General features: G+C 44.4%; 2 protein-coding genes and 2 long non-coding RNA genes across 10 annotated transcripts; 2 read left to right on the top strand and 2 right to left on the bottom strand.

Annotated features, from left to right (window-relative positions):
- Positions 1-31082: 31082 nt before the first annotated feature.
- On the bottom strand, positions 31083-59830 carry LOC308065892. The gene is made up of 2 exons (XR_013928967.1): positions 40071-59830; positions 31083-39255 (listed from the first exon to the last, which is right to left on the bottom strand). It is a non-coding gene; the product is annotated as an uncharacterized lncRNA (long non-coding RNA).
- Positions 59831-59936: 106 nt separating this feature from the next.
- On the top strand, positions 59937-92057 carry NAP1L1 (nucleosome assembly protein 1 like 1). 4 transcript variants are annotated; one of them, XM_080392516.1, is made up of 15 exons: positions 59937-60392; positions 74232-74266; positions 74968-75056; positions 79211-79313; positions 82384-82525; positions 82970-83050; positions 83295-83420; positions 83915-83986; positions 84663-84802; positions 86523-86668; positions 86752-86771; positions 87981-88103; positions 89122-89154; positions 89558-89608; positions 91340-92057. In XM_080392516.1, exons 1-15 carry the CDS (start codon positions 59952-59954, stop codon positions 91373-91375), a joined length of 1638 nt encoding a protein of 545 aa, XP_080248642.1. In that variant the 5' UTR covers positions 59937-59951; the 3' UTR covers positions 91376-92057. The 4 variants fall into 4 exon arrangements, with proteins under 4 accessions (XP_080248642.1, XP_080248641.1, XP_080248643.1 ...); XM_080392515.1 differs by having other exon boundaries at positions 83292-83420; XM_080392517.1 differs by having other exon boundaries at positions 83292-83420; positions 89558-89668.
- Positions 91340-99683, bottom strand: LOC308065893. The gene is made up of 2 exons (XR_013928968.1): positions 99568-99683; positions 91340-99513 (listed from the first exon to the last, which is right to left on the bottom strand). It is a non-coding gene; the product is annotated as an uncharacterized lncRNA (long non-coding RNA).
- A 158-nt stretch (positions 99684-99841) lies between these two features.
- Positions 99842-108297, top strand: PHLDA1 (pleckstrin homology like domain family A member 1). Of its 4 annotated transcripts, XR_013928962.1 has the most exons (4): positions 99842-100478; positions 100664-100905; positions 104933-105084; positions 106407-108297. XR_013928962.1 is itself a non-coding variant. In XM_080392521.1 (2 exons), exon 1 carries the CDS (start codon positions 100021-100023, stop codon positions 100471-100473), a length of 453 nt encoding a protein of 150 aa, XP_080248647.1. In that variant the 5' UTR covers positions 99842-100020; the 3' UTR covers positions 100474-100478; positions 100664-104418. The 4 variants fall into 4 exon arrangements, 1 of the variants encoding a protein (XP_080248647.1); XR_013928961.1 differs by lacking the exon at positions 104933-105084; XR_013928963.1 differs by lacking the exons at positions 104933-105084; positions 106407-108297 and adding an exon at positions 103241-104418.
- The last annotated feature ends 18376 nt before the right edge of the window (positions 108298-126673 follow it).

Raw genomic sequence — 126673 nt, 5'->3', positions numbered from 1 at the left:
TTAATGAATTGCACTTATACTTGGTGACTGAATTATCTTGCTTTTTTTTTAAGGGAATATTCTGAAGACTCCTAATGAGAAAAATAGCCTCAAAGTTCTCCAGCTTTGTTTTTTCAAGTATAAAGACTAAATATAGTATGTGTTCTCCAGAAAATGTGAGTGACAGGGATTAGTAATTAATGAACAACGTGGCCCATTTACAGTCCTACCAGCATGGAATTCACTGTGGCATGGAGAACATCAAACAACTTGGTTGACTTTCATGCATTTAAAACAATGAGGAATAAAGGCTTAATCCTGAGTAAAACTGCAAATGCTCCCTAGGTTTGGTTAACACTGATGAAAATATTGAATAATAGCTAAGAAGTAAGCTGAAAACTGAATTTTAAAAGGCTGAAAAATGATAAATAAAAGCCCCAGAGTATTAAAAGTTGTAGCTGAAAATGAGGTTGTGCTCTGAGAAGGCTGTCATTTGCTCAAACAAGTCTTTCAGAAAGTCCTCCCGAAACCCATGGCTTGTATTTGTCAGTTTTTTAAATTGCTGCCAGCCCATTTTGAGAGGCAGTACGCTGTCGCCATGAGCAGCCCTTCGAGCCTACGGTGTGTATTAGCCGTTGGTGATCATTTTCACATGGTGTCCTTTTAAACAGATCTCGGTGCTGGGCTGCAAGGTCCCCAGTTCCTCAAGTCTCGTTTAGGAAGGGATGCCTTTGCATTTTAAGCTTGATGCCCTGGGTGGGGCTGAAAGGAGAGCAGCGTGATACTCCTAAGCAAGGTGACCGCATCCCGTGTGTTATCGGTGGAAGGAGGCGGACTGGTGCAGCAGCTGCCAGAGGGGCTCTAGGCTGTCGAGGTGATGGCAGTGGTTCTGAGCAAGGATGGCAGAGCATGCTCCAACCCCCCGTGCAGGGACGTGAGGAGCAGGCAAATGCTACCATGTCATGCAGCACTCAAGTGCTGCAACTGCCTTCACCTTGCTGTCTGTGTAGCGCTCCTGCAGTGCCAGCAAAGGAGCAGCAAGCTTCCAATGTCCTGAAATTATCAGATGAGCTGCTGGATTGAATAACCTTTACATGATTGGCACATCTCCAGTTCTTGAGATGCATGCTACATGCCTGTTTTTTTGCTGCATTGTCATAAAGTAACACGGTAGCTTGAGCAGGAATTACTGTCCTTCCCAGCAGAGGTAATGTGAATTATCCAACAAAAGCACTCCTACTCACCATCTTGAAATACTGCATATTGTATCCTCAGAACTGGCCCTTTCCCTAATTACCGCCTCGTTTTGTTCTCCCCAACCTGTTTCTTAGAGCACAACCTGCTATTTAAGCCGGCCTCTGTGCATGAATTCAACCCCATCTTTTTCTAATATTATGCTTCCGCAAAAGGTGGCCCAGCTGCACCTCCAGTAGCTGTGAATGGGAGGTTATTTGTTTGGTGGTTTCTATTCCCTTATAGAAATAATCCAAGTCATTCTTGGAGCAGATTTGCAACAGTGCTTTTGAGTTCCATTGTGTACTTCTGCTTTGCTCCAGGTATAAATCAGCCACAGCAGGCATTTGCTGCCTGCTATACTACAAAACATCAGATACTATCTGTAAGCGCTGCACACAATTTTGCCGCAGTTCAGTAAACAGCGTATATGGCTGCTGTGCTGCGAGTGAGTCAGAGTCCTAGAAATGAGCTGTTACTAAATGGCAGGGTACAAACTAGGCCTTTTTTTTACTCAGCCAAAGCTTATAAAGCAACCTATTGCTGGAAATATTTCTCTCGCTGACCTTTTCTTCACTGAAAAAAGAAGTACGTTCCTACCAGCTGTTTGAGATCCAAACTGCAAATGTATTAAAATACATTTGCCTTGTTTGTTGTAGCATCTTAATCCGCTAGCTCCTGTGATGCTAATACAAGTGAAAAAGGCACCTTTCCCATGCACGGTTTTGTTCTAGATGTATCCAGTGGTGCAGCTTTATCTTTGGAAAACTCCAAAGCCATTTTTTTGCAATTTTTAAAATTTATTAGGAAAAAAAATCTTCATGTCTCTTGTGCTAGAATCTGCTAATAATCCTCTTGTCTGTATGCCCCGCTGTAGAAAGTGGCATAAGATGGAAACCTTGCCTGGACTTGGCTGCCTTCAGGATCAGGGCCTGGAGGAGGAATTAGGCTGGCAACCTGGCCACCAGTCCCCACTGGCACAGCTGGCTCCAGCCAGGGGCTGACCCTGGCTCCCCCTCTGTGGGCTGATGAGAAAGCAGCTGGTGTGAAGTGTGCTGGATTTGTTGCTGTGCCGCAGTAACCCTTGGCACCAGAGAAGCACGAGGATAGGTTTGCTGCTGAAATCTCCAGTCTTTCCTCTGGTTTAATCTTGGATTAAGCAGTAGAAGCCTCCTCCGGTATGTGTGAATGGTGTAATCAATGGAAAGTGGATTCCAACTGCATTTTTGATGGCTGACAGCAGAAGCCTCACTGTGCCTCACCTTCCCACCTGGTCGTCTCTCCTGACATTTCTGTCTCCCCTGCCCAGCACACCGCTGGATTACCCACCCCCACCCCCCACCCGCCTTGCCCCCACAGCCCACCACTCGAGCCCTCCCAGCCTCCTTTCGGAGCCCCTGAAGGAGAACATCACTGGTCCTACGTGTTCTTGTCACTACTCAAAGCTTTGAAATCAGGAGGTCGGCTTCCCCCACACCACAAAAACAATATTCTTCCAGACTTCAGCCCCACCTGCCATTTGCCTCCTGTTTTCCTTTGGAGATGGAACGGCTACAGTAACGGCAAGAAGACGGCTTCTAGTCGTTGTCCTTAATGTAGCTCTGTCTCTTGTGTCCCACCTCAGTCTGGGGAGGCACAAACAAGCTGGGCAGTCCTGACAGCCCCAGCCGCTACCAGCCCATGCCCTGCAGTACACCTGCGGACAGAGGGGAGGCTGCCTGTGCAGCCCGTTCTTTTTGTTGGAAAATGAGAAACAAAACTAAACCCTCAAGGGAGGGAGCCAGGGAGGGCAGAAGGGGAAACCTGAGATCACTCACCCATGTGAGAGACTCCCCTAAGAGCTGGTTAGCCACAGACGAGCCCGCAGTGCCGGCCGGCGTGGCTCTTGTGTGCTGCTCTGCCTTGTCACCTGCTGATGCACTGATCCTGCCGGGATGCTGGGCACTCCGATAATTGGGGAGTTGCCGGGGAGGTTTCACATCAGGGGATGTAGCCTAGGGAGGGGTAGGTCCAGGGAGGCTGCTGATGAAAAAGCTGCAGAAACACTGAGTTGTTTGTATGCTTGCTCATATTGAAGCCTCTGAACTTCCTGAGTTGAGGATCAATGGCCCTTGTCATTCCCTTCTTCTGCTGGAGACCCTCTTCATCCTGGACGTCAGTGTCTTCTGTGTCTCTCTGGTACCTCTCCCTAACCCAGCATGCAGCAGCTGGATTTTTTGGTAATAATCACACTTTTTTAAAAATTACAATTACTTATTTGTTCCAGGCTTTTTGTCTGTTCCTCCTAACTGTCATGAACAGGAATTTGCAGGCACTTGTTCTCCTCTCCACCATCTAATGAAAGACATCTGCAGGGCCACTTTCTCACCATGGCTAAGAAGGGTTTTTCCTTTTTGCATTATTTTTAATTGCTACCACTGCCTTACCCCAGGTGAACCTGTCTACTTGGGTTTTGAACCAAGATCAAACCCCTTGGGTTTTGCCCTCTAAGGCAACATGTTTATAGTGCAGTGATGGGCTGAGTGAGGACCCACCTCCGCTGGTTTACATTAACCCAAGTAGCAGGTCACTTTCTGTGTGTCCCTTCTAGGGGCAATAGGGATTTCATAGACCTCATACCCCTTGCTCTCCTTCCTTTCTCATTTCTAAGACCCTAGTCTTTGTTATACAAAGCCTTTCTACGTCTCTACGTTCATCCCCCTCACTTTTTTCTTTATATTTTCTATTCCTTCTATGTAGGTACATATATGCATGTAAAAGAACGGATCGGAAGTGTATGATACCTAAGGCATGCGTGTGCCCAGGCTTGTTACCGCCACAGAATGGTATTTCCTCTCCTCTTTGCCCCTAACATTGCTTCCCTTGTGACCCTCCCTTACCTCTGAGCTGGCATTTGGTGATTCCCAGTGCCTTTGAGGTGTCAGTCCTGAGTGCCCACAGCTGGCCCGGTGCCAGTGCTGTGGACGGGGAGCTGTGCCCACACGCGGCCGGAGGTGGGGCCGGCACTGTGCGTGCACTGCTGAACTTGAGCTCTGCCTCGCTACCCAGCCTGACGCCACAGGGCTGTGATCTGCAGCTCTTCCCGGGCAGCAGCATCAGACTGGTCCCTGCTGTGCCCGAGCAAGCCCCTTGTCAGGACCTACTCTGTGTTGTGCCCTCGAAGGCTGGGCATCAGCTGCCAAGGGCAGATGCCAGTGAGTGGCTGGAGAATTCAGAGAAGATGACATCTGCTATTATCCAGCTGCGCTGGCAGGCAGTCCTGGCGTTTGGATGTTTTATCACCTTCCAGAGAGGAAGGAACAAAAATGTCACACATGTTCCCTCACCCTTGTGCTGTCTGGGAGGAGCACAGGCCAGAAGACCTTGTGACATGGCAGTGAAGCCCCTATGGTCCATATGGGAAATGGAGATGTGTGATCTGGGCAGGAGCCAACTAGTGCTGCTGGTCCCAGCTCTTTGATCACATCTTGAAATGATTACAGTGCTGAGGGAAAACTGATAGCTGCCGACAAGCGGTGCATAATTACGCAGCCCGGCTCGGCCCGGTGGGCTGTGCAGGTGGGAACAACTGCTCCTCCAAACCCCGAGCGGCAGGCGCTGCCCATGTGCCTGAGGAGCATCGCATCTGTGCTCACAGGCTGGCTTCTTCCCACCTAATCCATGAAGTCGATACAGTAAACACACCCCAGCTAACAGGACAAACCAAGACCAGCTCAGTGACAAGAATTTGTCATTGCTGTAGTACCGAGCTAGCAGCCAAACTGTTGCAGTGCAATTTGTTGTGCAGGAACAGCCAGCGTGTGCTCGTGGAGCTAGTAAGGTGAGAGCTGAGCCAACGTGGGGCCTGTCCTCCGAGCCTCTGCACCTCCAGACTGGTGGGTTTACGGTGGTAATTACAACTTGTACAAATCTCTTAGTTAAAGGGACTGTATTCTCCTCAGCCCACCCCTTCAACCAAGCCCTCTCTGAGCGTCTTCGGGACACCTTGACTCCTACTAAATGCTGCCACTTCACGTGTTTCAAGAAGGCTCTGCCATGAAGGTCTGGGTTGCCCTTGGCTCCTCCGACCACCCCTGGGGTGAGAGAGACACCTCTGAAGGGTGGCTCTGTCCCCCGGAGCTGAATTACTCCTTGAGGTGTCTCGCTCTTTCCCCCACCCAGGGAGGTTCTGAAATCCTCCCTGCTGCGCGTCTGGTGCCTGGTAGTAGGTGGGGTGAATTCGGGCTCCTTCCGAGTGCCAGAGAGAGAAGTGTCCCAAGCCTTTTGGCGCAAGGCCAAGCACTGGATTCTTCCAGAGGAAAATAAATCTTCAGGGCCAATTAATAGCTCCCTTACACCAGCACAGATCTGCCAGAGTCATTAGAACAAAGTAGCAAATTGAAAGGACAGTCGCTCATCTTATTCTGAGGGAGGAGAAAGTCTCCGGAGAATATTTTTTTCTTAATTTTGATTCTTTCCCTTTTGGTCTTAATTTAATCCTTTTCTCAATAAATAAATGAAGGCTTCCAAATAAAATTTGCTGTGCATGAATGAATCACTGTCATGCTTTTTCTCCCTTGCCTTTAAGAAACGTTATAGGATGAACAAAGTTGCCTGTGTTGAATAAATAGAAAATAATGAAGAGAACAAAGTGAAGGAAGCAAATCTCGCTACCATTTTCAGTTGAGATGACTGTAAGACAGAGGTGGAGTCATGAGCTATCAGCTGTGTGTGGTCTGCAACCAAAAGTCTTACCGAAAAGCAGGAGCAAGCTTCACACGCCTCACCTGTGAGCAGGCAGCAGACATACCAGACACAAAGCCTGAGGATTTATAAGATGTTAAATCAGACAAGAGGAGAAAATGGAGATTCATTTTCCTTGCCGTGGAGGTAGCTGCTGGCATGGCTGCTGCAGGGGCATCATGCAAAGCTGAGCAGTAAGGAAAACTCCAGGAAAACTCTGAGCTTATCACTTAGCTAACTCCCACATGAGCAACTGGCATCAGACTGGCAAGATGTCAGCTGTGAGAGAGGAATGGCAGATTGACTGGCTTAATTCTGGGGGGTTTGTTTGGGGTTTTTTGTTTTCATCTCAGCTGCTCATGCTTTTTTTCCTCTTTTCCCTTTTGTCTGCCCTGTGTGCCTACAGCTCTTTTCCTCTCTCCTCCTTTCCTTACCTCACCTGTCCCTGTGACTGCAAGCAGATGTTGTGCTCTGACAGCTCATCTGCTGCAACATTTTTTTCATCCCATGAAATTGAGCCCAGAATAAAGCTTTGGGAGAGCTGACCTCAGAGGAGTGGATCCACAGAGTCCACGCAGGGATGGTGTCTGGAGGAAAGCAGCTTCGGCAGGACCTAACTCCCCTCGAATCCTCTCCTGAATCACCTCTGCCTCTACCTCCTAGCGCTCAGGTGGGGTTAGACCGTTCAGTCACAGCCTGCCTGCCAGCACATTTGGGCTGCGATAAACCCACGGCAATCGTGCGTTAGGCAGGCAGCACTCGCCTTCGCCTTCGCAAGGGGCCGTTGTGCCCATAATGGAGAGGATGGGGCCACCAGCCCAGCTGTCAGACCAGGCTGCCTGCTCACTTGTTTCCCCTCCTGAGGTGTCTCCACACTCTGTGTGCCCCAAAGCGACAGCGTTGGTCTCAAAGGTCAGGGTGCAGACCTCCGGCGGTGGCCCCCTCCAGCCTGCCGGCACCTCTCACACCAGGTCTCCTGAGAAGGGCTGCTGCAGCTGCTGGGAAACCTGCTCTAGCTGGATTCAAATAAACATTGTCCTTCGCACATGGGAAGGGCAACTGCAAAGGACATCTCACATTGCAGTTTCTTGCAGCAAACCCCTTCATCTCCCTTTTTTCTTTGTGCATGGCTGCAGATCAATCCTACCCTGTGTTTGCATCAGTTTTTACATCTGTACCCACCCGCACATAATAAAAGCATCCATTCCCCAAGACAACTTCTGAAGGTCATGTATGAATTCATTGAAATGTAGATGTGGGGTTTGCTTCAATGTACTATGCAGATTTACTTTTCTGTTTGCTAACTAGGGCCACAGTGATGACACAAACATTAGTCCTCAGACAGAAATTGCTTCACAGCTCATAGGTGCTTGATCCATACACGCTCCTGGCTTGTTTGCCTCCCCTAGCACGGACCTGATGGTTGGTGTGCTTCAGGCAAGCTCTAGCGGACCTCTGCCCACCAGTCCTGCCTGCATGGTCCCTGCAGCAGGGCTCTGGGGTGTCTGGTCACACAGTTGAACATCCAGCTTGGAGCTTTCTTCGGCTTATGTTTGCCTTCCAGGAGGGATGCCCCATCCCTGGAAGTGTTCCAGGCCAGGCTGGATGGGGCTTGGAGCAACCTGGTCTAGCGGAAGGTGTCCCTGCCCATGGCAGGGGGGTTGGAATGGGATGATCTTTAAGGTCCTTTCTGACCCCAACCATTCCATGATTCTATAATTCTGTGAGCGAAAGCTGCTTTCTGCTGTGTCACCTCAGCGCTGGCTGCCGGCGCAGGCCTGGCAGCGAGGCAGGACACGCTGCGCTCCGGCAGGCAGCCAGCTGCCACCAGCTGCCAGCTCGGGCTCACTTGTGGGCAGCGCGGTCATCCTGGGACACCGCAGCAGGTCCAAGGCAGCTCGGGTGGGCTGTGCCGTCACGGTCGGACCGGGCGCTGCTGAAGGACTCCATGCTTTGACTCCCGGGCACAACAGGCACGTCACCTGCTGTCCCCAGGGATGTGGCAGCGGGACTTGGACCTGTTCACCCAGAGCAAGGAGAGGGGCCTTGTGGGGGTGTGGGCTTGTTCGCCGGCAGCTGCCCACTGGGGCCCTGCCTGCTGTTTCCATGCTGGCCGCTGCCCCAGGAGCAGCTGCCACGCGGCTCTGTGCCACGGCTCTGTGCCACGGCTCTGTGCCACGGCTCTCCCACCTCCGCACTGCTGCTGGCCGGAGAGAGGCTCAGCACCCGTCCGGGTCTGACGGCACCGGTGCCAGTGGCGCATGTGCATAAAGCCACCTGCCTCTGGGCACGAGCTTCTCTGCTAGCTGTGGGCTCCATGCGGGAAGAGTGTGTGTGTGTACCTGTATATATGTCCGTATACATGCGCATGTATGTATGTATATCTATAGATATGTGTAATAGCAGTCCAAACTGGCTGCGTAGCTCAATGCCCTCGTTCTCGAACAACTGCCCCTTCTGCACAGGGTCAGGGCTTGGGAGAAGACTGGTACCTGGTCGAAGACGTGGGGATGCAGAGGTGGAAGGTCACCATAGGAGGGCATTCGGCACGGGCCGCGCAGGCGTTATGGAGACCTGTGCTAGGCTAATGACCCGCTCGGGACAGAAAGCAAACACCAGGAGTGCCAGGGTGTTGAAAGGAGAGCTGCGCAGCCATTTCAATATCGTTAATCTCTCATTTCCCGCTACCAGTCAGCTGGGGGCTAGAAACTAGCGGTGGGGAAGTGATTTGGGAGGTAAGGTCTGCTGTGTGGGGAATGTCCATCTTGCATCTTCTTTAGATGAGGGCACATAGGTGATCAAAGGAGATTTGACTCACACAGGCTCCTTTAGTTCCCTTTTTGCTGTGCTAGCAAGGGATATCGCTGCACCGTGGTAGTTGTGAAGCCCCAGAAAGACCCAGCATTGCTGACTCCAGTTAAGGAAGCTGTTCACCAGCAGCTTTGACTAACCGAGAGAGTGTCCAGCTGGCCCTCGAGGAACTGCCCAAGGGATATGGATTGAATGTCCAAGTGGAGGCTCTTGGCAGTTCATCACTTGCCTGGGAGGCTGGTCCAGGAGAAATAACACCAAACCTCTGGCTGCCTCTCGTGCTGTGACAGTGTGCCTGTGCTGGCCTGAGAGCGGTCACTCAGCCTTCTCCAAACCTTTTGCCTCTAGCCTCTGTTTCCTACACCTGCTTCATACCGAGAGCTGGGCTTGTGGACCTTGACAGCTGAGACCAGCAGCCTAGGCTGGCATCAGAGACTGCATAAACCAAAAAAGTCACAGCTTAGCAAAAGCAGCAGCTGCCCCATCTGTCCTGAGACCCAGATGACTTTTGCTTTGCTTTGTCCAGATGTTCTACCAATGGTGTTTGCCATTGCTCATATTTCTTTGCCTCTTTCTCTTCCTTATCTCTAAAGAATTACTCTTGTGCCATTGCTGTTGGCCAACTGCTTTGTAGTCACCTTGAGGACCTCATTATTATCTTGTAAAGAAGACCCCAAAGGACTTCAGTTTCCTTTCAGCCCCAGCCATGCCAGCTGGAAGCAGCTGCCCAGGCTGCTGGTGCTTTGCAAGGGCTCAGCTGTCCAGATGTGTGTTTCCTCCAGAGTCTGAAAAAGTGGAATGTCACACTGGGCTTGCTATGTCTTTCGGGCTTTCGGGAGGAATATGGATCTTCTGCATCAGCTGGCTTATTTTTTGACCTCACAGCCTCGTGCTCTGATGGTTTTGATGCAGCATCAGACCCCAAAGGGCTGTCCGCCCTGATGCTGGGTGTGTAGCCCCAAGCCTCAGCTCTGCTGCTGCTCCCCATGCACGTGCCCTCAGCCGACCTGAGTCCTCTCCATCAGGGCAAGCAACCACCTCCTCCAGCACGCAGCCTCCTCTCCCAGCGCAGTGGCTCCAGGGGCTTGCAGTGGTGTGGCTGGCATGGCTTGCAGCCACCTGCCCAGGGCTAGAGGTCCACCCTGAGCACTGCATAGCACCACCCACGGCAAGGGGCAGTGGCCACAGGTGCAGAAATGGCCTGTCATGCTCTCGGAGAGGGTGAGTCACTCACAGTCATTCTCATTTTACCCCTCTAAAGATCAATCCGGACTGTGGCTCCTAAAAATAAGTGTATCTGGAGGGCAGGCTCCTGGGGGACATCTGGCTGGGATCGGAGGTTACTGAGGCAGCTGCATCTCCTGACTGACTGCCCGAGTGCTGATGATTTTAGTGCTGCTCTCAGGACCTCTGGAGCAGAGTCATGCTGCAGTATAGATTACCTGGCACACGCCAGCCCCGCAGATATGGCCTTCGTTAAGCAGAGACACTGTTTATCCAGGGAGAGGAAAGCCGGCTGAGCCATGTCTACCGGCACATGGTGATCCCTGCCAGACCCTCTGCTTCCAGAAAGATGAGCTGCTGGTATCGATCCAGTGCGAGACAAGCAAAAGCCAACCAAACAAGCTCACACACCAAGATGCTAATCCACCTCCAAAAATATCCCCCGGCTATGAGAGGACAGACTCAGGGGTTTGTTGGCTGCCTGCTTAGCTTTAGCCCAGGAAAAGGAAAAAGCATAAACCTCGCGGAGGTGAGGCTGGTTGTATGTGGGGGGCTTCTGGGCTCCCCCTGGGGCAAGGTGTGATGGTGAGCAGTCCTGAGATGAAAGCAGAGCTGTGTCCCAGCACTTGGGTTTCACTGCAGGGTGGTTTGCCAAGGCCACCCTCTGTCCTTGCCAGTGCTTGTCCTTGTCCTTGGTGCATGTCTCCTCCCAGATTACTTATGCTGGCTTTTCCCTCTCAGGCTGAAAAAAAGGAAAAAAAGATAAATCCATTTCTTTCTGTCTAGCAGTCCTCTGCAGTTTCCTTATCTTTATTGAGATTTGGGACTGAGGCAGATGTCATGTATTAACAGAAACAGCCAAATGGGTTTCCAGAATTCAGACTACTCGGGGGGGTGGGGTGGGGTGGGGGTTGTGGGGGGGGTGTGCATTTGCATAATTTTGATGAAATACTGAGTCAGAGCCCCAAGACTGCACAACACTACAGCTGACCACAGGTGAAAGGAAATGCTCACACGTGGGTGTGAAAATTGAATGCACAAAAGAAGCTGCCTTGTCACCTGTGTCCCCTGCTGCCTGGCCAGGGACCCAGATGGCTGCATTCGAGGGAAGGGAGCTTGCAGGGGAGTGGCTCCAAAAAGCAATGTGAGTACAAGAGCAAGCAAACTCTTTCCCTGTTTTTACCCTCTTTTGATACTTCTGCAAAACAGAAATCAGTCAGAAATTGCAGCAGGCTTATTCTGGTGAGCTATTTAATTCTGGCTCAGGGAAACCCGCATTTTCAGCAGTGGCTGCCCCACAGTGTGTCAGCACTTGCTGCTCTCTCCTGCTGAGCTGTGATCATTTGCCTTTGGGGCAGAAGGAGAAATTACTCTTGTCTTAGTGCTCACACACCAGCCGCAGCGCCCAGGCTCCCAGGGACCTGGAAAGCACGAGGCGGGATACTGTCCCATCCCTTGTGTCCCCTGCACCCAGCTGCTCCTGGCTGCTCGTGCCTCCCCGGGGGGCTCCGGCTTCACAGAGCCCCTTGCTGCCCGAGGGGGCACTCAGCCAAGGGACCCCCCACCCGTGCTCAGCAGGGCCGGTTTGGCCCGCACAGCCCAAAGCAAGAGAGCTCCCGGGCAGAAAAACCTCAAAACCTCAGCACCCTGCAGAGCTTGTCCCCTGCGCCTAAGCCAGCCGCGTACGGAGCACTTTTCCAGCCCAGCGGCGCAAGTGTGATGCCTGGGACCTGCCTGTCCTTGCTCCCTGAGCTGGTGTGGCTGGCTGGTGGGGATGAGGGCTGGGTGTGTGTTTCCCACAGCACGTCACTAAATCATAGGGTGCTTCCCTGCTCTGGAAGGCATTTGGAGACATTTAGCCGACCGGGTGGCTCAGTGCACCCCAATAATGCATCTGGCCGCACAAAGGGCTGCTTTGCACAGCAGGGAGGCCTCCTCAGCTTGGGGGCTCTGGGTGTGCGCCCACCAAAGCATGTGGGAAGGCTCCCACAGGGTTGCTGAACACAGGGGCAAAGCACCCCGTGGTCTCTACACTCGCCAAAAAGGTTAGGGCAAAGAGAGCATCCCTTGGCATCAGGAGACAGGCTCTGTCAGGACTGCTCGTAGCTTTTATTAGACCATCAGACACAGGTGGGAGAGAAAAGCCAGCAAGTTCTGGGGCACATAGGTGTTCCTGTTTTTTCCAAGTGTACCATTACTTCTAATAAAAAACATGATCCCTCCCTGCAAATCTTGCCTCTCCTCTGACTTTAGACCATGGCAGTGGCAGTAGCCTACGTAGTATTGTGTGGTTCTTCACAGAAATGTAGCAGTAAACATGAAAATGGTGGGCAAACACGCCCACCGAGTCCCCCAGAGAGGGCAAGACAAGGTGGAGAGGAAACACCGTTGCAAGTAATTAAAAATGAATAAAATCCCACTTGTCTGTGTCTTCCCCACCGCTTCTCAGGGGAGAGGCAGCAGAGGAGAAAGGCACTGGCTGTGCTCTGAGCCTGCTCCTGAAGGCTCACAAGAACAACTGGCGTTTATTTTTGTCCATAATGACAATTCTGGTCCTGCTCTGAACTAAGCAGTGTTAAGCCCAAACAACTGGGATGTCCTCGCTCAAGACTGTGGCATTTTGTTCTCATTGACTCATATCACTGTTAAGCAGCCGTTGTTGTTCGAAGACATGTAGGTAATGTTTGCTAGCTACCGTTAGGCACCGAGATGTATTTTTAAGTCGGCAACCTCTATAAACAGAATTATTGAGCTGGTGGTGGGACACACCGAATGCTGCTGGCAGCGTTTTCACTTCACCTTATTCTTTGCACACACAGACCATGGGCTGCAACCTGTCCCCTTGCGCTGGGCACAGGTGGTCCCTCCCCGGCCACAGAAACTGGTGTGCACTGTTTCCATCTCTCCTCTTCCATCCCCGCTGAAACTCCGAGGGGCCGTTTCCTTTTCTCGCACAGCTTCTCAGGCTCTCCGCCCCTGGCTGGGCAGTGCTGGGAAGTGGAGCCTGAGCTGGGACAGAGTGAGCCACTGGGATTTAAGGTCAGTGTTTAAGGGGCTGGGTTTCTCAATGCAATTGAGAAATTCCTCAATGAGGAATTGCATGGGAAAGGATCCACTTTAAAAACACAGCATCTGTTTAATCAGGATGGGGAAAACCAGCCTGACCTCCTTCCTGCTGTGACAGGCGGGTTGGGGATGGAAGGGGTGAGCGGGGCTGGGGAGTAGCGGGGGCCACCTCCCCCCTTTTTTTAGGGTACCATCAGCCCTGGGGGGTGACGGTGGCTTGCAGCAGGGTGGCATTGCTTGAGTAGCTTCTGCAATTCAAAGCATTTTGCGGTGATCGTCGCCTCCCTCTCCTTAGGGCTGATGCTTTTGAGGTGTGTGAGCTACAACCCCCACAGCAGCCCAGGCACGCGGCTGCCAAGGTGAGCGGGCACAACCTGCGGCTGCTGGCCCGGCCCCACCTTGCATGTCCCTGGGCTCTGCTGCCGTCCTACCCAACTCCTCCTGCAGCCTAGCCCCGGCTAATGGTTTACACAGGTATCCATAGGTTACGTATACCTGAGGGAATACATTAGCACATGCACATCGTTGTACACACCACCTGAGTATCTGCTTTGATCTACAGCAGGCAAAACCCCATGCAAATAGCTGGTTAAAATGGTCAGACTCTGGGTTTGACCCTGTGCTCCCCCTACTATGTAAGTGGTGCTCTCAGAAATTTCTCCAAGCGTGTTTTCCTGATCATTGCCACAGAAAACAGGATGAACATGCCCACATTGTAGCTTATGAGGAGCCTCTGCATGGTGGCTTGGCTTCACAAGCATCTAGTATGGAAGGCCCTTTGGGCTGGACACATCATACCTTCATCACACAAACTTGGCTGGAGAAATCAGTTCAGATGATTAAGATTTCCAGTTAGCTAAGCATTTGTCAGAGGAATTAGTACTTCACTTGAGTGAACAGAGGTTTTCCCCCCTTCGTTGAGATAGCTTTGGATCGGGACCATATTTACTAGCAACTAATCTTCCAGTACCCATTGAAACTGAAGTGCAGTTAAATGTTGCCTTATAAAAGAAATGCATTTGTCACTTGAATGTATTTTCAATGCACGATGTTAATCTTTCTCATTGTTCACATGGCAACTCTTAAGTAAATTACTGCTAATTAAAATAATTTTCTAGACAAAGAAGTTTGTTACACTTCCCTTGCTCAGGTGAGGTTCAGAAATGACACAGAATATAACCTGAAGCACAGAAGGAAGGAGAACAGCCTGTTGGGGGAGGCATCCGGAGGGAGACAGTGATGAGCAGAGGCTGAACCAACAAAACCCTCAACTGACACACAAAGAGAGGCTTTGCAGTGTCCCTACAGAGCTCCAGGGGCAAAATCTCACTCGCCTTTGGCTGAAATTTTCCCCCACGTCACCACAAACCCACAGCCCATGGAGATGTCGCACATGGTGCCCCTGCCCTTTTCCCCCCTGAATTCATGGGTTTCCCAGGAGGAAGACTGGGGAGAGCATCCAGACTTTGTTTCTGCTTTTTTGACTGGCTACTCTGTTTTTTGGAAGATTGAAAAATATATTTATTTAGCGTGGGTTTTGCACCAGGGAATGTTTTCCCATTTGCTAGCTGGCCACGGCCCTTCTGGAGCTCGCTAGTGTCTCTGAGCACATCTGGAACTGATATCTGATGAAGAGTTTTATGCAAATATTAAAATAAAAATAGAGGCTTTTGCTGCACTCCTGTGTGTTTGCTGGAAAGCTCTCAGACAAAGCAGGTTGAATACTGGAAATTTTCCAGCAGCGATTTCAGCACTTTCTTGACATGAAAGTGATGCGAAACAAAGTATTTTCAAGGACACTTGAGCTAAGTGCATCAGTCTGTGTCATCTTTCCAGTTGAAAGTCCCCAAATGGAATAATTTAAGGCTTTTTCACACAGCTTGATGACTGCCAGAAGTCTCTGTACATCAGCTTTGCAGAAAGTTATGGATATTCTCTCAAAATATGTATATAAAATGGGTCAGATCATGTTCAGTTCACGCTAACCTCTAGAAGAATAAATGCCTGTTTTGCAGGGTGTTTTGCCGCAAAATAACAAGCAAGCACTAATATGTAATACAGAGGATCAGCAACCTGACAAAAAAGCAGGAAAGATCACTAATGTGACATTCAGAAAACATGTTCTGGCTAAAGACTACAGAACAGCTGCTGCAGCACCTGCATTTGCATACCACAAATAAAAATAATAATAAAAAAACCCAACCAAAACGCAAACCCTGAGCTATCATCTGCTCTCAGTAACAGAGCACGGCATTGCCTTTTCCTCTGTGCTTGAGGTAGGCTGCCACGATTGTGTGACACGGCTTTTGACAGGCGGAAAAAGTTTTAGCTGGCACAAGCTACCCTGACCTCCTCCACCATCAGGCACTGCTAGTGAGTTGCTGGGTGGGCACAAGCTGCAAATCCCCCCGGACAATGCTTTTGAACAGCAGCAGTGGGCAGAAACACAGATCTAAGGAGGTGTTATTCCCAACAGGATCTTTCTGTCTAGGACCAGCATCAATTAATTATTCCTCCAGCTACACAAAAGCACAGTTTTATTAGTAATATACTAGTTGGCTTATCTGTTTTGCTGTTACCTGCTTGCCTGCGGTGCATGACCACTGTGCCCTGTTTGGCACAAGGGCTGATGCATCCTGAGCCCTGCAAAGGCTTTTTGGGCAGCCTCTCGCCTTACTGAAGCCCAGACGGAGTAAGCAATTTATTCATTGATTTGTCATACATGGAGAGCTTGTTCTGTAGAACAAGCAAGATCTCAGCCAAATTCAGGGCCAGATGTACAAACACCTCTTTGGAAGCAGCTCATGGCCCAAAGGAGCTAGTGGAAGCAAACCAGCCAGACAAAGCGTAGGGACAGTGACGTTTTTGGAGGGTTCATCTCCCTTTTGCAACTAAAAAGTTTATATAACTCCCTCCAGGGAGCACAGGAAACATTTGGCAAGGCTGGGCTTTGAATTTATTTTGCTTGAACCTTGCTCTAACTTCATCACAAAGGCCCCCTACAAATCTGAAGTGATAATGAGCACAGGGATAAAAACAGCTTGTTTGTTGCCCAATGCTGTTGCACGCCACGGCACACCTCCGGGCACCAGCATCAGGTGCTGGGTCGCACTGCAGCAGGAAAGCGAGCGCTCAGCCACTTGTACAGCACCGGCAATGGCAAAGCAATAAATCTCTCAAGACATAAATTGCCATTCACGGTCATAAAATGAGAAGAGTCGGCCATAAAATAAAGAGCCCTTATTTATGATGGATGTGACTCAAGCAGAGCTTCCTGCTGCTTGCAAATCAGAGCGTTTGGATACTTTAAAAGAAAAACCCCGGCTGGGTACGGAAGGGTCCCATTTAGGGTAACTATAGGGCTCTGTTGCTAGAGAAGAATTGCCTAGCATGTGATTTGGCCCTGTTGCTCACCAGGCATGGGGCAACAGCTACCTGGTCACCCATACTGGTGACACCAACCACTGCTTTGTCAAAGTCACCTCTGCTGTGGAAGATCCATGTCACACAGGACAGCTCACGAAGGCTGGTTCCAGCCTAGCTTTGACATGTCACCAGTGCATGTGCTGAAGCAACCCCCGGCCATCCAGCTGGGGTGTTCCCAGCATTCAGATTTGGGGCCTGAGGACCCCATACCTCTGAGCGTCTCAGCCTTTGTGTCACGGTCCTGGAGGCACCAGCCTGACAGGGACATTTGTTCTGGTCCTCCTCTGTGGCACTGAGATGCTCAGCTGCACTGTCAACACAGCCAGCAACAGAGCCCAGCGTGGCTTTACTCATCTTGCTCCTACGTGCAGAATAGTAGCCCTCCATACATCAAAGTTCTGTAGCTACTTCTCCAACGTTTCCAGGGTTGGCCATGCACAGCTGTTTATATCAGGCTTCTGCAGGATAAGGGCTCTCCGAGGGACATTTGCAGTCACCAGGGGACTTTGCTTTGCTCGACTTGGGGGCTACAGCCTTGGCAATGACCTTTCCTGCATGCCGGGCTGTAAACAGGCTCTTTGTATTAGGATGGGATTTTACTTCAGGCTGGTGCTAACTGTTGCTATAAGCAAAATTATTGGAACGTCTATGTTGGATGATTTTTCTGTCCAAATTTAATAAGAATATACAGTTACAAGGCTTAAGCAACACCTTTCAGTGTGTGTCTTGAAAGCAAGTCACTCACACAGTTTGCACAGCATCCAGTACAAGTGCGTTGCTAGCCCAGCCTCCAGCTGAGCAAGGTCTCTCTCCCACTGCGGTTTTGGTTTGGCATCTGAGGGGGAATGGTTTTGTGAACCAGGTTTCAAGCCCGGTTGGACTTAATGTGTTGTTTTTTCCTCTTTCTCTGTCAGATGCTGAAATCCATGGAGGACTCCAGCCTGGGTTTTTGCAGAGTGCCAATTTCACCCTTGTGATCCCACCCTCATCTTTTTTCCTCCTTCTCACTGATAGAGGTTGCAAAGGTACTGGGTTTGTCCTTCCTCGCTCCTTCCCAACCAGAGAAGTCCAGCAATGACTTCAAGGAAAATCAGAAAGGCCCCAGGCAGCTTTTCTTCATTAGTTCTGGCTCCAACTGTGGCAAACTGGGCACAGAGCCGAGTTGCCGTCTGGAGCTCCTACTGCCCGACCAGGAGCTGCCTCCCCCGGGCTCCGTCTGCAGGGCATGCAGCGCTGGTGCTATGGCTGCAGCAGCGAGGTTGGGATGGGGCTGGACCAGATTTGCCTCTTTATTGATGTGATAGCATGATTAGCCAAAACAAGGACCTGCTGGCAGCTGTGGGGGGCGCCTGGGCTTACACCCCTTGTTTCTTCTTCCTTGCAGCAAGGGCAAGGTCTGCTGCTGCCTGGATTGAGGGCTGGGCTGAGCACAGCACTGGGCTGCATGAGTGAAGCACACTGAGGCTGAGCCTAAGTTCTCTCTTTGCAGGGCACCAGGGCTTTAAAAATTCATCTGTTTCATTGCGTGTTCAGGACCTCTATATGCAATAGCTGCATTCAGTGCAGCCTAAAATGTCTCTTTAAAAGGTGTGGGATCTGTCAGTTTAATCTAGTTCAAAATAAAAGGACTAAAAGTGGAATTTTTGAAGCAGCTGCAGCAGAATGAAAAACATATCACCAATTTTGCACCAGCGCTGCCTGTGCTAGTACCGTTCTTTCCTCGGTAGCAACTCCATCCAGCGAGCAGCATGCCCATGTTGACTGTGAGCTAGCTCTCTAGTTCTTACAGGCAATGGATCATCAATGGCATGGGAGACTTTTCTAAAATTGGTTCAGACTATTAAAGGAAGGGCAGAGGCAGAGAGAGAAATGAAAAAGTGACAAGCTGGTGACACGTTCATTCAGCCCCTTTTTCTCTACAAATGAACATGTGTGTAAATGAACTTGAAAGGGACTACTAAAAAAAGGCATGTGGAGACTGTTAATAATGAATTACCCAAGGAGATAAGAATCCAGCTACAAACTTTTCAGAGAATGAATATCTCCAATCCCAACCGTACCGAGGTTCTGCTCCAGCGATGATCCCCACCCCAAGGAGTTTTGCATTTGAGGTAGGAAAATCAGATGAGGAGTGGGGAGACGTCCACATTGCCTTTTCCTTGCTCTGCTGGTGCACCGACCCTGATGTTGGCAGGCTGCTTTGCTCCACAAAGCGAGCAGAGCCCCTGCACCCAGCGCTGCGCGGGGGCTCACCAGGCAGCCGTCCCGGCACCGCTACGGTGCCATTGCAGTGCTGCACTGCCTGCAAAAAGGGTGCCAGCATCCCTGGAGAAGCTGACCCACAATGTCGGATTCCTGTTGACTTTGGCTCAGTGTGTGCCGGAGATGGCTGCTCCCTGGGGAGCCAGGCGCTTGGGAGGTACAGAAGAGACATTTTGTTCCTGCCCAGCAACTTGCAAACTGTCCAGCCACAAATGCCACTTGTGCTACAAAGAAACAAAACATTACAGGCAGCATTTTGCAAAAATTGTGGGTTTCCATGTTAAATTAAAACCGCTGCTGTCTCCTGGCCTGTTGCTCGCCTCTGATGTGCAGCACATACCGCTTGAGCTGCTTGGGGTTTGGACTTAGGAGCTCCTGCCACAAGCCCCGTCTGCCCCTTCCCTCCCGACGGCCTCTTGCTTGCCCTCCCCAAGCCCTCCTGCCTGCTGCCTCCTTCTTGGCAGTTATTTATCAAACTGCAAGCTGAGTTGCCAAATGAGAATTAATAAAAGTTAACACTAGAATATTTTCTAGCCCTTAAGGCTCTGATCTGCCGTTTTCATTGACATGAAGGCAGCGGGAGCACTCGTGTTTGGGATCGGTGGGAGGGGGCCAGCGAGTGCTGTGCCCCCCTTTCGTTGCTGTGCAGAGGCACAAAAAGGCACATAGCAATCGTCTGGCCGCGGAGCATTATCGCTCAGCCCTGCAAAGAAAGTCTGTAAAGGGATTATTTTAATGGTGGGTCAGGCTGTGCAGTGTGTTTTGGCCAGGCACTAGGAACGTGGAAGTGACAACTGAGAGGATCAGAAAACTAGACTATAGGGTATATTAAAGTATAGAGTATTAAAGTATAGAGTACATATTTATATGATTATAAAATCAAAAGTAAAGAGATTGTGAGGAGGTGGCAGAGAAGAGCTCTGCCCCTGCGTGTGAGGTGGGGGAAGAGCCTGAGTACTCGCTCTTGTTCCTTTTTGTCACATCATTTATTCATCATAAAGTGTTCTTCAGTGTCTGTCTCTTCGGTTTGGGGGAATTACTTTACGGCATCTTCAAACCATTTAAGTAATGCTCATTTCCAGATGAAAGGCGGCAAGGAACTGGAGGTGGATGCAACGCCGCACAGCATGTGCGGTGACCTGCTAGGGAGGACACTCGTGGGGAAAAGACCTTATTCACACTTTGCCCTTATGTCTCCCTGTGCTGACCTTCACAGCACTATCTCTACCTGTGTCCCAAAGGCACATCCCCCACTGACCCCTGCCAGCACCACTGCACCTGCAAAATGGCCTGCTGCCCACGTGGCTGGGACTGCAGGGTGGCTTGGGCAGACAGGCTCTGCAGGTGGGGCGTGCTCTAGCACTGTACACATGGGTCTGCAGCTCCACATCTCTGCCCTGGGATGGTGACCCTGCGCAGAGGACATCCAGCATAGCTGGCAGAGCCCCTGTGGCATCCTGTCATCCCAGTTATCATTCCTCCCTTTGCACAAACTCACACGTGCTGGGGCATTGCAAGCAATGCATCCCCTTGCCTGGGGTCTGATCTATTAATTCATAACTCCAATGAGAAGGTGGTCCTTGTGCCTTCCCTGGCTCGGTCCCCTCTGCCACAGGGTGCTGGTCTTTGCAGCACTACGTGCCCTCTCCTTCTCACTGTCTTCACAGGCTCCAAGAAGACACACACCTTCTCACCCACCCCCTGGGAAAGCCCTGGCCTTACTGACATACAAGGGCCAACAGCTCATGTATGAACGTCTCCCTTCACTTCCTCTGTTTCTGAGGTGGCGTTGTACTTCTTCACCATCAGTTAAATCCTGCAGCAGTGCTGGCTTCCCTTTTGCAGTGATCCCAAGGAGTAGCCTCGTGGCACAAAGGTATCCCTGCAAAAACTTCCAGCGTATTATCCTAATCCTCAGCAAAATATACCAGATTTGGGAATATGGACCAAGATGTCACTGACCCAGAGGCCAGGATAGAATCACAGAATAGTTTGGGTTAGAAGGGACCTTTAAATGTCATCTGGTCCAACGCCTCCCTGCAATGAGGATGACCCTAGGCACCAGATCATACAGGAGTGCATAAACTGTAGCACCAGAATTTGCCAAATGTCTTCAGCAGTGAACTATTTCTAAAGCCACAGAAGACAAAAAAGGAAACAACCCCCATACTGTAATGTACTCGGGATAGTGGTACATATCTATATGGCATCAGGATGCACTTCTTCCTGATCCCAGCTGGCAATTACATTACGGAGATAAAAACACATTGGGCTTTTATGATTATAACACTATGACGGAACTTGGGAAAATATAGCAGATACTTTTACAGACTTGGAAAATTCATTCTCTGGTTGAAATGCTCATTATAAAACTTATGGATTGAAGTGCAGTTCTCCTGCTCCAAAATGAAAAAAACAAAGGCACTAAATGCACTGCAAAATTTTGCAAGATAGCTGTCATAGAATGAACTCCACCAGAGAAGAGCTTCCAGCTTAGTAAGGTTTCACAAGCTAATGGAGTTGTATGGACCCAAAATGTGGTCAAAAGCCATCAATTCAGTGAGGTATTTCATGCCCCCCTGGACTGAGAAAGGCTTTACATTCAATCTCAAGTCCCGTCATACACTTGCACACAGGTCCTCTCCCGGCACGTGTGTTGACCCCTGAAATGTGAAATGGGGTGGAGCTGACGGGAGTGGATGAATCCCTGTCCCTCTCCTGCCAGTCCCCACTTTCCCCAGAGAGGCTGGCTGTGGGACAGGGGCTCCCGACACCCTCTGCCAGCCAGCCTCATCACCTCGCCATCCCGGAGGCTAGCCGTCAGCGGGGCCCGCGCTCTGAGATCACACCTGCCAAGGCTGCTCCCAGAGCCAGGAGAGAAACTGGAAATGCAGCCACAGCAAACAACTTCTGCAAACTACAGAGTTGGCAGATATGTCAAAAACATTTTGGTATTGAACTCTCACTTGAAATCAATGATCCAAATGGGACTCAACTTGTTCCTTATTAAGGGCTAAGGGCAAACCTAGTATTTCGGTATTCATTCACACGAGTTGGATGGACGTTATGAGTAATTGCTGTGTGCAGCACTTTTCTGAATCATGCATTATTAAAATCCCACAACCAGAGGAACAAAAGTGGATTGGGCTTGCTTACCCATTCTCATCCAGCACCACAGCAGGAGGGCTGACCTCCGTATCTCCACGCCTTTGTCCCACACTAAGCACCTGCTCCCCTGCCCTGGACTCTCCTGGGTGAAATCCCAGAGTCTGTCCCCTTATTCTTTTGTGCTTAATTGATGACATGAAAGAAGAGAGCCCAGTTTTCACTCCTGCAGAGAGTCTGAGGGAAGGTTAGGAGGAAGCCAGGAGCACCCAAGTCACAGGTGGTGTTTTTCCTGCCACCTGCTTTGAAGAAAGTCCTTCAATACCAAAGATAACTGTGTGGACCCGCCTGTTGAAAGGGGAGCTTGCCAGAAGGCATTTCTCCTTCTGGATGCTGCTCATTCCAAGGGTGAACCAGCAAGAGCAGACCTGGCTCCTGCTTTTCCTGCCGCTTGCACGGGAGACCACTGTGTCATTGCCCTGCAAAGAGGTAGTGAGGCATACAGGCTTCACCTACAGGTTTTGCCTGTGCAGTCAGCAAGGTGCCAGGGCTAGAAAATCAGCCTTGGGAGCTGTGTGTTTCATGTAATTGAGCTGCTATATTACAGCCCAGCAAAGCTACACTGCTGCCCCTACCTGCTGGGTAGGTCGTTGGCAGGGGACCACGCACAGTGTATGAAACGCCTTGGAAGTCCTTTAGAGAAGGCTGTGGCAGTGTCACTTCTGGCACTGCAGACCCCAGGTCGGTACAAAGACTAGTCTGGGAAACCGGGAAAAGCCTTGGGATTTAAAAGCACCATGCACACCGAGCAGGGTATAAAATCAGTGTGACCCCAAGAGCAGCCTGTTGGTCAAAATTCATGCTCTGCATTGAACAACAACAGCAACACTGCAGGAATAAGTGCTGCTCCACTTCACTAAGCTACATGGGTCCTTTGCTCTTCCGGAGTGAGTGGGTGCAGCTCCACAGAAAACTCAGCGTCATGCCAGTGTGCACTAAGGTTACACGCTTCTTCCAAAGTAAAAGATTCAAGCATGGACCATGGCAGATGTGGCCACTAAAAGGCTGCTGAAAGGTGATGTCCATCACAGCCCCAGTCAAAACATCACATGTTAAACAGTCATAAGGGAAACCGTGCAGCTGGTGAGCCGTTCACAGGGAGTGCGTTTTCAAGGAGATAAAAGTAATGTTGACGTATATTAATATTGTGGAGCTTTTTGTGTTTCTGACAATTGGGTGGACAAGCAATCTCCTAAGTCCATTGCACCACCCCTCGTGAGGCTGCGGATGGGCCATTTCACAAGGCATCAGTGAAACAAGGCACTTGGAGTGGTGGAGTGGTGCAAGGGCAGATGGGGGGACAAGGACAAGGACAAGGAGCTTGGTTCCCTTGCGACACCAGGGAAAGGTGCAGCGCTGAAGGTGCCTCTCCGCTTTCGTGCCTCAGCGACCAAGCCACTGCTGCACCAGACCTGCCACTCCAGGCACCCCATATGCACTCACCACTTCTGAAAAGACCCTCAAAAAGAATCAAAATGAGTTAAAAATACCAAGGTCAAACAGCAGCCTGCAAATGCCTGGATGTTCAGAGGAGGGGTGAAAGCTCCTGCAGGTGGACACCATCTCCTTTTGCTCCCAGGCACTAAGCTTGCAGCTCTGGTGCTGGCCCCCTAGACTTTCTGTGGTGGATAATGCCCTTTCTGCCCTGTGCCCTCTCCTCAGTAAAGTGGGCTTTTGCAGCAGGCACCCCAGTTCCACCTTGGTGTCCGGTCCTGGCTGACCAGGGCTGAACACAGCCCTACCTGCAGCATCCAGTGGCTCTTCAGAGAGCATCTCTGAACTCATCACGTTGACCTCACTCACACACACCCACAAGAGCAGCTAGCAGCCCACCTAGACCTCACAAAGAACCGCATGCAAACAACATACCCACTAATTATGAACAAACCAGCTCTGAGACCTCTGGGCCATCCCAAGTCTTATCTGAAGCCCCAACATCCCGGTTCCTCAGCGTTATGGGATCATCCCCAGGGCACCCTCATCCGGGGCATGAGCACCCTGTTGGTCCTCACCATCCAACACCTTCCTTCCATACATCACCTTTCCTCTCACCGTCTCGAGCCCCTTGCAGCTGTGCTTGCCTGCCAGGCTGGCTGTGCTGGTACCAGTAACAGCAGGGATTGTGATGCAAGAGGGCCTCGGCAAGGGCTCGCTCCAGAACAATAAAAAGCTGGAACATATGCATGATTTTGCCCAGTTGTTGCTCAGAAAGGCCTGTTCTAGCTCCCTGGGCTCTTCTGGATGCACAACAAGCCTTAGCAATTTATCAGTAACGTTGTTCATCTAAGACCAGTATAAAATAGATCTGGTTCTTTCCTTAGACTTCTCAACACCTTAGGGAAATCAAAGGAATTAAACTAAACTAAATTGAAAGGCCCAGATTCGACTTTTTAACACCTTTTCCTGTAGCTCCTTTGAATGAACATCCTGATGCCTTTGAAAAAAGTTCCATTTACATTGGAAACTTTCCTATATAGCCATAACCAGGTCTGGGAATGTGCCACCTTGGCCTTTCAGTGCTAACTGTTGTGACAATGTTTTTGCAGGGTTGTGTCCCATCATCCAGAGTTACATTCCTGGTATTATTGTAGCCCACCAGATCTGTCTCTACCCAGGGCAGTGGCTAACAATATACTTTTGTTGGGGGTGGGGGAGGGTACCTTTCTTCCTTACAATCACCGGTGACTGAACCACTCTGGTGGCTCTCCCCAGTGATGCCAAAGGGATGCACCTTTGCAGTCTTGTGGCTAAGAAATGGTACGATTCCTCTGACTGAATGCTGGCATCTCCTTTGGGATGAGATGAATCGTGCCCTAGAAACACCTGTAGTCCATCCAATGATTTCCACACCGAGATCCTACACCCTCCTGTGTTGTCACTGTAACACAAAGTGGGTTTTACCCACTTCTGCTCCTCCTGGCTTTTCTTTCTGCCCCAATACCACTTGAAGTTATTGGGGATAACTTGAAGTTATTGAAGATACCTTTTGATTTCATGTTGGTCCCTCGCTTTTTTGGGACATCTCGTGGCTTGCAGCTGTGTGTGTGCATCTCAGTTATGGTCATTGCCTTTGAGCTCCATCTCTAGGTCTCTCCCTAGTGCTGAGGGCTTTGCACCACCCCGCGGTGCCAGCACACAAGCTGTTTCAGACACTACAAGCCCAGGCCAGGATGATGCTTTTGTCTGGCACATTCTACTCAGAAGCCCACAAGTTTATTCTGGGCTGTCCCCACATCTGTGCGAGCATTTTGTCCCAGCCCTCCAACACCACTGGCTAGACTTTCAGTACAGTTTTATGTTTTCTGGGGTGCTTCAGCACTGACGTGCCTTTCATTAAGTCCTTCCAGCTAGGGTGGAGGGGATAGTCTACAATTTGTACAGGAGAATAGGGTCCTTTTTGGAGTGTTCTCCCATTTTCTACTGTTCTTGTGCACCCACAGCAGAGGTGAAGCTGGTGCACCACAATTTGCTGGAAGTATTTCTGCCCTTCCAGGCAATTTCTACCTGCAGGTACCTGTCGTAGAGATGCAAGAAGCCACATGTTGCATCTTGTGCAGCAGGTCACCAGATATTAGCTGTCATTTCATTGACATTGACAAATACATTATGAAATAATATCTGGAAGAGCACTAGAGGCAGAAATTGCTCATGCTGGCTAGAGGTGCTTATTTTGCCATCAGCCAGGTTCCCCTATGTTAAGGAGATGTGGAGCTAAAAATAAATGCATGGCCCATTAACCTTCAAGTGCCTTGCAGCAATTGCCTGGGGAAAAAAGACAGGAGAAATGGGTAAAGTGTGAAACAATAATTAACACTGAATAGACACTGAAAGAAAAACATGGATGAGGTGGGAATTACAGAAAAAGTCTTTTCCCAGGGGAGCTCTGCTCTTCTCATGCTGAAGCTCACTTGCACCTCCCTGGCAGGGGCTTGCAGTGGGACTGTTTTCCGGGGAAAGGTCTTTCTGGAGAAAGAGCTCTTCTTTACTTTTTGGATTTGAGAGTGGGTACTTGCTGTGTTTTTGCTGCCAGGCTGGCTTTCTGTGCCCTTAGTCTGACCACACATCTGGGACATAAGGAAACTGGTGACTTCCACTGCACAGAGAAGGAGCAGCAGGAGTGGGGGACCTGACTCACTCTCGAGGGCACAGAGGGAACCTGTGAGTGTTTGGGGACCTAAACCACTCGCTGTGCTGAGCTCACTGACAAAACCTGAAGAACCCAAATATATTTTGAAAAACAGGCCCTTTTGCCATATAAAATATGGGTGGAATTTTTTTTGACCAGCTGTGCTCCTCATGACACCAAGAAGGGCTGCAAATCATGCGGCTGGGGTAATCCACTGCATCCCAGCTCCAACTCAGCCATTGGGCAGCTCCTCATGTGCCAGGTTTGGCCCTTGCCCCGTCCTCATCCCAGTAAGATTCTGGGGGTCCCTCCATCTTCCCCCATGCACACACACACATGTTCATGAGCTACTGCGCAGCCCCCACTGCCCAATGCCAAGACACTTGGCTGGAGGGAAAGGCATGGCTCTGCCCCTTCTCTCTTTGGAAGGAGCATGGCCCAGGCTGGAGAAGCTGGGGGCAACAGCTGCAGCCAAGGGCTGTGCAAACACATAGAGCTGTCCTGCTTCTTGGGTGCTGCGTCACCCCGATGCACAGCGTGGAGGAGGCATGAGATGCAATCTTTAATCCCTTAGTCTCTCTGTGCCACCTACAAACCAACAGCTCTAATAATACCTAATGATCTCACTGCCAGATATTGAGTCATGTTTGCAAAGGGCTCAGAAGTGCCTGCCTGAAAGATCCCACAGAGGTGTGTTGTTCTCTCCTGCACCCAGTGCCCCTGCAACCCTGAAACGGTGAGGGGAGGGATGCTGCATTCAAATCCATAACGCTTTATTCAACGCACATGAAGTCTTAAATGTGCTAAGCAGAAACTGGCTTCTCTAATTAAAAAATAGGTCTTTCTAAAAAAGTAATGATTTACTTTTTTTTTGTAAACGAAAATGAAATTTTAATTACATCTGTGTAACTCAAGGCAATTTTTAAGTAACTGGGGAGGTTTTGTTCACCGTTTTTTGCAGTGTTCAGCTTCAGCATCTCACTCTTTTAAATGTATCTGGCTTCTAGTGACAAATAATAAATGGCTACAACCATTTGATTAAATGGTGCTATGGAGGACTTACCTGCAGCCATCCCTGAAAGAGGGGCCTTGTAAGATCAAATTTCTTACAAATCCCACAGTGACTGCCATTCTTCTAACAACTGAAGTGCCTACAATACAACAAAGCAAACACAAAAGCCTACACTTGTTGCAGTTAGAATTTGAACAGTGTAGCTCATTTTTCTAATTGGCTTCTCTCTTCAGAGAATGGAGAGAGAAGCACCACTAGGACCACTGCAGCTTTCCCAGAATTAGACCAGCTTTGCATTTGCACCAGCCATAGCATCTGGGGGACATTTTTAAATCCTGTCAAAAAGATAGTGACCTTTCCTGCAGCTTGATGGGTACTCCCAGAAAAATAACCTCAGTTTGATCTCTTGACATTTCTTCTGCTATATGCCCAGGTTACTCAAAGGCCATATCTACATGGCACAGAGAGAGGGAAGAAAAGAAACCACCTTCCCAGGGCTCCATGCACAGTCTGCATTAACCCAGCCTGGAATGATGATGGCCTCTCTCCTGCACTCTGCACCACATAATAGTGCCCCTCTTTGGTCTCTGAAATTAAATTCTTGAACATTTTTGGCTTTGCTTTGGCCTAGTTTTGCTGGCTTTTCATTGCCTTTATTTCACTATTTAACTTAAAACTGGAAGAGCGTCAAGCCATATAGCCAGAACAGAGCATAGGAATCCTTGCATCTGTTTAAGAAAAGCTTTCCATTTCTGTTCATGTCGCTGGAAGCAATGATTTGCTGAGGATTAAAAGATGAGTTTTGAGAGGAGTGTAAAGACTCATTTCAAGGGCATAACACCCCCTTCGTTTAGTACAGGTACAAAAGACATTTTACCCAGAGGGAACTACCCAGTAGTAGAATCATCCAGATTTCCTGTCCTTTGTTGGAAGCAGCTGGTCTAGGCTGCTTTTAGGCAGAGGATACTGCTTTTGAGGGAATGCCAGTCCCAACCAGTACTGCCAATCTTCTGCTCCTTGCTAATATCTGGTGGTTTATACTCCACCTTCTGTATTTTTCCTTTTTATTTCAAAGCAGGCGTATGTGGGTAGACATGGCATCCCAACAGGACTTTGCTCTTTTTCCATCCATCCCTCGCCCCAAATCCCAACCCATCAAAAAGTTGCATTTAGTGACATTTAATCTGTGCCACAGCAAGCAACAAGTGGCTGGAAATAACACCAAGGCAGATGCCAGGGAAACCCAGCCTAAATCCAACTCTTCTAAACACATGGCTGGGCTCTCAGGACAGGGGGAAAGCAGGTATACCGCCTGCGAGTGGGAACAGGGCTGCAGGCGAGCTCATGAGCCTGAGCGTGGCACTGAAAACATCGCCACCGCTGCACTGTGAGGATAAAATCTGCTGGTGACGGGGGCAGCTGCATCAGAGAATACCATCAGCAGTACCATCAGGCAGGCTGGCAGCACAGTAAACTGCATGAGGGCTCTGTTGTTTTCCACACCACGTGACATTAATTATTCATATTTTTCAGGGACTTTTGCAGGTAATCTTAAAAATATTTCCACAGTGAATATTTGTAAATTATGCATGGTGTTTACTTTCATTCTTCTGCAGTTCTGCCATCTTTTGTGAATATGAAAAGCAGAAATCTAGAGAGCTGTCTCTCTTTTGATGGCAAAATTTTTCAGAGTGATTGGTCTGGTTATACAAATCCGCACTCATGCTGATGCTGCCATTTGAAGTAAATGGTACTTCTTCAGTGAGGGGGATCGCCTGCGTGAATATGGGACTGAAGCATTGCCTCCTCTGATGAGGAAGGATGGGGGGCAGGTGCGCACTGCCTGGAGATTGCTGTGTATGCCTGAACTGCCTCGAAACACCTCACACTACGTAACAAAGTCCAACAAAATTCGTGTTGAAACCTCAAAATAACGGCAAGGCTCAGATAGAATAAATAATGGCTGTCTCACAGGGACAGAGCTGGAGTTTCAGTGGTTGTGAAGGAAGGGGCATGATCACAGTCAGAAACGAGAAACCTGTCACGCACTTTTTCCTCCTGTTTGCCAAGAAACACTGCCTGTGGCTTTCTCTTGGAAGCATTGCTACATCTTCAGGCCCTGGTCCTCGATATACAGGCTAGATGTTCCCAAATGTGCTTGTTCTGGGGAATCTGGGAACACAAATCCCAATGCATGAACAGGTAACATCATTCAAGGAATGTACACAGGCATCACACCTGCTTTGCAAATTGGGTCTTTAATCACTTATCAGACCTGACTGAAACAGCCACTGAATTTCCTGTAACTGGTATAAAACCAAGAAAACTGATGTAAAAATTTTGCTTTTTCTCAGTTGTTGCCATTGTTACAACACTGAAATGGAGACTGTGTCAGTCAAAATGAGATCCAAAAGCTGCCACTGGGATTCTCACAAACACTTAAAGCCAGCTTACTTAATTTGTACCAGGGCTAGAAATCCCTTAATCATTATATCTTTTTTGAAAAGTCACGGTTTTCTAAAAGCAAGTATACAAACTGCCACAATAATTAAAAACCTTGCTTTTTTTTTTTTTTTTTAAGGAAACTCAGCTGCCCAACAGCTTCCAGCAAAAATACTTATTCTTAAACAAGCATTTAAATTGATATGCAGTTCAAAAATCCAAACGTAGGTTTGCCCCTCACAACTGTTAAGGAAGTCTGAACAAAAATACAACTACATAATTAAAACCTCCCTGAAAAGTAAATACAATTTTTAAAATGCTTGTGTATCTGGAATGTCAATAGTAACATGTGGAGAGGAATGTGTTTGTCTAGCAAAACTGTCCTGTAGTCAGCTGGGCTGCATTTACCCGGCTGAGCCCGCTGGCTGCAGGCAGGGTGGGAGTCACCGGAGCAGGTGTAGAGCAGTGAAATAGGCACTTCCAGGACATGACATGTCTTATCCCAGAGTAGCTGTCTGAAATAGTTCGGACATACCGCAGCTCCTAAAACACCTGCTCCTTTTCAACTCTGGAGCACAGACTCTGATGCAGAGATCTGGATGATGCAGGGGTTGTCCTTAAAGGCAGGTGGGACAGATGCCAGCCAGGAACAAGCTGGCTCTTCAGGTCCAATCCACTGCAGTAGTAGGTAGCTGTGCCAGAAATTGGCCAAAATCCACCCCAAATGCAGGTGAGAGGTTTGCTCTTCCACTCCATTTTATATTTGGTCTCAATGTATTGATAATCAATAATATTTATTACATTCATAATTCATAGTATCAAACTATATGGTACCTTAAGATTGCCAGTTTCTCATATTTCCCTGCCTCTGGAAATACCTCCCCTGGGACCATTTCAAGGCATCACACTTCCAGCACATAGTTACCTGAGTTTGGCTGCTGTACACAAATGTTTGTCCTCTGCAGCTTCCAGCTGATGAGCTCTGAGTTTACCCTCCAATTAGTCCCCTGGTGCCTGGTCCTCCACCTTGTGCTGCCAGATGCAATTCGATTCCTGCTACTGCAGTCCTCTGGGTCACCCCATCACCACCTCCCTATCTCCCCCTGGACCAACAGAACCTCACACGTTTGTGTCAACACCAAATTTAATTGTCAACACCTCACATACTGAGGTCATTACTGAAGGGATGACCCAGAACAGATGTTTTCTTTAAATCAAACATGATAAAAAGGATACCCAAGTTGTTGAATTCTTTTTCCCAAACTGTACCTTAAAAGTATTCTAGTTCTTAGATAATCACTGGTAAATTATGCCTCGTCACACCAAAAGGATCATTTAATGAATTGTTCTTTATAAAAAAACAAGTCCATGTAAAGGAATTCAGGATTATGAAGAAGGATTATACTGGTAAAATTCTGTATTTTGTTGTGCATATTAATGCATCAAAAAGGTATTTTCCTAAAGAAATCTGGTATTGCAGTATGACGGAAAAGTATTGTAGCCCAGATTACTAACACCTTGCCAACCATCTCAATATACAGAGAACATCATTATTTACCATTCAGACTCCATAGCAACACCGAATGCAAATATATTTACTAATATTCTTATAAATGGAGATTAAGGCTTTGCACATTCCAGCTGTGAACGTGCTGGGGAAAAAAAAACAGGGACTCCATCTGCTATTGTGTTTGTTCATTTGGCTGAAAAAATCAAACACTGATTTGAGAGAATATTTGATTAAAGAAAAGGCATTTTATTCTTTGAAAAAAATCCAAGTTATTGGTCAGCTTCTTGTCCTCTCCTAGAGCATTTGGAGCTGCTGCCGGGCAGGCTAATAGCATTGATCTCTCTGGTTTTGCTGCAATTGCTTTAATTGCCAATATCGGTTGTGTACTGTTGGATTAGTGTCCGGGGTGTCCCCTGCAACACCACACCTACCCTGCGGTGCCCGGCACTGTCGGTGCTCCCTGTCAGCAGCTCACAGCAGCAAAGCGGCCCCGCAGAAATGCTGAATTAGCACTTCTAGGGAGATGGGAAGTGCTGAGGGCACTGGGAACAAATACACATCCATCATCCTCTGGGTCCAGCAAGGAGAGATGGGCTCGCAGTTTTCTAGTTTATGTATTCTGCCCATGGTGCTTAACTAAAAGCAGCATCACATTAAGATATTTTATAAAACTTTCCAGCCCACCAGCATTACGTGAGTTTTTGTTCCTCCGTGGAGCGATGGGACGCTGTACTTTTAATGAGTTTCCCTGCGACCTCTGTCAGAAACCGGTAGTTTCTTGCACTAGGAAACACTAGAGGAATCCAGAAGAGAAATTAGCTGCTAGCAAGAAAAAATTGGCATAAGAAAATGAGACCCAGCAAGGAAAGAGAACAAATGTATGCTACTGGGGCCCCTTTCTCCCCAGCAGCTCTGTGCCATGTTAACCCTTGCAGTCTCAGATGAGTCACTCCTGATGCATAAGGGCATAAAGGGGCTAGCAAGTAGGTTCTTGCTTCTGTCTCTGCTAATCTGAGTATTTGCATTACAAAGCGAATGCTCGGTTCTGCAATTTGAGTTGTACCTGCGTACTTCCTAAAAGCAATTTAAGAACCGAATGTAAGAACCATCAAACAGGCTCTGCCAATCCCTAGGAGGCAATGATATTTAAGCATGTAAAGGCAAGATAGTTGCTTCCTCATTGAATTGCAGGGATGGAATTAAAAGTTCTGGATATTTCTCTTGACTAACAAAATAAAATATTAAGCCTATCATACCCAGTCCCGACACTGGGAAAACTCATTTGTCTTGCAGGCACAAAGTACGTAATGAAGCATGAAGCTGTCACGCATCAAGCCATTCTTTTTTCTCATCCTCTTCTGTGAATATATGAGCCTGATTAGGAAGAACGAAAATTATTGCTAACAGATTTGCCCTGTCCTTTGGAAAGCTGCACCTGGCTGCTCCCTGCTTCCCCCCTAAGCACTGTTAGCAGTGGTGTGTGTGATTCAGAAGCTGCAAGTAAGGAACAATCTGCAGCCAATGTATTTATGCTGCTGCAAAGAAGGCACCTGGAAAGACTGACACAAATTCAGGTATCAATGGCTCCCATAATCCTTTCTTGGCAGGAAGGATGGACAAATGGGCTAATAGGTCTTTTTCATCTGGAATATCTATGAACCTGAAAATGGTGCTGAATTGATTTCCTAAAATAGCACTTTCATCACCCGGCTGTATTTCTTAAACTGACGCTTCAAAACCCAGAGCACTTCTATGTTCACTCAACTTCATTATTTGTCTCCATGAACTCTTCTGGAACTGCCAGCGTTTGAAAAAAACCTGAAGGTGAATGGATGGAGAGCTGGGGCCCACTGATCGATCTCCATCTAATATGATTAAAATATTATCTCAGATACATGCTGCGTATCACTGTCCGATATTACTGTTTCTATTATGAATACAACAACTGACTGACAGATGACAAAAATTACTGCAGGCTTTTGATAAACACGAAGAAGGTACTTGTTTATCTAGGGGCTGTAATTTCACCACCTTTTGAGAGTCAGCCTTTTGCACCCCTTTGGGTCTCTGCCTTTGCATGGAAATCTCCTCCCTGTTAGGGGCAGCAGGGAGGAGCACCAGGTCTCTTCCTATCCATACTTTCAGAGATGGGATGCAGGGACCTTCCTTCCCTCCATATTCCCTGGGGGAATATCACCGTATCCTCTTGGTATGGAGAAGGAATTCACATTATTTCTTCTATTTCAGAGGGATGGAAACCCACAGAAGACAGTCTGGCTAGTTTCCTACAGCATTACTTGGGCTGGACCACAGAGGTTTGGGGTGTAACTGGGCATGTCCACTGCAAGCAGTGGAGCAAGGTGCGGATGTGGTGGGCTAGTGTCAGGCTAGGCTGCCATGTCACCGCATGTAATCTCACACCTGTGAGCCTCCCGGGGAGGTGACTGTGCCAGCAAGTTGCCTGTAGCCTGCTCAGCATCATGCGAGGCACGGCTGAGAAGTTCCCAGTTCTGGAGCAGTGTCAACAGGAGCTCATCACTTTCTGGGCCACACTCTGCTGCATGCCAGGGACGTGCCTCTTGTTTTGTATTGCTCCACTGGCAACACGATGTTTCCAACCTCCCAGAAATACTGCCTTGATAGGTCTTCATGAAAACCAGGTATTACAGCAGTGGGAGCATCACAATAAATAGGAAGACAAGATAATTTCCAGGCCTCGTTACGAGAAAGAAAAAGGCATCAGGAAAAGGGGCTGATGGAAGTGATAGGACAGCATGACAACAAGACCTCTTCAGCACAGCGCCTTTCCAAAACCAGGACTAAGGCTGGGGTGGGGAAGACCAGCTCTCCAGTCTTGGCCACCCATAATTGTCTCTTGACTCACAGTCCTGTGCAAGCAGAAGCATGTGGTCCTTGGGTTTCATCTCTCAACCCACAGCCTCACACGCCAGACCCAGATACCTGTGGGACCTGTGATCAGCTGCAGAGAGAAGGGCTCCACGCTCAAAGCAGCTTGGCAAGAAGATTCCTTCCTTGTGCTGTGGCCTCTCTCATGAACTTAACACATTACACATTAGGCCTGATGTGTTCAGATGTGCTCATGTGTTCATTGCATGGCCCAGCACAGTGTTGTCTCCCTGGGTGGAAAAGAAGACACCAGCATGGCAGGGAACCAGGAGATGAGGTTGGAGAGCTGGCTAAGCAGTAAGCACAGCTGGGGTGACCACAGAAAAAGAAGCAGAGCAGTTGCCTCACTAAAGTGAGGTTTGGATAATTTTAATTGCTTAAGCACTTTTTATCATTGATGAGGAAATCACATGCAGTTAATCTATGGAGAGAATGCATTTTATCAAACTATGTTTTTATGCAAACTAATCAACAAATGCTGTTTGAATGATAACATTCCTAAATTCCTAAACTGGTAGCATCCTTGCAGTCTGATGTTAGTGGAGCCGTTTAAGTGATTTGCAGCCTTGTATTCAGCCCAAAACCCATCTGTCATCCTTCTGTAATTTAGTCTTGCTCAGAAGATGAAACATCTTTTCAAAATTCATCACGGTTAGTGAAATGGAAATAGCTACATTTCTATTCAGCCTCTTTTAGTATTTTTCTTCGGCTTTTCCCCATCGTTCTGAGAGCATAATAACCACTAGGAAAAGTTATTTCAACAAGCATCTCTTGATTCTCTGGTGCTGAGTTAGGACAGACCTGTGCTATTCCTTTCCCTTCACACTCTTGTGACCAGATAAGGAATATAATTTTACTATAGTTTTCTAAATATTTAGGGTTTCACTTCAGCACTTCCAGCTTTACCCTGTAGACGCTTACATGGGAATGAGTTCTACAGAACTGTTCTTTGCAATAGAGAAGAAAAAAAAAGTCACTCTGGTTATTCAAAAGGGCAAATGACCTTCTATCTGCAGTGGAGTATAAGATCCTGCCTTTGATCTTACTCCTGGGGAAGCTGCAAAATAATAATAGGATAATCCTATCCATATGCCCACATATTTGTTACCAGCCTGGGTAGGGTTCTGCATATGCAGCAGGGCTTTGCAGCCAGAAGTGAGCACTGATTTTGCTGGGTTGGAGGAGAAAAATATGCCTCCCTTCCTCCCACCTATCTGTCCTTACCCGCCATTTTCTAGCTAAGCTCTGCAAACTGTCATGTGCTTGATGCTCTTTCCCTGAAAGCCCTCACTCCACGATCCATCGCCTGGTCTCACACTAACACCATGCCTCTGCCTCACTGCTCAAGCAGCTGCCTCCTGCAAGCTCCATCTCTGAATTTCTTTCTCTCTGGTGCAGCCTCGGAAAGCCTCAATGCCAAAGTTTTTGTCAAGGTTGTCCAACCAGTCTGGAGTACAACTAGGCACAGAACTTCATTCTGCTGTCCTCAGGGTCCTGCTTTTATTATTAGACTTTGCTCACTGTTTGGCTACAATGTTTGAAATCAAAACGTTAGCTCCACCTCAGCTTTGCTATTACACAAATCAAGAGGAAATCTGCTGATCAAAACTCTCATGTACTTCAACCAGGCTAGGATTTCAGCCAGCTGTCTCTTTGAAATACACCTTTCAGTACTGGATCCTTGCCCGACACACTGCTGGGGAGGTCAGTCCTTGGGTAAGGTTGCTGGCAGCTTGCAACCCACCTATTTTGTCGTGTTTCTTGTTTTCTAAAATCATATTCTGACAATGCACTGGAGTATGAAAATAACCTTTGGTTTTCAACTAGTATCCTGCAGCAAATCCTTAACCCAGAGCGTATCACTGGATTTTAGTGAGGACACATTATGCAGTGCAATCTCACACCAAAGCAGCATATAAATGTAAGTTTATAAGAATGTAGCATTTTTTGGAAGCCGTCTTTCACAGTCTGCCGCTGTAAACACACAGGAACACACTGCCAGCAGCGGCACAAGATGGATGCCCATCCACGCCTGCTGTGTGCAGCGCACAGCCCACCTCTGGTACCTCTGAGCTTTCACTTCAGTCTCACAGTAGGAGCTGCACTCGGTGTGCCAGGGCGAGCCAGTAGGATTTTTCTACATTCCACTTAGCTCTGTAGCCCAGACGGTTTGCTAAGAACTGGGTCAGGTTCAAAGGAAAAGCACTTTAGCAGGAAAAGTACTAATTTTTTTTCAGAATGTGCTTGTAAAAATGAGGCGCAATATGCAGCCAGGAGAAGCTCTCACCTGGTCCTTGGCTGAGCACACGGACCCCACAAAGGGAGCACAACTCCTTCTTGTCCTGCAGCACACAGACCCTGCAAAGGACAAAGCTCCTTTATGTCTTTCAGTCTGTCCTGCTAGGACACAAGGGCTCTGAGCCACAGGGTGCTACAAAAGAACCAAAGAGAGCAAGAGAAGGGGATGCAGAGACCAAGTGCTTTTTCCAGCACTACCAATACCTTACCAGCTGATCCTGGGCCTGGTACTGTACCTCTTTGAGGTTTTCTCCTGTTAATAAAAACAAGGCTGGTGTTACAAACTCCCTCACTGTGTCCCTTGACCGGTCAGTCATGCAGCTGCATTAGCTGAGTACTGTTACCTTGATTGTTGTGTTTGCATACCTGGTTCTGAAGGCTCCTCTCTGCTCCTGGCCTGCCCTCCTTGGTCCTGTTTCCTTTGTATCCAGCATAATCACAAACATCTGCTACCCGGAGTCAGCAGCTTTCACAGATTATGCAGCTTCCGAGGGAGTGCTGGCCTATTTTGTTTTGACGCTATGAAGACAGAGGCTGTTTACCACCCAAGCTGCTGCAATGCCCTCTGAGACATTTGTAGGAGAACCTGTGTATCTCACATTTTTGCATTCTGCCAGGCACAGAAACAAAGAGGGAAGAGCAAATTCCAGGAAAAAAGGGCACAACGCAAACTAAAACTTAGTTCACGTGGTATAGAAGATCTACCTCTTAACCTTATAATGACACAAAGAAATAAATAATGAGCTTGAGGTGCTTTGTATGATGAAGCTGCATTAGAACTGGGCACTTCAGAATAGCTCAGACAAAAGGGAGATAAGCCAGTGCTGCATGAGGCAGCTGGTCTGGGGAGGTAACCAGCAAGTGAGGATATATGGATTGGGATGCAGATTTTACAGATCAGGGCCAGCTCTTATTTTGCAGGTGAAGTCCAGCTCTCAGAAAGACAGACAAGGGACCTGAGAGAGTGCTGTGACACCTGGCTGACTCATCTATGCATGAAAGGAGTCAAAGATAAAACACCTGTTTATCCAGAAGGACAAATTATCTTTTTTCTTTTTTTCCCCTGAGGGGAAACACAGGGTAATTCTGCTGGTAACACCTGAATTATCTGCAGATTCCCTGATCCGAATGGGCTCAGCATCTTCCCCTTTGTAAACTGAGGGCTGCAGCACTGAACAGACCAGCCAGCAGCGTGAGAAAGGTAAGAGTTCACCCGCCAGAAGGTGATAATAGCAGAGAAAAGGAGATCTTCAGAATTCAGGTCCATGGTTCCACATACACATATTTTTGTAAAAAAACTTTTAGTTCCTAAATGGTACTCATTTCTGAGCAGCCAAGTTGTCACACTTTGCCTTTCGTATTTGCTTGCTTGCCAGGTTATATTAGTTGTTAAAAAGACCTTGCCTCTAAGGCTTTCTGTGCCTACTATGCTGCTGCCCAAAATGGCAATACTCTCGCCTGTTCCTGAAATGTCAAAACGTATTTTTCTCCTATGGGACCAAAGTAATTTCTGAAAAACAGACATTTAAATATTTATCTAAACTGATCTTTTTCATCATGTTGACCAAAGCAGACTGCAATCTTTTCCTACTTTTATCTTCATTTTTGCATATTGTATTTTTGTATGCAGTATACATAATATCAAAAGGAGCCCCAAAATATCAAAAGGAGATAGTAGTAGTTAAAGATAGCATTGTGACCATTAACTTGCCCTTAATGGCAGCTTACACTTGAAATTCATAGAAATTCATTAGTAGTGGAGGAATCTTCTAGACCATCTTCTGCAGGGTTGTTCCTTATGGTTTATGTTCCAGTGTTCTAGCCAGCCAGCCTTTGAAGTCCCATCCAGCTGTTAAAAGTTGGATTAAACAGTTAGGCAAGACAAACAGGAAAGTGATTCATATCACCTCATTTTAGCTATCTGAAAAGCCATCCCACCAAAAAAAAAAAGACATCCCCAGACCCTGCAACCTATTCTTCAGTGAAATAGTTTGGGAGGTTGGGCAAAACTTCGCTAAAAGAACCTTCACAGAATATCTGAAAATAATTTGATGAGCTGCTGAACCATGGTGTTTATCATCTTGTCTGTCTTGAATTTGTTTGCACTCACTGCCATAGATTTATATCAGAAATTTGCTATTGGAGCAAGTGTCTGAGACACATCACATGGGCTACACTGGTGACATCCTGCCAGCTGTGTCATTGAGTTTCACACCACAAACCGCAGATCTCTAAGAGACCAAGACGCAACTTTAACCCAGCAAGGATTACAGTAAGATGCAATGTAGATTCCATATACAATATACTATGTTAAAAAGAAACAATAAAGAAAGATGAACTCTTGCTAAAAACTGGACCGTCTCTTTCTTTGCAGAAATGTTGGAAGAGTGTAAAATATTGCAGCCAAATATGTGCAGGCTGATATTCCTGTGCCCCTCAGTGTACTCCTCCACAAGCTGCAGAGTAAGCATTTAATTTTTTTCATTCTCATCTACAGATGCCCCAGACTCAATTTTTGAATAACAACAGCATTGGTTTCGACAGTTTCATCCTTCTGAAAACCAAACTGTTGGGGAGAAAACAAAATTCTATCATTTTCATAGCTGCTCTGTAATGACATTAGGTGTCAGCCCCACAGACTCCGAGGCAGAGCAGAGGGGTTTAGTGAACTGCTGCTGACCAAGCACGCAGGAAGCAGTCTAGGCACTGCAACATGGAACTTGGCACAGATTAATTTGTCCTGCTGAGAAGCATACATTATATATAACGCCAAGACAAAACGGCAAAAATGAATGGCTGTGAATGCCTTCTCACTTCGGAAACCCATTGTCACATCTCAGGTAGTTAAATTCAGTCTCAGGGTGGAGCTTCAGGATGGATTATTACTTTCTTGCCCTCCTCCCCAGTACACCTCTTTGGGACTGCTGGTCAGAGATTTTGCAAGAGGAAATTTCATTTGAGATGCACTTACAGCAATGTCAGATCCCGCAGCAACTCCCCTGCCAGAAGATATTCTTCTTCCTCACTGCCTGTGGGAATAGTTTCAAGTCTGGTAACTTGCTGTTGTTGGCACTGTTGGTAGACCAAGAAAATAATGTTCAGAAGCATGAAGTACCCTCTAAACCATGAACTTTCCTATCAAGTTGACATACAGTAGTGGTGCAAAATCCAGCAGCCTGCAGGTAACAGAGACTGAGTTTCCAGTGCTGTCAGTCTGGCACCTTTTCTGAGCTCTAAATTCTCCTGAATATGTAAATGGGGGTGGTGAGGAGGAGAACTATATGTAAAACTGGTGTCTTTGTTTTCCATCAAAATGCTAAAATTAAATCCCTTTTAGTAAGAACTTCCATTCAAGAATAATTTCAACTATGAGAGACAAGTAAATTGTAACTAACAGAATAATTAATTTTTTTATATATAATCAGGAAAGAAAATCAACTAGCAAAGAAATTCTAGGATAATATAAATTAGTTTAATTAAAATTGATTTCATATAAATTTGTTGTGGTTTTTTTTTTTTTTTTCTTGTGCTTGGGATGCTTCCAGCCAAAGATCTGGCAAGTTGTAAATAAACAGATCAAGGTATTGCAAACATTTTTTTCTCCTCTTCAAGAGTGGATCTAGAAACAACAATCTGAAAGGGAACAGGGACAGCATGATCTCTACAACTGCTGCAAGGACTGCCTGCTCAGAGTTGGAATTATGGGATTTTTATGCATCATCTGACCTTGGTCACTGAACGAATGAAATGAAGCAAAAAGGCAAGATACAGTTTTCTTGCCTAAAATAATTAATAATTTATAGCAACAGCATACAATGTGTGATAGTATACTAGCACAAGAAGAGGCATATGATGCCTGCGCATTATGAAAGGAGATGAGCTCTTACCTGGCTGCCCTCATTCTGCTGGTGCTTCCACTGAGTCTGAGCCTTGTCTGGATACAGACTGCAGAACCAGGCTTGTAACTGTTTTGGGGTCCTTGGCTGAGATAAAGCAATTCACCTTCCTACTTCCATCTGCCAGAGAGGGTTTTTCCCAATGTTCACACAGCATCAGACCTTTGCTAGGCATATCAAGAAACCTCAGCCGCTATGATCTACATGAAGAAAAGGTAGAAGAAAGGAAATTTCATTATTCAGATTATAGAGATAAGGAACAAAAGCCTGGAAGATGCAGAGCATGCAGAATTAAATCTCAACCTGTTGAGTCCCAGTTATTGCTGAAATATCTGCCCAGTCTTTCTTTTTGCAAAAACTTTGGCTATTACTCTCAGCTTTAGGATCCCAGGACTAAACCCTAGCAAAACCTTTGTGCAGTGTCTGTGTGTGTGAACACGTGTCTGCAATTGAGCAGAGAGAAGAGGAAGGGAGAAAAAGAGTATGAGACAGAGCAGATATTCAGAATAAAGTACTGATACCTGTCACTGTCATCAATAGTACAGAGTTACAATATCAGCACTGTGCATTGCTTTTATTCTTGTGATAAGGCAATTGAAGGAGGAAATATAAACAAATGCTGTTGAGCACTGGGCTCAAGGACCTTGGTTTCTTGTAGACTCATTGTAACTGTGAGCACTCACTGAAGGCTATCTCAAAACTGGGCCACTGAAAAGCTCTCTGTTCTACCTGGAGTGTTTTGTTACATAATAAGAGAGAGGTGGTTCTTTCTGTGGTCTTGCTTATGTCCCCATGTGTCTGGTTTACAGAGCTGGCAGAAACTGTGTTACTTCTCCGATTTCCACTTCTCCCTCAATTTAGCTAAAATCCACCAGTGGCTTACAACACAGAGTGGAAAGAATGGCACAGGCAAGAGACAGACTGGTAGGCAGGCAGACAAAAAGTGTGAGCTTGTAACTGTGGCTTCCTTCAGAGAAGAAGCTAAGACTGTCTGGATTTTTTTCCCTAACATTTGAAATCCTGCAAATGAAGACTGAAAATAATAATCACATGAACATTACATCTAAGGAATGGCATAGCATATATTCACATAGCTCATTTTTTTCTGTCCTTACCATCTCTTACCTGAAAATAGCGGTGCTAACTGGCATTGAGATGGAAAAACCTTACCCAGACAGGTTTCTCAACTGCTAAAAATCCATTCTACCTGCACACCATCTCTGTGAAAAGTTCAGTGTGACCTGAAACTCACATGAATCAGGGAAAATCACACTTCCTCCCTTCCTGTCTCCCTTCCTTCCACTCTCCAGTCTTTCCTCTCTTTCTTTCTTCCTTCCTTTCTCTTTCTTTCCTTTCTTCCTCCCTCTCTCTCTTTTTCTTTCTCTTTCTTTCTTTCTTTCTTTCTTTCTTTCTTTCTTTCTTGCTTTCTTTTTCTTCCTTCCTGCTTTCTTTCTGACTAGTACATTAGAAACTATGAGGGTGAAAGGAGTTAAAGGCAACAATCTTTATTGATTAGGGCTATTTGTTACTTCTCCATAGAATTATTACTAAACCAACCCACCTTGCTTAAGTTTTCTCTTACAAGGAAGTTCATTTATTTGTACAGGGCACTTGCAACATGGATCCCAGCACTGGAAGTGCTTTTCCATGTGGATATGCAGCTGTAGAAAACGGAACACAAACAAAACCTGGAAGTCCAGGAAATTTCCCTGTACTCAACGTTCAGAAAACAGTTGTGGCCAATCATGCAATAGAGCTTTACTCAATTCCATTGACTGGGAATAAAAAAGAATTTAAGAAACATGAGTGAATAGGAAAAGCAGTCTCTTACGAGAGTTAAAAGGAAGGACCTGCTCAGTGTGATGATATTCTGACTTTAAGGACTAAGAACCCATTTTATTTCAGCTGCTCCAGATTTTATTCTTACAAAGTTCTATTGCAAATCCTTATCCTTAGATTTTTTTTTTAGCTCTCCTAAGCTGCCATGAATTCAACAGTATTCTTAGAAGGATTCTGACTCCCTTATCCTTCCCATGAAAAGATGTTCCTCTGAGCAGAAGTAGGTATAATGTTTCCTTCCCACTACCCTTGTTCCTGTCACCAGCTACTTAGTTCAAATCTGAGTTACTGAATGGATTTAGGAGCTTGGCTTTCTAAACCCTGCTTAAATCAAATTAAATTAAAAACACATTCTGAATAGTATCTAAACTCAAAATGAGGGCAACTCGTCTTCTCTTGCTCCAAAATAACCAAAAAGCAATTTATGTTTTTGCCTCGAGATGAATCCTTTCACTGTCTCCCTGATGTGCCTGGGAGGGTATTCACACCAGACTAACCCTCAAACGTGTCTGTGGCTTTGGTCTGAGAGATTTTTCAGGCCACGAACACCCTTCCCCAAAGAGCCATGTTACCTGGGAGCAGAGGGAGAGCTTTTGCATGTGAGCATTCCTTATCGAGCATCTCTGCTGCTGAGTTGGGACTACTGAGTTCCAGCATCAGGAAAAATAAGCACCTTGAGTGGCTCCCCTCTGGCCCATCAAAGCCTAGTGGCTCAAGGAACTTCATACACAATGTGTTTCTATCCTAGCAACATTGGACCTAGTTTACCTTTGCTCATCAGCAGGTTACTAATGAGTTTTTTAGGGCCTCTGATCAGTAGCCACTTGTAATCTCCAAGCAGCCTGATTTTAAGCTACTAGAGACAAGTTATATACTTCAGTTTATGACAGCGTTTTGATTAGTTGTATTTCAGGTTGACTGGCCCACCAAAACTATAAACTGCAGGAGTTATAATTGCATGGAGAGGTTTAGTTAGCAAGAGGGAGTGTCCCCTTCCTTCTCTTTATCTGGAATCCGTGGAAAATATTAATTTGAGGGGAGGTATAAAAAGCAGGTTTTGAAAAAGTCTCACATTTATTTGATCAGCTCTAGTTCTTCATTCAGGTAACACCTGCCTCCAAGTCACTGCACAAATATTAATTTCCCCCCCATCTTTGAAAAGGAAATGGTAGACAACTTACCACACAACCAGAATGGATAACTGTTAAACAGACTTCTGTCCCTCCTTTAGAGCCTTTTCCAATTTTTTATAGGATTTTTGTCATAGCTCCTCACATCTTTGTTATTATTGTCAAGAAAAATTAAACAATAGCAATAATATTAATAATAATGGTACTAATAATGCTAATTAATAAAGTGATGGTGGTCTGACACCTTTCAGTCTAGAAAACTAGATTTCACTTTTTAAATTTTCACTCATTTTCTATTTTGACTTTTCTTCTGTTTTTTTCCTCTTTCATGAATATGCTATCCCACCCACTTTCCTTTCCTAGCACTTTCTTGCCTCATTTCACTTTGGCCTTGTAACTCACACCCCAACCATTTAGTTGCTGTTTCTGATCTTTACTTCTCACACTAGAAAGAACAACTCTTTGGTTCCTCTGGGACCTACCAAAGACCACTGCTCATCTCACATGAAAGATGAGCAAAAACTTTGATGATAACAAACCCTGAAGTAATATCTTCTTGAATCTGTTGGCTTAAAGGGTACATCACCTTCCAGCAGACTTTTCCAACTGGATAAATGTGTACACTTCAATATAACCATTAATCACATACTTAAAATTCTTTGTTACACAGAACCATTGCCCTGTTGAATATGCAGAAAGAGCACTGAGTTAGGCAGGAGTATGGAAAAAGAAAAGGTGAAAATTCTTTAACTATGCTAAAATACTATAAACATTTCAATGCACACAGGAGAACTACGTATTGTTTGTGGGTTTACTAGAGCTTGGTGGGTCTTTGGGAAGAAGATGACAAACTAGATTGCAAAGATATATTTCAAAGTATCTTGAAAAGAAGAATGTGTTGTTTTCAGAATACAATAAACTTAATTCAATATTTGGTTGACCTGATAGTGTCTGAAAGTTAATCTCTGAAGTTTCCTTCTCATCCAGCTGTGACTCTCACAAAACATCTGAAACACTCATGAGACAAATATGACCAATGATGATACCACTTCCCTATTGTTTTCTTAAGGTTTGGGGTTATTGTCTTTATCTGATACTCTTTTTTAGCTTCCATTGCAGAAAAACAAGAAATGTTTTTCCTATCCCATGGATTTTTAAATTATCACAAAGGTGGGATCTTTCAAAATAGAAAGCCCCATTGTGTGAGGCCAGTTTAGGCAAAATGGGTCTTGAAGCTGGGTCAGCTTAGAATGCAGTCTGTGCTAGGTGTTCCTTAGTCATCTGTCTTTCACTTTGCATGAATTACTAGGAAGAAAGAGGATCTATTTGTCTCATATCTTTAGAGAAAACCCCCCTCATGAATCTTAGCTATAAGAAGGCCATGTCAGATCCAAGAAGACTTTCCCAACAGAAATCAATGAAATATGTATATTTTGAATAAAACCAAAGATTTTTAAGAATTCCCACTTTCCAGTGAACAGCTGTTTCATTGGAAAATTCCCGACCAGTTGTAACATATGGAAAGACAAGGTCATCATGACTCAGTGTTGTCATCTGTTGTTCCTTGGAGGATTAATATGGATCACTAATAACTGCAGCAGCCAGAGCAATTAATAATTGAAGAAGTGCTAATGAGGGCATTGATGAAATCAGCAGAGTCAGAAATCTCTTCACCGTAATATTTTTGCCTCTTTTTGATCCTTTTTCCACCATGTGCTGAGCAAAAAATTTAGGTTTTCTGCTTGTAAGGCCTGACCGTCCTTTAATAAATGGAGTTATGTTTGATAATACTATGACTGCCTGTAGGTGCCTGCCCATTAAAATCCTGCCTGAGTTTCCCCAGTTTTCCTGCAACATGTGCTTCCCTTTGAAGCTCCATGAAGTTCATTAACTTAGAGATCTGAGGCCATCTTTATTCTGTACATTACTTTATCCATGAAATATGCAGGTCATAAAAGAGAGATGACTACACATTCCCTGTACACGGCTTTCTTCTTCCTTCAGGCTGAACAGTGATACCTGGTTAGGCCCTTTACAATGCTTGCATGGTGTCTAGCAAGACCCACCAGGAACAGAGAAAAAACTTACTCTCTAGGTTCATCTGCTATCTTCATCTCTGATGTCAAGTAATTTTAGGCTCTAATCCAGGAAATCCTTTCTAGATGCTCAGGCTGATGCTTTTTATGGTCTTCCTTTGCTGAGGGCTCTGCAGGGAACAGAAAAAATCTTTACTGGGACTGGTCTGTTGCTAGTTAAGTGCAGGATGAGGAATGATAGGTCAAAGAAAGAGCAAGAACAAGCAGCTAGTCTCATTTTCTCAGCAGTCTCGTCCTTTCCCTTTGCAAAACCCTTCCAACATCACATACTTTCTGCTGAAAATGTCTTTTGGGCTTTACTAGAGATACCTTAAATTAGAGTTTGCCTTGTTTATTTTTCACCACCATACATTTCATTTATGGCACCTGCAAAATGCCACTTCTGCTTGACAGGGATTATTCTGAATGCAAAGCACGGATTAAATGCAAGGTCTAGAGTCATGAAAAGTGTTCTAAGAGTATGCCATAATCAGCAAGTTAAGAAAGGGATACAAGGCCTGCAAACCTAAAATTTTCACCTGCAATTACCCAATGGCCATTAGTAGCCACCTGTCTACCTGAGGAACTTCTGAAGAACACCAGGCTCCTGTGGAAATGAGGAGAGAACAGAAAGAGAAGCAGTGTCAAGAAGCAGGGCAGCAAGCAGAAATTTCTGTTTCCAACAGGGAGAAACCAATTTGTCATGCTAAGAAATAGTGCAGAATAATACATGCCTCTTGGTAGACAGGAACATTGGAGCAGAGTAGTGCTATCTCCTGCCCATGAAGGCATATGCATCAACAGCCAGTGTGGGAGAGAACTGGAAAGGACTGTAAATGTGCGGTTATGGCATGCCATCACTTAGTAAGGTGCAGCACATTTCTCCTCCAAGTGACCCACTTAATGGTTTTATGCTCCTAGAAAACATGACTAAAGCAGACAAAGCAGATAAAATACACATGGTCATACTAAAGAGGAAAAGAACTTCAATTATACTGTTCCAGAGCAATAATTTCATTAAACAATGGCTGCATACAGATGTGCTGCTGACAGAGAAACTGTACACGAACAGAATGAAAAATCAAAGCAGGGAGCAATTCTAGGTATCACTGAAAGACGCTAAGCTGTTCAGTTCAGGATCTATGCAGGAGAGCTTCCAAGGATCAGAGCCAAAATGCATAACTGTCCTTTGCTGATGCATGCTCTGCCTGCTGCTTGCCCTGACCTCTGATAAAGCAAATGTAAGGCTCCCTTTTAAAACTATTCTTTAAAATTATTCTCTTACACCTGTGCCACGTGTGTACCTGTGTCAGCAGGAGAACATCGCCCAAGTGGGAGAGTGCAACCCGCGGCTCCCAAACCCATGGAGGAGCCTTAATCCTGGAGGATTTTTAATCCTTTTCCAATGGCTATGCAGGACTTTCAATACCTGCTTTTCCACAGATTCCCTGGAGAGTACAGGCACCTATCCAAACACTTCAACCACTCTCAACAGTATCCCTCCAAGCCCAAAGCATCAAGTGAATAACATTTTACAGTCTACAAGTCAGCTTCACCAGCTTCATTATTTTTCTTGCTGAGTAATATATGAAGAAGATTAGGCCCACAATAACCTACCACTGCCTTTGCTTCAAAATTTTTTCCGGAACACTCTGAAAGGGGGAAAAAAAAAAAAAAAGATACACAGTGATAAGTAAGCTACTGATAGTAAAGAACATAACTATACACATAGACAATACAAGCAATTAATTAGCTGCAGCTAGTGAATTAAAACTCAGGAGGCCACACACATTTTTATTTCCTGAGAAGGTGGTTTCCCATCTTAGTTATGTCAAAGGTGCCTTTTATTAAGGTACCAAAATTCAAACAGGAAATAGTTACTGTTTTAATGATCTGTAAAACTTTACATCTTTCCTTACCAAATTTTCAGGTGACTGCAGGTGCAAGTTATTGTACCTGCCTTCCCAGCCACCACCTAGCAGATGTTTTCAGTTCACTGGTAGGAATATGAAAACAAATATGGGTACCACTAGTGAGGTAGCCTGACCTTAAATAGCAATTACCGACCACAGTTCTTGATTACAGGAAATGAAGGCTAAAAATGTGTTCAGAGCCAGGTATGGAGACTGCACGGAGCTGCAGTACAGCACCAAGGGAACCTGTGTGGGAGTGAGACTTGAGCTAGCTTCAGGCCAGGAACACCACACAGCCAGTGACACACCACCAGAGCGAAGGGCAAGGCAAGGCCACAGCCAGAGGCTGAGTTTGGAGAGGCAACACATCAATATTGCCCGTTTTTGTCCTGGACAGGGAGCTAGCAGGGCTGGGGTCAGACTGGTGTTTAGGAACAGGAACATAGGCAAAAGGGACAGAAGTGTGGCTGGTATACTCAGCATCTAATGAGATCCTATGAGACTGAAAAGCATCCAGGTGGCTGGCTACCACCGCCTGCCTTGTGGGATTTGGGAGGAATAGCTGTAGATTTATACATTTTCGTACTGAGCAACAGCAGACTCAATTTAATGAAGCAGGATTCCTCCAGTTCGTTGAATGCCAAGAGCATATATTTGCAAAGCAGTATTTCATCAGATATTTTATCATTTAAAAAAACCTAGAACTCTGAGCATGCTAGACATTCATAAACATTTAGAGCAATACTGGCTTATGAATTAATATCCCATTTAAAAATGACTTAGTTACTGTCACTGTCCCTCTAAATTTATAAAAATATAAATTCCACTTTAATGTTATAAACTGTTCTGTACTGTGTAAGGTATTCTAAATAACACAATATTCTAATGCAGATATTCATGTCTGAATATCTAATAGGGAACAATGTAAAAAAAAAAAGCAAGCTTTACATTAGATTGCATAATAAAACGTAGTAGCTTATACTAGTAAAAGTTTATATTAGTATTTTATACTACCTAATACATTTATATATGGAATGCCACTACTTGGATAGCTACAGATAATTTAAAAATAATATATTAGCCTAAAGATAACACTGGTTAGGTAGAGAAATCACAAGAGCTCTGAGGTACAATTTACTTCATAAACAGACAAAACTTCCCTAGAACTTTATAAATGCTGGTAATTACTGAAGACTTGTCAGAAAATATAATCCTGAATTTACATAGGACATCTCACTTTTACAGAACAAATTACATTATACCTGTTCCTTCCTAAACTGAAGGTAGGAATCATTTTTAACTACATCTGTATTGCCAGTGATTGCTCGTGCTTATAAATTATTTAGGTTGAAATCATATTATTTTTCATTGTGCATTAGCAGTGAATTCATGACTGGCTGATCAGCTATTAAGAAGTAATCAGAGAATCGGTACTTGGGCCTTTGACACAAGGGGAAAGTTTATTTCAGAATCCCTTCAGGGATTTTGCAGAAAGCCACTTTTCACCAGTTCTTCTCAGTTCCTTGTTATTTTATCCACTATTAATTACCCCTCTGGAGCTGAAAAACAGCTATTCCAAAGTGATGGTTTTTCAATAAGTTGTTTATACAATACACGCACATTGGGATTACCAAGTCTGCTTTCAGTCTTTTCTCTCTGTGTAGCTTCACTGTTGGATCAGCTTACCTCATCACCTGTACAGTGTCTTGTTTGGATGAATCCCCCCTGCTTAAATGCTGCTTTATAACCAGGTATTTCTAGCTCACTGCAGATTTGTTCACCAAGGGGCACATCCTCTAGCAGATTTAGACCTTTCAGGAATCTTGACCATCGTTTTTGTCCTGGCATTTGCAATAATACTTAGACTTATGGCTTCCTGACACAGCAAATTTATGAGAAAAGGTATCCTGAGGCCAAGGACCACAACTGCTCCAAAACAGCAGAGCTGCACTAATGGAAAGGAGCAACACATCTGACAAGATTTGCACATGTGCCCATGTCTGGAATTTTGCAGCCGCCATCAAGAACCAGCAAGTAATTCCAGAGCATCTCAGGAAGAAGGGACCCAGCCAGGTCCCTACCTATTTCTCTACCTAACCTGAGGACAGCCAGGTGGCCTCAGGAGGAGATGTCACCCTTTACAGCTCCAAACCCAAGCCAAACAACCAGACCCTACTTATACTCTGTGCATTTCAGAGCCAGACACTACTGTGGAAAACAGAAAGGAAAACCACCACTAAACATGCAAAATAGATACATTGGGTGATTCATGTTCCAGGTGCTCTGGGGAACCACCAGCTTTGGCAGGTACAAGCTGCCCAGATTTCTTATGCTGTTCAGCTTCCTTTCTTCATTTTTAGGTGTTCAAAACAGTGCTAGAGAGTTGAGGTTGATTCAGTAAATGCACACACTTACATTTGAGCTCATCCTCTAAGCCTTGTATCGTTAGTAGACAGAAAGAGGCATTTCTAAGGCACAAGACAGCCCATCTTCAAGCAGATCATTAAAACAGCCCAGGTGAATTACACTGTACAACAGCTTATGTTTCTCCGCTATTAAGGCAACCTAAGAAAGATGAGATATTGAAGCTGAGAACATCTGAAGTTAGCTGGAAGTTAGTTCCATTCCTGATTTTTAAAGGCTTTGGTTATTTCACATTGCAAATCCACAGCTCTCAACACACTTCCTCTCCTTTCCTCTCCTCCCATCCTTTGCAACGGCCCTTTATTTTTCTGCCTAGTTTCTGCCCTTCATCCTTTTTCAGCTAATGTAGCAATATCGGAGTTCTTAAGAATGGCAAGTCTGTTTATTTGCAGTTGGAGACAGAGAAAGATGAAAAGTAAAAGCATCAAAATAAAGCAACGGAACAAAATGACAAGCAAAAACTCCAAAGCAGTTTTATCACTACCCTCAGCTTTTAAGTACTGTTATATTTCATAAGAAAACTGCCTAAATTGGGCTACAGATACAATTTGAAACACACAGAGATTATAAGACTAAATGATGCAGAAGCAGTCTGCTTTTCTGCAGAATACTAAAATACTATATTTATAACCAGGACTCGGCATGGCTTTATAGAAAGAGACCTAATAAACAGCAGAGAATATAGCCAACTTTCAGTTCCCCAATTAAGAAGGCTTTCTTTCCCCATGCAAATATGTCATGCAAATCATGGAGAACAATTCCAATTTGCCTTCTACATGAACACTTTGGAGTTAATCAGACAGACATGTGAGCACTGTGTATGTTAGACGTGCTGTGCTACTGTTCCAGTGGTTTTAAATTAATAGTATGACATTGCACTTTTCATTATGAAAAATTCAGCTGAGGTTTTTTCCACAGTTTTTCAGTCTCGCATCCTTGAACATCAAATATCAACAAGGCTTTTATGTAAATATCACAGAATAGTTGAGGCTGGAAGGCACCTCTAGTCCAAACCCCTGCTCAAAGCAGGAACAGCTAGGGCAGGTTGCTGAGGGTCATATTCACCTGGGGTTTGAGTATCTCCAAGGGTTCAGCCTGTGACAGTGTTTGACCAGAGTTAAGTGTTTTCATGTGTTTGAATGGAATTTTGCATATATCGATTTGTGCCCATTGTCCCTTGTCTTTTCACTGGGCACCGCTGAGAAGAGTCTGGCTGTGTCTTCTTTACTACCCCTGAGAAGGTGTTCATAAACACGGATATAACCTCCCTGAGACTTCCCTTCTCACACTAAACAGTACTGGCTCTCTCTGCCTCTCCTCATATGAGTCCCTTTATCAGCTTCACGATTCTTTTCCAGACCCAATATGTCTTTCCATATTGCTTACTGGGGAGCCCCGGACTGGACCCAGCACTCCAGATACCTCTCACCAGGGTGGAGCAGAGGGGAAGATCACCTCCCTTTACCTCATGCAACCCAGCAGGCTGTCGGCCTTGGCGGCAAGGGCACATTGCTGGCTCGTTTCACTCGGTGCTCACTGGGACCCCCAGGTCCTTTCCAGTAAAGCTGTTTTCCAGCCTATCGTTTCCCAGCTTGTCCTGTTGCCTGGAGTTGTACCTCCTCAGAGGCAGGACTTTAAATCTCCCTTTGTTGAACTTCATGAGGTTCCTGGCAGCCCATTTATCCAGCCTTTCAAGGCAGTGCAACCATCTAGATTATCAGCTAGTCCTCCCAATTTTGTACCAAGTTTTGCAAGCTTGCTGAGGGTGCATACTATCCTACTATCCATGTAATTAATGAAGATGTTAAACAGTGTTGGCCCCAGTGTTGACCCCTGGGGTACACCACCAGTGACTGGCCTCCAGCTGGACTTTGTGCTGCCGACCACAACCGTCTGGGCCCAGCCATACAGCCAGTTTTCAGTCCACTGCCCATTTATTTAGTCATCAGTTGTCTACGAGGGTGTTATGAGAGACAGTGTTGAAAGTGTGCTTTCAACATAAGTAAAAATAAACATCCACTCTTGTCCCTTCACCCTCCAAGCCAGTCATTTCATCGTAGAAGGCTACTGGGAGGGTGAGGCACAATCTCCCCTTTGTAAATACACGCTGACTGCTTCCAATCACCTTTTTGTCCTGACAAGACAATTGTCAGTGGCCAAAGACAATTGAGTGTCCCCGCAATGACATTAGCTGTTCCCTCAGTGCTCACGGATGCATCCTGTCAGGTTCCATGGACTGCTGTGTGTTCAGCTAGTTTAAATGTTCCCTAACCTGATCTTCCTCCACCAAAGATAAGTCTTCCTTGTTCCAAACTTTCCTCCTGTTTTCAGGGACCTGGAATGCTTGAAGGCAAATCTTATCTGTGAAAACTGGGGCAAAGAAGGCATTGAGTATCTTGGCCACTCCTGTGTCATTTGTTACAGTTTCCTGGTCCCATTCAGCGCTGGGTCCTTCCTGCTGAGATACTTGTAGAAGCCCTTCTGGTGGCCCTTCATGTCCCCTAACAGATTTAAATCCTGATAGGCTTTGACTTTTCTAATGCTATTCCTGCATGCTCAGACAGTGTCTCTACATTCCTCACAGGTCACCTGTCCCTACTCCCACCTCTTGTTATGCTTCCTTTATATGTCAGAGTTATGTCAGGAGCAATTTGTCCATCTATGCAGACTTCCTGCCACCTTTGCTTGACTTCCTGCAAATCAGGATGGACTACTCTTGAGCTTGGAAGAGCCGGTCCTTGAAAAATTAGCAAACTCACCTGGACCCCTCATCTCTGCAGGTCCATCTCCTATGGGATTCCCCTAAGTAGATCCCTGAGCAGGCCGAAGTCTGCTGCCCTGCAGTTCAGGGTTATGAACCTGACACTGCCTTGCTCTGTCCCCTCAGTATCCTGAACATCACCATTTTACAGTCACTGCAGCCAAGGTTGCTCCCAAAGGTTGCTTCACTTCCCTGGCCAGTTCTTCCTTGTTTGCAAGTACGAGGTCCAGCAGAGTGCCTCCCATCATTGGCTCATTGATCATCTGTGCTAGGAAGTAACCATCAATGTACTCCAGAAACCTCCTGGACTGCTTGTGCCTTGCTGTGCTGTCCCTCCAGCAGATATTAGGGTGGCTGAAGTCCCCTCTGACCAGATCCTGTGAACATGAGGTTTCTTCCAGTTATTTGATGAAGGTGCCTCATCTATTTCTTCCTAATCAGGTGGTCCACAAAAAACACACACAATGTTGGCCTTGCTAGTCTGTCCTCAAATCCTAAGCGGTAAACTCCTCATTGGCTTGTCATCCATCTCTAGGAAGAGCCCCACACGCTCCTGCTGCTCTCACGTAAAGGGCAGTTCCCTCTCTTTGAAGGATGCCCAATGCACCTGGATCACTCCAGCCATGTGAGCTATCCCGTTATGTCTCTGTGACCCCAATGAGATTGCAGCAACAGTATGCAGAGCTCAAATTCCTCCTGTCTGCTTGCTCCCCATGCTGCATACATTAGTGTACAGGCATTTCAGAGAGGCACAGGGTTTTGCTGATTTCACAGGAAAGGTGTGAGAGCTTCCCTCATACCGTAGTCCTCTTGACACTTCCTCATTTGAGTGTATATGCTTGAGGTCCCATTCTGTACCGCTGGTTTTGAGGTCTCTCTCATCCATCCTACATCTTTTGCCAGCCAACCAAGTTCATCACTTCCTCACTTGACTGTGGGTTATCATCATTTCCCTCCCCCATCATTTCCAGCTTCAAACTTTCTTTACCAGGTTTGCCAGCCTGTTGGAAAAGATGGTTTTGCCCTCCCTAGTCAGGTGGGATCCCATCTCTTCCCCTACAGGCTTTGATCCTCACAAAGGATCCACGGTCATAAAAAACAAATCCCTGTCATTGATACCAGCTGCACAACAACAGTTGTTCATCACAGGATCCATTCACTCCATGTTAAACCCTTCACCCTCACCAGCAGGATCAAGGACAAAACCATTCTGGCCCCTCTGCCCTTGTCATTTGGTCATGTTCAATACACTCCAGGTCTTCCCTGGTGGCAACATTGGTGTTCACCTGGAAGAGCAGCAGGGGTTAACAGTCTGAGGACAGGACAAGTCATGTCAGTGTTTCCACAATGTCTCAGATCTAAGCCCTCAGCAAGTCTCAAACCTCCCTAGACAGGGTTCAGGTTGGTAGATGGGGGCCTTGCAGCACTATCTTCTGATCAAAAAGTTTGCTTTGGTTTTTGCAGAAAACAGGATTTGAGCATCTTAGAAGACGATCAGTACAAACTCTTGCAGGCACCCTTTGTGACAGAATAGGTATCAGTTCCTGACAAACTGTCCTGAGATACTGTGTCTGGGAACATGCAGGGATAACGTGAGATACTGCTGCTGTTGGCCCAAACTCAAAGGTCTTCAGCTGAATATCCTTCCCTTTCCCTTTTCCTCTTCTCAGTTCTAGCCTCAAGCCAAAGCTAAGAGGAAGCAGTACAGGAGTAAAGAGAGAAAATCATCGTTACAAAAAATTTTAAATATTTTGTTTTTCTTACAGATTTACTTAATAGTTTTTCAATATCCCTAGGCTGACATTCTTCAGACAGTGTTTGCTATGCAGCTGATCGGCCTTTGAAAGCCACCCACTTGAAGTGCTGTGTTTCGAAGTATAACTTTAAGACACTAAGTTATATAAAAACTTAGGGTTTTGGCTGACTGAAGTTGGGTAGCCGCAATTCTTACCACCCATATTCTGCACTGCTATGGGATGCCGAGGCACCTTCCTTCAGACAGAAGTGTTGTCCATGTTGCTGAAAAAAGCAAAGTTTTATAAAAATGTGTTGAAAAAAGCAAGTAGTCTGTATACATCTGTGCTTATTGAAGGTTCACCATCTTCTGAGAAATCAGGCTGCAAGGGAGGAAGGAACTAGCTCTCCTGTGCCATGTCATACTCTAACCAGAGCTGCTGAGAACTTTTTTTTTAAAGGGCAAGGTCAGAGATTAAATTGGCAGTTGTCAATTCATTGAAACTTAAATTGCTCATCCAGAAGATTAGTTTTAGCCAATGTTTCAACTCAGAAGTATATGGCACAAAAAGTTCTAAAAATGTCAGCGTTTCATTTTGACAAGTTTTAATAATAACATGCAATATTTAAGCTTTATTTTGATTTTTGGTTGCAAAAAATGGAATTAATGCTAGTAAAAACATAGGGAAATGGTAAAAAACCAAAACAATTGAAGATGATATAAATGGAAAGTTTGGACTTGCTCCACTTGTGATTTGGGGTGTGGGGGGAGGGATCACAGTCCATGGAACAGGTAATTGTCTTTTCCTCCCTATTTGGGATGTTATTTTGTCATATGGCTTAGAACCATTTCCGGCCCAGTTCTGGGGCTGAATATATATCCTGTCCCTGCCAGAGGTGCTACTGTGGGCATTTTTAGCCGTAGCAGGGAGTTCTGGCAGTGGCAAGTACACGCTTATACAGTGACAAAATCAAACCAAATAAACCCAAATTCCAAATCATTAAACCTGTGAAGGTCAAAGAACTAGCTTCCTCCTTTCATATATAAGGTAACTATGAGAAAGTTGGGCAGTTTAGGCAATATATTAATTACATCCTTATGATACCACAGCAAAACCCTTGACTGTAACCATCCAATTTCATGGCATTTTATTTTATCATGTGAAATGGCCAATAATACCAGAAACAAGGACCCCTCTGTATGTAGTTTTGCTGTCGTGTTAGATACATTAGGACCAACTGCAGGCACTGCAAGCGATACAGCTTCTTCTGTTTGATGTCTTTTTTTCTCTTATGACTTAACAAATTTATATGCAATATAAAGATTTGTTCTAATGTAATAATTGAATAATCTATCAGTTTCCACATACAGCTTCTTTAAAAAGTCTATTCTACAGTGATATTTCAGTTAGCACAGTTCCTCTTCCCCGATAAAATTATTTCACAGGAAGAGCAATATTTAAAAAAAAACCCAACCCTGCAGTGAGTTCTAGCCCCCAGCAATGACCCTAAAAAACACCAGGTGCACTGTACTTGAGATTTTAACTGCTGCACTACTTCTAAAGTATTTGTACATATATTTCTTCACCGATTTCAACACCCCTGTATCATTTATTTCCCCTCCCAGTTTATCACTCCACACTCCACTATTTTCTCCATCTCTCCCCTAGGTTGTTTTCTTAGTTGTTGGGGTTTTGGTTTTTTCCTGTTACTTTTGGTTTATACCTTCTGTATCTATGAGCAATCCCTATAATGTAAGATAAGAGTCACAATTTAGTCCCTGGAGATTTAAAAGTATTGAGAAGTAAAAGATGTTAAAGGTTTATTATGTCAAAAAGTGTATAATCACATTTCAGCATTTCACTTTTTCCAAACCATGTCATTTTGCCTTGTCTTTTGTTACAGTATCTCAAAGGTTACACACACTGTATTTCTTTAGTTTGCTGCTACGCCTGTCTGCAAATGTGTTCCCTGAGGGAAAATTTGCTCTCATTTCACAGAAGCAGAAGCAAGTGCAAAACAGGAATCTGTGAGAGGTGTTCATTCAGCTCTACACAGGGATTTGCATGATTTGCCATGTGATAGTTCAGCAGAACTTTCTATGCTGTCTGTGGCACTGTTTATGACTTGCTTTCTGGGATGATGTTCTTTCCTTTAGAAAACAAGTAGTTCCTCAAAAAGTAAACAATACGTGGAAGAACTAACAACAGCTCTGCACTGTACCATTCATTGGCTAGCCATGTAATTTGGAATAATCATTCAGTAAGAGTTGAAAGAATTGCTTTTGCCACAAGAAAGCAATTCAGTCTTAAAAAGAATACTCTGGATTCACTGTTTTCATTGTGTACTGGTAAACCTAGTACTTCCGCACAGGATTTCAAACTGTACTGAGAAAAAGGCATCTCTTTGTGGCAGTTGGGGAACCTTGGGTTTTCTACTCTGTAAATAGTTCAGCGAGGGTGTTCTCAATTTCGGTGACAGATGATAACTTCCATGGTGACTGTAACTCAGCCAGCTACCGCAGACAGAAGCAGACAAGGAGCACTCCTATCATCCCTGGTTGTAACTCATTGCTTACACAAGGAGCACTGCCAGCTGATTTGAGGAGAGGGTAACCTTGGGCAATCAGTACTTTGGAAAACAGTCAGGGCTGATCTGATCTGAAATGAGCTATGATCAGCAGAGAATGTGTGGCTGTAGCTTTTTATGCATTGCAGGTTTGCAGCACTGAGCAGGTCCTAAGTCCTGTAAAACTGAGGCTTTGGAAGGTGCCAAGCGTGCCTAGTACTCTGAAGGGTTGTCTAGGTGTTCCTGTAATCAGATCCAGGTCCATACCAAGGACCTTTTGCATTTTTCTGTTAGTACAAAAGGGGCTGAAAGCAGCTTAAATGTTCAGTGAATTGCCTGTCACAGGGGAGTTCTTGATCCAAAGTAAGTATACCAAGCTCCATGACCAACACATTTTCCTAAGCTAAAGCACTGTCGCTTCAGCTTAGCTGTAGCCTGAATGCAGCTCAAGTACACAGGATACATGCTGTGCTTCAGCAGATTGAGCCTGGATGTGAGTGCCAAACTCATTTGTTGCAACAGGCTGCTACAGGAATACTGGCTTACCCTTCTGCAACAGCTTCAGTGCTTGACCTTCTTCAGGCTCCTCCACATACAAACCTAGACCTGTGCTCTGTCCCTGAGTGTCCCCATGGCCTCTGCCTGGAGATAACCCCTGCCTGAGCCTCCCTCTGCAGCCAACGTGAGTCAGTGATGCAGGCTGTGGGGGGAAGGACTCAAACGTGAGTGCAGCGGATAAGGCTTATGCATTCAAGGTAGAGGTCAGGTTCCATGATATTTAATAGCTCCATAAATAAGACACTCAACTACCATGTGAGATACCTAGTTCAAACTCTTCTGCTGATTTGGAGCAGCAATTCAACCTCAAGTCATTGTCTCCAGAAGACTCACTCTAGCTTCTATGCCACAGGGCAGTTCTCTTTTTATCTTTTTTTATCTTTTTTATCAAAGCTCTTCCAGCCTGGAGAAAATGTTGTGTCTCTGTGCATGCAGTGACCACATCTGCACAGTCCTTACACACACATTTTAAGGCTCTTAAAAAAGCTTCAGGATGTAATATTTTGAAAAATAATACATGTTTATGAGGAAACTATACCTGTGCCAGTATCTAATGCATTCTCAGGTGATTTGATTCCCATTATGCAAAAAATGGTGTTAGTTTGACTTTCTGTGCAACACCAAGGCAGTACTCCAACTATCCAGCCAGTAACTATCCAGCCAGATTGAAACTAAAAGTTGCAGAGCATGCTCTAAAGCATGGCAAACACACAGGAAGATGAAAATTCAGAGCAAAGAAAAATATATGGGCCATTAAAACTCAAGCACAGGTTTAATTTCCGCTCAAGTCTAACTTTGCTTTTGTCTCATTGTCATGACTGCACAAATGCCAGGATAAGTTGAACTGTTTTGATAGCAAAACAAACTAAACTAGAAAGCTTACATGTGCATACAATTCAGGTATTTGAGAAATAGGCTTCTCCTGTCCTCTTTCCATACATGTGTGATGGCAGGTGCCATGTGGAAGCAGGACTAGTGCCCATATGTCCTCTCCCTTGTCCTGTGCTGCTTAGCTATCCACAGAAACTGCTGCTGATTGAAAAATGTTCCTAACTGTTGTTTGTGAAAAACTGCTGAAGAGCCCTAGTATAAGGACTTTGGTTTTATTTTGTCTCATGAGAAGGGGTTGATTTATGTGACAAATGCAAAACCCCTAAAAGACATCTGTGAATTTGGATGAAAAGGCATTTCCTTCCAGTCTGAAGGAATGATTCCATCTTAGACCTCCTTAGACCTGTCCCCACTCCTTGGCCCCTGCTGTTGACTAGCTTACTCCACACTGCTGGCTTCTGCACCTCTCATTGCTTTTGTACCTCACTCCTATATAGGGGTCACTGGGTCTCACCTCAGGGTTCTGCATGTCATGAGGTGGTAGGTCCCAGAAAGATGAGCCACCGCCTTGTGAATCACTTGTTTATAGAAGATTGCCTCTTTAGCTGATTGAATAAAGGGAACGCCTGCAATAGCATATAATTGCTCTTGCAATAAATACCAATCGGTTGCTCATTTTTATCAAATGCCTTCTGTACACCTCTGCTTTCTTCATCTTCCCAAGCACGAGACAGCTCAGATAAATAAAAAACTAGCATATAGTACAATTTTAAAAACTGAGGGTTGCAAGGGGTCTACAGGTACTTTCATTTTAGAATCATGTAACATCTCCATCCCTGTTTCTCCCTAATTATCACTTGGACTATGCTATGCAACCTTTTGCCTGGATCTTTCTTTTGCCTCCTTACACTTTCTCAGTTTCTAGCTATTTTAAATTGCATGTTGTAAAAAAGCTCACCTATCAAAATTCAGTGTGCTGGGGAATATGGCATCCTTAAGTTCACTTCATAAGCTTCGGCTTGAAGATGGGATTTCTTTACCACAAAGACTTTGGGGGCTGATTTTACTGCTGTTCACTGGAACAAGACTGGTGTGGCACCGTACAGTGAAGAACAGGATCCTTTAGCTTTTGCTTGTTCTTAACATAGATTGTGTTGCAGATACTAAGCAGATCCACCACTTCTTTTGCTTTCTGTTGTCATTTCCAGTATTTAAATAGCTACACTTACACTGCAGATTGCTTCAGAGAAGTAGACGCAAGAATTTAGTAAAATGTAAAGAATACACATTAAATATTTGGTGATATATCCTCAACAAACAGCTCTTATTGCCATCTCCCTATGTGTTTGTCCATCCCATCTGCTTCTAATTATGTTTGAAATCATTGGCTCATTCCAGCCAAGAAGAGCTGAAGTCTCAAAGACATTTACATTTCTCTAAGTTTAGCGCAGATCTACTGTCTTCTCCAAGTATGCTCCATGCTTTTACCCAAGATCATGTGCATGGGAGAAAAACCCAAGGAAGGAATGGGTTTTAGGGAAGGCTTCACTCAGAGCTGGCAGTCACGCATGAGAGGCATTTGTAGGAAACCAGGCTGCTTAGGTCTCTGACAGGCAAATACACCAAGTTAAAATGGGAGGGTTGAAGCTGTTTCTGCCTCTGGCTGTCCATCCCAGCCAAGGCAGGAACAATCGAAACTCTGATGAAACAGCGTTTGAACCACCGTGGTTTTCAGCTTGGGCTTTTAAGGTAAGGTAGTGCTGACTGGCGTTTTGCGGTACCTGTAGCCCGTGCATATAGGGTTTACCTGTGTGAGTAACTTCTATTTTTGCGCAGGTGCCTTCAGCAACGGCCGCGGGTTCGTCCTTAAAGCAGCACTAAGACGGCCGGGGTAGCGTTACCCGCCGGCTCCTCGCAGGCTCACCCTCGACACCCCGCTGCCGAGGAGGGGGTGCCTTCAGCGCCATGCTGTGGCCCACCAAGCGGCGTAACAGCTCTTGGGCCCGCAGCCCAGCCCAGGCCGGGCGGCCCCGCGGGGGATGCCCTTCCCGGCACCGTGCCACCCCGCCCGCCTTTCCCCTCGGGCCCACGGCGGGGACAGGGACCAGCCTGCGGTACGTGAGAAGACACACGTCCCGGTCGATGACGCGCCCCTGGCCTTCCCTCTGCGCCTCCCCGCCCGGCGCGGCCCGGCCGGCGCGGCGGCAGCGGGGTACGGTGCGGGCTCCGGCCGGGCAGGCCCCAACGGCCTCGGCCGACGGCCAGCGCGTGCCCGAGGCGGGCGTGCGGCCGGCGCGAGGGCCCGCGCGTGCGCGCGCGCGTTGCCAGGAGACCCGGGGCGCGCGGGGGAGGGGGAGGGGGGTTACGTGGTGACGTTAATTCTATATGAGCGCGAGCGGCGGGAGCTCGGGTCTTTTTACCGCCAGCCGCGCGGCGCCTCCTCCTCGCTCCTGAGTCACCGCCAGCCCCGGCCCGCGCAGGTACCGGGAGGGGCGCCGTGGGCCGCCGCCGCCGCGGCGGGGGGTGCGGGCGGGGGGCAGCGAGCAGGGGGCGCTTGGGCCCCGCTCCCGCGCGGGGAGGCCGCGGGCGCCGGCCCGGCCTAGCGGGGCCCCTCGGCCGCCGGGGCGCGGGGGGGCGGCGGTGCCCGCGCCGCCCCGAGCCTCTCCCGCGGGGCGCTGCCGCCCGCCCGGCCCCTCGGCGGGGAGCGCTGCTCGCCGCCCCCTCCCCCCTCCCGCGGAGCTAGGCCGGGCCGCGGGGCTCGGGCCGGCGCTGAGGGGAGGCGAGTCCGCCCGGCAACACGTGGGGACGGAGCGGGGCCCGCGGGGCGCGCCCGGCGCTGCCGGAGGGGGCGAGGGCGGCGGGGCCGGAGAGCCGCGCCGGGCGGAGCGGGGCCGTACGTGTTCGTCCGGCCGCGGGGGGGCCGGGTGCCGGCCGGGCTCGGCGGCCGAGTGGGGGGCGGGGAGGGCGGTGGTTGCGCACATGGCGGAGGGGGCGGCGGGTGGCTGCGCGCCGTGGCCTTGGGCTGGCCCCCCGCCTTGTTCTCGCTGCCGCGCGGGGAGCCGCGGCGGGGCTGTGCTGTGCCCCTGGCTGCTGGCAGGGGGACCCAGAGACTGAGCCAGGGGACGGGCAGCTCGCTTCCTGCCTCAGGAGAGAGCGTGCATCGGTTCTCCGGAGTTCAACATGTCGCTCCTCTGGGTGCCTGCTAGCCGGTATCGCCCAAGCTGAGGCCTTTGCTTTCCGCCTGATGGTGGATGTGTCCATTGTCCACAGTAGCAGGTACAAGAGGTGCGTGATGTCTGTCAGCAAGGAAGGCAAAGAAACGACCTGAAAGACCTAGTAACTACAGATGGAAGCATTGGCTTCTGTTTAGCATTCATGTAGATCTATCTGCATAAAAAACATATTCTATCTACTCCATATTGCATGCTTAGGGGACCTGCGCTGCCAATACCTCTGAGTATTTAATACAAAACCTGCCTTATTTGCTTGCAGAAGAAAACATGAGCCTTTTCTCGTGACTGTGGCATGGTAATAATATGTCAAAATCTTCCACAGTTTATCTCCAGGCACATGGCAGTTTTGTGTATGTCTATTTGTGTTTGAAGCCTTATGGAGATAGGTGTACATTTCATGCTCTCTAGCTCCTCTGAGGAAGGTAAGAGAAGTGGGCACTGGCGGTGCAGGGTATGACAAATACTTTCCTCTGCTCACCACCTCTGCTGGGACTTTGATGTCTGCTGGTGGATGTTATATTAATCGGGCAGGAGGTAGTACCTGGTTATTTCCATTTGAATCATGAGATAAAACTCCAAAGAAGAGCTAAGGCCTAAGGTTGTGTACAGCTGACAGGTAGCTTCTGACAAAAATGTTAGTAGCTTGTTGGTTAGTAGCCTTCCTGCTGAGTCTGTTTTACAGTGGTACCCTCTTTAAAGAATGAAGAGAGCACTGTACATGGATTGAAGCCAGCTGACTGGCTTCCAGTGTCTTGTAAATCTAGTAATTATCCTAATTCTTAGGGCAAAATAGGGTTTGAAACCTGTATACATTGACATTTTAGTGACATGGATGCCTCTGTACCAGACAAAAGTTTAGGCTGCTCAGGCTTCAGGTACCTGAAACGTAGATATGAGTGCTTAGAACAGGTCATTGATACCTCATCTTCTGTTTGTATGGCCCACTTACTCCTATGAGACTGATAACACACTAGCTGTCTCCCATCCTTCCACTTAGTTTCTGAGTTTTGTGACAGGTTTTCCATATCATGTGTTTTGGTTTCCGAGGACAGAGGATTGTAGAATAAGGATTTTGTGCACAGGTGGTAGATCTGGTGTTTTTCAGAGCCTGTGGCTCTCCTCTGGTGTTTAAGGACTGGGAAGTGAGTGTTGGGACTGCTGGAAGTGCGTAGAAGTACCGTGCTGCATCTGTGCCGCCAGCCCAGTGTTACAGGAAGTGCCAATACTGCTGGATCTGCTGTACTGCTGTGTGTGTGCAGCACAGTCATGCTCTTGCCGTTCTTGTGCTTCATCTAGCCCCACCTCACTCAAAAACTGTTCCTGGGAGCAGGCAGGGGACTTGTTAAGGTGATCTGCGTACTGAGCACCCTCAAAATGGGTGGTCTGTTGGTGTGGGTTTTTTCTTAGCTCCTTGCATAACTGACAATGAATATGTGTGCACAAGTGAAACTGAAAGCCAGGCATTGTGGGTACATATGTTATGAAGCTTTCTTAACAGAGTTTTTACAACTTTGAGTGAGACCCGAGTCTTCCAGGCTGTGGAACAGTGTTAGAACTCCAGATCTTAAAGGATATTTTGGCTTACTGCACTGTTAGTCGCATTGGTATATATCTGTTTATTTACTTAGCTCCTAAAAGTTGAAGCAATTGTAACACAGTGAACTTAACTCATTGTGGCAGATACTGTATTTCTTAGGGGAATAAAATAACTTTAGGATTTGAATTTCAGTAGTGAAGAATCTCAGGAGAAATAAGACGAGCATCTTCTATTTTGAATTTTTGATTGAATCCTTTGGTGAAAGCCAGTTTGTGCCAGTAATGGGTGTAATGAATGTATCTATGGTATCTACACTTTTTTGTTAATATGACTGTAACCCAGTTCATCTTCAGGTTCTTGTGATACAGCTGCAAACATGCTGTATCTTGAACTAAACATCTGATTCTTACTACTTTGGGAAACTTCAGGAATTGGACAGATTGCAGAAAATGGAGATGTAAGTGTTCTTTAAATGCCTGTTCATTTTTCTGCATTTGTGTATGCACTCAGTAGAACTTTAGCTCTGGGTTTTTCCATGAACTGATAGTGCTTTGCTATTTGTGTGGTACTAGTAGGTACTTACACAGAAGACAGTACTTTGCAGGCAGAAACAAGACTTTTTAATGCTGGTTGTATTTTACATAGAGCTGATGAGTCTTCTGAGTTAGCTTCTTGTCTGGGTGACTGTGTTCCACTCTAGCTTCTCATTAGAAAACTAGCGAGTAAATAATAGAGCAGAATCGCATTGTGCAAGTGGTGTTTAATCTGAGGAATGGTTGTGATGATGGGTTTAATGTTTATAGGTCAATTTTCATTTGTAAATTACTTCAAGCTCAAAAGTGATAATAATTAAAGTTAATTCAATCTAGCTGATCTTCACTCAGCTCAGAGGTTAGTGCGGTTCCTCATCACCTAACATTGTTAATCTGGAGAGTAGGTCTGGTGTCATAATGTATTTGTCTAGAAAACCAGACATGCCTGGAAGGCATCACAAAAGTTGCTTGGGGATTCATTTGACGACCTTGTGAAAAATTAAGCTATTTAGAAGCAATGCATGAGGTTTTTGAGGACTTCCTACACTCATCAAAGTTAATGCAAAGGGAAAAATCTTAATTACAGATATGGCCTCCTGTATTTAGTGATAACTTTAACCCGAAGTTTTCAGGAAGACTACATGCGCTGCAGACCAAAACTTCAACTGCATAAAAAAAACCCCAACTTTGCTAATTTACTTTTGATACTTATATTTAGCTTTAAAATATAAATAATTGAAGATTTGAAGTAATCAGTGTTCTCCCTAAAGAGTAATCTTTTAAATGAGTTCACGTATTACCAAATTGTAATCTGCACCTTAACTACTGTCAAATGTTAGACTGGATATCTTCCTAAATGGAAAGCTGTTTAGATTTTGGTACTGGAGAACACAGATGCATTTGAAGGCTGAGTGTGTGCTTGAATGTACATCTGCACAGACATAGTTTACAATGGTGATGTCTCAGTTTAAAGCTTAACTTGAGGTAATGAACAGGCAGTTGCACATCAGCTGTTTCACCTGGTCTTCGTAGACTTTAGAATGAAATATTAGCAGTTTATCCTTAGTAGCTTTCTTTTAGATACATCCAGAAACAGAAATTTTCATATCTGGAGCCATGAAGCATTCAGGTGCTGATTTGACACTTAATCTTGTTAAAAAAAAACATCACCACCAGCCAAATCACAACCAAACAACAAAGAAACCTTCACCCAAAACCTGAGAGATGCTAGAATTATTCTCATTAAGTGTTGGAAATTCTGATTAAGGGATTTGATTAAGCAGGTGACTGAAATTTGGAATGGAACAAGCCTCCAGGATTCTAAGGCCCAGGTTAGAATCGTAAATGGTTGTTGTCTTTGCTGAGCAGCAAGGTTAGTTCAGGCCACTACTTTATCTAGTTGTTGTTTAATATGTGATGTTGCAAAGGAAGGAGGGGCAGTTCTTTCATATTTCTTGTGGGATGACTAGCTCGTGAGGGAAAGTTTCCTCTTAGTTCTGGCTCCAGTTAAAATCCTGACTTAAGCATCGAAAGGTTAAGTTGGGATGTGACATGAAATAAAACAATTGTTTACATCCAAACCAACTTTTAATCAGTTCTTTCTGAACACCTTTTAACCTGGGTTTTGTCACTTCTCATTCTTCACCTCTCAAATACTATTAATGTAAATTTAAACTGTTTCTGTTCCTCGGGTATTCATGTTACTGGGTCTTCAGCCTCTCTTCTGCAGTGTTCAGCAGTGAATATAGGATACATTACTGAAGCATGTGACAATTTTGCATTGTGTGTTTTAGTCATTGTGGATTCATTTCAGATCTTGACTACTTCTGCATGTCGAGTAGAAGTCTTCAGTGGGCTGCATGCAATTCTATCTGTGTCTTTACACAGCAATTTATTTTACCTTTTAATTCTAAGTTAGCTTGAATTGCTTCTTTTAATATATGTTACTTTAGATATTAGTACTATTTATTTTGAGTCACTTGGATCAACTTTGAAGCATCTCGTAATTCTGTGATATTACAGTTCTGGAAATTACTCATCTTAACTTTAGATGGTTAACTATGAGCTGGTAGTGCTTTATTCTGTTCCTTGTGTGTGCAAGGTACCATAATCAGAAATGTGGTCACTGTTTTTGACCTGGTGAGAACTTTGTGGCATGGCTGCTTGAAGCTTTTATCACCTTTTTCACTGTTATGGAGGTGTTGGCTACTTCTGCTAGTGCCAACCAGAAAAAGTTTTTGAAGATCACTTTGTAAATAAGGCTCAAGTTCTTTGGCTTAAGTTCTTTTTTACAGGTGTAGTATATGTTTACAAATGCTTTTTAGACTCTGCACCCGTATTAATTTGAAAGTGACTTACTGAAACCGTAACCATGTGTATATTTCTTCTAGGTATTACGACCAATTGTAACATCTCACCCCTAACAGCCTCCAAAACTGTGTTAGATAGATGATTGTTGTATTCCTTTTTTAGTGAATGCTAGCTTGTTAGTTGAAAACTGTGTGTTTAAAGGTTTGCAGTTTAGTAATGGCTTTGTTTCCATGGAAAAAACAATGAACTGAAGCTAACAAAAGAGTTGCTAAATACATTTTAGGGATTTCAGTGGCTTCTTGGGGAGTGAATGAATTTAAAATACTGCATTCATCGGATGTTCCAGCAAACCCCATGCTTTTGAAACCTCATTTTTCAGTGTTTAACTTTCTTTTCAGATAGGGATGTTTAGACGTTTAAGTCAAACTGGATGAAAACTAACGCTGCAGTGTGTGTCTTGCACATAGTAGTGTAACTGCCAATGTGGTTTTTTGTGACAATCTCAGTAGTCAACTGACACTTCGTTCCTTTGTTTGATGTGGCATGCACAAGTTGATCTTTTAAACTGTTAAAATGTATGCTGCTACCTGAAGTAATTTTGTTAAAACACAATTTTTGATTACTTTGACACTTTTTAACGAACTGAATACTTGTACCAACATGGACTGTATATAGAAATACTCTTAGGAAATCTTAAATATATTTTTGGATACAAAGATTTTCAGCCCTTTAGGATGGCTGCTGTTTTTCCATTGTCAGTGACAGAAAGGAGAAACTACAACAAGCTATACTGATTAGTTTGTTCTAAAAAAAAAAATAAACAATCCTTGTTTAGGTTTTTCAGATTTGAATTTAAACTTTTGTATTACTTTTCTAATAATAAGAGATTGTTCTTAATAGAAATTGTATGCTTTCTGCTACAGAATCTTGGCATCCAGAACAAAGGCCATGTTGTGTGTTAATTACCCTATTTTTAGAATGTGATCAGGGAGCTCGTATCGGTAGCACAGACAAACATGCAGATAAAATTCAGTCCTAATTTTAAATTGTAATTCTGTAGTCAATTTCCTTTTCCTGATGGAGACTATTTTTTGCTGAAAGAGTAAACTCGCACTATGTAAAATTAAAGTGCTGCAAAAATAGTTTAGTATTTGTTGACTGTGTCTTAATTTCCTGATTTAAAAACTACTGAAGGGGCAAGCTTTAGAAAGTATTTCCACATGAATGAAACAAACTCTGTGGTTACTAGTAACTGTTTTGTTTTGAAGAATTTTAGTTTTTCCCATCATGTAACTGGTGTTCTCATGCAAGTTGTAGAGCAGTTGAAAGTTGAAACATGGAAAGTTTGTGTTTTCATGCCATAACATGTAATGTGCAGAGGCCTGCAAGCCCTAGTGGAATAGTTGCATTGGCAAATGGCTGAAGTTTGTGATTTTGCCTTGGAAATTATTAGGAAGAGCAAAAAAAAAACCACCACTCTTACGGGGAAAGAGCAGTCAGTTTCAATTAATTGTGTTACTTAGGTTCAGCATTATCATTTTCTAGTGTTTTTATTCTTTACAGATTCTGAATTTTGCCATCTTACCACAAGGTAAAATGTAGCATACAGTTTCACAGAAACTTCAAACTTGCCTAACCCTCTTCATGAGCTTTTATATAAAAGGTACTTGCCTGTGGTGGCTACCACCTCTTGGCTCTGCTGTTACTCATGCAGCTGCAGGCCTAGCCCTGTACAGAGAAATACCTAGCACTTTTTTTCCTGCTTTACAGCTGTTCAGACATTGCTGATGAAAGGAAGACAGTGTGCATAGCTAAGGAAGAACCATGATAAGCTTTTCCAGCAGCATTTGCCAGTTATATTGGCTTTAGCTGGCTGGAAGATCAATAAGCAGAGAAACTTGCTGTTCCTTTTATGAAGGGGGCATACCTCCCTTGGGGTAGTGTGGGTGTTTACCATCTTAGTCAATTTAGCAGTTGCATGTAGCTAAAAATTCTGAGGGTGTTTTGTGAAACACCACTCACTACTCATCTGAATTTCTTGGTCCAGAAGGCCTTACTCAAGCATCTGTTGAAGATTCTCCTGTATCATCACCATGCCAGTTAGTGTTTCTGCTGTTGCCTGTGCGTGTCCTTTAGACATAGTGGATGAGTTGGTGCTTACACAATCAATTGCAACAAAACGGTTGTTTTAGTTCCTGCAAGGGTCCAGCGGCACCTTCTTGCTGGTGTATTGAGGAACCTGTATTCATTGCTTCCATTGGCCATTAGCTCCTTAAGTCTTTTTATCAGGCCTTGATTGCCTTTATATTAGTACTATCTTGTTTATTATTTCATTCTCTTGTTTTCTGTGCTTGTATTTAGGCAGAAAATCTTAATTATCTACTCTAGATCTGAAAATTTAATCTTGTCAGTTTTTGCTCTCCTATGTTAACAGTCAGAAATCTTTTGTTAGCAGAAGAACTTTGAGGCACTAATAAAAGGAAATTCTCTGGAGAGTTCAGTGGCTGATAATGTCTTTCGTCAAATAGATGTGGTATCATGGTTATCCAGCATAGGACTACCCTGCTCACTTAATTGAGATTATTTTTTTTTGACCTTCACATTTCCTAAGAAGGCATATTTTTCTGTAATATGAATGATATAATCAGTTTGTAACAATTTGCTTATCTGCCATGTTAATTAGTACAATATCCCCTTGTTTCATGGCCAGTTTCCATGCTAATGTTAATATCTATTTCATGAATTTGATCACACAAGTGAAAAGGAAACACTTGGTCTTCTGCTTGATTACCTTTTGAAATGACATTTTAAAATTTGATATGTTATTTAATTACTACTTTTTGAAAAGGAGCTAAGTGCTCTCCTAGTTACTACTGAACTGTGATCCTTTCTCATAAGTTTTCCTGTATGGTGGTTGGTACCATATCTTCTGCTAACAGATGTGAAATGGTAGATACATTTCTTCAGGTCTTGGTACCAACAAATTTGAAGTGTGCAACTCTGTGCTATGTACTGTGCACTCTTTAAACAGTTCACCCAGTTCTGACATTGATGTGAATGAAACTGCACTATGCAGAGCATCTCGGCACTTCAAAGTTAAAACCCTCTCTTAGTGGTTGTGAGCAAACTACTCCAGTTATTTTGAACACCTGCCGTCAAATAATGTCTTTTAATGTATCTCTACACTACTATTTTTATTTTTGTTTTCTTTTTTGGTGCTGAATGTATGAAGGAAAATGTTAAAAGTTGCCCTCCTGGAATGCTAGACAAGAACATCGGTTTGAAGTAGCTTTCAGTGAATATATTGCTCTTGAGTTTCCCAGTCTAGTAAGAGTTGAACTTGGCTGGTATGATGTCATTTGTCTGGCACCTGTGGTTTCTGCAGGCATTGCAAATAGCTTACAGGACTTAATCCTGATAGTTTTTTTTTATACAACTAGCTGTCCTCTAGCTGGACCTCTCTTTTTTTCCCTGACATCTAACTTAGTCCACTTAGTTCATTGTCCTGTGTTGCAGCTTCTTAATCCCACATAGGGCTCATTTGTTTTAGGTATTTTCTGTTAATGTATTGCTTTCAGTTGCCCAAGGCTTGCCAGGGACGGAAAAAGGCTGATAATGCTATTCTGTGGATAGGCTGACTTATTTGCAGTGCTCTGAATTACTGACTACTGAGGAAATTCGTTTGGGCGTCAAGGGTATGTTTCTTTTAAAGACGTGAGTAAACAAGGCTTGGCTGTAGATTGGGTCCAGTGTCCTCAAAAAGCCCATTTGTGTCCCTTGAACTACTTGAGAAATTTCTTCTACTTGCTATTGCGAGCTAATTGTGTGAAAAATTTGTGTCTAGAGAAGGGGAAATGGTGTTTCCTGAAAGGGAGGGAATGGGTATGGTGTGTGGTATGGTATCCACAGAGATGTTGAACAGCTGAGATCTGTTGGCGGCCTGCCAGCCTTAGGGCTTGTGCAAAAAAGCTGTTGTTTTGCTGGAGGAACTGTGTCTCAGGAATGTCTTGCCTCCTCAGCTGACTCCTAATTCACCTCACTATAACCTGTCGTCTTGAGGCTGCGCAGGTGTCAGGGTAATCTAATCCTGGCATGCTTACTTGGGTCACTTAAAGCTGATATTCAAAAAGAAAAGGCTTCTCAACAGACTGTTTGTGTCCTAGCTGCAGTAATATAGCTAGTGCTGCTGTGCAAGCTCAGACTGGTTTCTGTGTGGATAAAGGCAAACTGGGAAAAAAGGAGGGACTGGGAAGGGCTGACTATTTACAGTTTGTGTTTCTGTCTTCACTTGAGCAAAGTCATTTTTAGTGAAGAAACAATCACCCCTGAAAACGGAAAGCTTACTAACTGGTAACTTGAGGATGAACACATGGCAATATCATTGCTAGTTTCTGCATGTATTGAATTACATTTCTTATAAAACATGACAGATTTAAGAGGTGAAGTGTCCTTTAAACATTATAAAATAATCAAAATTTCACAGTGTTTTGATAAATTTTTAAGAGTTCTGTTAATTTTTAGTGATTCTCCAGGATGCACTCAGAACTGTGGCTGAGCCTGCGCTGGACTGTCTCCTAAGCTTTCCATTTTGACCTAAGCTTTCCATTTTGAAAAGAACATGTTTCTTGTAATGGCAGACAGGGTTGTGATTTAAGCTACCTGTATGAAAGAGGTTTTAAGATTTAGCCTTTAGAAAACTGGCACTGCAGCTTGCTTTTCTGTGCTTTTGCTTCCTTTTTGTAGCATGAACTTCCTATGCATTCTCCTTAAAACCCTGCAAAGATAACTATTTTCCTCTGCATATTATTCCAGTGAGCAGCAAAACTTTGTGAGTGAAGCCTCCGGGCACCTCTGTATTTGACCATAATGCAGTGCTACTGGCTGTAGCTGTTTAAGTAACAGGGAAATAGAATGTTTAATAAATGAGGTTATTTGCCTGCTGGCTTTTGCACAAGGAGGAAGATACCCTTTACTATACTCAAAGCCTTTTCTTGCAGTCATGAGGCCTAGATTCCAAGTAGTATCTCAGTCCAAAGCAATCACTTAAATGGCAAGGCTTGAAGTAACACACCAACTGTAGCCAGGTTTGTTGTAATCCTGCGCTGATGACTGGTCAATTTGTTTCTTCCAGGAGTGACACGAATAGAATGCCTCTTGCTGCTCACGTGCCAAGGTGCAGCTGCTGTTCACAATTCTAAATGCACCTATGAAACAAATTGGGAAGGATGACTGCATCTTTCTTGAGAAAGCTGAGTGATAGAGTACTATATCCAAGGATTTAGTGTTTGGGGAGATACTGCGAAATAAATACTGCAGTGATATGTTTTAGTATTACTCTTCATGGTACATACTGTATCCACACAGCGTAAAACTCTACATACTAGACTGGGACACTGTATTAGGCATTGTGCAAAAATAGTGGAGGCTGTTTGCTCTTAGTGCATTTTCTCAGTGCTTTTCTGCCTCGGCAGTTTTTCTGCCAGTAGAACAGTGTTTGCAGAGAAGCTTATGGTTGTTTAAGTAAATGAAGATAAACTAAATGTGATACAACTATATATCCATGCTAGTGGATTGCACAGATTAGTCTAAATGCTTGCCAGTGTAGTTCTGGTGGCATAGTGCCTTGTAGTCTCCTCATGCAAAAACTGTTGTCTGGAGCTGGCAGATGACAGTGTCATGACTAACAGTAGCATCTCCTCAGTTTGTAGAAGAACTCTTCCAACTGCAAATGTTCTGATACTGGGTTGTGTAAAAAGTGGAGGGAAGATGAAAGGATGAGACATGAAAAAGGATGACACAAGGAGAATAGGGAAAATGGGATGAGGCGGATAGGAACACACTGGAGGGAGGCTTTGAAGTTGACAGCTGCTTGATACAGTCTATTTTAATTTCTAAAAGATCTTTGAAGAATGTTATTCAAAGTCTTTTGGTAAATTGGGCCATAGTTGGAAAACACACAGTGATTGCATGGATTGTTTAGAAGCCAGGAAGCAGAGGGTGAGTAACTGCCCCTTGCAGAGAGGAGAGAGGCAGGTAGATGCTGGACTTCCACAAGGTGCTGTACCTGAGCTGAGTGCCTTTGACATGGTCATAAGCGATCCTGGAAAGAGGGGTGAAGAGTGGAAGGTTGAAGGTTGCCGATGACAGGTTGTTCAGAATGGTGAAAACTGGGATGCACTGAGGAATGCTGGTGAACCTTCCTCTGCCACACTGTTGCCAGTGTAGAAAAATCTTAGTTATGATCTCTGAACTGAATGTTGCAACTCAAACAGGATTTTAGCTCTTTGATACGTGATTGATAACATGAGTTTACCAGCATGGTTTCAGGGCAAGGTTAGGACTAATTTTTGACCACATCATAATAAATTTTTATTTCATATACCCTCACTTCTTGAGACAGCGTGTTTTTTCCTAAATGTGATTGAAAGCTAGAAGAGCTTCTGAGGGAATTCTTGCCATGTCATTGCTTTTTTTTTTTTTCTATGCATCTGCTAATGGCTGGTATTGAAGATGGGATGGATACTTCTTAAAGTTTTCAAGCATGACTTAATCATAGCAAATCTCATGTCCTCATTTAGAAAAAATATTTAAATGAACTGTGATAAAGTCAGTCTCTTTCAGCAAATGTGCATCTGAGATGTTTCAGCTGCTGTTTCATTTAGCTTATTGGCTTGGTGACACCACAAGGTTTGTGTTGTCATTGGTTATACCTTTGTTGAAAGAACTGCCTCTAATTTTATGGAAAGTGAAGCTATATTTAAGGAGGAGAATGGAAAGAGGAAATGTTGGTCTCTGCAAGGAGCAATAATAATTTGTGAATCTGATCACTGTCACATTTGCATAAAAGTGTGTGAAAGGCAGGTGAACTGTGCATCTTGTGTTCTTTTGCACAGTGATTGTGCCAGTCTCCTTGAAAAGGTCCTGCATGAACAACTCGAGAGGAAATCTGTAAGGAAAAGGTCACATATTGTACATTGATAAACTCTTGCAAATCAGAAATAATGCTAATTATGTTGCTCAAGAAATATGGAGATGTGTAAATATGAGTTGTAATTGTAGTAGGCTTTCAGTTTCTATAATCTTCACTTCATGCTATATTTTGAGAATTGCTGGAATTGTTATATAGGCAGCTTACATCCATATGTAAACTTGAAGTTGCTGGGCAGACAAATGTGATCTGAATTTCAGGAAACTTAAAATGAGTCAAAAACATTATTGGAATTCCTTAATTTTTTTTTTTACTGAATTGTTAGATGTACTTCGGTTTACAGTAGTGCTGCCATTCTATTTGAATAGCAAATACTTGTATTTATAAGTCTGAAACAGATTAACAGGTAGTTGGTTCTCTAGTTTTTCTGCATACTAGGAAATTTAACCTTCTTGATTGCATGCAGCCTCCTAATACTTAGTTGGCACTGTTAAGTTGCGTCCTAAATTAAAATGTCAGATACTTCCTTCCTATGTAACTGTTGGGAAATCAGTCTGACATCAGAGAAAGATACTTGATTATATCTACATAGAATGTAGGTGATAAAATCTGAAGTCTAGATTCTAACACGTCTCTTCATACTGACTGTTAATGTCCTGATCTCACTGCGATTGTGCTCGTTACACACTTTGGACAGATCAAATGCAATTTCCATTTTTTTCTGGAACACTATCTCCAACAATTTGACTAACATTTTCATTGGAACACATTATAAGGAGTTGAACTTCCTGAAGGAAACTTGAATTTATTTAGCTTACCAGACAGCAGCTAAAATGGGGACACTAAAGCAGCGGGTTCCATGCTTCCTGGGCCAGTGGATTATTTTTTAATACTTGGTGTCCTGAACCATTGGACCTAAGTCAGCAGTAATGGCATCGTGTTTTGTTGTGTGTGGTATTGTCTCTGACTTACATCTTCTTGGAGACTAGACTCTGAAGTACTGCTTTGCTGGTGGAAGGTGGTTATTCATCTTGTAATACATTTGAGAACAAAAGTGCTTCACAGTGCGTGAGATTTGCCATAGTCTCAACATGTACTATATATAGTTACTGTGTCTGGAGTGTGTTTATGATGGTACTGAGATACTTCAGAAAATTCTGATAATTCAGGATGTGGAAATTAGGCATGTTAAATACCTTGGCACCTGGCATGATTTTTTTAAATGTTGCAGTTCTCTGGGTATTCTGAGGAACTACTTGGATTGATTTTGTAAAGTTGAGATTAAAAGTAAATCCACAAAAAGGCATCTTTAGTATTAAAAGAAACTGATTTAGCTGCAAGTATCCCCTGTCTGCAATTACATGCTGGAAATAAGTAAACAGTTACAAAAAGGTTTCTAGCATACTTTTTGCTTCTGTTTTTCCTCAGGTTATGTTTCTATTGTATATTTAGACAGGACTAGTTTTCCATCTGTGATATTAGTACAGTCCTATGATGCAGAAGGCAACATGGCATTTTACTGTACTTAAATTTATGTGAGTAGGTCTACGGGTTCTAAACCAGAACAAAGTTTTGCAGTATTTCTGTATGCTGTAGAGTGAGAGCTCAAAAGTGCATGCGAGATACATAGCATAGTCTGAAGAGCAGTGTATTTATCCTGTTTCTTAAGGCTGACATGGTTTGAGTTTCTTTCCATTTTAGTATTATGGCACTTGCCTGTAGACCTTGTAAGTGAAGTCTAATGCTGCTGTTCTTACATTTTTGTTTTTTTTCTCTAGGGTTTGAAATCTGGGAGAATGGCAGACATAGACAAGTAAGTAAAATCGGTAGGTTACTGAGGTGTTCTGACAGTTTCAGATTGTGATCTGCAGATCCTTGATAGGCAGGGTCTAGGTAGTGATCTTGGCACTTGCAAGATCGAGGCTTGTAGTATGTGGGAGAAAAGCTTTAGTTGCTTATGCCAAATGGATTTGTGATCTTAATTGTAAGTAAACCTAAAACTGGGACAAGGCACCACTCAACTTACTAATTAGTTGGAATTCTAGGGGGCAAAAAATTGTAGTACTGTCTGTTACTATTGTTTCACTCTGTGTTTTTTATATACTTCAAATGCTTGTATTTTGTGGCGTTCAGAGTGTAGTTTAGTAAACTTATCCTCAGTTCTTAAGGCCTGCCCATTTTAATAAAGGGGATGTGTAGAGCAGAAGGAGGCTTTGACTTGCTGATATGAACAGGAACTGAAGGAATTATTTTGTAAAAAGGAATCTTCAAAATTCTGGAAAGCTGCTAGTTCTTTAAACTGTTCTGAGATGGCTGAATGTGAAACTTGACTCTATGAAGGTAAATTTGGCTTTGCTTGGCTATTAAGACTTCTAGTTTGTCATAGATAAAAACTGATGCAACTGATGCAACAGTTTGCTTCTACCCACATGATCTCTAATTTGGGCTCTTTAAGCTTATTGTAGTATTTTATAAAATTAACTTCTTGCTACTGTTATTGAATATTCCTAATAGCAAAGAACAGTCTGAACTTGATCAACAGGATATGGAAGATGTTGAAGAAGTAGAAGAAGAAGAAACTGGTGAAGATGCCAACAGCAAAGGTAACATTGAAAACAAGCATTTCTAAGCAGCTGCATAGGTGTTTTCTAATTAATGTGCTAGAAGGATTTTACTGCTTAATATATTAGGAAATGATAAAACATAACTACTAATGCACAACTGTATTTAAATTCTGAAGCAAGGACTGTTTTTCCAGTTGTGTGATTTTTATTGATTGTCTGCAGTCACTCATTTTAGTCGTAGTTAGTATCAATTTAGGCAGTGCTGGCCACCTGTAAGGTTGTATAACTGGAAAAGAAAGGGTTACTATTGATATGTGACTAATTCTTTTAAAACTAACAACAGTTAAAAGCTGTTACGATGTGCAGCTTTGGGTAGAAAAAAATTCAGGTGCGTGTGTGTATATAATTTTTTGATCAATTACTTAGTAATTTGCTGCTGAGTTGTTTGATTGTGAACAGAACAAAAATCATACTTAATGTTATTGCTCTTAAAATCAAGAAATCTATTTTTTTGCCTCCCTCAAGAAAAACTGAACATGTATCACAATAACTACACAGCATGAGTAAGACTGTTCAGCACAGGCAGAACAGGTAAAGACAGGGGGGTTACAAATAGAACCTGAAGAGCAAGTAGCCAAAAGAGAAATAATTAATAATCTCTGGAATAATATTATTTGGACTGCTGATAGTACCACATTATGTGATTGCTTGAACAGAATAATAACGCTGAAGAAAAGTAGGATAATTTTGCTCAGGATGATGTTAGAGGCTTTTCTATATCTATTGAAAAAAGTATTATCAAAACTGGGTTGCAAAATTCTGGGGAGCACACTGGTCAGCTGAAGAACAGCTTACAGTAATTAAAAGGTAGGTATTCAGGTGTCCCAAAGGAACCTAGAGATGAATAATGTGTATTTTTAGTGATTAATCCCAACTATTGTAGGTGAGGATCTGAAGGGAAATTATACTATAGGAATCTCCTTTGGTCAAGGAGGATAGTGATGGAGATCACTTAAGCAAACTCGACACCCACAAATCCACAGGCCTCAATGGGATGCTGAGTGCTAAGGGAGCTGGCAGGTGTTGTTATTGAGCCACTCACCATCATCTTAGATCGTGGAGAACAGGAGAGGTGCCTGAGGATTGGAGGAAAGTCAGTGTCAGTCCAGTCTTCAAAAAGGGCTAGAAGGAGGACCCAGGAAACCAGGCCAGTCAGCCTCACTTCATCCCTGGAAAGATGATGGAACAGTTCATCCTGGAGGTCATCTTGAAGCATGTGGAGGAAAAGGTCATCAGGAACAGTCAAAATGGATTCACTAAGGGGAAAAGGTGCCTGACCAACCTGATAGCCTTCTCTGATGGAGTGACTGGCTGGGTCGACCAGGGAAGGGAAGAGCAGTGGATGTTGTCTGCCTTGACCTCAGCAAGGTGTTTGACACTGTCTCCACAACATCCTCATAGGTGGGCTCAGTCAGTGTGGGTGAGATGGGTGGACAGTGAGGTGGATCGAGAACTGGCTGAAGGGCAGAGCTCAGAGTTGTGATCAGTGGCAGAGTCCAGCTGCAGGCTTGTAGCCAGCGGTGTGCCCCTGGGGTCGGTACTGGGTCCAGTCCTGTTCAACTTGCTCATCAGTGACCTGGATGAAGGAACAGAGCACACTCCCAGCAAGTTTGCTGATGATACAAAACTGGGAGCAGTGGCTGATACACCCGAAGGCTGCGCTGCTGTTCACGGAGACCTGGCCAGGCTGGAGAGCTGGGCAGAGGGGAACCTGATGAAGTTCAGCAGAAGCAAGTGTAAGGTCCTGCACCTGGGGAGGAATAGCCCCAGGCACCAGTACAGACTGGGGGCTGACCTGCTGGCAGGTAGCTCTGTGGAGAAGGACCTTGGTGTTCTGGTGGACAGCAAGTTGCCCATGAGCCAGCAGTGTGCCCTGGTGGCCACGAAGGCCAGTGGGATCCTGGGGGGCATTAGGGGGAGCGTGGCCGGCAGGTGGAGGGAGGTGATCCTGCCCCTCTGTTTTGCCCTGGTGAGGCAGCACCTGGAGTGCTGGGTCCACCAGTTTGAGTGCTGGGCTTCCCAGTTTGAGAGACAGGACTACTGCAGAGGGGCCAGCAGAGGGCTATGAAGATGAGGGGACTGCAGCACCCATCAGCAGGATAAGGCTGGGATAGCTGGGGCTGTTTAGCCTGGAGAAGACTGAGGGGGGATCTTATCAATGTATGCAAGTATCTTAAGGGCAAGTGTCAACAAGACTGGACCAGACTCTTCAGTGGTGCCCAGCGACAGGACAAGGGGCAACGGGCACAAACTGCACCACAGAAAGTTCCATCTGAATATGAGGAAGAAATTCTTTACCCTGAGGGTGACGGAGCACTGGAACAGGCTGCCCAGAGAGGCTGTGGAGTCTCCTTCTCGGGAGACATTAAAAACCTGCCTGGATGTTATTCTGTGCAACCTGATCTAGGTGAACTTGCTGTAGAAGGGGGCTGGACTAGATGATCTCCAGAGGTCCCATCTGACCCTGACCAGGCTGTGATTTGTAATCCTGAAGGGAAATTGCTTTCCATGAATCGGAAACGTGTTTCATTAGTAGAGAAACTTGACACAGTGTTAAACAGCTTTTTTACGTCTGTAATTCTTGCTTGTCTAGTTTTCAAGTATTTTTAATGCACAATTTTTCCTTAGATTTTACTCATTTACATTTTTTAACCTAGATAATGCCATTTTTTAATATTTTTTTTAAAAAGGTCCATTTGTGGACACCAAGTAAAGCACTGATGCTTTTAGGAAAAAGCTCTTTGAAGAAATAGTGTTCATGCATCCAAGAACTTGCAGAACAGAATATGTGGTTGCATTTCAGTTTGAAGGGGATGTGACTGCTGGCATTGTCATGCCACGCGTATGATGCGTATACTGATTTAGTAATAAAGAATAACTGGCAACATACTCAAATGGCATCACTGGGTATTTTTTCAAGTGTATAGGAAAGATTAATGAATCATAAGACCAGAGAAAACTAGATACCTTGATAAGAGGAGTAGTGTTGACTAACGTGAGGTAGTACCTTTTAAGAAGTTATTACAGCTTCTACTGCTAAAATATAAACTGATTACAATCATTAGGGAGAAACAAGACACTTTTATTTTTCAAGAGACATCAAAAAAACCCCAACTTTTCAGCATGTAATTTCAGTGCGAGGACATAAAAATGGAAGAGAATATTCATGTGTGGTTACTGTAGTGAAGGGCGTAGAAATGGAAAATGGTATGCTATTTCCAAAAGCTTTGTGCATCAGGAAGGATTAAAAAGCTTCACTCTGAATGTGTGAGAGGAATGCTGTATATACCTAGTATCTTACAAGGAGTGCGAAGTACTCGTTTGCCTATCTGTAGATGCCCTCTTCCCCCACCCTCAGCAAAACAGAATGATAAAAATTGTTCATAAATTCTTATTAAAATTACAAAGTTGTGAAATTTCTGCAGGTTGAGGCACAGATTTTGAGCTGAAGTAAAATGGTTGCTGTTAATATGGATAAAAAACCACTTAGGCTAGGAATCCCTGTTTTTTTTCTAAATATACTTCTACCTTGTAGTTTGAAACAAGTTTCCCATTTGGACAGTGTTTTTTAGAGATGATAGACTTCAAGGACCTAGTACTGATATTCTGTAGTAAAAAGTGTCAGACTATTCTAATGAATAATTTATTCTTTTGCAGGAAAAATTAGGAAAATAGATTTCTAAAGCAGTTTTAAATCCAAGTCTGAAACTGTCCTGTCTCTTTCCATTTACCTTAAATGGAATGAAAATCCCAATTCCAGTTTTTATTCCCTTAAAGTTAAAAGCACAAATTGTTCTATCTTGCCTTTCCATAATTAATTCAAAATAAAAGCGGTCAAGGCAAAAATGATGCTTTAGGGGCATTGTATAAAACCTCCCCTTTTAACAAAAAAGCTCGGCTTGCTGAGTAGCAGCCATTTTAATCCAGGTGCTGTTTCCGTGTTCAGAATGGGATGGATTTGATCCATGTTTCCGAAATGGAGAGGCTCTTGAAATACTACTTTGCCTGTGTTTCTTTTTATAAGTGTATACACAGTAAACATACTGCTCTTTTGTAGTGTTTAAGTAAATTTTTTTTTCAGATTAGTTTGTAAGTGTAAAGTGCATCTTTCATAATTTTCTTTTTTAATTTAGCTCGGCAATTGACTGTGCAGATGATGCAAAACCCTCAGATTCTGGCAGCCCTTCAGGAAAGACTTGATGGTCTGGTAGGAACATCTACAGGATACATAGAAAGGTACAGTATTTGTTCAGTATGAGCGGAGTGGTATAAATGGTTCTTTTGCTTTCTGAACAGTATCGTCTGTAGCATTAATAGTCATAAACAACTGTGCTGCTCAGATAGCAGGAAAGCTAATACAGTCTGTCTGTAGTATATCTCACAATTGAAGAGTTATTTGGGCTTTTATCAAGGAAAAAATGCTAATATTTAGTGGCTGGTGCTGTCCCCTGCAGTTGCAATATGGCACGGTTTTAAAAGCACAGTTTTAAAAGATACTTTCCTGGTAGTTGCAGTATCTTTTGCAGCTTTGCTTTAATCATGAAATGTCAGTTTTCTTAAGTATGGACAAATACTTGGCGACCCAGTGTCTCAAATATAGACATTTTTTGGTTAGTGTGTAACCAGTAGCTAACAAAATTAGGAATGTTATCAGTACTTCACATGGTCTCCTTACATACCAAAACTTGGAACAATCCCTTGCTAACATTTTCTTGATCTGCATTAACGGGTAGAATTTTCTGGCTCTTATGTATGTTGTGGTTGTGTATAAACATTTCACCACATCCACAGGAATTTTGAGGCATACAACTGTCTTGCGGTGGTAGTGTCCTGTGTTGCTATTGACTTGAACTGAGGCTGCTGCTACTCCTGCCACTTTCCTGTTATAGATGATAGCATGGAAGAAAAACAGATTTAACAGCTTTCCCTAATAAATACTGGCCTAAGAAAGAGCATGGAGTCAAAGGGTACCCAAGTTCTTTCTCTTCTAGGTACTGTACACTACAGATTTTCTATACCCAATATTTTTCCTCAGTTTTTCAACAGATTAACCTCTACTAATCTTTCTGGTTCTTGATCTAAGGAAGTGAACAGAAGTGGTAACATTGATTTACATGTCATTCTTCTAGTTAACTGCTCTCTAAGATACTGTACCATTTCTTCATCAAATCCAAGTACAGTAGTGCATTCTCTATCAGAAAAGTCTTGCAACTTTGCTGTTGTACTAAACGCTTACCTAACTTGCAATGCAGAAATAACTGGAAAATGTGTGTAACTTGAATCTGCACTTTCTCAACATATGCATGCCGACTTAACCAGGCTTTACAGGCGCCTCTTACGTGTCTTCCCAAGTATTACTTTGAGCTCATTTGTCTACAGAGTCTAGACACTGAGATGGCCCTGAAGTCAGCAGAAATCTGGGATCCTAAAAGCCTGTTACATAGGCTGTTAAGGAACTAGATGCATAAGCTGGGAGGAAACTGAATAGGTTCTAGGAAAACAACTGTCTGCTCAGGCTTAGAATCTGCTAATTGCTTGGCAGCTGTCCAACAATTTACTACTTCACCTGTGCCTGGACAATTATTTTCGTGAAACTTACTTTGATTGAGTATAATTTCTTTCAACTGCTTGCAGGAGTTTGTATTCTTGTGTGATCTAGTGGCTTGTATTCAGAGCAAATGGCTTTTACTTGCTGTTGTTGTACTTGCGCAGTCCAGTTCATGTTTCTTGGTCTGCTTCTCCATTTTGGATTTACTTGTAAGAGCGGTCTCTTTCATGAGGCTACTTTTTAAATAAGTACAGAGTTTTGTAAAGGTAGTGGGATGTACAGCTTTTGAAATTTTAACTAGTTGGCATGGACTGTAATGAAATGTAGCTTTGACACATGCAAGAGAATCTAGATTCTCTAATAAAGGGGTTAAAATCTTTACTCTGATATACTGGAGTTGGACAGACTGCATGTACGGCACCACCTCCTAGAAATTTCATAGTGCTTTATATGGAATTGCTAGGACCAGTACTCTTAGTCTGTATATGTGTGTGGCATTATGGGTGATTGTATGACTTACCTGTGCAGTCATGTTAATTTTCTTCCTTAACACCTTTTTCTTTAACTGAACTTGCTATTTAAAATCAGTGTTAGTTCTGATACTGTACTTGAAGATAAAATTGCAGCAAGTGATTAACTTGACTGGAAGAATGTTAGAATAACAAGAATGTTACCAAGCTTTATAAGCATACATGTCTAAATTTAAGTGTTTTTCATAGTTTGTGTAGCAGATGTACTTTTGCCCAAATTGAAAGGTTAAGGGAAATCTTGATTTAATGGTGATAAGCATGTTATCTTAGTAACCAGAAATGGTATATTCATGTTGAGCATAAAGCTGTCGGGGAGAAGGGGTCTGTGTGTTAAAGTGAAAAAGGATGTTGTAGCATGTCCTTGTCCTACCTGATAGAAGTAAGATAGCTTTACTGGTTAATATGAACCTTCGGTGTTTAACTGAGCTAATACATTCTTGGTTACTTCCTCTAATCCTTGTCCTAACGATGCCTAAAAGCATTTGTTTACTACTGTGTTCTAAATCATGTGGCACAATTGCTTAAATAAATGAGAAGTAATCTTCTGGAGGTTGGCTCGCCTCACAAGCAGCGGAGATGACTGACAGTCTACCCCATTATCAGTAGGACAAAAGTTACCTACATCAAGGCTACAGTAACTCTGTGTTAGCATAGCTTACTAAAGTGGAAGTAGCATTAAAGAGTGTAGCTGACAAGTGTTTATAATGATTGCATTAATTGCTTTCCTTTTACACATGTATAATACAGTGGCTCATTTAGCAAAACTGGTTTTGCTCATTTTGGAAGTGACAGTTAATATGTTACAAGACAGTAATAACAGCTGCTTTCCTCAGTGAAACAAATGTGAATTTTGGAGATAACTTTCTTGGCAAAGAATAATTCAATTGTCTTGACCTTTCTTTCACAAAACCAAGCCAATTAGTGAAAGTTTACTGTACTGCTCATTGACAATGTAAAACTAAAACTAGCTTTGTCTCACGATTGACCCAGGTGTTTGGAATACTCTGGCTCTAACTGAGGTTAAGCCTCAGTTCTAAGAGCCTGTGCTAACAGGTTTAATCTGCATGGTGCAGTGGGTCATAGTTTAGATTTGCACAGCTTTCTAAAGCTTAAAGTATAAAATCTGTCTTGATGCTAGTTGGTTAACTTGAAAGGGGACTGGTTGAGGAGGGGTCAATATGTGCTTAGAATGTGGTGTTAGTAACGGTTCTGTCACTGAATTTTTCAGCTTGCCTAAAGTTGTTAAAAGACGTGTGAATGCTCTCAAGAACCTTCAGGTTCAGTGTGCGCAGATAGAAGCAAAGTTCTATGAGGAAGTTCATGAGCTGGAAAGAAAGTATGCTGCTCTCTATCAGCCCTTATTTGACAAGGTATTTTAATGCTAATCTGATTTGTGCTTACAAGCTGTAGCTAAAACACAAGGGAATATTAACTGAAGGCTTATATTTTGAATTACTTTGGTCTCATATGTGCCCATTCAATTCAGTTGTTACAATTTTACCATCCATGTGAATATTGACTAAGATTAAGGGGAGAGAGGTTTGGTCTGTTCCATGGTTACCAAAATCACTTCAATATACCAGGCCTCCTCTTGTTAACTGAACATATGTCAGATGGTATGATAACCTTTCTGGAACTTCAGTGCTTATTTTAGTGTGTTGAAAAGCTTGTAACTGCTGAGTTGTCTTCTAGGGGCCAGAGGAAAAAGTTTGGATAAATAGTTAATGTATTTCTAATTGTGTAACTTAATGATTAGGGTATTTCTGGTTGCAGTGACTAGGAAATGTAAAAATGTTTTTGGTTTAATCTTCCAGCGAAGTGAAATCATCAATGCAATTTATGAACCTACAGAGGAAGAGTGTGAATGGAAAGCAGACGTTGAGGAAGAAATTTCAGTGAGTATCTTAACTGAGTCTCATCAATAGTTCAAGCTGTAGTGTGAAGCAAGATTCAATGCAGTAGTGAAAGTTCAAAAAAAATAGGGGTGCATAATGATTACTTGCTGATAATGATTCTTAATGATTGCTTAAAGCATGCACATAAAACTTAACTTGTACTGGTATCAGCATAAAATTGTTAACAAACCTTGTGAGCATTCTTAAAATGAAGAAAACGTAACATTTTTATTCCATCAAGGAGGAAATGAAAGAGAGAGCCAAACTTGAAGAGGAAAAAAAAGATGAAGAAAAAGAAGACCCTAAAGGAATTCCTGAGTTTTGGCTGACAGTATTCAAGAACGTGGACTTGCTCAGTGATATGGTTCAGGTAGGTCATGACCTGGGCTTGTTTAAAGTTGCATTAGTACTCAATCCAAGTGCTTTTAAGAAAAGAGTAGAAATAGTATGTTACTTCATGTGTCTGTTGGAGAGCAAAATGGAAGAAGTGCTTGAATGTCACCTGGTACTTTATTTAACTGAGAGCACAGAGCACTCTGAAATACCTTCTTACTGTGTGTGTTGAACTTATTTTACTTTATTATTTACACTGTTGCTTATAGGAGCGTGCATATGAGTTGTGTATTAGATATTGCTGAAAAATGTACTTGGTGGTTGCACGGATTTGTGTTGTGTACTGCAGTAGAAACTGTACAGCCGTTGTTGCCATCTGCTGGTCATGTTCATGAAAATGTTTCAGTGCTGTAGCAATGTTCTTGCCCTGTGTAAAAGCTCATTCTAAATAATGGCTTTTTATCTCTGCGGGGTCTTAAGCCTGTGTACAATTTGATGTTATGAAAACTGAGTAAACTGTTTTCTTTACAGGAACATGATGAACCAATCCTGAAACACTTAAAAGATATAAAAGTGAAATTTTCAGAAGTTGGACAGCCTATGGTTAGTTTAACCTATTAACACAAAAGTAATCTTGTTTGTCTTAAGACTTGCTTGTGTATTAGTAGTATGGTCTGTGATAGCCAATTGTCTTAGGCAGTCATGAGAAATATGGAGCTGCTTCTTGTCTTTTGAAAAACAGTACATGGACTAGTACTAGTCTTGTGGTACTGTATGAATGAAATTACATTTGGCTTAACCTGCAAATTCTGATGGTTTTTCTGATGGTATTCTGATAAGGCAATTAATAACTTGGCCTTAATATGTGGTGAAACTTAGTAACCTTTAAATTTTGATACCTTCAGGTACTTTTTGTATAACTGCTATAATAGGATATAATTTTCTTGGAAGAAATCAGATCACTTGCCAAGTTCCAATATTTAAAATTTTTAAGTTATTTCTATATGTTAGCACCAGGAAAGCTGTGCACTGGGAGTTCTTGTCATTACTGCAAGCAGTATATTAACTAATAAGCGCAAGATTAACATGTAAATGAAAACATTTGAAGATTTATTGTACAAATTGGCAGCAAGTTCTAGAGTAAGTTACGTATGTGTACCATTTCAGTGTTGGAGGGGATGGATATATTGTTGCATGTGTATTTTTGGTTTTGGACTGTAGGTATTTAGAAGTTAAAGGTACGTGTTGCTAAAGTTGTTGCTCTGCAATTCTTTTTAAGAGTTTCACATTAGAATTCCATTTTGAACCAAATGACTACTTCACAAATGAAGTATTGTCAAAGACGTATAGAATGAGGTCAGAGCCAGATGATTCTGATCCTTTCTCCTTTGACGGACCGGAAATCATGGGTTGTACAGGGTAAGTACTAATAAATAACTTGCAGGCAATGTAACAGTTCCTTCCTTAGCATTATCCAGCCGTAGACTTAGAACATCTGGGGAAGGTGCTGGAAAAGGTAGCACTACCTAATAACTTGTAAACAGCTGGGTTTGACTTGAGTTTTTAGTGTTTTTCAGTAACTTCAATACAATATATAAAACTATGTATTGTATGTTTTATAAGTATAGAATACTTGTAATATGCATATAAATAAAAAAATCTAATCGCTATTTATCTAGAAATACTATTCCGCAATCGCTAAAGCTGAATTGGTAGGTGGATGATGTTATCTTTTTGTAGGCCTCGATGGCTTTTCTCAAAATCTGTTTGATCGCTTTTAATCTTCATGACGTGCAGCATTTTGGGAAGTCTGTTCCAGTTTTACTTTCTATATTCCAGTTGTCTGGTTTGTTTAAGTGTCAAATATTTGCCACTGAGTGTCTTTCAGTTGATCTATTTGAGAAGTGGCAAACAGCCATCTCCTATTAACTCCAAGTTCTTAATGATTTTAAAGAGTTGTCACACTCCTTTCTCAGTGATGTCTTTTGTTCTAAATTGCTCTTATTCCTCACACTAAGTGATCTCTATTCTGTACATACCCCTTGTGAGCAGAAGAACGAGAGAAACCAGAGTTGTACATAATTAGCTTTACAGGTGCATCAGGGCTCTATGCATCACAGCCTGTTTGGTTGCTTTTGTATTAATGTCTCTTTAATGTTCTGACTGCTCTTCTGCGCGATAACTAATTTAGAGCCTGTTACTGCATAGTTGTAATACCCATACATTAATCTGCAGTTACTGATACTGACTTCTATTTACCTTTTTGTTTCCCAGTCACTTAATTTAAGATTTTTCTGCAAATGTTCTGTAAGATTTGGTCTTAAGTGCTTGAGTAGCTTTGATCAACCTGTGTGTTGTCCTCAGTTTGACTGTTTTTGAAAAGTGTAAATCCTGGCAGAGGGCAAGATGAGACTCTGCTTCTGTGAAAGAAAATGGCTTATTCCTGGTTCTTGTTTTGTGTTTTGACTACAACTGCCTCACTTATCCCCAAACTCAGCCCCTTCCTCTGAGCCTTTAAAGGAATCTAATCAAAACTTATGCAAATGCAGAGTCTTATCGATGTAACTTCTTGATTTACGTGTCCCCAGAATTCTTTGCCAGTGTGAAACAAGTCTGTGGGTGTGATTTTGCTCTGTAAGCAGGGTAGAGTTAAAAACCAACAAACAAACAAAACGACAAAAAAACAAATCAAGACAAAGGCAAAACCCCCACAAACTAAAACCCAACCAAAACCTACACACCTACTTGATGCATTATTTTAAGGACTTAGTGATGACAATGCTAGGCATGGTAAACCTTGATATATTACTAACATGACATTACTTTATAATGGATAGATAACTCTAAAATGATGTGATGCTACTCTTTGATAGGAAACTGGGCAGAACTTGGTAGCTACTGAAAATTAGCGTTTCAGAGATTGAGTGGGGAAGGAGTAACTTTTGGATGAAAACACTTCAATCCTAAAGAGAACCTGTTACTCTTGTTCCCAATGTATAAATGATTAAAAGATAGCACTGAGTAAATACTGCCTTAATGTTTGATACTCACTGTATCCCTTGTAGTTGTGATGGTCTTAGTAGGTATCTGTAACACGTGGAATGGCATTAAGCGGCACCTTTTTTCCTTTCCTCTTCAGTTGCCAAATAGACTGGAAAAAAGGAAAGAATGTTACTTTGAAAACCATTAAGAAGAAGCAGAAGCATAAGGGTCGTGGAACAGTTAGAACAGTGACAAAAACTGTTTCCAATGACTCCTTCTTCAACTTCTTTAGTCCTCCTGAAGGTAAACTGAGCGTTAGTTTACATATATTAACTTCAAATGTAGCATGAACTTCACTCACTTGTTCCTTCTGTTTTTTTCTACAGTTCCTGAAAGTGGAGACCTGGTAAGTTGGCTTATTTAAAATACAGAGGTGGAGGGAAATATCTGTAGAATTCAAAGTGTGTGTTGAAATTGTTTGGGTATTTAAATTTTAAACTGTTTTTTAGCTTTAACCATTTCAGTATTTAACTGAGAATACTTGTGACGGATAGTATGTATTTAAATTTTCTTGATTAAAGGAGTATTTATTGAGTTGGATGATGGAGTTCAGTTTAGTAAACTTTTAACAGCTTATCCTCCCTGAAAACTGCCTTGTGAAATGTTAACATTAACTACGTTGTTATACAAATGTAGTGATCTTCATTTTTAGCTTTTGGTTTGATGTGTGGTGTCTCTCCCTTTGGGTATTGTTTGGATGATTGGCTGCATGTGTCTGGTTTGTATTTTATGCTGTTAAAAATTTCCCAAGCTGTTAACTCTTGGAGAAAGTAATAAAACAAGAATAGAAAACTGCAAGAGCCACTCTTCTGTGTGCTCACTAGTAGAAAACTCTGTGGCAATAAGGCATGTTATTGTAAGGAGGAAAAACTGCCAAAACCACTTAGCAGTGAATACATCATGCAGTTTGAGTGAGAAATCTGATTAAAGCCTCTAGAACCATGCTGTTGGACACTAAAAGCTGTATTCAATAACATTAAAAGAAGCAGCCTTTTGAATTGAAGATAACTTCTCAAATGGGAAACAGAAGAACTTGGTGTGTAAACAGGAGTGAAAACCTGGGGACTGGCTTAGAGAGCATTTTTAGGTGTTCAGGTGTTTCACAATGGCTTTCTTAATGGGAATCATGTAGGAGGTGCGCTGCAGAAATCAGAAGTAGCTTGTAAAATCTTTAATAATACAGGCTCACCTGGCTAGTCTTTAGTTCTTAAGGGTATTTTGTGTGTGAAATGAAAGTCTGTGGGAGGTATTAAACAGCTTTTCTACTTGGAATAATAGTAAGTTGGGGATGGGGGAGGAATAAAACTTAAACTTCAGAATTTTGTATAATTAAGCTTTATTGAAGAAGCAGCCCTCCACTGCATAATGCGGGTAGGCTGTTTAAAGTGTAAAACTAGGCTTCACAACTGCAATTCTGTGTAGTAACTCCTGAACAAAAAAAGCCAGTACATGGGATTTGTATAAATCTGGCCACATCAAAGTCTGTGCAACTTGTGGTTTTCTGTCAAAAGTAGTTACTGGTTTATGGTTTAGGAAATACTGTTGTTCTATGCAGGATGATGATGCTGAGGCAATCCTTGCTGCAGACTTTGAAATAGGTCATTTCTTGCGTGAACGTATAGTCCCCCGATCAGTATTGTACTTCACGGGAGAAGCTATTGAAGATGATGACGATGATGTAAGTATAATGTTCTTTCAAAATACTAAAAGTTTTGAAATAATGCTGTTTAAAGACTTTGGGTAATTTGTAACTTTAAAATGTTGCTATCGTTAGAATGGGATGTATCAATGTTAATTTCAGTTGAGCTTCCTAGAGTGTCAGTGAAAGAGCAGTGCAAATGTGATTAGTCTTTGAACTAGTGACTTCAGGGTTTTGTGGCAAAAGTAGTGGTAAGAAGCTGAACATTTAGAGGATGTCAGAGTAGAATTTTGTCTATAAGGCATTCCTAGGGTGGCATAGCTAGTACTTTGGTAGAGGCATAATGAGCTGCAAGAGAACGAATCAGTCTGTGTAGCTGTTCAGCCTGTTCTTTGTGCTTATAGTAGCTTACTGGGCTACCAAGTTCCTTGAAGTTCAAGCCTGACCCTTTCAGGAGGGAACTCTATTAGAAAATGATGGATAAATACATTCAAAGCATACCAAAATATGCAAAGCAAACTCTGCAAAAGCTTGAAATAAGTGCTTTAAAGGAGCTATGATTGAAAAGGAAACCACAAACCCTCAGAACTTACATGGAGAAAATATATTCTCTCCCCTCCTCCACATAAACAAGAACAGTTTGACAGTTAAGAGCTTAGATAAATCCTGCCTTAACATTAATTTTTAAAATGTAAAATGCTAGCCCTTAGTCCAAAGCCTTGGCTCAGGGACGTAGAAGAGGCAAGTGACTGATGATTGCTTTAAGCTTTGAGACACCCTGCTGACCAGAAGTGTTATCACAGTCCAGTAAGCTCTTCTAGTGTTGCACATAAGGAACTTAAGCTAGATTGTTTTCTCTGCCAGAGCATAGCTTAAGAGATTGAACGCTGCTCATGCTGATGCATAAAGCACTTCTAAGTCTGTCAGATAAAGGAAAGGTAACTCCTGGAGCACAACACAGTGTGGTCTCTGGCATCTACTTGAGTTATCTGGCTGTACTTGAGTCATAAATGATTGCATTTATGACACTATCAAAACTATTCCTTTTCTTTCCTAGTATGATGAAGAAGGTGAAGAGGCAGATGATGAGGTAAGTTGACAGATGGCCTTGATTTCAGTACTTTCCCTCTTGTAGTCTGTTATCTGGAGTAAGAGTTCCTTGAGTTTTTGAATGCTCTGGACACTTAAGTTTTGGTATGACTTACAAACATAAGGTACAACGTACTGTTCTATGGCTCTAGGGTGAATATTAAAAAAAACCCAACCAACAAACCAAAAAACCCAAAGACGACAACCCTAAGGTATCTTACAAATTAAGCTGCAATTGATGTTAATAAATTATGTGCTTTGTGGAGGGCAAACTAACACAATATGCATAACTTAATGGTAATTAATGTGTTTAAGAGTAAAATTTAATCTTAGTTTTCATGAAAACAGCCTAGGAAGCTGAATGTGGATAAGCTAGAGAAATATAAACAAATGTCATCTTTCAGGAGGGGGAAGAAGAAGCAGATGAAGAAAATGATCCCGATTATGACCCAAAAGTAAGGAATTGAAAAGAATATCTGAAGTTTGTGTATGCATACATGCAGTTAAAATTTTATGTAAGTTAAGTCTTGATTTTTAGTTTTAAGTATTTAATCAATAGTTCCTATGGTGAGTATATCTTGGCTGAGGCTGTTTCAGTCCCAGTTCTGGCAGACTAGTAGAGCAACTTCTAAAGTTCTTTATCCAAGAATCATTTTGTAAAAGTAACTTTTGGCTTTGACCACTGAAATTAGTCAGGCTTGTTTTTCTATAAAATTCTCGCAGCAAGTTGCTATTAATGATGAAAATGTTTTGTAACGGTTGTAAGGACATGCAGAGAACTGTGTAATCCAGGTTCAGTTTTTGGGAACTTGTCACAAGCTGACTCTGGCACAGATTTTTCCAGCAGAATACAAAACCAAGGCATCTTTGGGGTAGATAATGGCAAGTCTTTCATTGCTTGAGGTAACAGAAGTCAAGGTTCAGGAATGCATCTACAGTCATGTACTAAAATGTGAACAACGAAGAGGAACTGGCAACTTTCTTATTCCATGGAGGGGGCAAATCACTAGTCAGGCACAGCCTGCTGGAAAAGTGATTGTGAGACACTCTGTTCATAGTTTTTTCCTAGCTGAGAGAAAGGCACATTTGGCCACCTGAAAGCATCTGATGGTGGTAGGTGAAAGCTGCAGTCATGAAATTGAAGTCTGTGTGAACTAAAAATGTCTGCTGTAATTTCAATTGAGGACACAGCATATTTTTCAGTAGGAATGGTTTGAGCTACAATCAAAGTACTATTGAAAGAATTACATAATCTTAGTGTTGTACCTAGAAAGATACAGGGTATAAAACTTGTGAATCAAAATGTACAGCCTGTTGGTGATGTTTCATCTGCTGTAGTATATTCAAGTTACTTCCTATTCAAGAAAGTTTTGGAATCACAATGAAACAATTGCAAGATGGGCTCCTTATTTCCACCATTTCAGATTGCTTTCCTAGGCTAAACAGAACTGAGAAAGACTATGCTCAGTTTGAGAGAACTAACAAAGGGCTAGAGACAGTACCGTAGTGTATAGACATAAAAATAAATAATTGTAAGCTGGTCACAGGCTGAAAGCCAACTGAATCTATTAAAAACCAAGGTAGTGGAGTGAAGCCTGCAACTGAACTCACTTTTTCTTTAAATCCCTGTATTACTGTGAGATGTTATTGGTTGTTTGTTTTGATATAACAAGAAATTTTCTGTGTTAGAATTAATAACTGGAATTTATTGCAACAGGTAATTCCAGAGTCTTAAGAACATACCATGATTTGGTATTTCATTGTGTTGTTTTACAGTGGCTTCTGGAGTAAGGCAATACCCTTGTTCCTGCCCATAGGAAGTTTCTTTTGCCTCAAAGTGTGTAGCAGGCCTGGATGTGGCTTCTGAGCTGGGTTGTTTGTTACTACGCATAACTCATCCTCCTTTTTCCAGTTTTAGTGGCTTTCAGAGTATCCCACCACACTTAGTTCTGAACAGATTTTTGTTCTGGATCATATACCTATGCATGAACAAGGCAAAAATAAATGCACTGTGGATGTTGCCACATCTAGAGACAGTGGTATTACTAATACTAGGCAGTTAGTTTAAGGGAAAAGATGAAAGAACTTGAATACTGGAACTTGAGAAAAGTATGCTTAGTGGTCTTAACAGTTCTTTAAAGAACACTGATACCTGTAAACTGATATTTCCTTTTTTATCTCAACAGAAGGATCAAAACCCAGCAGAATGCAAGCAGCAGTGAAGCAGTGTGTATGTGGCCTTGAGGATTACCTGCACTGTAATAGCCTAAACACAAATATTAGTTACTTACAGCCTTATGTTTTGTATCTTGGTAGAATTAAGTAACCAATTTGTTAAAGAAATCAGACACATAAGAACCAGTTTAAAAATGTAGGTTCAATCTACCTAGCATTTTAACAGTATAATTTTCTGCCAATATGTAGAATGCAGTAAATCCCCTAAAGCATGAATGTTAATTCATTGCTGCATAGTTTGGGTCTTGTGAAGTCTTTGTCATGTAGCTATTAGACTGCAGCTGTGAAGATTATCAGAACTGTTAACTGAGACCAATATTTGTTTAGAGAAAACTCTCCTGAAGAACCAACCAAAGTATTTTTCAGCCCAGTAGTCTGAACGGGTTTAAGTCTGCTTGCACTAGCTGTGCCTTCATTACTTCGTTATAGAAATGGCAGTGACTTGTACTAACTAGGAGATGATGATACATTTTGAATTTGACTACTTGAGAAGACTAGTATAACTTGTTTAATTTCCAACGAGACCACATTAAACGTTCATAACTGTCAGCTTGTTTATGCTATGGGTTTTGTATTTTATGTGACATAGTGATCTACAAAAGAAACTAGTCATCATATTAAGGTTATTGTTTACCACTGGGGTGTGAATAAAACCTAGTATTTTCAGAAGCTAGTCTTGTTTTATTATGATGTGTGTATCTGCATGTGTAAACTGGTAAGGCATATCTTTCATGCTGCAGTTCACTTTTTACTTGTAACAAAAGTTGAGTTACTAAAAAGCAAATTGTATAGCTTTTTAAAAACAAACGCAATAGTTTGGGAAGTTTGATCCATCCTTTCCACTTGCAGTGTGATACTTGTGAATGAGCTAGGTGTTTCAGTGATTGGTCAACGCTGCCATTTTGGAGACGACAAGTTTTTGGAAGAGGGGCTAGATCTGATAAAGGACTTCGGTATTGCCATGCCTGACTAAGGCACTGGTTGTTAGTTTGAAATGTGGAGCCAAGGAACTTGCCTTGGATTTCCACTCTGTGTAGAGAGAGCTAGGCTGTCTTGAAGAAAATCTGCCCTGCAGCCTAAAGGAGTGCTAGAACACTTAGCTGTATTCTAGGTTGTACTCACTGTATCAAGCATCTACAGAGGAGGAAACAAAACCCAAGGAATTCCTCCCTCCTCACCTAATGTTCTGTTCTCTACACTTATGTTTGCAGGTTCTGGTTCATACTTTGTCCATATTGTATGTTCTTTGTCAGTTCAAACATGGGCTAGAAGATACTTTCTCATATAACCCTGCTTCTAGCCTAGCAGTGGAGGTGCTGTGGAGATGTGATTTGAATGCGCTTGGCTTGAAGAGGCTATGAACTGATGTCTTCCATTTGAGTTTTCTCAGTCAGTAAGATGTTAATGTACTCTCTGCAGTCTTGTCTTTTGCATAACTATAGAAGTTAGGATCTTCTAAGCAAGTACCCAGATGACTTTTTGAGGGATGGGAAGGTCCTCGTAGGGTTGGAAAGAAGTGTCCAGCTAGCTGTGGATCTATTTCTGCAGTAGCTACTTTATTACCACTGATATACTGACTTAGCCATAAAGGGTTAAAGGTTTGAAAAGATCAGGGCCAGCAGGAGGCAAGAGTCACATTGAGGATAAGGTTGGTGGAGGAGTTCCTCTAGCATGTCTCTTGCCTGGAGGGTAATACAGGATGAAGTTTATCCCAAGTGCTTCTCAATCCTCAGCCCCCCACCCCCCCCCAGAGGAAGAAGGTCTAGTGTACTCTTACTAAACTGATTCTTTTTTTTAATTCCTTGAAGACACTGCTTCACTTTAGAATCCCTGTCAGGCTTGATCTTTTTCTTCTCCAGATATTCATGGATTTGGGAAAAGGAGCTTTTATCTATAGATGTATATAAAACTGTACTGTTGAAGCTGTGCTTTTAAGTGTGGTGTTTTTTTGTTTTTTTTTAGGTAATGCATAGATCATAGCATAGAAAAAGAGTAATGGTATCATCACACTTTCTGGTAGCTGCATGTCAAAGTAGATTTAGTTGTGTTCTTGTGATACAAATCTTGACAGAATATACTTATCCTTTGAGGCACTGACCCTGCCAGGTACCCCACCAGCTGTTTGGGTTTAACTTGGTCTCTTCTCTGAATGTCTCCCAGGGTTAAGTTTAAACTTCAGGGCATGCAGAGACCAAGCTGATGATATGTTATGAGCTCAGGCAGTCACTAATACAGGGTTGTGGGGTTTGTATTTTTGGACATGAAAAGTCTCTGAAGTCCTTACTTAGATCTAGCCCATTTTTACAACGAGCATCTGGCAATTGTATCTTAAAAAAAAAAAGCACTTATAAAAGGTGTCCAGTGAATTTCAGAAGTCACTGTTCTTAAGAAATTTGGCTTGTTTTGCCTGCTTTCTCATTTAATATCTTCGTATCATACAATGGGATACAATATTTGAAAAGGGGAGTTAGCAGATGTCAAAGCTCACCTGCAGCCTGCAAGATCCAGAGCCATGAATCCATCTCTTGTCAAGAGATTTTTGGTCAGCTTCTCTCTAGACTGACTTGCTAGTTCTAAATCGGCAGTTCTCATGCTCTCCAGACTGCAGCAAAAGGAAGGATATAATCATACAAAGTGAGGTGCCAGTTCTTATGGCATCGGTGAAATAAAAACTGTTTTGGTGCTTAACGTAGTTTTGTGATCAACAACACTTGTTCAGCAATTCTGAAAGGCAGTATGTAGCAGGAACATTAAACTTTCAACATTGACTGGAGTATTGTGACTCATTTTTTTCACTTCTCATGGATTTATACCAGCTGTAGATAAATTCCTCATTTAGTTTGAGGAGGATAAGTTACCTTGTTAACAAGTTCTGGCTAGGAAAATGTATCACTGAAATAGGATTTCTTGGTCAGTTCTTGCAGTACTGCACCAAAATTTAAGATCTATGTAAATGGTGCCTTCTGTCCAGTTTTGGTTGCTGTATTGAAGGGAGAATTATCTTGGTGGAAAAATGGGGAGTTGGTGAGGAAAGAGGTAGGAGAATTAACTGAGACTTTGGATGAGGGAGAAGGGTGCTCAGAGCTTATGTTTGGAGAGTGATGCTTCTTGGTAATTAAGCTTTTAGCAAACGTAGATTAGATTACCTGATTATTAAAGAGTTTTCTTGTCTGTTATGACTTTGTTAATGTAAAAACAACAAAATCCAAAAATGACAGTATCCTGAAATAAAACAGTAGACCAAATTTAAGCTTATCATTCTTAAGTTTTACATTTTGGAGAAGGGTGATGTCAGATGCAGTGAGAAATGCTGCCTTGGATTATTTAAACACTAGACATAGCAACACTCCTTACCAATGTTTCCTACAGCTAACTAGTTTCATAAGCTCAGATTCTGAGTTGGATTAATGGAATTGATGTTTCCTAAGATAATAGCAGATACTGTAATTCTTGGTTTTAGTTAAGTGGGGAAAAAAATATCCAGCAGAACGTAGAGAACTTGCAGGAATTCAATGTGTTCATCTTTGCCTTCAAGCTGGTACTTAAACTTTCCCTGTGTTTTGGGGCCCACTGCTGTAGACCTGATTCAGAAATTGATAGGGAACTTAAATGTAAATGGATTATTAGCCTGTCTACCAGAAAGGTTCTATTTCCAAAGGCGCCTGCGCAGCGGCCGTTTCTCAGATGCCTCGTGTTGGGTAGGAGGATTGTGCTCTGGTATTCACAGTGGCTTAAAGAAACAAATTGCTAAACTCCTTGGTACAAAGGGGGTGGTCTGATAACACAGGTGTTTCTGTATGTAACAGCCTTGAAGGCCTGCTAGGTTGGGGCTGGAGCTGCATAGATGATGGAGTAGGTAGATTCGGCTCTACAGTGCTTCCTCCTTCATTCTGTGCAGGCGTAGCCTCCTCCAGTCAAAGACTTGTACAGGTCAGAGAAGTCATTGCTACCACATCTTCGGTTTCATTTCTTAGTAAGTGCTCAGTTCTGTTTGAGATGCACTGGTTCCCTGCAAGTTTTCAAGAGGGTGTTGAAATAATGACTTCCAATTGCTAATGCTTACCTGAAGCAAACATAAATCTATCTACTGGAAATAGTCTTAATTTTGTACACTATCAAGAGGAGTTGGAAGTTTGGCCACATGGCGTGTTGGGTAAGATTTGTCTCATCACTCTTTAAAGCCTCCTGTTAGACTTATGCTCAGACCTCGTAGCCTTCCACATGTGGCCTGTGTCTCTGCTTTTGTAGGAAAATTGCAGAGCAAGTAAAGCAGACAAGATGGAGCCCACCAAGCAAAAGATAAGCTGGTCTGTGTCTTGGTGTGCTTGGTGTGTGCCACAAATGGTGCACAAGGAGTGTGGGGGTGTGACGGAAGGGCTCTTGTTCTCACAGGTATCCAAAGTGTGCTGAGTTGACAAAAATGTTGTCTGCAGCTGCAGAGGGGGCTTAGCTCCTGATTGTTGCTGTTGTGAGCTTCGCTTCTGTATGCGTAAGCGTTGTAAGTATCTGCCCAAACTTAAGTTTACCCCTGCAGTTGACGAGAAGCAGTCGGTATGTTCTGCAATTGTAGTGTTTTACTCTGGTAGTTAAATCTGGGAAAATTCTAAACGCTTACAGGCTGGCTTTGCTCTACGTGTGCTTAAGTGTTTTAATACTTGGAAGACTGGTATCTCAGAGGTGTGAGGGACTTTGGAAAAGCCAGGCTGGAGCAGCTGCAATGCCAATAGACTGTGCGTTGCACACAGTTTCTTTGTTTGGTACTGCCATGGGTTATAGGGAATGCTAAGGCATGGGGCGGTGTGGTTGATCGTTAGGGTACGTCATTGATTTGTGCCTGGTTTACTGCGTATATACAAGTATCTGTGAGGCGGAGTTCATAAAAGGGGAAGTCTGCCCCCCAGATTGCGTGTTCAGTGCCTCAGTGTCCGGTCAGCAGTGAGCTCTAGTGATGAAATTACTGGGAGATGGGTAAAGGTCTGGAAGATGCTTTTAGGTATCTGCCACTTATTATCAAACTGCTTTAATCACATACTACAGTGCATTCATTTGTCATGTATTTCTCAGCCCTTGACTATTTCCCTCAGTCCCCCCTCATTTTCCTTCTGCCTAGCAATGGCCAGAACTTCTGATCACATGATTCATGTTTCCTTTAGGTTTCCCTCTTAACCCTTTTTTTGGTTTAGCCACTTCTCAGTGATGGAAGAAGTGATGATGCTTAAGGATGGTCACTCGGGACATGTTTAGCATCCCTTTGAAACTAATAGTTGATGGTGTTGCGCTGCTGTCTGCAGATCCTTTACCCAGGAGAACACTAGTAAAATTATAAGCTTTTTAGTCTTTCGTGGTGGCTTCTCAAAACGATGTTTAACTTGCCTCAGGCTTTAAAAAGAACACTTTAATTATCCTTAACCATAATTATTCTTCAAGGCTACATGTAAAAAATTTTCAACTACTTGAGTGAAGTTAGGAAGCTGATGCTATGGTAGACCAGTGTATTTAACAACCAGACACTTCCGTTACCAGTGCCAGCTTTGAACGTGGAAGCATTCAGTAAGGAATACGTGCATCTTGGATGTAGAGACTTCCAAGGACCAGATTCGGTGTGTGGTGGTGGGGTTCGGGCTGTAGTATTTCAGGTTTGACAGTAGGAGGCATCTGCACATCAGAGATTTCAGGAGGAACAGCTGCAGAACCTGCATAGTTTTTAGTGAAACTACAATAAAGGTAGTAGACATGGAACATTCGATATAACTGCAATGGGTTAAATAGATATTTAAAGAGTAAAATCTCACTGAGATAATGTAGTATGCTTAACTGTGGTTATGTGGTGAATGGGGTTTTTCAAAATACTGATGTAAGAAGCACTTCTGGATGTTCAGTTTTGACTCCCGTCTAGGAAAATGAAGTTTGTTATCCTTTACTGGCAAATTCTGCACAACTAAACTGAGTTATTTTGTTCTTTTTCGATGAAACTGTCACTATTTCAGCTTACCTAGTCTCCTAGCTTTTGACTGATCTGGTGATTTTGGTCAAATGTAGTGTGTTTTAAATGGCTGTTATACTTGTTAGCTTCTAGAGCATGTTTCAATGGATGTTTTGCATGTTTACTTCTGATCACATGCTTAGGTGAATTTCACCAGGAATAAACAGTTGTGAGTCTGTACATTAGCAGAGTATGTCCATCGGTGTTTAGAGTTGGGTTAAAAATCTGATATGCAACATTTGGAGAACTTTATGCCATGGAAGACCAAACTAGAGTGAATTTAGTCCCTTTCTCCTCCTGTATATTTGATGAAAACCTCTGGCCTTCCACACTAGTCTCGCTTTTTTTCTTTGATGAATTGCAGATTACTGTTAGCACTGAGAACAAGCAGAAAAGCTCACATGAAAATACGGAGATAACAGGTTGTGGTGATGTCCTCAAGTGCTACAGTGCCGTATTTTGGGGGTGGGGTGGGGGGAAGTTCTTGAATGCTTGTTACAGAGTAACGTGTGGGACTCCCAAATGTAATACAGGTTTCCGTTCTAGTGGTTAGTGCATTTCCTTAGAATCAAATGGCTATTCACTTACAGCAGTGGAGCAGCAACCAAAACTGAACGGGTGAATTACTAGAAGAATTAGTCTTCTGTAGGTTTAGTTCAATGTCCCATGCCTTACATAAATGCAGTATTTTAATTGTTTGATACAGATGAATACTTCTTAACCAGTTTATGTTCTAGTTGGATAACTTCAAAATTAAGTCTCTGCTCGTGGGATACACTTAAATCAGGAGTCAAGAAGTAGATGGTAGATGCAAAACACATTGGGTGAAAAAGCAGGAATTCTCTTTCCTCACTCAAGCTGTGTGTGAGGCTGCTGGTACGTGCACCAGCAGCTGAAGGCACAGACTGTGTGCTGGGGAATTTAGGTTCAAATGGCAATGAACTGGAGACTGAGGCAGTTGTGAATGGTATACAGGTATCTTGAAAATTAGCATGTGCCTCTCCTAAAACAAGCATAAGATGAATAAGTAAGAATGAACTGTATCTTCCAGCATATATGAAGCTCTAAGGAGAAGGGACTATTCTTTAGATAAATGGATGTTTAAGATACTAATGTCTCTTTTTGTTCAGTTTGTGGCTAGCAAGTTGCCTTTATTACTGATTTGAGTCTTCCAGTTACCTCAGGAAAGGTAAAACAGCTGAATAATTGCTGTTATTTCCTTAATGGTTTACCTCAATTTAAGTTTAAAGTTAGTTTTGATAAAGTGGAAAATATAAGAGGAAATATTTTTTTAAATGTTCTTGGAGATAAACTCCATTAAAGCTATCACTAATACTAATTTTATTTTTTTTCTAATGGGCTCCCACTGACCTATGCTACAGCATGTCCTGCTTCCTAGCTGCCAGGATTACTGTGAGGAGTATTTTTTAATGGCGCTGTTAAACTTGTATTTAGTGAAACTGTGCTCTCAAACATGGCATGAAACTTCCAGCATTGTTCACATCGGTGGTGTCAGCCAAATTTACATCGAATACATCAAAGGACTTAGAGTTTAATATTAACCTTAGGTCACTTTTCTACTCAAATAAATGAATTCAAAAGCTAAACTGCGGGGGAGAATCCAAACAACAAATGTGTGGCAACAGAGCAGAACAACGAGCAAGATGGTGCTAGCTGCCGGTTTGGTTTTGTTTGGGGTTTGTTTTTCTTCCTAGTCTGCTTTTAAGATTTCCAAGTACTGAGATTGTGGTGTTTCCTTTGGGAAGTGACATACCGATACTTGCTTATTTTAGTCTCTGCAGCAGTTTTGAGTAATGTCTATTTGATAAATGCAGTAGGAGCCGCTTCTGCCCAGCGCAGTGGGGGGCAGCGCGGGGGCGCGGGGCTGGAGCCCTGGGTTGCGTCGTGCCCTTTGTTCGGGGGAGCGCGGCGAGCGCTTGGGTACCGGTCGTGCCGGCCTTGGAGCAAAACCGCGCAGGATGGGGGGGCGGGGGGGGCTTCGTTGTTCCCAGCACGTGCTGCTGGGGGACCCCGGTGAAAGCGGGGGAACTCTGAGGGGCGTTCGAGCCGTCAGGCTGATCGCCGTGGTTGCCCGCCGGTAGCGCGGCACGGCGGGGGGCCCCTTCCCGCAGCCTGTCGCGCCTGCCCGCGCCGTCGCGCTGCGGGAGGGGCGGCGCGGTGCGGCGGCCGGGGCGCTGCCCGGCGAGGGGGGCCGGGCCGGGCCGGACCGGGAGCGCTGCCGCCGCCGCCGCCGGGGAGCGCAGCCCGTAGCCCCGCCGCCGGGCCGCCCCAGGCCGGGCGGGGTCGTCGCTCCCCTCCGCACAGCGGCCGCGCCGTCGGCGGCGCTGGGCTTCCCCGCGGCCGGCGGGAGGAGCCGCCGCTTCCGCTGGGTGTCACTCTGGGGTGGGAAAGGCGCGTTCAAAAGCCGAGGGGAGGGAAAAGCCGCCGCCACAGCCGCCCGCACCGGCAGCGCGCCCGCCGCCGCCCGCCACGCCGCGGCACGGGTGGCAGCCGCTCCGCTTGCTGCGGGCCGGGGCGCTGCCGACCCTCCGCCTGGGCGCCGGCGCGGGGCGGCGCGTCTTCGGCTGGTGCCGGCTGCCCCCCGAGCCCAGCCCCCGCGGGCGGCGGCCGCCAGCCCCTGCCAGAAGGATGCTGGAGAGCGGCTGCAAGGCGGTGAAGGAGGGCGTGCTGGAGAAGCGGAGCGACGGGCTGCTGCAGCTCTGGAAGAAGAAGCGCTGCATCCTCACCGAGGAGGGGCTGCTGCTCATCCCCCCCAAGCAGCAGCAGCCGCCGCCGCAGCAGCAGCCGCTGCCGGCCGAGCCGGCGGCCAAGATCAAGGAGCTTCACTTCTCCAACATGAAGACGGTGGACTGCGTGGAGCGGAAGGGCAAGTACGTGTACTTCACGGTGGTGATGGCCGAGGGGAAGGAGATCGACTTTCGGTGCGCGCAGGAGCAGGGCTGGAACGCGGCGATCACGCTGCAGATGGTGCAGTACAAGAACCGCCAGGCCATCCTGGCCGTGCGCTCCACCCGCCAGAAGCAGCAGCACCTGGCGCAGCCCCACGGCCCGCGCCTCCGCAGCGCCTCCAACTCCGCCTAGCGCAGGTAGGGCCGCCGCTCCGCACCCGCTCCCGGGACCCGCTCCTGGGCCGGGGCCGTCGAGCCGCGCTCCCTCGCTGGAGCCGGCCGCTGCCCCGTCCCCGTCCCCGCGGCGCGGCTGCCGGCGGGCAGGGCCCGCTCCCGCCGCCCTCCTGCGGCTCACGGCCCCGCGCTGTGCTGTCTGATTGCAGGTGAAGCCGACGCCGCGCTGCGGGGAAGCGGGACTGAGCGCGCCCGTCGCGGACGGACTTCGGCTGGGCGAAAGCCGGGCAAACGCCAGAGCTGCGGGGAGCAGCGGCCCGGCCACCGGCACCCCCGCCAGCCGCCGCCGCTGCTGCTTTGCCACCCTCGGTGCCGAGAAGCATTTCAAATCTATTATTTATGAACCTTGGAAAGGATCCTTTGGTGTGATGGGACATCTAGGACACATGATGTACTGTAACTTTATTTTAATGTATTTTATTTTATTTATTAGGGTTGTTTGGTTTTGTTTTTCTTTTGTTGTTTTGTTGGTGGTTTTTTTTAAGGCTTATTTGCAAGATGTTTCTGAATGTGGGCCGTATCAAAAATGCAAAGGGAAAAAAACTAGTATGTACATTAGCTCCCTAAAAGAACTAAAAAGTTCTGGGTAGTTCGGCCACCTGTGATTTGACAAGAGGTTTGTTCAGTTTTTTTCTTCATTTTCACCCAAAATATGCTGCATTATGCTAACATGGAAAATGTGATATGAAGTTTGGATTTTGGCTGAAACCCGTCCCACATACAAAAACTATTTTCTCTAACGAGAATAACAACTATAGTCTGGGTTTTAAATAATTTTTCTTTTAAAGCATTATGCATGGTGGAAGATGATAAAACTTATTCACACTTGGTTATTCCAAAAAATAACGTTGGTTGTCACTCTGAGTTTAAAACTGGTCTGCCTAATGTGCAAGCAGAGGGGAACCCGACCAACAACTTCTGCGGTAACGGGAACCGCAGCTGGATCCCCAGTGCTGGATCCCAGTGCCCGGTTTGGTGTTCTTGCGCTGAGGCTGGAGGGCCAGAGCGCAGAGGCATTCCTGAACGTTTCGTTGTGTCCAAGTTCAGGGTGCTCTCTGCACCGTCGGTTTGTAAGCGATCTGGGCTCTCCACCTGCATTGAATTTTGATGGTGGTTTTTAAATGTCATGCATTAAAGTAGCCCCTAGTTTAAAAATCCATTTTATGTATGTCTTAGTGTGCAAATGGCTTATTTTGGTCACAGTTTTTATAAGCTGAAAGTTGCTCTCTAGCTGAGATAAACTAGATTAATTTTGGTGTTTAGCACTGTCAGATGTTGAGAGAGGCATGCGATCTCGCCTCTTAAAAATGTTGACGAAGCCATGGAGTTGGAAAACAAAGGGCTAATTGCACAGCTGGTGTGTCTTCCTCTGCCTCTTAAAAGTCAGTGGGAGTTTGGCTGGCGATGCTGGCGAGAGCGGGCTGGAGCTGTTCGCCCGGTGCAGAGGGGCCGGGCGCAGGCTGCGTGCCGTCTAGGACGGGGCCCTTCAGGCGAGGGGTGGTTTTGTGTGTGCCGCTACAGCCCGGATCTCTGGTGTCAATTAAGCAGCAAGGTCATAAGAGGGACAGAGCGATGTGGCCCAGTATCGCTGGTTGAAGGTAAAAAGCTGCAGCCGTGGAGCTATTTATTTTAACTCAGGTGGTGAGGAAAACTGCTTTTGGCCCCTTTACGAGTTACACAAATGTAAACAAAATCAAAGCCACACATGCAGGACTTTTCTGTTTGTGTGGCTGAGGTGTAGCTTGACTGTAAAAGTCCCCCGTTCTTGGTTCAAGCTGTTTCTGTAAGTGTTTAAAGCAAAAGAGTGAAGTGATGCTCAGAGGAAGATCTCGGAATTGGCTATGGCACATGATGGTCCCTTCCTCTGCACCCTGAGCTTAAGCTCCGTCCCATAAGGAATAAGTCAAGGTCTGTTTTAGCCCTCCGCTTTTGTTCTTTGCCCCCAGGTGTCAGGGTCACATACCTAGACATGCAAAACACATCGTGGTGCAGAATTGAATGGTGGTCCTCCGTGGTTACTCCCGAGTGCTTCTTTCCGATCTGGCTCTTGACAAGGTTGCATGACAGGCTTGGGGTGGTAGATTACAGCTGTCCTAATGACGTTACTACTTTGAGATTAATTGAAATCAAAGGTGCCCTGCGTCTTCTAGGATTAGATCACTGTCTTGGCAGTCGTAATTGCCAATTTCCACATCTCCGTACGTATGCCATTATCATTCTGCTAATGCTTGGATGTTAGAGCTGCAAGGGGATTCTCTAATGAGCTAGTCAAAGACTCACAAAATAGACTGTAATTTGTAATTTGGCTCCTCTCTTTAGAGTTATTAATTACAGTTTACTGAGTAACTAATCCACCTTTTCAGATACACAGACGTATCACTGACATCTCACCTACTAAAATACGTTTTAGCCTACTGATGGATAAATATAATTGATGAACATTAATTCCTGTGTCATCAGAGACACATGTATTTCTGTACGAGAGGCAGAGGTTCCTGTCCTCAGTGGAATCAAGCCCCTGAATGCCACAAAAGTCTATGGATCTAGTCTAAAGCTGAAATGTTACTGCTCTTCTGGAGGTATTTGTACTTTGAAAATGAAAGATGACAATTTTAGTGATATAACTGGCATTAAGGTTTGAGAAAACAGCTTTCACTTCAAATTTGCCACTCTGTCAGCAGTTGAAGGTCAATGTCCCACTCTCACCTTGTGTTTCTTGTTTTAAGGTGGTCTGAAGGATGCTCTCAAAACCATTTGGACTGATATAGTTCACCAACCAACTTTTGCCAGTTGCCATTGCCTGCTGTGTTATCTTTTTAAAAATGTTGGTGTCAGCATGAGTGGTGGTCACCTGACAAAATCCACTTTGAGCTGTTCCTGTGCCTGCAGCCCGAGTTGGTGTGATGGGTGCAAGGATCAAACCTCCCCCTTGTGCCTCCCAACTGTGTCCTGGAAGCTGAATGGGAACAAATTGGCTGCGGTCCCCCGGGGACATTCGGACTGTGTGGCTCATGCCATGTCACTATAAATAAGGCTAAATTGTCTGACGTGGACAATCTGACAACTTTCTCACGCTCTGAATTCCACAGTTTGGTTTTGGTTTGGGTTTTTTTTGTATGGATTTTTGTTTGTGTTTTTTTTTTTTTTTTTTCTTTTTCTTTTTTTCTTGACTGATAGTAATTTTAGACCAAGACATTGTTATAACTATTATAAATGAGGTAGTTCTGGAGCTTTTTTGGTTTGCCCCTCTACTACTGCATAGTCTTTATTAGAGCTGCTTGGTTAAATACTCTCTGCACTACCTTGTAAGCAATGGCTATGAAAGTATGTCCAGCAGATTGTGCTCCGTCTTACTGGAGCTTTGCAAGCAAACAAATCGGGTTGTCCTTCCCCTTACCAAAAAAAAAAGCCAACAGCATGTGGCTGAAGTAAAATCGTTAAATCATCAGAGAGCAAACAAAAATGCTGGTAAAACACACAGAGGCAAATGCTTGGTATAGGTAGCAAAAGCGTGGACAGTCAGTTCATAAAGAGGTCAAAATTACATGTCTTAAGTAAAAAGAAAAAAAGTGATTAAGGGGCAGATTCAGCAAGAAAATCCAAGCTGTGGTGACCAAGAAAATTTAGAAATTGGGGGAAAAGGAAGATCAAGGGGATGTTGCATCTGTGATATCCTGAAGTAATTCCTTTTCTTTTAAGGTTCACGATATGCAAATGCCAGCTTCTGATAGCTGCAGTGATGTACCAAATGTTTTCTAGCATATCCTAATGTGAGCAGAAATATCAGTGTCGTCAAAAAAAATGGTGTGTAAATATGACTCATAAATGATTTCTGAGAGATGTGATTTATTTTTCATATTTTTCAAGATGCATTCCATTTCAAATAAAGAGGTATCTATTGAAAGAGCTCTCGATATGTTGGAGGCATGGTTGTTGGGTGGGCTGTCTGTTATGATTAAAGCCTGATCTGAGATTTTCCAATGTCTTAAGCTCAACCTAAGGCCCTAAGAGGAACACTTTGAACCTGTGTCAATACCTTCCAAAGGAAAGACCCACTTAGATGCTCCAATTAATCTTTATACACAGCACAATTACGAGGCTCAGAGTCCTCAGTTTTGCTTCTTGCTGTGTGTAATGTGTGAGCACCCACGCAGATTCTACTAATTTCAGTAATACTCCACTTGGCGCCACAGTCCACGTCCAACACATCTTTGGGACACAGACTTCAGGCTCATAATCTCGTATCTGTGTATGCCTTGCTCTGTGTGATATTAAGAATCTAAACCGAAGCATTAAATGTGCCTTGTTGCTCTTTTGTATGTATCTGAAGAGCTGTAATTGAATTTCAAGTAACCTGAAAGTAGTCCTGAAAGAACACTTCCACCATTCGGCATATTCCCTGACACATTCTCTTCTAGCTGCGTGGGAAAAGAAATGAGGTATGACAAAAAAAAACCCGCGATGACTTCTGCTGCTCTGGGGTCTCCACAGAACTGCAGCCCTTTGGATGGCCTGAACTCCCCTGAGGTGTATTTGTGTTGCAGCAGGTCCTCGTTTTTAAGCATCTTCCGTAAGTGTATTAACTTTTGTGGCACAGTGTGCATTGACCTAGACTGATTGGTGCTGTTTGCCTTCGCTGGAGAGATGTCAGTAACCTATTCCGTAAGAAAGCTATTGCTGTAACAAGTACAAGCTCTCTTTTCAATAGTAAGCATCCAAAATGTAGGCGTTTGAGCTTAATATTTGATACACTAATGATGGCTTAAAGAGTTGACCTCTCACAAGCGCTGGTGCTCGGCAGCTTTGAAAAGCCAATTAAGCATCTGTGGATTTGTTGTCTGTTTGAGGGCCCACCATTGCTTACAGCTTTTAGAGATGTCCCCTCTGAGCTTTTAATAATAGTGATAAACAGATATCTCTGTAAGGGCATAAATATAGTAGAACAAGAATGTAATAATTTCTTGTTGTTTCTGCTCCTGCATCAACGGTGATGTCTTTGTAAAGGTGCAATGAAAATGTGTTTCGCTGCTTTAAGTTTTGACTAAGAAGATATAAAAGAAGGCTGCTCACGTATTTGTGGTACGTATGAAACGGTCCTAGAAACAGGGCTGTTATTTTCCTAGTGAGGAATAAAGTCTTAATAGGCTTTTCTCGAACATCTTCTTTGATCCAAAGTAGGATAGGAAGAATGCTGAAACTTAGGGATCAACACAAGGTACAGAGATAAAATCTGGGGCTGATTCAAAATCCATTGAAATCAACAGGAATTTTTCCAGACTAAGACAGATCTTGATCTTTTGCAAAAATGGTGCCTGCTTCTCTTCTGTTTAGAAAACCCAGGAATGAAACCCCAGAAGCTGGACCTTTGCCCATGATCTGTGCCAGTAGTGATGGTGTGTGATCAGGATGGCACTGACATTGCTGGTCTTTCATCTTTTCCAATGAAGTGAGGGGGAGAGGAATATGAAGATGGAATAACGCCTAGGTTTTCCAAGCAAAATAAAATAAGAAAGACCAATCTAAACGTCTTCTTTCCCCTCCGAAACAAAATCTAGACCAGAACGGTTTCTTGCAATTTCACTGAATTCATAGCGCAGCTGAAATGGAACAATTTTCTTTGTAACTGAACCCAAATCAGAACTAAACCAAAGCCTTTGCTATTTTGTTTCTAAGCACCAAGATCTCAGTCCTTCCTTGAAAGTGCCTAAATGACTCCTCACCTACCTGTATTTTCTTTTTTGTTTTGTTTTTAAATCAACTGTTATGAAGACCGTCAACTTCAGTCTTTTTTAAAAAAGCTTATTTTGAATTTATAACGTTTTAAATGGTATTGTGGGTGTTTGTGACAATGTTTTTTCTGTCTTTCTGCTGGGGGCTGTTTGATGTGTGAAGTGAGGACCCTGGGAACGCCACACAGCTGTTACCCACTGCTCACAGCGCTGCTTGGTGCCTTCCATGCTGACGATGGGCAGAGCAGAAGACGGTGACTTTGGTCCTGCCGAGAGCTGAAGACCCTCAGGGCGTCCTGACACCCAAAGGACCTGGGAGCTGCTTGGAACCTCACGATGGGGCTCAGTTACTTGCGGGGTCTTGGCCTATTTCACACACTGAATTTACAAGGAGGGGGGCATGAGCTCCCAGGTGAGGCACTGACAGATGGGGTTGTGTTGCCAGCTGGCAACCACGTGAAGCTGGTGCTCGGTGTCAACAGCCTGGTTTGATTGCGGCACCTTAAAGTTTTCCTTAGGAGACTCGTAGGGAAAGCGAGAGGTGAGGCTTCTGTGCTTAAGTACTTGGGATTTTTCTGCTTGGTTTAGGTTTTTAGGAAAACATCGAAGCAGAGGCAGTTACCCCAATACAGACTCACCACAGACACTTTATATTAGCCAATTTTACAGCCATTCCAAGTCGTTCTGCTAGACGTCTCTAGTGATACCAGCCACCAGTGCAGGGAAAATGGGTGTTTGGGTGGGGGTTTGGTTTACCTTTTTGTGTAAAACTGTGCTATGACATTTCACATAAACAAGATTTTATTGACCCTGCTTCATCATCTTTGTCTTGCAATAATTTGTAACCAGCCATAGTAGGTGAACCGAACCAGTAAATATGTGTAGAATGACTAATCATTACAATGAAGCATACAGGGCTCTGTGGTCAGCAGAATATTTTAAATGGGACAGTTTTACCGCATGTTTTCTAAGGCTTCCAGGGAAATGATGAAATCACTGCTTTTGTTTTTAAGATCTTGTCAGTGTTTTGTAAATATTTCTGATATTCGTGACTGTACATATGGTTTTGATTATAACTTGCAGGAGGTTCAAGAATTGGGTCATATACCATTTAGGAGGGGATTGTTTCATTAACTGTAATTTTTGTTGGGCTTTGTCACTCAGCCTTCAGGATCTTTTGCACCTACTGCCATTTACAAAGGTAAAAGTACAGCATGTCGCAATGTCAGTGAACCTGCAAGTCGGAGAACAAATCCAGCCTGCTCTTGGCTTGGGTGCTAGAGCCAGGGTCCTTTGAGGGAACGGCTCTCCTTCATGTTGCTGTGTGCTTTGGACCTGGGCCTGGGGATGATAATTCCCTGTACCAGCGATAGCACCTCTCTGCAAGGCTCTCAGCCCACTTGTATATCATATCTGTGTTTTGGAGAAGAGGAAACTCGGGACCACAGAGCCCGTGCCGCCTGCCCAAGGTCGTGCCTTGGGAGATGGAGAGCAGCGTTCCAACTGTAGGCAGCGTCCCTGTCCCTGCATGAGAACCACTGCCTCTCGCAGCAGAGGATCCTTCAATTTCTGTGCTTTGTAGGGACCTTCCTTAGAGCCAACTGCAAACGCAGTGTCCAAGCCCCCCGCTGGTGCCACAGGTCCTTGGATGGAGACGCATGTGTGACTGACCTGACAGGTAAGTTCCAGCCTTAAAAAAGCCTCACCATGGTGCAGCTACTTGCCCAGTGGGAATAAGAGCAAGACAAAACACTCAAGTTTCACACGGGATTCAGCACAGCCTTTGAATGGCTTCAGGTTATTAAATCAGCTTCTGGTTATTCCCAGTGCTAGGTACTGTGCAAACAACGTACTAGGAGCGAAGGGATCCGTGAGTTGTTACCCATTTCAGCAGCAATTAAGCTCCTCTGTTTACTGCATGTTACAAGGACAAAGAGAGGTTATTAGCCCCATAATAACTTGAAAGGTCTGTGTAGATATGAATCCAGCATTAATACAGCTTTTTCAGCCTTCTAACTGCCTTAACTAAAACACATGAAGAAAAGAGGGGGGGGGGGGGGGGGGGGGGAAAGGGGGAACAATTTTTTTCTCTCTACCATTCTGTTATCACTTGACCATTTCACTCAGAAATTAGGAGTTATGAAAGAAATCCTTTTAGCCAGAAACACTTAGCCCAATTGTGTGGTATTTTTACCAGAAAAAAATTTTTGATTGACGCACAGAGCTGTAGTAGCTCATAGACAACCATCTTACCCTAACCCGCTGCTGGAAGGTGACAGAGCTGGGTGAGTCTGTGGGCTTTCGCAACAGCCCCTTAAACCAGCTGCGGAGCTGAAAACTCCGTACCGTCTCCTGTGCCAGCAGCTACTGCAATTTGCAGATGACCTTGCTTGGGGGCTTTTCTCGTACACAGATAAACATGAGGAAAATTACTCCATTCCTTTAAAAGAAGTCAGCCTTGAAGTGGAAAATTTATTCCTTTATTGGCTTTTTTTGGGAGCTGTCACTGCTCTTGGCCAGTCACGGAGTGGCGCCTCCAGCTGAGTTAGACATGCACTGGCTGCCTTTTTCATTTTTTATCACAGATTGTTAATATTTCCTGTTCCACTAAGCCACGTTTCCCTGGTGCTCGTTCCTAGTGCTTGCCTCCTAGACAAAGTCACAGCGCTTGTCACAAGGCAGCGGGCTGCGAGCTTATCCTTCATCGGAGTGATGACTGAGGGCTCAGCAGCAGGGAAGTAATGCTGACAGCTCCGCTCCCGCACGGCAGATTGTCAGCATTCCTCACCAGGGCACCCAGCCGGCCTGGGAAAAGGCTGTTTCGAGGCGGGGGGGCAGGAAGGGGGGTAGCTCTAAAATAGATGGACTGTCCATCCAGGGCTGAGGAAGATGGAGAGGGATGGTGAGCCCATCTTATCCTGAGCAGGGGAGGAGTCAGACCCATGAAGCTGCAGAACCCAAAGCGACTGCTACAATTCTGCAGGCACAAGCCGAGTGGTCAGGTGTGAAGAGAGAGGGGTGTCTGCGTGCTGAGAGAGCAGTAAGGCTTTACGAAATCACGAGAATTATCAACTCTAAGATGCCCCACCCCCATTCCCATTGTTGGAGAAAAGGCAGTAGCTTGCATAAAAAGGCAGGTGACGGCTCGCTGGGTGGGTATGTCTGGGATGACACTGAGATCATTTCTGCAGCTAATCCATGGGCCCACTCTGGTGTTTAAGAATTAGCCCAGAGAGAGCGGGAGCAGCAGCTGCAAAGGAGCGCTTCGCCGCCGCCTCAGGGAAGCTGCTACACTCACTCCCAAACAATTTGGAAATTGTTCCTCTGTGTTTTCCTGAGGGCTTATGAAGCTCCCAGTCATGGCCCGCAGACGTCTTGTGTTGTGAAATGGCAGCCGGGGAGGGGGTCGGCTCCCTGCCACCCTGCTCCTCGCTCTTAGTCACCTGGGCGGGTGGCCGAGGAGGGGCTCCCTGGGCAGTGGGTGCCTCCTGGGGTGACTCCAGGATGGCAGCTGGGAGGGCTGGGGGCTCGCCTCCATCCAGTGGTGCTGGTCACGTCTGATAGGAGACGCCTTCCTGGGCCACCCCAGCTCCCAAGGCCCCTGTGCGTGTGAAATAGGAATGGGCTTTGTTGTAAATGATCTCCAAGGCGCTCGCTGCCCTTCTGAGGATAAGCCATGCCACCACCTTACCGCAGCTGTGCGAGTGCTGGCGCTCAGGATGAGCAGCTGAATGAGGACTTCTTCAGAAAGTTTAACAGGGGTCTCCAAAACACTTTCAGCCCTGCAGTTCTGCTGCTAATAACCTCAGAAACAGCTCTGCTGCCCTGTCTTGAACTGGGGCTGGGGAGAAGGTACTCTGAGTTGAACGTGCGAAATAAATGTATCTCAAGAATCAGGGTCCCCTTGCCCTGTGAGCAGGGTGCTAGCTGCTGTAGATGTGGGAGCATAGCACCCGTGGTTGGCACCTTCATTTGCAGGGCTGGGGCCTTTGTTTTTGTTCCCAGGTTTTCCCTAATTCTGCTTGTTCCAGCTACAGAACCACCTATCAAAGGGTATTTTCTTTCTCAAAGGTAATTCTAAACAATTCGGTCATTTTTCTGTTAGCTGAAAATCTGCAGCAATCTCAGCTGAGCCACTGAAGCTCAGTGAGCAAGGATAAGTGCTTACGCAGGTAGCTTTAATGTAATACTTAATTTTCATTCTGGGCAATGGCAGGGCTCTAACACAATGCAAAGCTTGCATAAAAGTAAAGATTTTACGTATCTCAAAGCTGGCATGGCTACAAAGATTGTTTCGCTGGCTTTGATTTCCTAATGTTTTAATTTAACTGACTTGACTCTGAGCGGATTTAATGGTTAATTTTCAGAGCATTCACTTTAGGATTTTTTTCAATGCATTCACTCAAAATGTAGCTGAAACCTTAAATCAAGCTGAATTCGGGAGAAGTAATTTAGTTTTGCTGAGCTCTGGATATGCTTAGTCTTTCTCTAGCCTTCTTTTTCCTTCCTCATCTGACTTTAGCACGCAGCACTTAGTGGGAGAGGTTTGCAAACCATGATGCTAGCAGCTGTTCTGCTATCCATTTTGTGCGCCTTACTGATGAGGCTAGTCCTTTGTAAAGATATGGTAGCCCTTGAGCAGCCACAGCTACATCCTCTGCTCCGTCTGTACACAGCCGTTATCTATTAGGTTTGCCCTTGTAAAACAAAACTCTGGCATAGCTGGTGCTTGCTCTTAATTCAGCTGTCACAGCCGGCCCAGGGGTACTTGGTAGACAAAGCCCTACAATGGCAATCCTGCACCGATGCCCTTCAGGGTGGTCTTTTTTTTATTGCCAAACCTTTATTGCAGTCACTGAAAAGCGTTCACAGACATTCAGCAGATGGGATTATTATTCCCCTCTTACAGCTGCTAACATCGCTGCCCGCATGTGATTGATTAAGGTAAGATCTGGTTTGCCTTTGCTGCCATTGTTGCTGTCTTTCTGCTGCAGGCAAGAGTTAAGGTGCACTGAAAGGGACGGATCTAAAAGCACAGTCTATTTACGTGATACTCGTAACAGGTCTTCCAGTCCTGTGCCCTGTGGCCTTTCTTTAACCTTGACTTTACACAGCTGTTGTAAAATCCAGTAGCTCCCTGATCCGCAGCCTGGGAGAGGCAGGCTCAGGGTGGCAAGGTTTGTATGTACCATTCGGAAAAGAAAAATGCTTTTATAGCCTAAAGAATTCCCATTTTATGGAGAAACACATGTGAGCGGGCCAGGACCTCATTCAGCATGATTCTTACGCAGGTGCCTAGCTCCCAATAGCATGGCTTTCTCTGGGGAGCCGGCAGGGTTAGCCCAGATTTAGGGGCCCGCGTGAGTCACCCCCCTGTGCCTGTGCATGAGGGCACCAGGACACAGCTGTTGTCAGCTCCCAGATGTTGACTACATGACACTAGAAAGCTGTATTTGCGATTTACTGCTGGTGGTCAATTTAACAGTGTTTCTATAGATGCTGCGATGTCAGCGGGCTAAACAGCTCTGAACTGCAGTCAGCTATTTTAATTGCTGCCCACTCCCAGGCCATAAAAATCCTCTGCTGTTCTCCCTTCACAGTTTTTGTATACTTCCCCTCCCTCCTCCGAGAATCCATGCTCTTAAGTTTCTCAGCAGCTTCAAAGAGATCTCCAGCCCCCAGGTTTGCATGCCACCTACTCATGGTGTTCAGATCCTTCACGTTCACAGACACGTGCACAGGTGAAGTGCCAGGAATGCAGAAAAAAATAGTCTATTGAGCAGCCAGAGATGTTCAATAACTGCCCACCCTTGACAAGCTGTCATATTCCTACATCCTGCAGCTCAGGACATGGAGAGCGCTTGATAATAAAGTTTTTCATGTTTGAGGATTGCAAAGCTCTAGGGTCTGCTCTGCTTGTGAAATTTAAGCCCGTACACCTATGTATGTGGAGGTGTGCACCCCCAGGGCAGGTCATGGGAGTAGTGGGGCACTGAGGGCTCCCCAGCAAGCACCAGAGCCCAGGTGCCCATGAAGGGGGTGAGTCCCTGATGGAGGTATCAAGAAATAACTCCGATTCCTCCTCTGTGGTCCCCTGGCACCCTGCAAGGCTTTTTTGCAGAGGATGGATTTGCTGCTGGCGATCATTATACATGTCGATGGAAAGCGAACAGTGGAGGAGGCTGCATAATTCACAGCTCTTCCTCTGATTAACTGCTTGGCCTCCTTGGCAATATGATCTCCTAATCCTGCCGGCTGCCCCAGAGGGAAGGGCACACCGTACCTTAACATTTGCCCTTCAGCCTGAGCATTACCCAGTGGCATACGGAGAGCCTCGGTCCTTCAGTGGGAGTGACACATTGGTGAAATGGCTTAAGAAGCATGGTGACCAGCAGCTCTGCATAAAGTTCTTGAGGATACAGGACACCAGGGCCTCTCCCTGCCCTTCCCTGGCCTTGTAATTAGTTACTGTGCCCATATCCAAGGGAGTCTTTCTAACAGACTTCAAAACATGCTGGTGAAAGATTTAGCAAAGACCAGACCTGTCTTTCCTTGGCCAAGCACCACCCAGCCTCGAGGAGAACCCTTCCACCCAGAACAAACTTGTTTCTGAGGCAGCCGCCTTTGCTGTGGTAATAGCACTGATTAAACCTTTCCGAAAATTTCCAAAAACAGGGCATGCAGGTCAATAAAGAGTAAAGGTCTAGAGGTGAAACTATGGCACTGCTTAAATCTATGACAAAATCTCATTGATTTCAGTGAAGGAGTTGTCCATTTAGAAAGACAGGATCAAAACAGGAAGTTTGGGATCCTATTCAATAGCCAATATGAAACAGATGCTTAAAAAGAATTCAGTTGCATTTGTCAGAATTTGTTTTAGCTGCTTCATTATTGGAAGGAGGAGGGGCAGGCACCAAAAAGGAAAAGCATCAGACATTCAGGTATTCACCCCCTGCCAGGGTGATTTCTGACAATCGAGCCTTGTAGGTGCCAGAAGAAGCTCCAGTGCTTGTTTAGATGTTGAAGAAAGAGCTTGTTTGACACACAGTCCCCAGTTGCACACACTTGAAGGGACATGCTGGCCTGTAGCAGCCACTTTGACACAGTTCCACTTTCCTGATTTTCTTTGGGAATTAAAAATTGGTCAGTGGTAACAAAATAGGTGTTGCTCATTAAATTCTTCCACCTTCCTCATTACTTACATTCCTATGCAGGAACAATAGCTATTGGCCTCTTCTCAACAACAATCCAGAAATTACAGAACTTTACGAGTTTTTTCTCATGATACTGATAATAGAAATGTGAGAAAAATGTGGCAGCATTAGCAAAGGGCATGTACTGAAAAGAACGGGACATCTGCAACAGCAGACCCAGGCTACTCCTGCTCAAGTAAAAGCTGTGCAAATCCTGATGTGCCAACACCTGCTCAAACTTTGTCCCGAGGGTGGGAATCTGCTCCCCAGCCTCCTGGCTGTGGCATAGCTTCATCCCTGCTCGAGCCTGTTTTGCTTTTGTATTGCAAAACTGCCACGAACCTATGCAGCAGCGTGCAAGCAGGAGCAAAGCCCAGGGCTGCCCTCATCAGCCCCTCAGGGGAAGGTGCTCATGGCTGCCCCGAGCACCATGCCCGAAGGGACCTGTTTGTCTCCTCTTGGGCTTCCTAGGGTGCTGGCAACCCAGCTCCAGCCCCACTGGACTCCCTCACCAGTCTGGCATCAATGGTGCTGCTCCACCAGCGCGATGCTCTGGTTGGGTATGGGCTTCTCGAGGGCGGCAGAGGGGAAGGCAAACCTCTGTTGTGCTGGCAGAGCCAGGTGCTGTATGGCACCAAGTGGCTGAAACACTGCTCTCGGCTGCTGGTTCCCCAGAGCTGCTCTTAAACTGCAAAGCTCGGCTCATCTTGGTACCTCTGCCTGCTTGCCAACAGCTGCCTAATAAATCTTTTCTCTGTGCAGTGTAAGTAATTACTAAGCTGTCTTCCCCTCTGCTGCTCACTCTGCCTCTGAGCCAGCCCCTGCTACCGGGGTCATGTTTGTGCTGTCTATCCCTGAGGCTGCCTGCAAGCCCCGACATGCTGTCCCACGCCGCCTGCAAGGAGAGCTGTGCAGGGCAGCCACTTCCCAGGGAGCGGGGCCATGAAGGAGGCAGCACCGTACTCCCACACAGCTGCCCCAGGGATGCTCTGCCAGGCAGCTGCCTGCAGCTGGGCAGCCAGCACCCCATGCACCCCACGCTTAGGGTGGTTTCACAGCCATACCCCTCTTTTCAAGGGTATTGCTAATGCTGGGGGAAACAAGTGACAGTCCAAATTCATCGTAGGGTGCTGGGAGAAGGAGCAGGTGCCCAGTCTGTCTTTGCATGAGGTGAGGTTTCCCATGGTCCTACACATCCTTCCCTTGCTGCCAGTTGCTGTCTCCACAATAGTGCCTGTGGGCTGGTTGGTTGGAAAACCAGCTGCCTGGGGGCGTGCCAGGGTGATGCTGTGCAGGGGGCTGCTGCCCCAACCCCTGGCACAGCAGTGCCCACGGCAGCCTGCCATGAGGGGGACCTGCTAGAGGCCAGCCACAGCTGTGTGCCAGAGCTGGGTCCAGCCCTAATGTTTCAGCTTGAAGAATGTTCCCACCTCTAAAGACTGATGCTTTTCTTGTGAGCACATGTTGGCTTTTATACCCTCCACCCATAATCACTGTCCCCAAAGGTGGAGGGTCCATTATATCTAGTGTGTGAAGAGCGACTTGCACCTCGTTGTTAGAGGCAGCTCTCACTGAAGGAGGGTGAGCAGTTTGCCATTACTGTCTTCCTCTGTGGCAGCTTCTCCTAGAAGCATGGGCTTCAAGCTAAGGAGCAAGTCCCGTTTGCCAGGTCCTGGTGACATTCCTGCTGGTTACATCAGCTGTTTCTGGGTATAGCTGCATGAGGCATGCTGCAAGCCCTGGGAATACCACTCTGCAGGGCACGGGTCAAGCCTAACAGGGTGTGATAAAGAAGTGGAAAGCCTGGTTCATTTGGGTTGTCTTTGTATTTGGAATGAAGTCACTTCTTGTATGTTTAAACTGGGAAGTTTGGATGAGAGGTCTGCCTGGAAGTGGTAAGGACCTCCTAGGCTGTGAGGGTGGTTCAAAGGAAGACAAAGAGGAATCTGTCCTTCCCCCTTGTGTTTGCTCCCCATCTGCTGCCCCCAACCCTGGAGGCAGGAGCACAGGCTGAGAGTGCTTTGGGTCACAACCTTTCATCACCTTGTGTCCGTGCAGCATGTTGACAGCAGGCTGGTCGCCCAGGACTGGGCATCCTGTGTCCTGAGGATGTTGCAAATAATAACAAAGCAATATTATTCTTTAATGATTGCTGATCTACCATGGTGAATCCCACAGACTGAGTGTGGCATGGAGGATATTGGTTTTATTAACTCTAAGTGCATATTTTTTCCATGAGACATTGACTTTATAGTATCTGCAAAGAGGAGACCAAGGGATGTCATCCAGCTCTGACCCTTCCTTCTCGGCCTCCCCAGTTCTGACTCACCTTCTCCTTGCCTAATTGTTCTGTGTTGCCCCAAATCTAATCTGTTCTTCTGCAAGTGTGCCCGGCTCACAGCAAACTTCTCCACCTTTAGCTAGCACAGGCAGGGAAGCAGTTGCGTGATGTTATTGTCAGCGGATGGTTTATCTAGTTGTAATTCCCATGGCTCCAGCTCTGTGAGTGCTTATACACAGACCTCATTTTGCAGGGGTGGCAAGGGGAAAGGTCACTATTTGTGAATCATTTCCTCCTGGCTGTGGCAATGAGGTTGGTTTGCAGAGTGAGTCATGGAACAGCAGCCCAGAGAGGCAACAATCTCCAAGAAAAAGACCTTCAGGTCCTAAGTGACCCTTGGACGTTGCAGCCAAGTTACCATCACCATTTAATATCCCTGGTCACAAATACCTTTGTTTACTTAAAACTGTAGGTTCTGTAGGTATCGTATACGATGTATGTGAGAAACACTGCTGCCCCTGGAAGTATTGCAAGGTTTCACATGTATGACTGCCTGGATGGCAAATCAAATATTGCTTAGCAAAAAGAAGGAGGGAAGCTTAGCATGCCTTTCTCTATTAGGAAGATGGGCTTGTGTTTGAAATGCCTGTTTGTTATGGAAGGGGAAAGATGCTCCGAAGGGGAGTAACCCAATAAAACAGAGTAGTTGAGGCTGGACTGATTATCCCTTGGAACAAAATGTCCATGTTGGTGAAGAAGTGATGCTGCCGCAAGGTTTTGTCTGCGTATTAACATCAAGGAGCCAATATGGTACTGCTGTGTTATGAGCTGCAAAAATATGGAGTAAGTCCCTCCTCGCAGTGCAGAGCACAAAACCTAAAAGGACAGAGATGCTGAGAGAGGTTGTACGTGATCCACCTCAACACTTTTGAAATAGCATCAGCAAATTACCACCCAAAGGATGCATCCTTTCAGTCAAGTGATCCAGTTTTAGTTCAGGCTTTCAGGGAAAACATTTAATTCCCTGTATTAAAATGTTTTCCAGAAAAGCTGCCCAGCTGCAAGCTCTAAAATGTTCAAAACTTCCTCCAGAGTAGAGCTATTTATTTTCACTGCCCTGTTTCCCCTGCGCTCTCTAGTGCTGCCATTAGGACTATTAGGTGAGTCAGGCTCCTTCTTCACCAGACCCCTCCGAGGTTTCCAGCATGCCTTTTTGTCCCAGCACAGATGTGGCTGGCAGCGCGGGGACAGGTGGAGAGAGCCAGGCTGGGCTTTCTCAGGCACTTGGCAGGGTCTGGCTGCATTTGGCCAAGCGGAGCCTGTCCAGCCCCGGTACTGCCCATGCTGCGGATGCCTGGTCCTTCTCGGCTGTCGGACATCTGCGAGGGAAGCATGCCCATCCCATCCCCACCCCACTGTGGGAGCGCTCCCACAGAAGCTGGAGTCATATATCCCTGCTTGTTGAGACAGAGGGCAGAGGTTTGAGGGGCTAAAAGTAGAAGGGGAGCATGTTGCCTGATGGTGGTTCCTGAGTAAGCTGCTTCCAAATAATACTCCCAGCTGTTTCTCTGACAGGGCATCCATCTGAGCATCATCCCAGAGCAAAACAGGGCTTTCTGCTTGGCCTTTCGCACCACTGCCACAAGGCCATGGCCCTAAGGTGGTAGTTGTCAGTGTAAGGCAGGAAATCTAATTAAAAGGGAGATGAGCTACAAGAGGGTAACATAGGGTGCGTTCACTTGCAGCAGGCAGGAAAGGCAGGCAAGGGGAGGGCTTGCTCTGGGGGCTCACTCCAAGGCATGGTAGGGCTGGGAGGCTCAGACCTCCTGCCAAGGTTGCTTCCAGGCATGCCGTGCTTGCTGCAGTAAGCACGAGGGAAACCAGCAGCCCTCTCTGCACAGCACAGGTAGTGACAGGCTAAACTGTACCCTGTCGCTGGCAAAATGCACCCCGGCTGCCCTTGCACTGTGTAGGAATACATTTCCTGTAGCTTCTTTATCTTTGGCCAAAGTCACCCAATTTACAGTGACCCTGAGGGCTGCTGTCCAGGGAAAGGACCCCAGAAGTGGAGGGTCTGCACTGCTACCAATGGGATGCCATCGGCTGAGCCTGCCTGGGTATCCCACCTGCCATGCTGGAGGCTGCCCAGGAAAGCATTGTGCTTGTGCGTTATGGCCTTCCCACTATGGCAGGGCTTTGCTGGACATCTTCTGCAGCATCTCCCTGTGCAGAGATGGAGCTCGCCGACACAGCACGGCCACAGCGGGAGCTTGGCTGCTGGCGGGCTCCGGCTGGCTGATGTGCAGTCGGTGGTGCAATCCTGCCTATGTCTGGGATTAGAGAGGCTGAGCATGCAGCAGGGAGAGGAGGCTTTATTTAAGAACAGAAAGCACAAAACAAACTACCCACCTGTGGCCTCCTGCGAGTGCAGCAGGTGATGCAAGAGCGGCTCCCAAAGCTGAGCAGGTCTCGCTGCTGCCCTGCTGACGGTGACTGACACTTCCTTGTTTTTAAAATAACCAGCAGCATGAAGTCTCAGCATTTCACACATCTGAAGGCCAGATCGTTTCCTCTGAAAGCAAATCCATAGCCACCTCCGATCACTGCAGAAAAACAAAGGTTGTCTGAATAATGTAACGTCCTGTGCTGGATGCTTTTAGTGCTGATGGCTGCATCACGATTAGCAAAGAGGCACCCCAAATCGCCACGGCAGTTGTCACATATATGGGAAGGTATTGTTCATCCTCAGGGATTTAGAGCTCTCTGGCAGAGTATTAACAAATATAATCCCTCCATTCAGTTTAGGACTTTAAGACTTTCTCATATATCTTCAGTATCCTCAGAACAGCACACTAATTCACAGGAAAAGCCTGAATGTGAAACACATGTTTCAGCAAGTTTCAAATCCTCAAAGTCAACATTTGGCTGGAGCTACTTCTTTTTCTTTCCCTCAAGAGCTTATCGATACTGTTGTTCAGGTGCACAGTAATTCTTGGAGACTTTGCTTCTTTTGTGCCTAATGAAAGGCAGTAGGTTTATATTACTGGGCTGATCAGTGATATTTGAGGAAGGCATATAAAAAAATTTTGAGGTTGCACAATGCCCTTCCAGGTTGGACTGTGCCCGGTTTCTTAACGCTCCAGTTTTCCACTGGGTACCCACAAGTCAGTAACATGAAGTGACTGCACTTCAAAAATCCTTCCACATTTTCATTTTCTCTCCCCTAGTTACAGCTATTTGACATGTTTTTCTTTACATGGCTTGATAGTGAATCCTCTGGTTTGAACAAAATACTCAAGACTTTGTACTATAAATATGTTACTAGCATTAAGGACACACATGTATGGTCATGGTCAGCACTAGCTCATATTTTCAATATGATCACTCTTTGGATCAACCATCTTGTGTGCAAGCCAACAATGATTTTTTTTTTTTTCCAGCTTTCCTTTTTGGCTTGCCTTCTTTCTTTGCTTGAAATCTCTTGTCATAAACCTCTTTGGAGAAGGCAAAGTGAAATACTCCACCTGCCTTCAAAACCGCTCAGCTCTCGAGGGAGTGTGGTCCTACTCCTGAGTGTGAATTAAGGCAATTCAAGCACTTGGCACTGCTGTGGGGAGAGGAAAGAGATGGGGAGACACGTCTGGGTGAAAATCCTTTTTGCAAAGGGTTTTGAGTTTCCAAATCTGGCTTTCTTTTAAGTGTGAAGAGCAGGACCCCGTTCCCAGAATTTGGGTGCCATTTTCTATACTGTTCATTTCTCCCATGATATGGCTGTTTTTCTTGCTGTCCCCACTTTCTGCCTCCCAACACATTGTCAGAAGAAAGCGTGCAGATAAGTGCTCAAGCATTTCCTGAGCTCGTAACCCTGCCTCCTGAGGGACAGTTAATCTGATCCAGCCGAAAGCTTGAGTACCATGTGTCAATGTATCTCCTATATACACACTGTATGCAGTTTTGAATGTTTCATTACTGCACTGAATAAAACACATAAACTGTTCCTCTCTCTGCCACTGCCCGGCAGCAGGGGCATTTTTGCTATAATATTATGTATCATGTGTCTAAATATAATAACATTCTACATTATATATAGACTCTGTATATATACATATACTGTATACACACAGCATATATTTTAAAAATATCAGGAGCTGTTGTCAGCTTTTGGGGGATGTGAGGAGCTCTCATCAGCTATGAGGCTTGTTTGGCTGGAGCAATGGTTTTAAACTAGTGGTCTGTGGATAACTGAAAGATCTTCAGAAAGGGACTACAAGAGAAAAAAAAAAAGCCAACAAGCTCAAAAATCTCTACCCACGACTCTGCACATCATAGGCTGGAAAAATCTTGCAGGACTGAAAGTTGCACGGGGTTGAAATGCATTAGTCTGTGGCCTTGTTTCTGTTGCTTTGTTAAGTGTCCCTGGACTAGTCAATGAAGTGGCATCAGGACAAATGATCAAATGATATGTATATATTGTCCCAGAGTCGTCACTCCTTTAAATACACACACACACACACATATATATATATATACTCTGCCTGAATAATTTCACCCATCCACTTCTATGGAAGCTATTTAGTTTTTCTGTAGGAGAAAAATAAAGACTGAAATATAAGAAAAATAAGCTGAAGCTGCACCAAGTCTAACCTCCAGCTAGCAATGTTTTCTTCTTCCTTTAATTTGATTTATTTTTTATCCCAGCCCAGTATATTGTTTCATTGCATGGAGAAAATGTTAGTGCAGTGGGTTGGTAGAACACCTGTTGTGTAAATCTTGGTGATTTTTATAATGTGAACTCCTGCTGGCAGAGACAGCTGTGTCTCACATTTAAACACAGAGTATAAGGTATCTAAGGAGGAAGGAGAGAAAAAAAAGGCTTAGCATAAGAAAACAATACATCAGTGGCCAGAATCTGTTGTCAAGATTTATAAGCTAAATGAGTTACAGTTGAAGTGGATATTAAAAGAAAACCAGTCTGTTCCTAGAAGACAAAGTGTGTTTTCTCATAGGGATTCCCAAAGGACTTTGCATTTCTGACAACGGACAGAGTAGACAGCTGGTCCACATAAAAATGTACGTGTTAATGAACCTATCCCTTGCATTACACCCATAGAATATTTAACAAGCAGGAGTGTTGCTGAGAAACGTTGGCAAAATCTGGGGGACTTCTTTGCACATCATCAAATTCTTCTAACTTGCTACACAAGGTCCTCAGTCGTGTTGGTTCAGCAAGGTCCTTGGCACTACGAAGGAAAGCAAAGACTGTTGCCTTCATCAGCATAACTTTGCAAAACTTGGGGTATTTTTTTTCCTATTGCAGTTCAGCTGCTGCTTCCTTCTCTCCATCACAAATGCCAGTGCCTAGTGGCCGGAGCAGAGCCATTAAGTCGGACATCTGCTGGCCCTCCAGAAAGCCCCATTCTTCATGAGTTATCACCCTGACAAGGGCGCTCATCATGGCAGGACCTCACATTCCTGGCAGTGATGGCCTAAGGATGCTGGTGTTGGGCACACGTTGGTCCTCTGTGGCAGAAGAGGGAGGCAAAGGCCGTTTTCACCCACCTGTTGGTTCATACCTTGCAAGGCCATGAAGCTGACATCTCTCCTGGACTCTGGGTTGGAAATAAAGACGAGACTGCCAAGCCCTGCTGAGGAGTAGATATTTTCAGCACCATCCCAAAGCAGTATGGTGTGAACCCCACAGGGCATCTAGAACTGAGGAACCAAATGTAAGTTGAAAGAGTTAACCCAGCACAGTGAGCTGCTATCAGAAACAAACACATTAGAGTAAAAAACAACTCTGAGACCACAGTGGAATTTTTTTTTTCTACTCACAAAGGGGAATTGGGCCTTCAGGGAACAGCCTTATAAGCAAATCAGAATAATACTGTAGGAAGGGTGACGTATGAGAGAGGTCAACAATTACAACCAGATCAGAGTGGACTGTTTCCTTCAGTGTTTGATTATTTGTGCTATTGCTTAGATCATGTCAAGTTTACTCAAACATAGTCATATAGTGTTCTACAAAAGCTTATCCCAAATATTTTAATTAACGTATTTCTCTCATCCGCTTCCCTTTCCTCTTCCATTTTACTATTACAGATGTCAGTTCAACAAATAAAGTATGTGGGCAGAACAATGAAACTATTCTCTTGTAAAAAAGAAGAGATTATTTCATTCTCCTGCTATTAACTTTAAAAGAAAAGGCCTTTTGTACCTTTTATACAAGCGTGTGCAATGATACGATTGTGTACCTCATCTCCTTAACTTCAGAGGAAATGATTCATGAAGGAGAGTATCTGTTTGGAAAGACTATCGGCGCACCGTGAAATTCCTTTTACCTAGTAACTTCTTTCAAATAAGAAAAAGTAATTCCTAAAGCATAATGCGGCACAGGTAACCTGGACTGAGCTGCTTCCCTCCCCATTCACTCTTCTCCAGAATCATGGCTGGGCTATGAAAGGGTCAAGAACCTCTCCATCTGTTTAGATATGTAATCTGATTTTCCTTATTTTCCACGTTACATTTTTTATTATGAGGTAGGGGAATGAAGGAGAAAGGGAGAAGAATAGGCTAGGATCAAGTGAAGAGAAAAATGTACTTTTTTTGGGGGAAAAAATTCTATCATTTTGGGGTTTTGACTGACAAGTACTATCTGTCCAGAGAAAAGAACAAGAATGAATATCCAGAGAAATTATAAGAAAGGAAATAACTTTTTTTGATGTAAACTGTTACTTTTGAGTGACAAAAACATTTCTATTGCTACTGTAAACACCGAATACAAGAACATGTATATCATGGCACTGAAAACCTGGCTCATGTCTTTCTAATTAGAAGACGCCATTATTTTTTTCACTCCTTGAATTATTTTCTTTCCACACATGGCGTAGGATGTGGGCTGCTACAAGGATTTCAGCAGCACTCCACCTTTCGTGAAGACACGTTGCCCATAGGGCCAGCTGGGTTTAGTGCCAGACCTTTCAGGCAGCTTATCAGGACCAGCACAACAAAATCCTGTTGGGATATGGCTTTCACCCTTCTGGTTGTGCTCCATACGCCTCTTGTCTCTGACTTCCTTCCCTGCAGTAATTCATACCGTGTGCTTGGCCATCCTGGCAATGTGGGAGAGCTGACATGTCTCCAGAGTAAGAGAATTTTAATTTAGCACAGACAGGCCCTCCCAGATTCTGTGCCGGTGCCAGCAGTAGCTGTGCTGTGATACAGCCCTGCGGAGGGGGCGCGTAGGTCTGGTGTCGGGGTTGCCATGAAGGACCACCAATGCCACTCTGGCCCCATGGCTGGGCTGGTGGCATCTCGGGAAAGTGCTTGCACCCCCAAACCCTCTTGACTAGGGTGCCTTGTTCAAGGAGAGCTGTGAAAACAAGGCAAACAATTTTTTTTGTTCTCGAGGGAGCAAATTTAGGTTTATATCAGTTGACGTTGGCTGTTCTGTGTAACCGGGCGGGCATGGTGGCACTGACTGGCATTTGGACCCTGCTCATGGCTGCGCGGCTCCTGGGCATGAATCACACGGCGCGTTGGGCACATTGATAAGGACGGACATTACTCATCAGAATACCATGGACCCGATGCAGCAGAAGTGTCACAGTCTATTTTGAAAGCGTTATCTCATGCTCGTTTCCTTGCATATCAGGCATCAGTCTCAACTGAAATCCACTAAAATAGTACACTTCTTGTTTCTAGGAAAGATCTTCCGCCACTTGCTGCCTTTCAGCCTGGATTTATTTGTGGATGACCACCCGAAATCAGGATTGAATTCAGTTCAGGGATTTAGTAAAGATTGAATGAAGCCAGTAGGTTGCCAGCCTCTGAATGCAGAGCTGCTCACCCGTGTCCCGTGGCAAGAGCTTAGCCTGCCCTGACAACATGCCTGTGCACTCTCTCCTGCACCTAGCCTCCACAGGGGTTTAACATTTCTGCCCAGGTTTTATTCAGAGGACGGTCTTACTTGCCACAGTTAATTTCTTCTCTTATTTCAGAACTTGGTGCCATTCGGGTCATGACCAGTATTCATGTTAGCACAATACTTTAACGTTTAATTTTTTAAATTAAAAACTGGCCCATGTGACTTATCATAGCTTTGTAAATCACACTGTAAGATTAGTAAGGGGAAGGAACAGATCATACTTCATTTGAGACCATATTTTGACATCCTTCTGGTGAACAATAATGAAGTCTTTGAATAGTCCTGTTTCATTTTATTTATTTCTGTGGATCTACTTCCAGGGCAAGACTCAGTGCAGCATAATCTATACCTATACGATTTAATATTTTTTGCTGACAAGGAAGCATTACTGCTCTAGGCCTCCAAGTATTTAAAACATTTCATAGCTTGTTTCTGTTCTGATCTCTCCGTCTTCCCCAAAAATGTGGCTAGAATTTGGCTGCTAGATCACGAAGCTGGATCTATCATTTTTTAAGTTTTCTCCTGAGTTCTTGAAGAGGTCACTGATGATGTATGATACATCTTCCAGAGGCAACCAGGTTTCTTCCATTTTAGACCAGTATTTAAGCCCGTAACCACATCTGCGTTGCAGTCTGATGACCAGTTAGTGTTTAGCTTAGAGATATGATCGTATCTGAATTTATTCTGGCCTTTTTGCACTCAGGAAAACACTATCAACACACTAGAAAAATCTCTGTCCATTGGGAAATACTGTACGGTTTCCATTGTGCTGACTAATTGTGAGCCTCATTTAAAAGTGAATCTGGTATGCCTGAGAATATCGTCGTATTTGGTACAGTCTGGGAGAGAAATGCTTTTACATTCACTACTCCCCTGTACGTGTGTGCGTGCAGCCCACAGTGAGCGGGAAGGGGGCTCCTGCCACAGCACCAATCCAAAGGCCAGTGACTGCTCTTTCTGCACAGAGGGACTGGGGTGACAGCACTTCCAAATGCCCCAACTTTTAATTTACCTCTTTTTATTATTGTGCATATGTTTACCTGCACATGCACATATGTTTCTGAGCCACTTGCTCACTCCTCAAATAACACTGTAAGTTCAGAGACAGCTGGAGTAATAAAGTGCTGGTGGAAAAAAAGGAAGGGTGGAAGAAACAAGCCCATTTATATTACGCAGTCAGGTTAGAAAGACTCGAGGAATAGCAGTGTCTTGTAGTATCATCTCCTTTGATATATTTAGTGCCTCACCATTGTTATGTTCATCCACATATGCATTTAAACTTGCCTTGTTTCTAAAGTGTGTTGATGCAACCCTATAGCCAAGGGAGGAAAGCCCACAACCTTCAGGGAACACCTGTAGAGAAAACTCAACCCATCTCATAGCAGAGGTGTAAATGGAGGTCCTCCTGCCACATGTATTCTACATGTCTTTGTGATGGCACCATGTGGCAAAACCTTTCCTGAAAGGCTCCAGCACATACGATGGTACAGGGGAGCTACAAGTACCTGAGATCAGACTGCCAGCCAGAAAAGAGAAGGCAGAGGCACACCTGAGTGGGCTGGTGGGATATGGACAAGACAAACAGCAGATATCAAGGAAGAAGAGTATGAATGCAAGGAGTTGGATCAGAAGACATGCTGAGTTTAGACCCCTGCATTCAAACACAGACGTATCAGGGACCTACTAATACTTTTATGAATGTGCTCTGCTGGAGGTTTTACCCGTATTCTCTCTCACACTTTATGAAGAATTTCCTCAGCTTTTAAAACTAAAATTCTTTGAGAATAACAAAAAAATACTGAAATCTTGCAATAAAATGCATCACCATAAAAAAAAAAAAAAGTTGTTGACCAAGCCACACAGGAAATGTAATTCTATATTAGCATCTGAAACAGCTGAAAAGCTGTAGTCTTAGGAGCTGACCTCAAAAAGTATGTGTGGATGTTTGAAGACAAGTGCCAATTCAGTCTTTGCAAGCAGAGAGTTTGCAGGAGAAACTCTTGGCTGTACTCCAGACTGCTCTGTGTGTTTGGGAAAACTCACTCATCTGCTGTCTTTAAGTAAAAGTAAATTCCCCCTTCCCTTGCTTCCTTATAGGCAGGGGACGAAGCCAAGGAACAGGCTGTTGGAAGCCCTGGCTAAGAGGCAGGGAGCTTCTGTTTCTATTAATCTGTGGAAATATTATGAATTCAGGTTGAAATATAATTGATTGAATCAAAGGTATTTATCTTTATTCTTCAGATTTCATTTTCAGTCTTTGAACTTTCTTCCCTATTACCTTCCATGGCGGAGTGGAGGTGCGAGGAAGTCACCTGTATAAAAGAGTTGAGGGAAGTACGTTTTCACCTGTGTTTAGAAACAATAAGTTTGCTGCTCTAAATCCACTTCACCTTAAACAATGCTGTTGTGACCATATTGCTCAGAGGCAGAGGGGTCAGCCTCTCAAGGCTGGATTCGGTTCAGAATAGGCATATGAAAGAAACTTGTTCTGTTTTTCCCAGCTGAAGAGAATTGTCCATTTTTAGTGTTCCTTGACAGCTTTTCAGCCCTGTTCTCTCAGATACACCTTGCTTCTTTTCCTCTCCTGATCTGGTTTCCCATTCATGCCCATAGCAGAGGCACTCGGCAGGCTGCAGAGTGTTCAGAAAACGTGGGCAGACTTGATGCTTTCTTAGCTCAGAGAGACATATTCACCCTTGACTGAATCCCATTAGCTTAATGTGTTGTGCGCATTAACTTTTGCTGTGCTCTTCTGGGTACTTGACACAGTCCATGACAGCAAATCCTATTTCTAGAGCTCTAAATGTAAATCAGTGTTCCTGGTGGTCACATTCCAGTGACATTTGTATAGATGGACACTACAGTCTGATTTATGTATCTGCTGTTGTAAGCCTTTAAATTTCCCAACACAGTAGCTTGAAGGGCCTGAAAAAGGAGGTTTACTGGGAATATAAGAAAACAAGAAAAATTTAGAGGGGCTTATGAAGGAATTAACGTTGCTCATTTTATTCTGTAGGGCAATTTTTGTATAA

The sequence above is a fragment of the Falco punctatus genome (assembly GCF_963210335.1).
Source record: "Falco punctatus genome assembly, chromosome: 6".
Classification (NCBI taxonomy): Eukaryota; Metazoa; Chordata; class Aves; order Falconiformes; family Falconidae; genus Falco; species Falco punctatus.
Note: the sequence above shows the minus strand (reverse complement) of the source record. Positions and strands in the feature narration are given on the sequence as shown.

Bases quoted from the DNA above. Each gene is read 5' to 3' on its own strand.
- PHLDA1 (XM_080392521.1), top strand. From the start codon at position 100,021: ATGCTGGAGAGCGGCTGCAAGGCGGTGAAGGAGGGCGTGCTGGAGAAG.
- NAP1L1 (XM_080392515.1), top strand. From the start codon at position 59,952: ATGCCCTTCCCGGCACCGTGCCACCCCGCCCGCCTTTCCCCTCGGGCC. The intron at 86,669-86,751 runs GTAAACTGAGCG...TTTTTTCTACAG, and splicing joins CTTCTTTAGTCCTCCTGAAG to TTCCTGAAAGTGGAGACCTG. The intron at 88,104-89,121 runs GTAAGTATAATG...TTTCTTTCCTAG, and splicing joins TTGAAGATGATGACGATGAT to TATGATGAAGAAGGTGAAGA.